Consider the following 110190-nt stretch of genomic DNA (forward strand, 5'->3'; position numbering starts at 1 on the left):
TGTGTGGCCCCTTAGATTAACAGATGTGCTGGTACAAACAGTTATGTTAAAAATAAAGTTTCTACAAGACTCTTACATCATTGTGGAGGAATTTTGGCCCACTCTTCTTTACTTAACTGGATTGAGATTTGCTGACATTTGTTTATGAACAACATTGCACGATGGACTCTGCAGGCCTAATTGAAAGACCTCGATTCTTTTCTTTTTTAGCTATTCTGCTGTAGATTTGCTGCTGTGCTTGGGATCATTGGCCTGTCACATGACTGGCTGACAGACAAATCACATTTCATATTTGACTCAAATATCTTTTGCATGCAGAGCAGTTCATGGTCAACCCAGTGACTGCAAGGTGCTCAGGTCCCAAGTCGTCACCCCTCCATCACCGTGCTTGACAGTTGGTATGAGGTGTTTTTGTTGATATGCTTCTGACAAATAATGTGCACAGACTGTCCGAGAAGTCTGTGTTACAGTTTTGTATTTTCTTAGTCAGTTTCTTGGTGCTAAGTAGTTGTCACAATCCTGGGTCATTTGACCCACCCAGCATTTTAAATTTTAATATATTTTGATGTTTATGGTTTATGTTGAAGTTCATTAGGTGATCTAAGTTCATTTTTATTATGCCTAGGTTGCCGTTATAGTTCATTGTTTGTTAGATTCCCTTCTGTCTTCAACCCCTGTGTTTAAGTCTCCCTCACCCTTCATGTGTTTCAAGTCTGCATGTCCTATGTTATCAAGCTTGTGGTGTTTCTGCGTCTCATTATGTGTCCTGTTTTATTTTGAAAAGGTCTGGTGTCCAATGTTCATTCCAGTCAGCTGTTTCCCCATGTGTTTCCACTTGCCCTGATCACCTCCTGTGTCCATTTAGTCTGTGTGTTTTCATTCGTTCCTCATCCGATCATCTGCTGTCCTGCCATGTCATGTTCACAGGTGTTCGTGCCACCTTGTCATGTTTAATGTTTTTCATGCCAGATCTTTATATTCGTGTTCAGAGTTTCTTATGTTTATCCTTAGTTCACCCAGTTTAGATTAGTTTTGCCTTTGCCCCTTGTTTGGCATGTTTAAAACCAGCCTTTAATAAACTGCTCGCTTTCAGTTAATATGAAGTTTGCTTCCACGCTTTGTTTGTCTGCACTTGGGTCCACCTCCTCACTCCACACAGTCTGCTTCAGCCAGACTGTGACAGTAGCAGGTTTCTGCGTCTGTGCATTTCAGCCAGAAAGGTTACAAATGCAGCTTGGTAAGCAGCTGGTAGTTTAGAAGGCTACCTTTAAGTTTAAATCTGGTCGCTTCTGGCTACTGAAAATCTAGATGGCAACAGCCAAAGAGGTAAAGTCACAAACCAATGGGTGATAGTGCTGTGGCAGCATACATGTTTTATGTACCGTCTGGTGAGTTTTAAAATTTTTCTAGTTAGATTAGAAGAACTTGCTCAGTATAGGTTAGATTTAAGTGATGCATAGCCTCTAAATCTGAAAATGCAGACATGCCAGTGGGGTTCTTAACTCCACTGATGACAAAAGGAAGTCAGATTGTGCAGAAGAAAATAACTCCACAGCTCATTTGATTTATGACTGAATAAATAGTTTCCTAAAGAGTTTATGGTCTACTCGTTTCATACATATCAAATACTGTGTTGTGTTCATTTGGTAAAATTTGCTTCCATTTAGAATAAAATCAAGAATAAAAGAAGGTTTTTTTTGGTTTTTTTTTAAACTGTGACTGGCAACATATAGCCACTACAGTATGAGTGTGCAGTGTCCATCTGTTTCTCAGTCAGTTCCAGCCTCACACTATACATCACATCTGGTTTCAATAAACTAAGACGGCAACAGACAAACTGTCGAAGCTTTAGAACAGGACTTCACAACCCACTGAGTGATGTTTCATGTACAGTCTGTGGATTTTGGCCTCAAGGGTATTTGTTCTGGAGCAAAATACCCCTTTTCAATAATTAGTGCTTCAAACAAAGTTAAGTGCTCTGCTCAGAGCTGTCTGTCGCTTGTGTATGTTCAAGTAATGTTGCAGCAAATCCCGAGGCTACTTGGAGTAATTGCAGCTCAAAATGTATAAATTTGCATGATTAATTTTAAAGAACATCTTTCTCTGAATTACTTTCTGCATACAATAAATAGAACGTTGCAAAGTTTTAAGGGACAAAACATAAAGACCCTTCTGATTCAAATATAATTTGGGTGCAATTTATTTAGAGGCCCTTATCAGTTAAATTATGCTGTTTTCTGTTTAGGGAATCCAGGTGCAATCACTGAAGGGGGTGGAAGTGAATCTGTTTCCTAATTTATTTATGTAAACTTGGCCTCCCTCCAGTTGCAGCAGATGATTTCATTTGTCTGAGCAGAGTGCCTGATATAATAGGATTACAATCTGGCTGTTGGAAAATTGTCTGTGGACCTCTATGTTTCTGAAGTTTTAAGCAAGTCTATTAGCCCACGTTGGCATCCTCCTGTTTTTTTAAATTTTTTTTAAATTTTTTTAATTTATTCATCAGCTTTATCTGGCATTAAAGAACACAATAAATCATGCAAGTTAAGCTATTAGTATGAGTCACGGGCGAGTGTAAGGTCAGGGATGATCCTGATCAGCGCCTGCTGTTTGGAGCCGGCCAGTTGGCATAGGTCAGAAAAAAGCAGCTGACTGCTGTGTCAGGAAATTAGACTAATGAAGCTAATAAAACTGAAAACAGTACATTTGCAGGACCATAAGCCCAAGTGGCGACCTTAAAAACTTTTCTTATTATACACAGCCTCATTCACATTCTGCACAGTCAACTGACACGTAATCAATATCAAATACTAAATACTGGATGTGTAAGAAAGTAAAGACTACATTCACAATTTTTTCCTTTTTAAATCAGTTGAACTCTAGTGTAACTGATGCCTGCAAGCACAAAACATGCTGGATCTTTAGCATAAATAAAAACAGAGTTATGAAGGAGATATTAATCCTTTCTCTGAAGCTAAGAAGGGTCAGGCTTGGTTAGTACTTGCACTGGAGACCATCTGGGAATACCAAGTGTTCCAAGTGTATGCCCCATCTTGATTTAAAGACCTCATAGTATCATATCACCCCAATAGACCACTTCAGTCTCAGACCACTGGCTTACCTGCGGTAGGTAGGTTACTTAAAAGTAGATGAGGGGACAGAGCCTTCAGCTTTCAGGCCCTCTCCTGTGGAACCAGCCTTCAGTTTGGATTCAGGAGTCAGGAGTCAGGCACCATCTCTAATATTAAGATTAGGCTTAAAACTTTCTGTTTTGATCAAGCTTATAGTCAGGTCTTCTTCAAATCAGGTTGTTCTGCTGTAAGTTTCTTCCTGTAATAAGGGAGTTTTTCCTTCCCCTTGTCACTGAGCGCCTGACTGTCATCTGATTGTTGGTGTTTTTGTTTGTATTACTCTAGGGTCTTTATCTTACAATATAAAGTGCCTTCAGGCGACTGTTGTGATTTGATGTCTTATAAATAAAACTGAATTGAACTGCTGCTTTTAAAATGAATGCAAGGAGTGGCAATTGTTTGTTTAATTTTTAAAGCCTTTCACTTGCTGATAATTTAGGGCAATGTTTCCTCCTTCACGTTCTCTACCTCGATGTACAATATTAGCACCATTTCTTCTTGTTACTGTTCACCATTACCAGCGAAGCCAACTTGAAATTAGGTTCAGCAGAGAAAGCCTAATCAGAGGCACGAACTCGGGTCTCTGAGGCCTATTCAGATGAAGGGTTCTCTGGGGATATTTGGCAGCTCCAGGAGGTGAGATTAAGTGATCACCAGAGACACACCTACACAAGACATCACACACTACAGAATTACTATAAGCCTCGGTCGCTAAATATATCATGTTCAAATGCATTCAACTGTTTCAGACACTGGATTTTAGTATACTGTGCATAGTGTATTGCTGCCAGGATAAAAAGCAGAGTGTGGCATATTCTAATTTTATACAGCCCTCACTCCCCCTAACTCTGTAAGATTTATGTGGAACATTTGATTTATTTATTTATTTTGTACTGTATTTATTTAGTATTGTACTGCTCTGACTGCATCACTGGGGTAAGACTGATGTTTAATGTGCTATGACTTATAATAACAATTGCATTTTATTCTTAAAGATTTACTTGCTTTTTGCTGTTTGTCAAGAAATTCTTGTCTGGATGCTTATTCATCTTGATTTCATTTTCAAGCATTAAAAAAAGAAAGAAAGAAAAGAAAGTAAGCAATTCTAAATAGAGCGTTTCAGCTATTCTGCCTCCAGTGCACACAGCAAAGCAGAATGCCAAAGAATCCTTGAACAAATACTCAAGTCAAAGAGTATCTGGAAGGATCTGGCATATACCTTTATGTTAAAATTAAGTACTCCTGTCGTCATGTGTCACACTGCACAAGCTGTACATGACTGAGTGCCCAGAGTTCCAGAGGAGACAGGGATCTGCATTTTATTCCCCAGGCTACCGTATCTGAAACACAAGCTCAAATGCTCGAGCAGGGTAAGACCCGAGGAACAACAAAGGTGAAAACATCCTGCGGGCACGAGATATGACACGATAGATAGAACGCAAACAGAAATGAGGTGCAAACAGAGAATACCAGCTTGTAAGCGCTCGTCTTTAAATAGACTAGAGGGCTTGTTTTCTATTTTCTGTTTTGATGCCATTTGAACAAACAACCCATCACGAAGGTTTGTGCTGCTTCATCGCAAGCACAGAGACAGATCCTGGATGACACGGCAAATCAATCCACCGGCGATTAGCGCCAGTGACGCAAAGAAGCTGCAATTTGTTCTTGGACTTTGGACCTGAACACCTACACACAGGCTAAGCATGGCTCCTCTCCCTCGCGTGGTGTTTCTAAGAGCCCACTGAGAGCTCCCAAGCACTACTTCATCTAGGAGGATGTCAAACATAATGTTGACAGTTAATGTGGTCATTTGGTGCATGGCTGGCAGTGATGGCTTTTCAATTAATACAGCCCAAATGGCAAAAATGCTCAATTAGCTTTAATGCATTCTGCTTTCTGATGAATGCCGTGCAAGCCGATGAGACGGAAATAATTCATCAGCCGCATTTTACCTTTAATGACTTAAAGTTGCGATGTTCAGCAGTGCTGGAAGAACTTTAAAAAAAAAAGAGAGGGAGAGAATTATGAGTCAACCTAAGCCTTGGACGCGATATTGACTGCTTTTTGAACCACTTATTGCCCCTCTCTGGGCAACACCAAGCTAGATTGAACAACATGTGGGCAAAGGCGGTTAAATGAAAAGTGGGACTCAAGCTGCTCACACACACACAAACTTCTAATACCCACACAGACAAGAGGAACAGATGTAAACATACTGGTAAATATCAAACACTGACAGCCTTCAGAAGCCATGTGAGACTGCAAGCCCCCAGAGTGTTAACTACAATTGGATGGCACATGTTGCTCGTGCTGTATGGAGATGCTGCTATTCTTCGGTCTTTCATCATATCGGCGTTTAATGTGTGTGGCAAGCGCCACAAAGATTTTCGTTTGAGAATATCACAAGCCACAGTTGTTTTGCTGTTGTGAACAGACTGACATGTTTTCCCTCTCTGAATATGAAATCCTCGGCCTTGGCCAAAACGCAGCAGCCAGGCAAGTGCGGTCCCTATAAGGCTCGAGCTGGGTAATCCTCAAACTGCTTTTGAGACCAGTCTGCACGTCTGCCAATCTTGAGTGGAGTTCGGCAGTGCTAACAGGATTGCTTTGGAAACACGATATTTATTTTAGCCCTCAAAAGCAGGACAGCTACACTTCATGTACTCCTGCTTCAGGGTGATGTATTGCAGATGCCGAGTTGACTCCCTTCTCTCCACCCCTCTCTAACATGTCTACCGAGTTCTTCTCGGAAGCAGAAATAATTCAATCAAATCAGAGAAACTCTCCTTCAGCGTTAGTTCCAGATGTTTGTCTGGATTCACACTGACAGTTTGTGTGTATGCGTGAATGCCTAGATGTGTGGATTTTGTGCGCCAGTCCATGAGACTTATCTGCCAGTGCAGTTGAGCAAAGGCAAACAGCAGGTGTGAGATTATGGTTTGCTCTTATTTTGAGGTGAGCAGATGTGGCGCTATTAAAGCCTTACCAGATACAAAAGCTGCTCTTTTGTATCTTTCATATCATCCATCATACATCGGACTCCTTCATGAAACCAGGCACCATGGGTGAGGGCTTTGGATAGTCTAACATGTAAGATGATATTTAAGGAATTTTTTTTATAAAGCATCTTAAAGCATATCTAAAGGAAAGAGCAATGTCTAATTTAAACAACAGTCCATTAGCAAATGTGCTTAAAAGCATTAAGTCACTGGTAGACAGCACATAGATGTGCAAGACTGAATAAACTTGAATCCTCCATTTTTTCTTTTTAAAGCTAATGCAGTGCTTTCAGTGCCTTCAAAGTAAGTACAAAAGTTGTTTAGGTGCAGTACTAACACTGACAGTTTTTATTAGATTTTCTGATGTCTAAAAGGGAGAGAACTATCCACTGGGAATTTTGTATTATGAATTTACTTACTTTGGGTTTTTTCCCCCTGTACAACAAGCTTTTATATAGCATCACAATAAAACTCAAGGTTTAAAATGTGAAGTGATATATAAAGCACTCTGCAAAGATCTCCAGTTGCACCCTGCTAGGAATTAATTGCAGAGATTTATTGAAACATGTGCAAATATACATGTAATTACAGTATTGGAGGTGAAAACAGAGTGTACACAGTTTTACAGAGCTTGCAAGTCAATATTTGGTATGACCACCTTCATTCTTCAGGACAGCCTGAACTCTCTTGGGCAGGAGTTCTTGTCATTTCTTTGAGTAGTCTTGAGGAGTAGTTCTCCAGGTTTTTTCGAGGACATTTCAAAGCTCTTCTTTGGATGTTGGCTGCCTTTTGTTCTGTTCTCTGTCAAGATGATCCCACACTGCCGATTCTTGATTGATAGTGTTTCACTGTGTGTTTTTCTGTATAGGTATGCTTTTACAGCAATGACGGTGTTTTGGGGATCACTGTCATGATGAAAATCTAGTTCATAATTCCACCAATGTTGACAAGATCCCCAACACCATTCACTGAAATGCACTCCCAAACCATGACAGAGCCTCTACCTACCAGAGCCTGTTTTACATATTTATTTCAATTCAAATTAGATGGCGCCAAATCAGATTTTCCTCAAGATGCTTTATATTGTTAGGTAAGGACCATGCTAAATTACAAACAAGACCCCTACAATCAGTCGCCTCATTATGAGTAAGCCACAGTGGGAAAGAAAAACTTTTACAAATCTGTTAACAACTTTTAGCAGGCAAAAAAACCTCTCTGCTTTCTTTGTGCAGTATCTCTAAAATTAGAAATATCCTGTCTCAGAGTGACGCTGAAAAACTAGTTCATGCATTTATTACTTCTAGGCTGTAATTCATTAATATCAGGATGTCCAAAAAACTCCCTGAACAACCTTCAGTTAATTCAAAATGCTGCAGCAAGAGTGCTGACAGGGACTAGAAAGAGAGAGCAGATTTTTCCTATATTGGCTTCCCTTCATTGGCTTCCTGTTAAATCCAGAATTGAATTCAAAATCCTGCTTTTCACCCAGAAGATCTTGAATAATCAGGCCCCATCTTATCTTAATGACCTTATATCACCCCATTAGAGCACTTCGCTCTGGTACTTACTTGTTGTTCCTAGAGTATTTAAAAGTAGAATGGGAGGGAGAGTGCTTCAGTTTTCAGGCCCCTCTTCTATGGAACCAGCTTCCAGTTTGGATTCGGGAGACAGACACTATCTCTGCTTTTAAGATTAGGCTTAAAACTTTCTTTTCTGCTAAAGCATATAGTTAGGGCTGAATCAGGTGACCCTGAATCCTCCCTTAGTTATGGGTGTAGGTGTAGGCTGCTGGGGAGTGCCCCCCCATGATACATTGAGTATCTCTTCTTCAGTCACCTTTCTCACTCACTATGTGTTAATAGACCTCTCCGTACTGAATCATATTGTTTTTAATCTTTTATTCTGTCTTCCTTCTCTCACACCAACTGGTCGCAGCAGATGGCTGCCCCTCCCTGAGCCTGCTTCTGCCAGAGGGTTTCTTCCTGTTAAGGAGTTTTTCCTTCCCACTGTTGCCCAAGTGCTTGCTCATAGGGGGGTCATATGATTTGGGGTTTTTCTCTGTATGTATTATTGTAGGGTCAACCTTAGAATATAAAATGCCATGAGGTGCCTATTGTTGGGATTTGGGGCTGTTTAAATAAAACTGAATTGAATTGAACTGTTTTATTTCCCTCGGGATGAATAAAGTATTCTGATTCTGATTCTGATTCTGATTTATCCATCCATCCATCCATCCATGCACCTGATAGATATATTGATAGATTATAGATTAGATTATTATAGATTAGCTAATGTGCTTTTAATTGTTTGTCCACTTGTCATCTAGTTGAAATCTGCATTTAAAAATTGTAAATTGTAATTAAATCTTAATTATGAGATATTGTGCCAGACTTATTAAAAAGCTTCTCATTAATATGATATAGTATCTCAAAATAGAGTCTAATTTGTAATTATGAGGCAGTAAGTCATTATTATAAGATGCACACATAATTGTTGGAAGACAGAAAACTATAATTTTGAAATTTAGTGTATGCTTAATGTTATTTATGTTGTTAACTATGCAATAGTAACACTGATGAGACGCCAGGTCAGAATTATAAGAATCCAGTTATTATGACATATACTTCATTTTTTAAAATGGCGCCTACAGGCTTCCACATACGGCAAATATAGGTCCAATATTCACTTTGTCACTTTAGTCCTTAAGTCAGTGTGCGGCTCTTAGGTAGAAAATTCTCAATATGTTTCACCACCTGTTTCCTAACTTTGCCCATTAGGTCACATGTTAAAGTGTTTTGCAGAGCTTAGTGGGACTGCAGAGTCTTTATTCTCCTATGATTAAAGGAAACATTTCACTTTATTTCTTTCTCTAAAAATTTCTAATCCATATACATGCCTAACCTTTTATAAAACAAATGATAAAAAAGAATGCGTCTTGATGATTAAAAATTTAACTGAGTCATTATTTTCCACTTTCTGTTGTTAGAGATGCTGTTAATGTCATCATACCTTTGCAGCCGTAAGCTGCAGAAAAGGCTCATTGGTGCTCCGAGACTGATATTCTCTGTGCCGCACAGGCAAGGAGCAGCTCGCAGAAGTCTGTGCTCAATGTTCTGGTCATTAGTTCAAGACCATTGACTTGATAATCTCACCTGGGAAGGACAGGTAATGATTCCTATCGGTGCAATTATAGCTACCCCCACAAACAGCTATTCGTTGCTGTCATGTACATAACGGTTCAGTATCTCTGACCTCAGGAAGTAAGTGGTGATGCCCGACATCAGGCACAGACCTTTGTTAGGACTAAAAACAAACTGGCCACATAACATTGAATCATGTCATTTAAACTGATTGATTCAAACATGTATTTAAACAGCACTTATAGACACATTGTGTCCTGCTCTGTTTATTGTTTCTCATAACTGGGCTTACTGATCTTTTTAAATGTTAAATGTTACAACTTCTGTATTTCTGATTTCTGAACATTATAATAGGTCGGTTTGTGGTCGGTTTGTGATGTTACAAAATCCATAAATGTAATTATGTTTTTATTCATTAGTGTAAATTCCCCTCTGTTCAGTGTCAAAGTATCTCATCATGACAACAAGAGTCTCATTTATATCCCATTGGCCACCTTATTAGGTACACCTGTTCAGCTGCTCATTAGTCCTAATATCTAATCAGCCAATCACATGGAAGCAACTCTGCCCATTTAGGCATTGAAGACAACCTGCTGAGGTTCAAACTGAGCATCAGAATGGGGAAGGAAGGTGATTTAAGTGACTCTGAATGTGGCATGGTTAATGGTGCCAGATGGGCTAGTCTGAGTATTTTAGAAACTGCTGGTGTACTTTCACAGAGGGACGTAAACAGACACGTACAGGCCTGCAGTACCAGAACTGAAAGTGCATTTTTGATGGTTTTTAAATGTTAGGAAATGTTTAACATGTAGATTTGGCAAGAAGCGCAACATATCAAAGGGAATTTATATTTTGTTCTTCTGATTTTTTTTCAAAGCCCATTTTTTCTATTGATTTATGTAAATGGACACAATTTTCATATTTTGTGTATCCCACATGGACAGAAATGGCTACAAACAGGTGTTAAAGTTGGCATGATCCAGCACTTTCAGTTATTGAGCAATTAAATCTGATAGTCTCTTGTCAAATGAGTACGATTTTTGTGTGTTGCAGCTTTCATGCCGTCACTGACATCTCACAGCCCACTTACACCTTCAGCACATCCTTTTCTCCCTTCTCTTTGTGATGTGTTCATAGTGCAGATCTAAATAAAGCTGCAGTCATAGTACTTAAGCATCTAGCTAGCACTACAGAAGAGTGAGAGGTTTTTTTTTTCCACACAGTAGTTTATATTTAAGGTAGTGATGCTGATTAGATTCACTTACCTTTTAGACTTTTAGACACCTGCTTAGCTCTTGTTGAATTCAGCTTGCTAAATCCAGAAATAGCAGTGTATATTGAAGTAGCATCACAGGTCAGCTGATCACAGCCTGTACACAAAGAAAAATCTACTGGAGCTCAAAAAGCGACTTATTATATTACTTATCATTGTTTCCCCCAAACTGCACGAGACCTACTCCTTAAATATATTTACAATTATTTAAGCCAGAAATTTCTAAATTGGATTAATCCCCCCATAACTCCTGTTTCCACTGATTCAGTGCAATTGTGTAATTATGTGTAATTTAGCATATCTCGGCATTTTCTCCCTATTTCCCCTCAGCCACACTTACACTGAGACCATTTCTGATGAGGCTTTGGCAAACAGTAAATGGGCTAACTTAGGGTTCAGAGTCTCCCAGGTCCTGTGTCAGGTCTTTGCTGGGTTTCTTCCCTCCTATTTCTTAAGAACATGATTTTCAGATAGTGTTCACCTGCTGTACATAATTTTTAGGCCTGTCACTTCTTCTTTTGTCATCCACTTCTCCACCTGTCAGACTGTTTTTCTATCCATGTTTTTGATGACCAGCTGCTAGAATCAACGTACCTAAAGATACAGTTTAAAATTGGTTTGTTGCTAAGTTGTCTGTTATGTGTAGGCACAATATCGGTTCATGCTTTGAGTCAGGTACTGTGCCTTTTTTATGCTTGAAGTAAGATTCAATTTTAAGTGGCTTAACAAAGAAAAAACATTCCTCGGAAAAAGCAGCCGATTTCCAGAATTATTTTTTAAAGACCATTTAGAAAAAAATACTGAAAAGTCTGGCTCGTTGAAGCAAAAAAACAAAACAAAGAAATTAGGGGTTGCTCAAGTCTTTTGAACAGTGTGGTACGTGTGAACACGCATAACAAAACTTACTGCTACCCTGCAAGTTACTTCACTTCTGAGCTTACCATACTTCTACTTTTTTTTGTTTGTTTTCCTCCCCAAAATACAATTACAAAGACATCCAGGATAGTACTGTGACATTTCACAGGTAAGTGCTGGTGTTTTTCTCAACCCACTGAAAGGTCACGTCTAGTGATAAAGGAAATCAGCACAGTGTAAGGCAATATTCTGGGATGAAATACATCAAAACAAACAGAAAAAAAGAAGAGGAGAAAAAGCAATCTGTTTTGCGACTTCTGGGAGAAAAAAAAAATTACATTTCTATGTGTGGCAGTTTAGCAACTGGTTGATTTACACTTAAACACATCTCCAAAACCCATCATAGTCCTAAAAATGCCTCGGTATCACATTAACACACAAACAAATATTTAATTTTGTTGAAGAATTCTCCTGGATACAACAAATGATATGGAACTTAACCTGTGACTTAAAATGTAACCTCCCTACCCTGCTAGACAAGGTGGCACACGCTTTTCCAACACGACTCAACCTTTAGAGTTTCAAAAATTGACTCTTGCTCACTTCAGTGCCCTACATTTCTCACCTTTCAAATGGAATGTTTCGGATTTGATTGATTTCCAACTTGATCTATCTTTGCACCTGCACTCAACCACCTCCATCAACTTGGCAGAAATGCAACTAGAGAGCTATTGATTTTTGTACCCCTGAAATCACTTAGAAGAGGATACTCACTTTGCTCTCACTGTACCAAAATAATTTTATCTCTCCAAAATGGTTTCCTATATTCGCAATTTCACCAACCCATTTAATTCAAGGGAACATTACTGCGAGAGGAAATTGAACATGGGCTTGCTGCGGCCAATTCAATGAAACCGTAAGATATAGAGGCTGCATTTACACTGTGTGAAGGTACTGTGCAACCCACTGAGATCAGTGACACATTTGAAGTATAGCTGGTATTACAGGTTTCACCAAGCATTCATAAAACAACTAAGTTTTAAGTGAGAACACTCCACAATTGTGTAAAAACACTAGCTCGAACCAAATACATCAGCTAAGACTTAGAAGTGTATTTTTGAAGGAAAGCAGTTGAATAATCAACATATTTGCTCTTTAATAGCCACTTTTGCAGCGACTTAAAAGAAAAAAAAAAGCCCTGCTCCTCCATGACACTCCATGAGTGTCATCCACAGCTCTGCTCTTTGTGTCAATGTCACCTTTCGTGTCACAGCTTCATGGAAAGCTGCCCGATGATGAGCTGCCAGGTATTAAGCATTTTTAATCTCACTTAATCTCCCCCGAGTTTCATCCAACCTTCCACTTTCAAGGAGTTAAAACTTTATGATTTGTGATTCACGTTTACGATTCCCCACTTTCCTTCCTTCTCTGTTCCCTCCTTGTCCCTAAGGTTACATCAAGTGTGCATTTTCCTTTATTTTATTTATGTCTGTTGTGGCATAGAAGTGCATGACCTTATCTAAAGCATTCTCATTTACTGAAATTTGCATCTCGTGCATCACGTCATCAACGTGGATCAGCAGTAATTTAGATTGAGAATAATCCCATCTTGAAGAAAAACGCAATAATCTGTTTTTTCATTACTGGCTGTTTTCTGTGATGCACTGTGGCCAAATTTGTCACCCTAAGGCTTGAACGCAGAACTGTAGTCACAGTAGCCAAACGCATAAACTGCACAGTCCAAACGGATTTAATTTTACAGAGCTACGTTTAGTCTACACTAGGCTGATCCTGTTATCCCCTGCAGTAAAACAGAGCTGTATATTCAAGGCCATGTGCAAAACACATGAAACATAAACACACTCAGCCCGACTGGGAAAACATAGGGCCCTTTAACCAGCTGAAGAGGGTGGCCTATGAAGTCTGTAAATCAAATCATTTGTTCATTTTCAGTCCAAATGGGCTGTAATTAAGTAAATGGATTCTAAAAGAAATGAAACTGTTCAGCAAACACAGACCGGAGCAGAGAGTGTGGCCTATTTTCTGCACAGCAATGCTGATTCTTCCTTTACTCTGCATCCGTCTTTCTCTTTATTCTGCTTTCCTTACTTCCAACCCCTATAACGTACACCCAGGGAGAGGCCACACAAGCCTGCGTGGCACCAGTTGGAGATTAATGTATATTGCCCATAGGTCAACTGAGTCTCGGATGCAATTGAGAAAGTGGATATGATGCTGGCAGGGAGGCACAGCTTGAAGCCGTTCTTTAGATGAGTGAAAAATGTCACAGAAAAGGTGACTTATTGCACACAGGTTATGACAGAAACATAGTGGAGATGGGTTTGCATGGTATCTGAATATAGGCTCCAAGTAATTCAAATTTCATTTTATTTTTACATTCGATGCTTGAGAAAATGGATAAAGGAACCACGGGAAGCACAAATACATTTTCTTTCATATTTTTCAAATTAACTAAAGCATTTCCAATAAACAAACATAACCAAAATAGATTTCCATGTCTTGTTTGTGCCGCATAAAGTAGAGGGAAATTGGTCCAGTGTTCCTCTGCTCTGAAGTAAGGCAAGCTATTTGAATTCCTGCTGTGCATAATTATGATGGATGTGCATAGGTCTGGTTGGCGGTGGAGGCGGAGGCAGTGAATCTGTGCGTGTTTGAGGAGTAGTAGTTGTCCGTGTATCCTGGTAGCTGATGAGCTGTTACTCAGGGTAGACTGACAAGCGCAGAGAATGTGTGGGTGATCTCTGGAGCTGACAGGTGTGAGAGGTTCTGTGGTGTGTAGGAACATTTTAATAGATGATACAATGTAACAGGACTTGAGAAGGACTGACAGCCTTGATTTTCTTCCTCTGATAGCAAAGAATGCAGGTTTCCATTGTTTAAAAAGAGTTCATTTCATATTTCAAATAAGAAAATATGTAGTGTTACCCAGTATACGTTTTTTTAAGTGTATGCTTGTGAGAGGAACACATTGGTTTAACAGCCACCTGAGCAAACATAGTATTTCACAGTTACTGGGTTTGTTATGGACACACATTGGTAATCCTTGAGATTTTCTGACATCTTTGATGCTGATTCGTGCAGTGCAGTTCGCACATCCACAGATCTCTTCTTCAGGCACTACAAAAGGCTCATGCTGACAATACATATACATGCACACATAATTTTGATTTAATTCTGTGTTATTTTTAATTGATCGCAAGTCTAACCCAAAACCCAGGAACAAGCTGTTTTCAAAACCAAATCAGAACCATGTGCTGAGTCTAAACAGGTTTTGAATAATTGAGAAGTCGCAACTTTAAATTTATAAACTGTCCAGCGTAGAAAACAAACAGAATTATTAGCCCACCTCATAAAAAAATGAAAAAAAATCAAGTGCTGCTAAAAAGAGCAAGGAATTGTTAACACAGCTTTCCCAAAAAATCCTAGCTTTGTTTTGGATGCTTACATTATTTTACTTACACAGAAAAATAAATTTTTGTATAAAAAATGTTAACACAGCAAATTATTAGCACCCTTAATGTTGTGTTTTCTTTTTGCTGGACACTCTCTGAAGGTCTTTGGGCATGGATCTAGTTCTTCAGTTCACCCCACATATTTTCAATGAAAGTCTTCAATGGAAGCTTTGTGGAGGCCAGTCAGCAATGTTATAATGTAATGACAACACGATGAACCAGACTCAGTGTTGCTGCTGGCTGGTTTTTCTTTCGGTCTTCACATATCTTTTTTTCTTCATGGTTCCTTCCTCCTTGACAAGATTCCCAGTTTCCGATACACTGAAGCATCATCACATCTCTGCGTAATACTCCCACCACCATGTTTCACAGTGGGGACTGTGTTCTTTGGGTTGTACGCCTCTCCCAGTCTTTCTCCAAACACAAGCAGCACCTGTGTGGCCAGCTTGTCCTTAGCATACTTCAGTCTGACTTGCAGGCGTCTCTTCTGCAGAAGTGGTGTTTTTCTTGGTCTGCACCCTTGCAGTCCATTCCTGTGCAGAATTCTAGTGATCGTCTTCTTTGAGACTACAATTCCCAGCTTTGCTAAGTGAATCACCAGAGTCTTGGCAAGTTGCTCTGGGTCTTTAGACACATCTCTAACTAATTTTCTTCACAGAAATGCTTGAAATGCTTCCTACCTCTGCCACACTTGTTCTGTTCTGTGTGGCTCTCTTTCTTGATGATACTTCTCCCTCCCAGCATGACACTTGGAAATGCTGGGATAACTTTGTTACTTTGTTTGTTATCACAGTCCATTTCTTGCTTTGTGAGCATCAACAATTCTTCTTCAGTCTAAACAATTCAATTAGTCTAAACTGATTTCTTTTGTTTTGGGCATGATGCTTTCTCAAGTGACAGTTCAAACCTTTGTTGAAGCGTTTATATGGTGTGTAAATTGGACGGTAACCCTCAGTTTAACTTGATTATACAAGCTTTGAGCATTATAAAGTTAAAGTGCATCCTTGCACAGCACTGGTTTGTGCTATGTCTCAATAAAAAGTCTGTTTTTAGGGGGCTGATAATACTGATCCTGGTAAAAAATAATAATAATAAAAATAATTATTATAATTCTGTTATTGTATGAATAGAAATAATATATCCAAACTAGTATATTTGGAAATGCTATGTTGAATGCTATGTCCCTTGCTCTGTTAACAAATCATTTCACACGGGGCTAAAAATGTTGCCCTAATCTGTAAATAAGTAAAAAGTGCCAGAATTTGGGACATTGTCCCAAAATTGAAATAAATGGAAGCAATAAAGGAGCTTCACAAAGTCGCTGGAAACAAGAAATCTTATTTGTAGTTATTCACTATAAAGTCCAGTGTTCAAATGCCCAACTTTAGAGCAGATATAAACATGTTTACTGCCTTATATCAGGGAGACCTGATCCGTTTGAACTGCATCACAGCTTAAAGTTATGACTTATTAAGGGTGTGGCCACTTTGAGTGTCAAGCCGGTGCTGATGAAGGTGGCTGTAGCTGCCAGCTGTCTGTTACCTGTCACCTCAGCTAATTTGAGTCACTAACTTGGAACTCAGACACACAAGATTACTTGCTATGTGGTAATTGTATCCATCCAGGCCGTCCAAGAAGTCTATACTTTTTTTATTTTAGTGAAATTCTATAAAATAGTTCTTATATGTAGACACTAATTAGCAGGTTCTGTAGTGAGAGTAGGGAGCAGGTGGAGTGAGCCTGGAGAGGTGGAGGTTTGCTCAGGAGAGAAGAGGAATGAGGTCAGTAGAAGCCAGACAGAATACAAGTGTGTGAATGAGAAGGGGGCAGGCATAACTGTGATGCTGCAAGTAGTAAGGGTTATGAAAGTGGATGAGTTTAAATACCTGGGGTCAACCATCCAAATCAACAGACAGTGCACAAGAGAGGTGAAAAAGAGAGTGCAAGTAAGGTGGAGACTAGTGTAGGGCAGCAGCAAGAGTGAAAGGGATTCTTTACATAGTAAAGATAGTGGAGGGATAGTGCATGTATTGGGCAAAGGATGCTGAAGATGGAAGACTACAGAGAAGACTGATTGAATGTAGTGAGGGAGAGTAGGAGTAGTTGGTTTGACAGAGAAAGCTGGAGATTAGTTAGATAGTGGCAGATGATCCACTGTGGCGACCCCTAAAGGGGGCAGTTGAAACAAGAAGAAGAGACACTAATTAGCAGGTATGTGTCATCTATGAATACATCTTGCTCACCAAGTTAGCCGATAACTTTGCAATCCACCCCCTCCTCCTAGATGATCCCTTCTGGCACCAAGTAAACACCATGGCGACGGCCAAAATGCCAGACTCGAAGTTACTTCACCCACTTTTGTTAAGGAAATAATTAGAAAGCACAGTGAATAAAAATCCTATAAATTTATGCTGTCTTTCTAAAGTTCCAGTTTGACATCAATCAATGCATGCAATGCACTATTTTCTGTTCATGTGAAATGAGCACGTTGATATTTTTTGTAAGCCAGCTACATAAACAGTCGACTAGCCGCGGTGTGGTAGCTGTGCTGTGTACACTGTACACAAAAACCATGCACTATAGAACTAGGACACACTGACAGCATCCATATTTTCTGCATTTTACACACAGCAGCACAGAAACCTGTCAAGTAAAACGAACATGTTCTCTCCCTCCTTCTCACTAGAGAAGACCAACATATGGCTCCACCATAATTCTTCTCACCACGTTGTTATAAAGCACTTTTTTTTCAATTAAATGATACAGTCGCTTTATTAAAAAATAGATCATTAAATTTGCTTTTGTTAACTAAATCAATATCTTGCAATTAAAAAGTCAAATTAAAAGTGTTAGCTGATGCATTGACATCCTCTGTAATTTAACAGCTGTTACAGAAATACAAACACTATTTCATGTCCTGCTTTAAAAAAATTGTTCCCAAGTAAAAGTGTGTATTGTTAGTAAAATGTACTAATTGTACAATAATCTGCATGTGTGGTGGATATACTACAATATGTATTATGTAGTTTTTCTCTACCAGTGCATACTGGTGCTTTAATAGTGCAAGGGAATAGTGGAGTGCACAAATGCAACATTTCCCTCTGTGTTGTAGTGAAATAGAAAAAAAGAACCTTACACTTTACTTACACATACACTGATTGCAACACCTAAAAAGAATTAGACAATATCAATAATAATGATCATCTCATTATGACATGTACCACCTGCCTAAAGATTGATGCACACTGACGTCCCCTCATGTCCCTCCCCTGTGGCAACAATACTCTCCCAAGGCAGTTGCCTCCGCCGGCAGGACAATATGGCCCACTATACTGCAAAAAAATAAAAATAAATAAAAACAACTGCTCAGTAGCAGACACCCCAGGACAGCTGCAGCTTTCTTCTGGTAGCATCAGGAGAACCTGTGTTATATGAAACGATTACTTACAGAAAACAGACGACATGTAAGATTTAATAGGCTGTCTTTGTGAAAATGTGAAATTTTCCCAGACATTTGTCAGATAATTTACATCTTCTGTTTGTGTGTGTGAGTGTCTGACAGGGAGAGAGAGAGAGAGAGAGAGAGACAAAGAATCTCCTATATAGTCTACAGTAGGCACATGTGACAGGAATAACGGTTAAAAAGAACCATTCTTATGACACTTCCTGTCCCTTTATCATTTTTTTTTATCTCTTTCAACTGACAAGAAACTCTTTAAGCCCTCTATGTACGGTCATGCAGAATCAAAAGTGTCTGGGCTCCTGTGTCGTGGAGAGGGGTGGGGCAGCTAGTGTGTATGTGTGAGGGATCTTTCTTGGCTGCTCTTGATGCAATTTATCATTTTGTGGCACCGATGCACCAGTCAACAGTCTCCAGCTCCCCTGTAATATGGGGGATATTTGTGGCTGCTCCGAGGCAAACAATTTAATAAATCAGTTCATTGCAGTACACACAATGCCCCTGGGCTTTACAAGCAAACAACATGCTCCGGCATCTAAAGACGGATGAGAAAACAACGTTTAAACAGTCTCTCTTTAAGGGGAGCTAATTTCTACTCAGCGATGCAACATTCGTGTTCTCGGGACGGCGCTGAAGACAAACCAATAGCTGGAACGGCCGGACTTAACAGCAATTAAAAGAATAATCTACAGCCGCGCTGGCTCGTTGGCAGTTCTTTTTTATATATCCAGGCGGTTTTAGATTAATTGTGCAGCTCTCTTCAACATAATAGTTGGAAAATGTGTTGTTAGCTTGTTGAATACACAAAGACATGGTTCTGGTTTCAAAGGGACAAAAGCTTAAATACAGAACAGCTTAAAACAATGCTGATCGCAGACACTTTCTGATGGATTTCCCTCCTGTCAGGTGGAAGAGATAAGTCATGAGTGAAATCCTGCCTGGTTACAAAGGCCTTCCAGTGCCAAATCTCATATGACCTAAAATTGTCAATACAGCTTTTACAGCAACAGATATTCCCTTTTACTTCTTCTTCTTCTTCCCTCCCTAATTGTGATTAAATGCACAAATTTTCGATTGAACGTGATCAGAAGAGAACCTTCCATAACTGTTCTTGAAGTTCCTGATTAGATCTGCCATGATAGATTCCCAGTCATGTGGAAAAATGGGAGGAAAACACCGGATTTTCCACAAGTCATGAATTGCCTTCTGCCAGTGAGATGTAAATCAGTGTAGCAAGCTAAAATTGATGGAGCTTCCTCTGGTTTTATTCCCGGCTCCTCGAGATCACCCTGAATGCCCCGGCCCCTATGTATAGTCACTTAAAGATGGATTACAGGCAAAAAGGAGAGGTGTGAAACAAAGAAATTGTACATCAAAGCTATCAATCACACAGGTCCTGTGCCGCTTTCTTTCTTTTTTTTGGCTCCCAGTTTGTTACATAAACTGTAATTATGGATGCGGCTGAATACGAGGCCTGTATCTGTTTTGATCCCCATTGACAGTGCTTATGTTGAGTTAATTGAGCTCATATCCCAGGATACATGATGAGAGGCTGTAACATTAGCCATTTCCTGCATGCAGCTCATTGGGATGCAAGGCTAGTGCTGGCAGAGTAAACTGCGCCTTGGCAGAGATGCTGAGCAGTGGTGGTGGTGGTGCTGCTGCTGCAGGGACATGACAGCTACAGTCTTCCCAGCCATAAATCCCACCGTCCCCCACAGGGCACCCAGCTACACCTGTGTATTAAGTTGAAAGACAGGCTGAATTCAATCTGGCCCTTTTTGTGCCATGTCAGTGGGGCGAACTTGGTCAGGTGTAAGACTTTTGCACTGTTTCATCAACAGGCCATTATTTATTCTGGGTGTTTTTCAGATGCTCAGGAGATGGGGTGGGGTGGGGGGTCTGGGAGTCAGCCAGTCTCCACAGAGTGTGAACCCAATTATGCCACTTCCTTCTCTTGTCTCACTCAAAAATCAAAGCTGTTTGCTCAAAGCCACATCCTAAGCCCTTTCTAACTATGTCCGTCATGGAAGTAATCAGACCATATCCTGAAAGCGGTAAAAACTCTATTTTTTTTCCTAAATAAAGAAGACGGTCACTGATATTCTTATGGAGTGTACTTAATTGCTCAGGTTACCTGATTATGTCAACCAGTTGCTGCTGTGCGCGAGGACAGGAGGTAAACAGCTTCATTCAGCGGCTTGCTCCTCTCATTCTGCTCCTGAGCTCAGTGTGATATGACTTTGATTGTCTACTTGCAATTTACCCAGCAACTGCCAGCTCTCTGTCTTCGCCACATCTCATACAGACCTTTTCTTAGATCTCAGTGGATTGCCTAGCAACCTTTTTCCTCTGTACAAATACCAATCTGTGCACCAAGCAGAGCATGGTGACCAGTGTAATTATTATGCAAGGGAGACTAATCAGAAATGCAACATACTAAGACACAATATGGTCACAAAGATGCACCATTAAAGCTCTAAATAATTAATACAAAATGCTTCATAATGGTTTCTTTCCATTTACTGTAGCTAAACGAATGCCTCCAGCTTCCATCCAGTACTCTTGGGAATTCCTTCCACTAAACTGACGTCTTCCTTCATGAACGTTTTGTTCCCTTACACGAACTGTTCAGTCAGGTTCACTCTGCTCCCTGCAAAGATTAGTTTGGTAGCCTGCTGGTCTCTCTGTGCCTGACTGCGTGACACGGCAGTTGGACTGGGAGCTGAGACGCGCCACCGACAAGGAGTGAATGGGAGTTGGTGAATGAGAGAGTGAAGGAGACAGTGAGCCTGGCCACTGCCTGGTTGTGGCAGATTGAGCAGTCCATACTCTGGTCACAAACCACCATTTCACTAACAGGAATATTATACGTTGACAGAATCATTTTATTTTCTGGTGACACAATCTGCCACACTTAAAGATATTGTAGCCATTTACAAAAATGTAGATTGAGAACAAAGAAGCTGCCTCACAGAAGTAGTTTAAGGTTAAGATTACAAGCAAAACTAACTTGGTTTATGTTTGATTTGTGTGGTCAAGTTGGATTTTCAAGTACTTCTACAAGCCACTTCATCAGTCCTTCCAGTAGGTAAAAGGCAGCAGCATGCAATGACATTAACCTGCTAAGGCAGGCTGTGTTCCCACATTATTCAGTACTTCTCTAGCAAAATGAGACAGGCTTGTAGCATGCTGCCAATTCTTTAAAAGCCCCGATCAGCAAAAAGGGTAAGTGCAAGTTTAGGAATAAGAGTATAACTTTGTCCCAGTAGTCACTTGCCTGCATTGAACCGGTAATTTTGAGCGAGTGTAGATTTCACTAGTATGCAGAATGTAGAGAAAAAGCTGGCCTAATTGTCTTTCATCTGAACTACAGCTAAATGTGAAACTAGATTACACACATTTATGAACTTGATGGAGATTTCTCACATTCACATACTGCCAGTATAATCCTAAGGAGAGCATGTGTCTGGTAAAGTGAGTGGCAGTCAGCCTTTAATACAAAGCACACAGCACAATACCAGCTTAACTATGGGTCTATTTACCATAATTGATTCGTATTTTCACTGCTGAATGTGGCATTGAGGGAGACCTGAAACTAGTCTGAAACTATTTAAATAGGAGCAATTGACTATGTATTATCCTGGCTTTCAGTGACTAGAACAGCTGTGGCTACAGCTTGAGATTTTTAAATTTAATTTCATTGTTTACTGACATTTTTTAAGGACGTCGTGCATTTCAATCACCAGTGTCACCAAATGCGCTTCCACTCAGGCGTCCTCCTGCATTAACCCCGTCTTTAGTGCATCAGTGTGTCTTTTTCCCACTTGGGCTTCGGCTGAAGCCCTGTTCTGTGCAGGAAATCTGTTGAATCAAGGAAAAGCCTATGTTGCATATTGGATTTAGATATTAAAGCCTCGACCAATAATGCCGACATCCTCATGTGAATTGCGTAGCATTATTTCGAGTGATGAAAATGCATTTTTTATTAGGATTTGGTCTCTTCTCTCTGCATAACAAGGCCAGAGTGGGTAAGGGACAATGCAGAAAAGATTTGAGTGGGTGGAGGATTTAGGCTGGGGAGAACAGGAGGAAGGAGTTGTAGTTTCATCAAAAGTAGCAGAGGGTTGAAAGACACTGAAAAATTACTGCTGCTCACACAATATCTGTTTTATTATCATAGCCAATAGTTGTGCACATTACAAGCATACTAGATGGACAAAAGTATTGGGTCACATCTCTTAATCTTTAAATTCAGGAATTTTCTGGACCATTCTACAGATGTATAAAATCAAGTATGTATCCCCACGGTCTGTCTTTACAAACATTTTTGGAAAAATAACTCATTCTAAAGAGTTCACTGAATTTGACTGTGCTGCTTTCATAGGATGCTGCCATTGCAACAAGTAATTGGACTGTGCAAAGTGGAAGCATTTAGGAACCCAGCAAATCAGCCACTGAAGTATCAAGCCCTGTTATATCTCCAACGCTCTACTGTTTGAAACCTCCTCTGACATTAACATTGTACACCGGGAGCTTCATGGCATGGGTTTAGATGCATGTACAGGTACCTACATTGTGTAGGTAGCCCAATACCTTTGTCCATACAGTGTAGGTTTATTAGAAGTTCTGTTAAGTGTGGTTTGTACCATGGCCACTCACCAAGAAAATATCATATGTTATGTGCATATAAATTAAAATATGTTAATTTGCACATCTAATTTTGGTATAGTTTTCCTATTTATACATAATAATAGTATTTGTACATTACATTTAGCTAACAGAAGTGCTGGATCAGGAGTATTACTATTTTGATACATACATACATCACTTTCATATTCCCACAAGCTGCCTCTGTCTTCATCTTTCTCTCACTTTTACATTTTGCATTATGGGCAGCTTTAGCTGCATTATATTGTGGTTTTCCTCTGCTGACTTGCATTGATCCTCCACACTCAGGCCACCAGCCTATCACTAAATTCTATTTTGTCTGTTTTTCCCTATTCATTCAAAGACAATTCATATTTAAAATGACATCTGCAGTGTTCTCACTGATAAGCTATTTATCCCATCTTCTGGCTCTTGTTGTTTATACGCATAACCTGATACCTCCAAGCTCTTTAGCTGAGGCTCAGCTGTTGCTGTTTTCAACTCCCGTTTAACACTGGTGCATTCACTGAGAACAACAAACAAATACTTAGGTCGCAGGTGTCCAATTGAACTGTCCAGATGCTAAAAGCTAATAAAAACTTTGCATCCAATTTGAATCCAGAGTCGTGATTTAGCAAGACTTAAACTAAAACAAATATGCTGTACTAGTTTAACACCTTATATTTGTGCAGTGGATAAAATGAGTTCAGGAGTAGCTAAGGTAAAAGGCAGCTACCTTTACAAGGCATAATTATGTCCAACTCAAAGATTTTTAATTAGTATTTAGGCAACTTAAACAAACAATGTGACAAACAATACTGCTAGTTCTTGGAAGCATTAGTGGCTATGCCTTTTGACCATAAAATGCATCAGGAACGTAGTCAATTGCCTTGTGATTTGGCATTTTGTTAAAAAAAAATACCAGTGTCATATTGAGCTTCTGAAATGGTAAAGGTAACCTCAAACTGTGAGCGTAGCAGCAATGTAACTCCCCGGGGAAATCAAGAGCTTTCACAGCTGCATTGCCCGCCAGCAGTTGCAACACAATTCTTAAATGACGGGGCAACGTGCAAGCGGCTGAAGACAGACAGAAACTTCAGTTTGACCCCAAATCCTTCAACACTTCAAACATATCCTAAACTGGTGGGTGAGACGAAGCCCTTTTGGAGGAGAAATACACCTGGAGAACAGCCACAAACAAAAGCATGTATACCTTTTGACTGTGCAACTTTGAGATGATCTGTGCATCTGTTACAGTTTGAAAAGGTAAATTTTTCTCTAATCTGTTGTGTTGCAGCAACCACTTGGAATCCACGAGAAGAATTTAGGTTAGAATATGCCAAAAGCAAAAACATCTGGCCCAATTTTATTTGATTTCAGAACATCTGAGTAAACAAGTCGACAGAGCTATTTGGGGCGATTTTAAAAACCAGTATAAAAAATAGATTGAATGAAGAAGCTATCGTAACTTTTTACACTCTCTCTACCCTTTACTTTAGTGTGCTTTTATGAGAATTGTAAATGTGGAAATCTCCCTCGACGCCATCCTGATCCCCCGGAAATATGATCGCTGGATGAAATCAATGGAATGGGATGAGGGATGAAGGGATTTTAAGCCCATATACTATAAAGTGTTGCATTGTCTACCTCACTCTGACAGCTCAGAAGGGGTGAGAAGATAGCTTGTGCCTGCTTTTCAAGAAAGTGCCAACAGATTGTCAGAAGGACGCACGTGTTGTCCAATCCGATAAAAGTAAGTAACAAAAACAAAAATGTTATGATCGCCTTGGCACTTTTCATTTCCGAGAAATTAAGCCAGTCAGCATCTGCAAGGAGCGCGTGGTTGTTGTTCCTGTACAGTGAAAGCATCGGCATTGTCCTTTTAAAAAAGAATGATTTTGTCTAGTGGCCTTCTGGCTTCGGTGTGCATGCACAAAATTGGGAACAGTTGAGTGTTTCTGTTTTCAGCCTATTTCAGTCAATACTTTATTAAAAGTTTAATCATTTCAAGGTTTCAGATGACAACATTTCTATATTAGAAAAAGATTTTTGTTTTGGTTCTTTTTCCACATGCCTTAATCTTCTTGTGACCTGTAAAAATCATCTATCAACCCTCCTAGTTCTAAACACTCCAAACTTTAAAATATTGTGTATTGCTCTTTTCCCTTTCTGTGAGTCACACAGTTGATTTAAGATGTGATGTGTGTGATAATTATCTTCCTAGTTTGCGGGTAAAGTCGTAGAGACAGAGCTGCTCCAGAGGTGTTTGTCAGTGGTGGTTGAAGTATGATGAGTCATCAGCCTGTTAGTGTAAATCCATGCAAACGCTTAGGTTTGATGCTATTGTGTTGCATCTACTGCTCCTCAATGTCCTGATTCTCTCAACGCTTTTCTGAACACTTGAAGTGAGTGCAGTATATGCAGTCTATCAGCGTCATTAAACTGTTCCGTGTGCACGGCTACAGAGCAATAAATCCTCAAGCAGCATGAATCTGTCGTGTGTCAGAGCCTGTTGTCATAAGCAGATATATCTTCTGCACTGCCTGCTTTATTTTTCTTTCTTGATCAAAATGTCTGTTATTGAGGAACTGTTGAAAATCGGACATACACATGTGCCGCTGTACACAATCAATGCGTCATTCATTTGTTCTTCATGATGCCAGATGACTTGTTTTATACAATCAGCGTTAAAATATTCAGAGTACAGCTAATGCATGACTGGAGATGGATACAGTATTGATAATGACAGAATATTGTACATCCCTGGACATTTCTATTCAAACACATCGAAAACAAAATGTATAATAAATATAAATTTTCTCAGTACAATTTAATCTGTGATGTCACATGTTCAAAAACAGTTTTTTTTTAAAAAATCAATATTGCAAAAAGCCTCTCAACAATTGACCGTTTGCTAAACCCTATCCCCATCCATTACTGTTGCATTAGAGTTTAGGGGCTAATCTACTGTTAAATCATCGCTGTTATTTTTCAATCACTGGGTTCTTAATTTCACATGAATGCACACAAGATGCCCCTGCAAGCAATGGCTTGGCCAGCTAAAATAAACAGATCTTCATAGCTGCTGCTAGCCAACTACTTTAGTAAAAATTTAATAGCTATATATTATTTTGATGAGTTTCTTAAAAGATAATTTAGATGCAGTTCAAACATAGTCAACATTATACTTTAAACTTAAGAATTTTTCTTTAACTCAAATAAAGGAAACCAAAATATACATATACACTATGTGGACAAATGCACAGAGCTACCTTGTACACATAAACATGAACAGCCATATCACGAAGCTCCTGGTACACAACTTTTATGCTGATGTTAATGTCAGAGGAGGGTTGTAACTCTGGAGTAAGCATAGTGTTGGAGACCTTTACACAGTATGCAGCTCAGCACTTGGCAACCCCACTTTGTAACTCTGCAATAATACCACTTGTGAAATCTGTAGGAGGGAAAGAATTTCATACAAGTGACTTTTTGGTGGCTCCAGCGAAACTTGAAGCACTATGGAACAACTTTATTAGCTGACCAACGTGTTTCAGCTTGTGGCCTTTTTCAGGGTCATTACAAAATACAGTTTGTGTTTAAATAAATAAAGAAATCCAAGTGAACCAATCACACATAAACAAGCTGACCAACCAGCATTTAAGGGGGTGGTACTGGCTGACTCTGGACTGAAAATCACCCCACATATCCAAAAGTAGTTCATTCTCAAAGGTCCTAACTAGATCTCTCTTTTTCCTGATGAAGTTAATTTTATCACCTCTTTGACTGGGCTTCATGGCGTCAATGCCAATAAAAAATAAAGCTCACCATGAAGCATTCTGGATATTTTGTTTAAAGAGTTTATTTCCTACAGGTATGAATGCAGGTCTATTAATGAGTTTCTGCGAGTTACACTATTTTGCTTTATGTTCTTAATTAGATTTTCAAAGACCTTTAAAAAAAAACATCCATCCATCCATCCATTCGCTTCCGCTTATCCTTTCCAGGGTCGCGGGGGGGGGGGGGGGGGGGGCTGGACCCTATCCCAGCTGTCATGAGGCGGTGGTACACCCTGGACAGGTCGCCAGTCTGTCGCAAGGCTAACACACAAGGACAGACAACCATTCGCACTCACATTCACTCCAGCATTTACACCTATGGGCAATTTAAATTTTTCAATTAACCTATCCCCACTGAAAAACCAAGAAACCAAAAACCTTTTATTGTAATGATAATTGCTGTTAACTAGTTCAAATTTTTTATTATGGAGTTAATAATTTTTTTTAAATCATTTTTTGAAAGTTGAACCAGAGCCAACCAGTCAGCCAGTACAACACGTTCTTGTTCCCAAAGTGTAACATATTACGCTATGTGACAAATCATCGGTATGTTACCCGTTTGGTCACCCAACATATTCCTATGTTATGCGTTAGGAAACAGGAGGAAACATGAGAATCGTTTGGACTCAATCTACACATGTACATTTATTTTACTTTCTCATCATGAATCGCGTTGGAAAACTCTATCTAACACGGGGCGATCGTGGCTCATGAGTTCTGAGTTCGCCTTGTATTCGGCCCCGGCTCGGACAGTCTCGGTCGTTGTGTCCTTGGGCAAGACACATATCGCGCCATTAGCCAGAAGGGCCGATGGCAGAAGACTGACTGCTTCTGTCAGTCTGCCCCAGGGAAGCTGCGGCTACTGTAGCTTGCCTCCACCAGCTTGTCTCCACCAGCTTGTCTCCAGTGTGTGTGAATGGGTGGATGTGTAAAGCGCTTTGGGGTCTCTAGGCGGGACTAATAAAAGCGCTATACAAATACAGGTCATTTACCATATTTACCATTTAACACAATTATTGTTATGGTTAGGATTAAGGTTAGGTTTAGGGCTGGAATACACGGCTGGAAGCTTCATTCTATGGGATTTCATCCGCAATCCGCCGCGTATCATAGGGACGTGACAAATCGTCAGTATGTTATGTGTCGGTAATAAGAATGCCTTGGCTAGTACCACCCTCTTAAATGCTGATTGGTCAGCTTGTTTCTGTGTGGTTGGTTCACTTGGATTTCTTTCTTTATTTAAACACAAACTGTTTAGTATTTTGTAATGACCCTGATGAAGGCCACAAGCCGAAACGCGTTGGTCAGCTAATAAAGTTGTTCCATAGTGCTTCAAGTGTCGCTGGAGTCTTCACGCCACCAGATCTTTGTCCTTCTCAATGCACCTTGGAAGCAGGTGAAGTTGTGCCAGAAATATTTGGACACTGACTTTTTGCAATGGCAGCATCCAATTACAGCTCCATGCTTGAGATCAGTGAGGATTTAAAAAAAAAATCTATTGTTTCACAAATGATTTGCACCTAGCTATGATTTGCATAGCTAGGCGCTTGATTTTATACACCTGTATAAAATTCTGGAAACACCCGAATTAATAAATTGAAGCATGTCTCCCCAAAACCTTTGTCCATATACTGTTATAATATTATATTAAGCACCCCCTCCTGTGTTTATTTAACTCTTTAGTCTTACTTCTTTTGCCTGTTGGTATAGCTAGCTATTTACATAGATTTAATTAAATCAATCAGACGTGTAGCAGGACTGAGCTCCTAATATTACTCTACAATATGCTGGGGACTTGTGTAGTGAGCTTGCCTAGTTGTGGGACGCTAAACCCCAAACAGTTTAGTTAACTAATTTTCATTGGCCTCAAAGGTAAAACTGTGTTACTATTACAACTGTATCATAACTGCTTATTGCCGTAAGCTGGGCATGCTATCATTCACATCATATACTTAATAATCTCCTTAAATGGTGAGTGTTGATTTCGCTGGTTAGCAGTTCAAAATGTGCAGAAAACCAAAGCTCAGCAGGTCTGCTGCACATAGTTATTGTAGATAAACTATTATTTGACAATTGTTGTTTACTGGACAGGTTTAGCTAACGGTCAATTCCCAGCAGAAAAACAAATGTATACTTTTATATCACAATAACCTTTTACCAATTTCATCGTAAACTGTGTCTATGTTAAGAACATAGAACTGCTGCGTTGAACAATATTCAGGATATTAATTGGGTGATCTGTACACGTTTTCCTTCCCTGAAAGTAAAATAGCCTAGAAGTGTATGAGTTCAGCGAGTCGAGCTTACTGTATCACATCAGATACCACACAGTCACAGAAGAAGAAAAGCAAGAGAAGTTACCATCAGGGTCTTGATCAATAAGGCAAAAACCAAACACACATCATTATCAGACAGTCCTGCCTGTGCTGTGCACTGTGCTCTGCAGTTTAAACCACCTACACAGCTGGCAAAGTACAGTGGACAGTTGTTTGGGTTGATACCGCTGAACTTGATGAATGACACTGTTTCCGGTCATTTAGCACAGTTTATTTGCCATATATTATATTGTAGCATTTTGTAAAAAGCACACGTGTAGATATGCAAGTGTACAATCAGATAATTGGCTGAATAACACATTATAAAAACCAAAAACCATTAGCCACATAAGTGATTTAAATGAAGGATGAAAAGTAAACATCTGAACGTCCCAGTGCACCAAGCTCTGTACTTGGTGTTTATTTTTCCTCTGTTTATTTCTCAAATGAATAAGAACGTGATCAACATCACAAATCATTAAGCAATTCAAAAGTCACCATGTAAACTATACTGACTGCCAGCAAGATGTGTGGGCTGTACATTTTATAAAACAATTACTGTCCGCTATTTTCGGACTTGTTTCTCTTGTCTTGGGTAATTTCATTGGAGAGGCTCATTTCTCGAAATGAAAAAAGCTACAGGGACTTGAGTTTGAGAGAGACCTCTGGCTGACAGCATGATCAGAAAAAAGAAAAAAACAAAACAAAACAGTAGAAACCCTTTCAGCTTGGTCGAGCTTTCGTTTGTTCAGCTACTCAGTTGCTTATCATGCTGTTTCCCCCTGCTCTGTTTACAACGTTTTGCATTTTGATTACTTTACCTGCACAGCAGAGGGGTGTCCACGTTATGAGAAGTCAAGGAAATATGTTTAATAAGATTAACAAATCATGAAATTATTATCTTTAATACTCCCCAAGAGGCAAAGCAGAATGCAGAAAGTCATGCTGAAGTTCAGCCTCCTTTGCTAATTGAGGACATTGAGGGTCAGGTAGGTCAGAAGCTCACTAATCAAAACTGCTGCTCCCCTTTATTTCCACTGAGAAATATTTTCATTTTCATTACCCTGGTTCCAGGATGCTCTGCAGTAAATTAATTGTCTCCTTTGCTTCTTTACCAGTCCCAGCTTCCTCCCACACAGCCTTTCATTTCGTATGAGCAGTTCTGTGATTATGTGCAGCTGACGTACAGTAGTTTGGAGACAGAGCCTCGTGGTGTGCACAGCTCAGTGGTGGTGGGAGTGGGTCTGGGGGCAAGGCAGCACAGGCTTTGAGGGGAGGGCAGCCATTAGGCTGGGTTGGTACAATGCTGGCCCTGGACCTCCCTGCGCCTGAGTGGAGGGCTCCATGCCCACATTGAGGTGCAGTGACAGGTGGGTATGGCAGTAATCCAGAACAGACTGCTCACACCTGTACAATGTCAGAGCACTCAGCTGCCGCGGTACCTAGACAGAAACAGAAAGTAGAGGGAAAGAAGAAGCACACGTAAGGGTAAGGCTTTTAAAACAGCTAGAAAAAAATCCTTAGAATATTTGGAATTGGCTTAATTTACTTCATGGTGCCATGGCACAGCTCTGTCATTAATGCAGCCTTGGCCGATAATACAGCATGCGCCCCAAGACCTGAAATCTGTGGCGCTCAAACACCCACTTTCAGGAGTGATTTATATGCAAGATGAAAGCCTTAAGCAAGAGTGCACACATATTTTCTGCCCTCTTTTAAATGGAGTCAAGGCTCCATTTAGAAGAGAGTGCTTATTACATTACAAGCACTTTGCTGATTCAAAGACCCCTCTTCGCTTTACGTGCTACCGCGGTCTGAATTCTGTCAATTAAACGAGATAAAGCTGCATCACAGCCTGTGCAATATTGATATTAATATCCTAATGTATATTCATATACATATATATATATATATATATATATATATATATATATATATATATATATATATATATATACACACACACACACACAGTGGGGAGGAATAATTATTTGATCCCCTGCTGAATTTGTAATTGTAAAAACGATCAAAAGAAATAATTTTTATGGTACTTTTATTTTAATTCAATTCAATTTTATTTATATAGCGCCAAATCACAACAAAAGTCTCCTCAAGGCGCTTCATAGATACAGAGAAAAACCCAACAATCATATGACCCCCTATGAGCAAGCACTTTGGTGACAGTGGGAAGGAAAAACTCCCTTTTAACAGGAAGAAACCTCCGGCAGAACCAGGCTCAGGGAGGGGCGGCCATCTGCTGCGACCGGTTGGGGTGAGAGAAGGAAGACAGGATAAAAGACATGCTGTGGAAGAGAGACAGAGGTTAATAACAGATATGATTCAATGCAGAGAGGTCTGTTAATACATAGTGAGTGAGAAAGGTGACTGGAAAGGAAAAACTCAATGCATCATGTGAATCCCCGGCAGCCTACGTCTATTGCAGCATAACTAAGGGAGGATTCAGGGTCACCTGGTCCAGCCCTAACTATATGCTTTAGCAAAAAGGAAAGTTTTAAGCCTAATCTTAAAAGTAGAGATAGTGTCTGTCTCCCAAATCCAAACTGGAAGCTGGTTCCACAGAAGAGGGGCCTGAAAACTGAAGGCTCTCCCTCCCATTCTACTTTTAAATACTCTAGGAACAACAAGTAGGCCTGCAGAGCGAGAGCGAAGTGCTCTAATAGGGTGATATGGTACTACAAAGTCATTAAGATAAGATGGGGCCTGATTATTTAAGACCTTGTATGTGAGGAGCAGAATTTTGAATTCAATTCTGGATTTAACAGGAAGCGTCAATGAGTGAAATAAGTATTTGATTCCCAACAATCCAACCAAAACTCTCTGACAGATTGGCTCATATGACACTTCAATTACAATCAATCAATAAATTACAGATACTCTTGATCTCAACTCATTATATTTACATCATTTATATACAGCATGGCTGTACACAGCGTCACCAACAGCTCCACCATTATGGGTAAAACCAAAGAGCTGTCAAGGATTATAGATTATAGACCTGCACAACACCATCAGCAAGAAGTTTCTTAAGAAGGTGACAACTGTTTGGTGCTATTATAATTCAGTATGTATTTATAATAATCAATAATTATTTCCCCCACTGTATGTGATTGTACAGTCTACAGAAACATTCACATAACAACAGAAAGAACACGTGCAGAACAACTTTTCAGCTTTAATACTTCCTCTAAACCTAGAGTCATGTAAACATACATAACACCATTTTTTTTTTCATTGACTTTCACAATATCCTCAGGAATAAAATCACATTATCAATCATTACAATGTAATCTTTCCTCATGTGTAGGATAAAGAATGGAGAATATATTCAAAGTCCTTGTGAGAAAAATCCCAATTCGCTGTAATCTTAGTTGTGGGCAGTACATCTATTGTAAAATATGCTGTCTTGGATTATTTTATTGGATCACAAAAGGATTTGCTGAAAGCTGATTTGATGCAGAAATGGCTTTCAGATAGGTTCCTCTTTATCTCGTTGGGTCAAGATTCATAGTGCCGTCACCATTCAGACCCTTAAATTTCAAATAACGGCTTTCTAAAGGTTATGTTTTCCTTTTCGGAAACGATATGACTCGGTTTGTTCTCCACTCTAATGGGAAGATTAGTTGAAAACACTCCATTGTCTAATTCAACAGCTGAACTTTGCACACTACATAGAGGACTCGATAAAAAATTCATGAACAACAATGCTCTGAATGCAAAATGAGGTAAATGCGGGGGAACCGGATCTGTGAGTTCTCGGTACAGACTGCCAAAGGAGAAAGGCTACACCGTGAACTTGTTTCTCCAATTATTACAATAGTAAAAGTCAAACACGTAAGCAGTGAAGTGGATATAAATTTTTCCTGGTTAGCTGGTCAAACCAATAGCCCTTTCCTTCTTTGCAGAAGTAATTGGCAGAGCACCCACAACCTTTGCCTCTACAACACTTTCTTGCCTCCTATGTTTAACTTCACCAGTTAATTCCACATGAAATCCAAAGGTACCATAAAACAAACTGAGCTGCAGTTGCAGAGACTATAAAAGGCTTTCTTGGCCTTTGCGCCTATCCACCAGGGACCTGTACAGATCTGTAATTACAAAATAAATACACCTTTAGAAAGGAATAGTGCTATAATCATATAGGTCTCATCATTGTTAACAGCATCAGTAGTTCAGATATCACAAAAAGACCTGAAAGAGAAATGGTAAATGGGCACCATTTACACAGTGCTTCTTCAGTCTTTCTCACTACGTGGTGCTTTACACTACAAGCCACACTCAGCCATTTCCACGCACATTCATGCACTGCTCTCTCACAGACACCTATGAGACTCTGAGGGCTGCTGAGTATCTTGCCCAATGACACTTCGACATACACACTGAGGACCTCGGGATCTTTCAATTAGCGGAGGGCCCGCTCTATCTCCTTCGAGATGCCACAGCCACCCCAAAATCTTCTTATGACCTCTAAAACAGTTTGAGGCTTGTGAAGGATTTGTGACATTCAATGGGAAATGCAAATAGTTAAAAGAAAAATGCAAACCTAAGCATTGAGAGAGACTCCTCTTTTGTCATACAGATAGAATTATTTATTCACTGTCTACAGTCTAATTTTTGGTATGTGTTTGCAAGTCAATCTTTATACAGAGTTTTAAAGTTGCATCTTTGTGGGCTGGATATAAAATGTACTGATTATTCAAATGGTGCCAAAGTCAGATTCATTTTTCTGTTTGACCAGAGGGTCCAGCGTGGTACAGCAAGTGTGGAGATGCCTCAGTGAAAACCATAGACATAGGTAATTATATGCCACCCAACACATAGGCATATTACAATAAACACATACATTACAACAAACCCACAACAATTTCAAAACAACCACGCTGCATTTGAACCTTTCCCCTGTTATTTATTGCCACCTCCTCAAACACTTTAATCATTTGCAGCCTTTTCCAGCACTTCACTCACACTGTCACCTACTATAGCTTATATAAAGAGCACTCACTAAGTTTCTATTCGTGGGATGAAATGCCAAGAAATCCGGCTATGATTTCCATTTCACGGGCTCCATTTTTTTCTATTAAAACCCTCCACAGTATTTTTTCAATGACCATCAGGAATAGCTACAGCTTTTGTCTTGTAAAAAGTAGAAATAAAGCCACACATTAACATGCTATACAGTTCATCTATGAATCCTTATAGTGGGCGTTCTACAGACACTGCACAGTTAAGCTCAGCAGAACCGTTTGTAACTGTTAAACACTCATCATTGAGAATAGTTTTCACTGAAACAGTGAGTGAAGTAGTGAGATGTGACACGTCAAGTAGTGGAGGCTTGGATTTTGCACTTACAGTATGAATCACCCTAATGATTTTTACTGAATATCTTTCACTCTACCCTATATTTTGGCACCCTCTCATATGAACTCTTCAACAAGACTAAGCGGCTGCACGAGCCCATAAAGCGCCATGTGTTAAAACAATGCAAAACATTAAGGCATATATTCTCTCAGGCAGCGGTGAAGCAAGAGAAATTCAATGCAGGATGTCCACTTTGAATAAAATCTGTGACACTGAAAGCTTATCACTAACCATTGTTAGTGATCAAAGTGAAAAATATCTAATCATTTGTGCTCATGGTTGTGAGCTAAAATGAAAAAATGCTACACTAATGCTACACACCTGCTCGGCATATATGTATTTGATTACCCTCTCTGGGCTTTTGCAGGATTAAAACTCACTGTTTATCTGTTTAGTTTATCATGTTAGTTAACATGTATTACTTGGCAGTAAACACAGAGGTTATTGGAGTACTATTACATGTATCTGGCCATAAAGCAACGAAATGGCAAACTGGTAATCTGACCTAATGGTGCAATTAAAGTTTAGAGCGGTCAACAAAGATTTTCCAATCTGTATTTTGGGAAAATTAATGTCTATACCACATATCATGACAAACTCTCCAGTATCGTACAGACTGTTCAAAACCAGAAAGAAATCAGGAAATGCTCCTGAGATATTTCAGTCTGAACAAAACAGGTGAAATGACTAACCATGCTGTGAGCCACGCAAACAGCTGTCCTCTAACTCAAAGGTCACTATCTGTGTACAATGTACTGGCGTCTAAATGGGCAGTTTGGCTTTAACTTGTCGTTATGAAATAAATGTTGACTGCAGAGTGAATGGCTACAGCCTAATGCAATCTGGGTTTTAACAGGCTACAGAAGGCTTCAGTCACACAAGCCTGGAGACCATTTGGCAACTGCTTCAGAAACCACCATTTGCTAGGAAAATGTTAGTTTTCCCTGACTGTGAGTGGTTGTTGGAGGCTACTGGCAGGCACTGTGAAATCAGCTGTTAAAGCCACAGTGGTGCAGTGAAACCTTCATCAGCTGATGAAATATGTATTCCCCAACTGATTGGCAAGCGGTTGCATTAAGTTGCTTACTGTAGTCCCAAAGAGTTATACCATGCAACACTAAAAGAAAAAAAGCCTGTCTGCAAATACTTACCTGCTTACAAAACTATAGTGAAACTGAAAAGCCTGTTGGTTTCAGCAGTAAGAGTTTTACTTTGGAAGAAAATATTTTCCTTTTTTGATTTTTGTTGCACTTTTAAGTTTTACTACTGCTCCATGGTTAATTAGCAAATGCTTGCAGTCAAGACAAAGTCATGCAAACTATGGGTGACTGTGGCAATCATGGTTCCAGGGGGACGTCAACCAGGCTCTAGGCTGGTGTAACTGAGGCCTAAACAGAATTTTCACTGAGGAATTGGTGCTTGGTAAAAAGTCTCCCAGAAACAAGAAGGTTTAATTGCCTAAGCAGAAGAGGTACTGCTTTGTTCCCCAGTAGCTAACAATAGCTTTCTCCATGTTGCTAAAATGTTAGGCATCAGACCAACTGCAGTAACATTTGAATTTAACATGCAACGAAAAAAGGAAGGCAAATAAGACAGAGAGGGAAAGTGGCAAAACCTGAAAATGTGAATCTCATACAGCCATTCATTCAATAGAGGAAGCTAGAAGACTTGATATTCAGTTGATATAGCTTCTACTACATCAAAGGAAAAAACAAAAAAACCTGCCTCTGTTTTCAGTCACTTTATGACAGTGGCGCGTGGGGGAGCAGTGCGGGGGAAGTTGTCTAACGCCACTTTAAATTAACCAGCTGATTTTTTTTCTCTTCCGCTGTTTTTGTTAAAGACAACAGCTTTTCTTTCACCCATTGTCAGCTTCTGTGGATAATAGCGTCCAATAATAACTAAAATACAAAATGTCAAAACAAAGTCACTTAACTTAATGTCATCTCCCTTCATAGGTCTGATGAAGCTGCTGCAGCTGGCGGTCATTAAGATTGGGATAAATGCTGTTTTGTGTTTAAACAGAACATTTCTGAGGTCAGCGGAACATCGAGCTCCATTTCCACAGAGCACAGAACCCTCTCCCTGCTCTTCACTGGCGATCTTTAATATCTGCATTGCCGAAGCGCTGATCTAAAACAGGATCAGTTTCATGTCTTTACACAGAGGAAAAGAGTAAAACCCTTTTTGGCGATCTAAGCTGACTTAGCATTCAGGTTTAATCAGGAATATTGGGGAAACGCTGGCTGTTACAGTTGGAGCTCTTAGAGAGGTGAGTCATTGGCTACCTCTGCTTGGATATTTGCCAACAGAGCTGCATATAGCTGGATTTCGCCTGAGGAATGATCGTCACCTTTCCTAACTTTAATGGGTCCTAAAGTCCCTTCCAATCTAGCTGTGCGCTACAAAAGCAGAAAAATATAAAATGAATTCAAATCTCTTGATTACAATAGCCATCTAAGAATAGCTCTGTTTCCTCCTGACAAGTGTACGCCGTTATTCAGTGAGTCACTGGCTACCGGCCAAGGTAATAGAGCGGACATCTGGCATCAGCCTGATCTTGTCTTCACTTTATGTTAACTGTTTAAACTGCAGCTTGACCTATTTACCCCGAAGTGAATTTCAGGAGAAGCGAACACGACAAGTGTCCTCCGCAGAGGCCGTTACCTCAACTACACCTTTAATTCAGGTACTTTTTGCTGTTTATATTGTACGGAGGTACATTTATACCTCGGGTTATTACATCCCATATTTATTTTCAATTTTTTCCCCCCACATCTTCCTCTCAGCTATGATTCATTGTTTATCACTGAAAACCTCTAGAGTTTAAAGTGTTAAGAAATTATCTTCTCAACTGTTGTGGGAATTGCTCTGGGCTTGAAGTGGTGACAGCTATTAGAATAAACAATAATGCCTTTTTTTCTTAGGTTCTTTTCTTTTCTTTCTGTTTAGTTGTGTGGCGTTGTGTACTGGGTATTGAGTGTTGATAACACAAAAAAGAGCAGTGGTTAACACTTCAGATAAGAGAGAAAATGAAATTGTTGGATGAGACGGAGACGACAAAAAACCTAAACGACAAAGTAACAAAACACGGAGAAATTACCTAAACGGAAAGTTGGGGAAAATAAATGACTGTGTGGTTTTTCCACAGTCTGTGTGTGCAAAACATGAGTACTAAAATCCTCACCTCAAGCAATATGAAAAATTATTCACTACCTGGGCCGTTTTCTCCCAAGACTGCTCTGTGTGTGGTATTAAGTTGTCTCTGTGACATCTAGTGCTTTTGTACAGTTAGCACTGTCTGGCTAATGAAATGTAGAGTGGATTACACAGATGCCACAATATTTGGAATAGCTACAGTTTTCAAAGAAACATCAGGAATATGGTTCTTGGAAATACAGTATTATGAATGTACACTCAACAAAAATATAAACGCAACACCTTTGTTACTGCTCCCATTCCCCATGGGATGGACGTAGAGACCTAAAATTCATTCCAGATACACAATATAACCATCCCTCCCAAACAGTGGTCACAAATCTGTCCAAATGTGTGGTAGTGGGCACATCTGCTATATTGAGATAATCCATCCCACCTCACAGGTGTGCCACATCAGGATGCTGATCTGACATCATGAGTAGTGCACAGGTGTACCTCAGACTGCCCACAACAAAAGGCCACCCTGGAATGTGCAGTTTTGTCTCACAGCAAAATGCCACAGATGCCACAAGCAATGAGGGAGCGTGCAATTGGCATGCTGACAGCAGGAATGTCAACCAGATCTGTCGCCCGTGCATTGAATGTTCATTTCTCAACCATAAGCCGTCTCCACAGGCGTTTCAGAGAATATGGCAGCACATCCAACCGGCCTCACAACCGCAGACCTCGTGTAACCACACCAGCCCAGGACCTCCACATCCAGCAGGTTCACCTCCAAGATCGTCTGAGACCAGCCACCCAGACAGCTGCTGGAACAATTGGTTTGCACAACCAAACAATTTCTGCACAAACTGTCAGAAACCGTCTCAGGGACGCTCAACTGCATGCCCGTCGTCCTCATCGGGGTCTTGACCTGACTCCAGCTCGTCGCCGTAACAGACTTGTGTGGGCAAATGCTCACATTCGATGGCGTCTGGCACGTTGGAGAGGTGTGCGCTTCACGGATGAATCATGGTTCACATTGTTCAGGGCAGATGGCAGCTGAGAATGTCCCAGTTCTTGCATGGCCAGCATACTCACCGGACATGTCACCCATTGAACATGTTCGGGATGTGCTTGACCGGCGTATACGACAGCGTGTACCAGTTCCCACGAATATCCAACAACCTCGCACAGCCATTGAAGTGGAGTGGACCAACATTCCACAGGCCACAATTGACAATCTGATAGACTCCATGCGACGATGTGTTGCACTGCATGAGGCAAATGGTGGTCACACCAGATACTGACCGGTTCTGGGTCCCCAGACCCCCAATACCGCAAAAAACTGCACATTCCAGGGTGGCCTTTTGTTGTGGGCAGTCTGAGGTACACCTGTGCACTACTCATGATGTCAGATCAGCATCCTGATGTGGCACACCTGTGAGGTGGGATGGATTATCTCAATATAGCAGATGTGCCCACTACCACACATTTGGACAGATTTGTGACCACTGTTTGGGAGGGATGGTTATATTGTGTATCTGGAATGAATTTTAGGTCTCTACGTCCATCCCATGGGGAATGGGAGCAGTAACAAAGGTGTTGCGTTTATATTTTTGTTGAGTGTAGTTGATTTAAAAAAGCCCTTTTTTCTTTCCTGCTTCAATTCAGATAGAAGACTGTCTGTTCCTTGCTATAATCCATAGTGTTTAAGGTCAAATCTACTATATGTTGGACAGCAAAATATACAATGATAATAATAATATTACTATGATAATCAGAGTGTGTGTATGTCTGTTCCACAACTCCTCCTACATGGTCAGTTTAATCTAGAGTACCAGAATTGTCAAAATCTAAAAAGCTTTTAGAATTTTTTTGGCACTCTAGTCCTTACAAATTAAATGTATTATGTATAGCAGCTGATCTCAAACATTATCAGTACATTTGCATGTGTCTGTGAATTGTCTTCTTACTAATTATATAAGTTTTGTGTAGTAATTGCTCTCAGAATGAACACTGAACTTGCGTTACACGTACATTGTTGCCATTACATGTCTATTGTTATGTACTTGTATGTGCTTAAACAGTGAGGCCAATAATGCCTGTAACTGCTTATTTTGTCTCGTGGAATGAATATGTGTCTTGCAGAGAAGAATAAATATATTTATCTAATATTAATTTCTTTGGTTATTTTTGCCCTCTGACTACTTTCGTGATATGATGAAAATAAATATAATAAATTGATAATGGTAATGAAAACTTTATCTATATAGCGCATTTCATTATAAGTCAACTCAATGTGCTCAAATGAGAAAATGAAAACACCTGTGTAGGTTTTACAATGCCTCGAGGAAGTGAAAACAGGAAAAATGAACAAAACAAAATTAACATACATGTCTGGGCTTTTAATACAGGCGTGAAGCAAACAAGTGCCACAAGATAGTAAAAATAATAATAATGATAATAAGAACAATAATAGCTAGTAAAAAAATTCAAACTAGTAAATGCAAAAAAAAAAACCTATTTAAGAAGATTCAGAGGATTTTGTCTACTAAATTTCTGATTAAAGTTAATCCCAAGACTGGAAACAGTGTGTAACATTTGATTTTTGTATGGACGAAACCAGCTATAACAGTGGGCTTTAAAGACTTCCCCCTTATACAAGTCTTCATGCTCATCTAAGCTAGCTGTAGCCAGGAGCTTCAATTTCTCAAAGCATTGTCCTGACTCTAAGCAGCCTCCTAGCATCATAACCTTTCAGTGTAACTTCAGACTTTCTCGTGATTTTGGTGCTGCATTACAAATGTCACAGTTCTCCAGTAGAGCGCTCCGCTGACCCACTCGAAAACACTTTGCAGCAGATGCTAAAGAGGCCAGTGATCTGAACAGTACACAGCAATTAATTCTAATTCCTGAGCGATTAGCTTTGTGATGCTAATGAAAACATTCGCATAGGTGGTCCCCCTTTTGCACTGCTCTGAATGTAGGTCAAGCTGCAGCTAAATAATTCCCATTTGCGTGATAGGCAGCTGCACCATGCCAGCATGCCTCAGACTGGCACGGGAGGCATGAGCTCTCATTGGCATATTAACAACATCCGCCGCCCGAGCTGTGCTGCTGCTCTCTGTCAGCTGGATAATTCACTCAGTGGTCAACGCTGCGGTGAGAGAGCACAGACAAGCCTCTATTATCATTGCTGTCTATTAGGCTGCACACCCAAGGCTGCTGAATGGCATCCTAATGGCCATAAGACCCCCCTTCCCTGATTGTTGATGAACTGAAAAATAATTTCAGGATGAGCATTGCCGACATGAAGCTGATAACAAGTAGTCAGTAAGCTTAATTAAGCGGGACATACGGTACAGCAGAGGAAATGCATTGTTATGAAGGTCAGAAATGTGCATACAAGAGACAGAAGCTAAATTGTCCTTGGAGAATGTTTCATTTCATAAATCATGCAACATATATTGAACAAGATAGCAGGCGGTTAGCATCCTCCATATAGGGGTTTAGTAGCAATAAGGAGACCAGACGTTGACCTCCATCTGAGAGGCAACTAATAGTTTTACAATTTGATACTGCGTGTGCTAGAATTCCAGAAAGATCATCTTCTGCTGACTTTAATATTGACCATGTAATTACATTTCTATTTGAAAAGCATTTTGCATTTGTCAAAATAACCATAATCCTTCAGATGTGGGGATTTATCTCCTCCTAATGCTGCTCATCCCATTTTCTGCTCATCAATGTTGGCAATGCCTGCTGAGATTTACTGTTATTTACTGGAGGGACAATTTATGAGTCACTTCGTAGTCTTTTCTGATATATGTAGATATAAGTAACCTGAATATGGAAGCCAAGAAAATGTAGATGCATAGATGAATCCATATTCATCGAGAGGCATGCACTAAGCAGGGATGTGTGCTACACTGTTTGGTTCATTCTCCCCCGTTGACTGTTTTTCTCTCTCTTTACACTCCCACACACTTTCCTAAGTACACACACACACACACACACACACACACACACACGCACACTCTTTCAAGCACACACATTCAGTATGTACTGATGCTGCTTGTCAAAACAGCCATTAAAAAAACCCAGTTCTAAAATGATAATAATAAAAAAAAAAATCATTTCACTTCTAAGGTCACACCTCTTTACTTGAAACTGTGATGCATCATATAGTGTAATAAGATATTGCTAAAGATTCGTATTTAATTTATGTAGCTGATATCACACATGCAGTAAGGATAAACTCTGCTTTTATCCTGTAACATGTATTAAAGGCTATACACTGCTGTGAGAGGGAAAGAAAAATCACAGCAGAGGGTTTTCTCGCCATTTGAACAAAGGCCTAAAGTAAACCTTCTTGTTAGCATGCCAGACCCTCTAATGGATATCATTTGCAACAAGAAACTCCAACTGCTGTTTTTTTTTTTTTTTTTTTTTGTATGTATAATTGCCACAAGTCAGAGCTGGTATTATTTAAATTGAAAAAATAGAGACCACGTTGGATTTGCTGGGGTATATATACAAATTTCTTTTAATTGCTTTGGACTTAATTCAGCGAGACAGGTCTCTAAATTTTTAATGCAGTCTAGTGATAATTAAAGCAAATGCAATAGGCTTTCTCATCAGTTAAAATGAACATAAAACATCTATGATTACTTTCAATAATTATTTTTTCTTTTTTTTCTGGAGAATGGATGCATGGGGAAGTTAGTCTTGATGGTGGAAATTTGATTGATTTGGTCTACTTTCATATGTTTTTGTCATAAATCTCTATAAGTTCTTCCCGACATCAAAGTGCAGACAGAGGAATTTAGCACCTACTGTAGCAGCATAGCTGGTTAACAAAGTAAAGCATCAGGACTCTGTGGTCATGTCCAGACTGGGTGAAAACAGAACCCCTGATTTATAGGAGCTGCTTTTCCATCAGTTAGTGCAATCAAGAGTGCATGGTGGACACTGCTAATGTTACTCTGTATCAAAAAATAACATTTGCAAATATCCGCTTAAAGCGTGATGGCAGTTTTCTAAAGAAAGTCCATTTTCATATATAAGATATATCTTGGAGAAATAACAAAACAAGCAAGGGAGGTAACTAAAATTAGAAAAAGCTCCATATCAACAAAAGAAAAAGAAGTTTGTCAGGAAATGCATACAGTCAGTAATTCTTAAAGAAAGATGATTCAGTGCTGCATGGCCGAGCTATTTCATTGTCTGATGGATCTATAGTTTATCAGCCTTGCCTTGGCCGGGTGAAAAGCAGAGCTAATGCTGCAAAGCACAGATAATTTAGTAAGTTAAAGAAACATATAAAAGACTAGTGTATTCAATGGCAATATTACAGTCACCTTGGTTCAGACTGAATGCTCACTGACTGTGCGGATGGCTGCTGCAGAGAAGCTGGGCCAAATTTTGTTTGATTGAAAGATTGCACAGATACAGTGTGTACAGTTAAGTCCTGCCTTCCACTTATTTAAAACATCTTAACTCCATGGGAATCTGCTGATATGCAAGAACTGCAGGACATAAGAGATATGGTAATTTGCTCACATCTTATACCGATAGTCCAATTAAGCAACTGCATTTAGTAACAAGCCACAGAGCTCAGCCGTAACTTCTGTAAAAAGGATAAGTGAAGGTTTGGGCTTGAGGTTAATTTGGGGATTAGAGTTAAACGCATACAGAGAAGACAGGGGTTGGGGTTAAGGATTAAAAGAGGGATCGGTATAGACCTAAACTCAGCCTTGGTTTGGGGCCTACATCAGACTAACTAAAAGCAAAAAAAATCATCCCTTCTATAATCCTCCTGGTGGCTTTTTTCCCTCTGCAATGGTACTCTGTTCTTTCCAGTTTATGTTGGAATCGTCAGGGAGACACAACAGCATGAAGCAGACGAGCTAACAAGCTATCCGCTAATTATGGAAAATACTGGCAAATACCATAAGGCAAGTAATTAGTCTCGAGCAAACTGTTCCTGTTACATTTTTCTCCTGGACTATATTTAGAAAATGAGCCGCACGCTGGAAGTTCTGCATTTGAAGATTCTGATTGTTTAAACAAATGACCATAGGCACATTTTATATTTGCCAGAAATCACTATATGATAGAGGGATCCTTTTTCAGGCTGGTTTTCAGATTGCCAGAATTTGGAAAATTATTGTGGGATATGTGAGGAATACAGCTAGCAACCACCATGGCTAAGCAGGAGGCATGAACACCTGTCAATCAAGGAAACATGCTGCCAAATTCAATTACATGACATTTCCTGGCCAGGAGTCAGTGGAAACAGCAAAAAAAGAAAGAAATGCTATGAAAACCCCATTAACTGCATGCAAAAACTGTCAGCCGAACTTATCACAACATGAAACCGAGGTCCTAAATTTTAACAAGATGCCTCTAGCTAGCTAAAATGTTATATAAAATTGTATATTTATGTTAGCTAGCATCAACAGGCTAGTCTTCTAAATAATCCACATTTTACTATATTACAGGTGGCACACTTTAAAAGGCCTCAATCACAATGGCTGCTACCTCCAGTCTCTAGAAAAAAATATGTATTCTCAAAACAGTCTGTGTAGGTTCTTAGGCATCCAGGTCATGGTCTAAGGAGCTCGGAAGAACGCCAGTCAGGCTCCCGGAGGTTACTGGCTGTGTGTGCAATCAGTAGCAAAAAGGGTACTGCACCAAACACCTGCTTGTGATTGCTTTGATCGCTAGCAAGTTCCCCTGGATGCTTGAATTTTGCATGGAAGACAAAGGCCTTTCTGCAAAAACTTGCTAACTAACCACACTGAAACTTGAAAAAGTGCATCGCAAACGAGAAGTGGAAATCGTTTTTCACCAGCGACTGGTATTAGCGGGGTGGATGGGTGGAGAGATGTCACTGACCAGTCTTTAGGCCTGCTTTAGCAATTGATTGCACAGCTAACTTCCATTAACTAGTCGCAACCAGGTGGGGAATGCTCATTTTTCCCTAGCAACAGATGCTTGCCTGGCTGTCTCCTACCTGTGTCTAGGCCTCTGTGACGGAGGCTCTTGTAAACATAGCGTTATTACTCATAGGTTTCTAAATTATGCACATTCCACTATATTACTGGTGGCACGCTGTCAAAATGCTTTAGCTTCACTTAGAGCCTAAACTGTTATTTGGATGTTTGACAAAATGTTTGCTGCACACATACACTACCAAAGGTGGCAAAGTCAAGTTGAGGGCTGTAACCAAAACAATGGGCCTCCACAGTCATTTCATCCATTGCCAATCTAAATCCCTGTAGTGGCTTTAGTATATATTTTTTTTCGAAAGTACAGAAAGGCAGAGGAAAAGAAGCTCCTAGATTTTGGGCAGCCAGTGCAGTAGCACAAAATAGACAGCTGGTTTGATAAGACATGGATTTTTTTGTTAGTCAGTGGTTACCAAGAAAATGTTGCTGCGGCGATTTAAGCATATACTTTGAAAGCTGACTTTCTTGAAGCATTCAACCATGAGAGCTCAAAGTCTGAACAAGGTAATAATCATTAGCTTTTGATATATAGAGCTTAACAGGATTTCTGAAGAATCTTTTATGAATTTTTATTACTCTTACCGCTCTCACCCTTTTTAAATACCTGACTGACCCCTTCTGAGAGCTCAGGTTAATCTGCATAGACTCTGTAGTGCTGAGGTTGAAGTAAAATAAAGGATGCTAAAGTGGAAAGATGGCCAGTGATTTGCATTTCTTAGAGGCTGGCAGATAAAGCTTTTCCATATTGTGTATGTCACAGAGTAGGGCCTAGGATGTTGTCATGCCATTGCTCCATCCACCGTAGTATAGGCTTTTCACTTCTGTCCAGTTTCCATGGTGATAACTCTACAGGATAGGCTGTATGTCTAACTCTTAATGCTGTGGAAGATTATGTGCCATTGCATGCGGGTCTCTGTATGCCACACATGATAGTTTATGTGCTGGGTCATTGTGTGAATATCCGCTTAAGTTTCACACTAATATCAAATCTTTAAGGAAGGATACACCGAAGGAGACACACAAAAACACACAGATTTCCACTGCTCTAAATACGCCTCATTCTTGGCTGGAGAACCAACTTGTGCAGAGGGAAACAACTGATTGCAAAAAGAAAACTGCAGGAAAAAGATATTACATTTAGGTTTATCTCTGTCAGTCTTTTGTTTCAGCAGAAAAGGCCTAGAGGACTGCCATCTGTTTAAGTGCTACAGTCTGAAATCTCCTCTGAACTTGAACAGACTTGTTCAATAATGATGTGGCTGAAAAAGTGAAGTGACAAAAAATGAACTACAGCCAGCTGTTGGCCTCCTGTGATATTTCCACAGAGGAACAATCTGCACTACGATGATCGGGTTGAAGGCCCAGCAGAGATTCATCTGCGTCGATGAGAAGTGAAAATTGCTAAAGGATACAAGTGAAGCAAAGAGGCACGAGGCCAGCTCTGTGATAGAATAGCTGTTGCATGGAATCGCATTACAGCGTCTTTCTTCTTCCTGTCAAACAAACGGACTGTTCTGCCCCACTTTCAGAAGTCTCAAACTGTCTTTTCCACGGCAATGATCCCAAAGATTGGTTTTTGTTTTAATGCCGTGTCTCTGGTGCTGCTCATGCCACTCCCCTAAAAGCCCGGGATATTACAAATGCTGTCCATGCATGCAGCTGCACACAGCAGCGATAACTGCACTCTCATTAAACTGTCTTCACCTGATAAACATGTGATTGTTGACTGCGGTAGAGATAAAATAACATAATATATAGCGCTCCCTGTGATGAGCATCAGTCTTTATGGCTCTAGTGACGCATGGTGTTTGTAGTTTGTTTTATTTAACTCTTCTATTTCTGTACGGCAGATGAAAGTACCGTAAGCTTGGAGGAGATAGCCGCTGATTTTACACATCAAAGTCTGGTTACAGGTCTTTGAAAGCACTACTGCATTATGTGGAAATAAAAACTTTCGAAAGCCCTTTGTGGCTCCAGAGGGAGCACTGCTGTCACTTAAGGGTGAAGACTGAAGAGTTTGAAAAATAAAAAATAAATACATAAAAATAAATCTGTAAGTGCAGAGCAAGACAGAAGTGTGACCTCTGAAACCTGCATCTCATCTTAGCCGGCCGATGGGCTGACTATTATCTGTTTCGGATTTCAAAATGATCAATCCTCTGTAACAGAGTTGCTTTTATTCCACATATAAACAAGACAGTTTGTTTCTAAACAGGTTTCTGTTTGTTTGCTGTCTCTTTTTATAAGAATAAAGGTTTCATAAAATGATCAGGCAAGCTTCTTCACATAACTTCATCCCCCTGAACCATCTTTTCTCTCCTTTTTCAATATTTCTTTTTGTTGGCATACTGCATGTATCATGCAAGATAGTAAACAACACGAACTGGCACATCTGGAATGTGGGTGTCATTTGAGTAAGGTTTCTCTACAGCTCTTCTGAAATCTGGATTTATTACGATTTTCTTTTTTGGTATCATGATTCATCCACTTCAGAGAACTTTGTGCCTGTTTTGTCCAAATTACAACAGAAACAGGAGCGACTATTGTTATACAGATAATTGTTAAACATTTGATATTTTTCCCCATGTGCCAGCTAAAGAATTTATGCATATGTTTACGCAAATGAATCATGACTCAGAAAAAATGGTAAAATTTAGGGTCTACCAAAAATATCCATCCATTCTTTCACTTCCCCAGCTACAAACTGTATTGAATGGTTATAAATGGTTTGTCCTATAAAGGGAGATCAATCAACAGCAGGAAACATGCAATCAGCCATCTGACTATGCAGCCTGAGGCTTAAGGTTCAAATAGCATCCTGTTCATTTACATTTGTTTTTTATATATCACCAAATCACAATGTAAGTCACGCTGTACAAGACACTTTGTATTGTAAAGATGTAAAGAGAAAACCCAAGACTGTGTAACCCAAGAGCTACATCTCAGACCCTATAGGCCTCAGTTAGCATGTTAAACATTACAGCTAATGACAGTTAGACAATTATAAAAAGACTAAAAAAGTACGGCTTACTTGGAACAAGCCTTTCCCTCTAAAAAGAACATGAGAGAGTACTTAGATTTGCAAAGTTGAAACTGAACAAAACCACAAGGCTTCTGGAACAATGTCCATGAAACAGAGATAGTATAAGTGAATTCCTGCAAACCTCAATGAACTGAACTAATACAGTAAAGAAGAATGCACCTGGATTTCTTCACACCAATGTGAGCTACTGATAAAGTCATACAGAAAATGATCAAGATATTGCTGCAAAACGTAGTTCTGCCAGATGATGCATAGGGTGTATTTGATAAATGATATTAAATAATGACACACTGTAATGTGTCATGCATTGTTGTTCATCTGAAGTTGTATTCATTTTAGGACCTTGTAGGATTTACGTACTTTTTTTAAAATTTTTATAAATGCCTGCATACTTAAGTCCTGTGTACTTTGTTTTTAACCATGACAGCAGAAGCACCAGATTTTATCATGAAGGCTGCATGAAATAAAAAAGATAATATCCTGCTGCCACCAAGTTTTTGTTTTTATTGTGTACAGTAAAGTGGTTCTGAAAATGTTAGTCACAGTCGGTGGGCTTCTCTTGTAAAGACAGTGTAACCTCATTAGTGACCTTTAAGTGTGTATTAGAAAATGCAATAAAACCTGTGTAAAAAATCCCAGCGTAAGACCAACTGTACTAACTCTACTTACCGTGACATGCATGCACAATGATTTTAACACAACCCTACATGCACAAAGTAATATGCACAATATGAATGTTGTAGCTCACCCATTTCCAAGCCAGACCCAAATGCTATTATTACAGTGTAAATAGAACACATTCAAAATGAAAGATGTCAAATTAAATTTTTTAATCTACTTCACACTCTTTTCTGCTGCACTGAACGCTGTGGTCCTTACTGCAGTAGTCTGGGCTCAAATGTAAATCACCCCCTCTCCCTACTTTCCTGTCTACTCTACATTGCCCCATCAAATAAAAGCCCCTAAAAAAGGACCATCAACCAAAATTAATTTGGCTTTAAATTGGTCATGTAGACACACAAGACAGCTTTTGGAATATTAGGCATATTCCTCTACGGGGCTAAACGACCAGATTTCTGTCAAAACACAAACAAGCCTACGAAAAAAGAGCCCGTCTACATGAAAATATAGAGATATTTGGAGCTTTTTTGTCAGCAGATCAGTCTTAAATATTGCAGGAGGGGGAAGCAGCTGGTTGCATGAAGAGGTAGGAGGTGATGCGGTACACTTTTCTCTGCATGCTATCACTCTTGTAAGGAAAACCACTCAAGCTGTCACTCTGCTTTTGTTTTTACAGGAGATTACTTGTCAATCAATAAGTGACGTCTTTGCCTTTCTATTTTATGATGAACTTGAGTGTAGCCGTAGCATCTGTAGGCGATGCAATTTTCCCAGTTTGTTCCCTGCTTGAGATAAATACCCGGTATTTATTACAGAGACACTGCTGGCAGCATAAAATGCATCATTCCCTGTATGCCAGAAGATATCTTATGGGAAAGACCCCACAGACGTGGGTGTTTAAAACAGGAATGTAACAGCCTTTGTGATTCGACTCTTCTTTGAATCGCTGCTGTGCTACTGTATGTCAGCCACTGATGTGGAGTAGCAAAACACGTTTATTTTTATGAAAGTGTGACAGATTTTCACTTAAAAGAATAATTGTGCTACCAAGCATTTGGGGTGTCAAATTAAAATGTGCTTTGCAGCACTTCAGCAAAAACGAGCTTTTCTGCCAGTATGCTGCCAACAGGTAGGTACTGTTCTATTCAGGGGAATGATGCCGGGGAAAGAACATTGTGTTTACAGCTGGAAAGCCTTACCCATAGCCCTGTCTGCTTCTCTTCCCTCCTCTCTCTGTCTCCCTGCCTTTCTTCCCTTGTCTAACTAGGAGCTCTGCAGCCACATCACTTTGATGGTCCTCTTTATTAAGATGAATGAATCTCATCCGCGTGATGCCCTCCTTCATTTTACTGCAGCGCATTCCCTTTCTGCTCAGTGTGCTTTAAGTGCTCAGCTGTCACCTTGAGTAGCCCAACAGGATGTCCCTGGAGGTCACCTTGGGGATGTAAGTTCACAGTCCCAGTGCAAATGTTTTGTTACCCTGACAAAACTGCTGCAGCATGACTCAGTTACACTGTCTATCTGCTGAGCAGGATGCAATGTACCCAGCAGGACGGCCAGTAATAAATCACATAAGAAGAGCGAGGGGAGAGAATGAAGGGAGCGAGGGAGTAGAGGTCAGCAACCTCAATGTTTTCCGAACAACATACATTTAAATTCAGCGATAAGATGAAGGAAAGGTGGGTGTAAAGGATGCCAGCGGGGTCTGTCTGTATCCTGGAGTGATATAAAATGATTTTATGTTTTTTCGTTTTGCCCCACCCCCCTCCTTTAAGCCCAGCTGGTTGAAGACAGAAAATGTAATTGATTACAAGACCTAGTGGTTCAGTTTGGTCTCAGTCATTTGATTATTTACCTCTGCTCAAAATGGGGAATAAAAACTAAGCAGATTAAAGGTTGACCATTAATCCGCTGTGTTTAGCAATCAAATTAATTTCAAAACTTCCGATGGTACTTTAGTATAAAAAACCTTATATTCGGGCAAGCCAGTGGCTCGGCAGTGTGGATGGCAGACCTGTCGGTTCGGCCGAGTATTAAAGCCGCTGTGAACAATGTCTTATATTGAAGGTGATTCAAGTAAGTCTGTAAACTGAAAAAAGAAATTCTGTGTGGTAAATGGAACCATGAATTCTGCTGTCTACTAAAACAAAAAGGCGGTTCATGCTTGAAAACCCTCCAATGTGGCTGAATTAAAACAATTCTGCAAAGATGAGTGGGCCAAAATTCCTGCACAGTAAAAGACTCATTGCCAGTTATCACAAACACTTGTTTGCAGTTTTTGCTGCTAAGGGTGGCCCGACCAGTTATTAGGTTTAGGGGGCAATCACTTTTTTTAGACAGGGCCATATAGATTTGGATTTCTTTTCCCTTAATCATAAATACCTTCATTTAGAAACTGCATTTTGTTTACTTGTGTTATCTTTGTCTAATGTTGACAAACGTACAAAGAAAAAAATAGGAATTCTGAAAGGGGGCAAACATTTTTTCACACCTCTGAAGATATTGTCCAGTCTGTCTGACTAAAGCCTATATTTAGACTAATCTATTAAATTATTACATTCACTTCATTGTATTATTGAATGAACTGTTTAGATGGCCACTTCAGTTAAATCCTTCAGCCAATATTTATAAACCAGATTTTAGCCGTTTCTGTTTGTCTAAATGCAAATGACATTTCAAGTAGAACAATCAAGTTCTACTGAAGTAGAACACTGACTAAACAAATTTAACCCAATGTTACCTGATGGAAGGCAATAGAAATGTTAAGTCTTTAGCATTTAACAGCTAATGCTACACACTAGAGCAGGGGTGCTCAATACGTCGATCGCGATCGACCAGTCGATCGCAAAGGTAGTATTGGTAGATCGCATGGCATTAAAAAAATAGATGCCAGCCTATCATCCATCCCGTCACTTGATTGATACAGGGAAGCCAGTCAGATGACATCAGATTTTTTTCTGACGCTTAGGTCGCTGCGCATGCGCAAACAGCGGCGCGAAGTGTAGTAAAACTGACAAGCTAGTCAGCGAGTTAACTCCAATTTTTAGCTCTCGGTTTTTTCTCTTAAACCTGGCCGTCAGCAGCTACTGTCCGGACTATGCATCCCTGGCTGATTCAATTCAGTGCAAGTCATCAGAGTAAACTCAGGTAATGACAAAAAATTTACATAGTTAATTGTGTTGTGAAATATTGGATATTGCGGTTATGCATGTATATACATTGTAGATATAAAGAATCCTCAATATATTTATAAATAAGTATATGTTTTGGATTTTTGTAGTGGGTAGATCATTTTGACTTGGTCATTTTATAAGTAGCTCACATGCGGAAAAAGTGTGAGCACCCCTGCACTAGAGAAACAGTGATTGGAGGCTGCAGTGCAAACAAAATTTATTGCAGCTGTGTGCACTGAACCGGCCGGCTTGTTGGGTTTGAAATGGTTGCTTCAAAAATGGGCACCAGGTCTGCGCAACTTTGGTGTGATAAAACACCAATTAAATCCCGATAAAACAGAGTCAGGTTGCCACCAGTTTCTGACTGAATTAGGTCACATTGGTTTGCATGTAATCTGTTTATGATACAGTTCAGTTAACTTGCAAATCTGCTGCCATCTGTTGAAAATCCATTGCAAAGCCATTGCCATCTACATCACATTAAATGGAAATTCACCTTCAGATACAACTTCATCACGTAGCTGTTGACACAAGCGCTTTGCAGGCAGCCTTGCTTTTACAAAGGAAAATAACCAGAATGTAACCAGTTGGCTACGAGTTGAGTCAGTTCCTGTACTGCAAACAGACAAGTTGCCCCCATTGCAGCAAAATGACTCAGACTCATTGCAGTGAGTTGGCAGTCTATCTGCATTTATAAATTGGATGGCAAGCCTTTGCTAATCTGAGAGCGATTCCAATCAACCCATGTTGACCTATGCAGTCGCCTTGTGATCAAAAGTGGTTGCCAAAGGTTGAGGGTTCAGCAGTTTCAAAGAAAGTAAATCATGATCTCACATTTGCTGTTTGGTCAGGTGCTTGCTGCTAAGTGTAGCATAGTTGAAGGTAATTTGCAATAACTCATATAAACACGTACTTGGCTTGTAGTTCATAGCTAGCAGTAGAATATCACAAAGGGGGGTGTTTCTTTTCCTTCTCTTGAACCAATAAGGCAAATGTGGGGTAGGTGTGGGTCACCTACATCTCCATATATATATATATATACTCTCTGTCATCCATTAATACACTATGAAGACAACGTCTTCTGTTTTGCATTGACATCTAATGAAGTAATGTGGGCTGCTTTCATGTCTGCTTCATACAACACGGCCATTAGGCCAATCTTTACATGTATCACCTAACAGTAGTAACACACGGAGAGTGGCACAATGTCTCCATTTAATATCCACAGATTTTGTTTCTCAGTGTGTACGTTCATTAAAGCTTCACAATGCTGCTAGTGTGGCTTTAGAGTTATTGAGATTTGCAGCGTGATGAAAACTGGCACTACAGAGAACTTGCATTAGGCCGGTGTCTAAATTCTCTATGCAGACTCTATTAATTACAGGATTACAATGCCTGTTCCAGTCTGTCGTAGCAAAGATCACGGGCATCTGAAAAGGATATAATCAGATAAAGATGTTAGACTAAATGAACACAGCCAAACAATACACCCTGCTGTTTACTGGACCTATAAATAACACGAAGGTCTTTTAAAAAGCAATTAAAACATCCATGAACCATCTTTCAAGCAGCCAACACGCCTAATATTGTGAATCAAGGTCAAGGAGAATCTATCCTGCTGAAAAACAGTTGTCTGTTTTTCTCCTTTGCCAAACTTTAAGGTTTTTTTCTTTCTCGCTGTCTATCTCTTTACCCACTGTCAGACACAGCTGACATTAGAATTCTGACACAGCCTCCTTCAAGCAGTGTTCAGTGCCAGCCACTTAATTTGTCATTTATTGCTCCATGACAACTGAAGTAATTGAACCTCTTGCCCATGGATGCGATCTGCCAGCCTTGTGGCGTTTTCTCTCCTCGTGGTGAGATTGTGCTGTGGGGCCTTGGTGCAAATAAGGGCACAGATCTCATTTTATAGGGCAGTGAGATTGTTAGTCCTTACCCTGGGAAAAAAGGCCTCTCTGAAATGTTTTCTTTTCCCTGTGTACCTTAGAAAGGCTAACCAGATACACCAAATAAAATCAGAGAATCGGAGAGTATACAGTAAATAGCTAAGAAAAGGAAGGAGTACAGCCTAATGGGATAAGGTTAAATGTTTTATTGAAATAAAAGATTTTAGGATGTCCGATACTGGACAAAAAAAATTACCTAAATATGTGCATGCAAACTAGTGATCATTTGCATGTTTATCTGATGCATTATCCGCGAGGGAAATGAAGGGAATTGTGAATCAGATAACGAAAGAATGAATTAAAGATGATTCTTTGATCCACTGATTTACTGCTTTCACTGTGTGAACAAATGATCACCTCTGACCTTGTTATGAATATTCACATGGCTGACAGAAAGAAATCTATTGATCTGCTGACCCCTTGACCTTTCCCACTGTGCTATCAGCAAACCGTACATACCTGTAATTATCCTGTCATCTCCTCTGCACAGTGTCGACTGTGAAGCTTATATTGACCATACAGTACACTTGTTTGGTCATCGAGCCAGCTCAATACATATGTATGTATGTTGGTGTAAACAAATGATATGTGCACAGTGATTAACACGGAGCAGAGCACATGTAAAGATGCTCAAGAAGCACTAAGAAGAGATTACTGGTTTGAGAAACAAGCTGCCCAGATGTTACACGAGTAGTAGTACAAGTGCTTATAGTAAGTCGCACACGAAAAGCTAGTATCTAAAGCAAGGGAGTATTTTACTACATGTAAGGAAATACTTTCCTTTTAAAATATTTCCAGCTGTAACTTTTGGAGTATTATATATGTACAGAGAAGCAAATCAGGTTCATGCAAGAGGCAGAGCATGGACCAAAAAAATTAAAGCTAGCTGCAAGCTTCAAATACCCCAAAAGAACAGAGCGTAAAGACGATAAAATGCTCTACAGCACTGAGGAAAACTGCAGAATGGAGAGCGGACTAAGCTGAATGTTGTGTTTAAGTAATCACACAGAGGTGGCAAACCCTATAACTGCCTCCATTCAGACTCAGTGCTGGAATAAATATAGCAACAGAACAATGACAACTGAAGGAGACAGCTTCTAGAGAATTCCCAGCACAGCACTCTAACTACCTTGGCCAAACTTTGCTTTGGAATTATTCACTTTAAGTGTCAAACTGCCTCACTGACAAAGAAATACAATATGTGTAAAAAAGTTCATAACCCAGCTTCTCCAGGTTACAACCTAAAACATTGTTAGGTGTAATTTCACGTTTTATTTATCTAGCAGCAAATCACAGCAGCAGTTGCTTTAAGGTGCTTTATATCTTAAGATAAAGACCCAACAATCAGATGACCCCCTGTGAGCTAGCACTTGGCAACAGTGACAAGGAAAAACTCCCTTTTAATAGGAAGAAACATCTGGCAGAACCAGGGAGGGGCAGCCATCTGCCACAAGCGGTTGAATATGAGGAGAGGGAGATGTTGCTTTAGACCACAAGTTGCACTGGAGAAATTCTCGGACCTCAGAGACAAAAACCTTACCAGATGTATCTTTGAATGATTTCTCCACAATATCATCTGTATGTGCATTTAAGATGTCACAAATGGCTCCCAAACTAGTCCAGACATTAAACATGTACTTCTGTATCAGACCAACCCAACTTTCTTGTTGCCACGGCCACTGCTAATGAAAGCTGGATCTCTGGATACAAACCACGGACTAAACAGCAGGCTTTAGTTAAGAGTTTACCATGCCTAAGCCTGAAGGAGAAGGACCAGGTCAGCAGCACCAGCAGGAGCATGACTGTCGATCACTTCACACCCCACTTGCCAAATTTGTCTCCTAGCAGTTTTTTTCTTTTTTGCTGAAACACAAATTATGGTGGAGACATGACACATTTGAGACTTCCAGTAATCAAGTGCAAATGTGCATGTCCAGGTGGTTACAACAGAAATTCCTAGTAGCAGGAGTGTTTGTAGCAGAGCAGCTACTGGTCGAAGATGACAGCGGCCAAATTTAACTCAAAAAGGTCTGAATCCCGGATGTTTTTGCTACTGTATGTCACTACATGCTATGTAAATTCCTATGTTAGACTTCATCTAAACCAAGATAATTTCACAATATCTGTTCATATGTCCACAGCAGTCACTTTACCACTGACCAGCTCATTAAACCAATAACACTCAATGGTCAATGAAGGCTTATTAAACTAAATTTCATCTTAAAATCATTTGTTATATTTAATACCAGACTGCACAGAAAACTGTTATATAATCCACAGTACTGTGCAAAAGTTCATCCCCCCCTTCATTTCTTTATATTTGGCTTCCGAGGAGTCAGACTGTCTTATAATTTTTTTTAAAGTGGTCCTGAGGAGTAGTTCTCCAGGTTTTCTGAATGTCTCTCAAAGTTTTTCTTTGAAAATTAATCAAAAGCTTGGAATATATCAGCATGGTGTGGAGTGTGCCCTTTAAAAAATGTTAAGGAAACTGGACACTTGGTAGATAAAAGTAAAAGTGACAGGGCTGAAAACTATCTAGAGCAGATGAAAAATATTTGACAGTCCTGTCCTTAGAAATTGGAAAAAATCCAGAAGAAACCTTATACGGGATCTGAGAGATGCATCTGGCTGATCTACAGTTCACTTGAGACCAGAAATGGTCAAGCTGAGGTACGCTGCATCACACAAGAACTGGACTAAAAATAAATATCAACAGGTCGGATGTAGTTGAAATTGTCATCAGTGTGTACAGAGGTGGTCAGGACAGGTATCATGGTTTGGGGCTGCATTGTCAAAACTGATGGAATTCTGAATGCGGTCATGGATTGGTCTCCCCGGAGCCCAGTGCTCAACATTATTGAGGCAGTGTGGGATAATGTTGGCAGAGAATGAAACAGAAGGCAGTCAAAAATCTAAAGAAAAGCTTTGAATGTCCTTCAAGTAGCCAGCAGAACTATTCCTGAAGACTGCTTAAAGAAATTACAAGTAACCTTATGTTTGCATATTTCAGTAAATCACTGCACCTATTTCCTTTTTTGTATGAAATTTTTCACACAGTACTGTAAAAAATGTCATTACAAAGTTTGAGATTTTAATTTTTCAAGGTCGATTTTGTATTTAGTGCCATCTTGCAGAGGGCACACAGGTCTGCAAAATGAATTTATTCATTTATATGTGGAAAAATAACAGAACGCAACTGGCTTTATTTCTGGGCTAACTTGCCTTAATATGATAAATGCATAGACATTTTTATTTAACAAACTCCCCCAGACTGTCTTAACGGAGAATCACTATATACACATATATATAAAATTCCACACTCTGTTTATCTCTGCATGAGCCATCATAATAAAGTAAGCCCTGCATGCCATCGAGGACTCTGTGAAGTCAAAAACAGTTTGTTTGAGTATCTCACATCTTTGTACTGTGCAACAATGCATAAAACTTAAAGGCAAAATCCAAGCTCATGAGTCATCCTAGGCTTTACTCATTTGGCATGTGTCCACAACCTTCATATCAATCATTTCAAAAAGACTAATTAGCCCAGCGCTCTTGGCTCTTCATGAGCTCCAGTATGTTTAGCAAAGGTGAAAAATACAAAAGAAGTGGACTGACTCATCTTTTCTCGAGTCCTGTTGTATAAAAGCCAAGCCTAAAGCTTTATCACCATCAGTTGAATCTCTGATGAATATTTTGGTGTCAGCAACAGATTCCTTTCTCCTCAGCTGTGCAGACAGACGTACCCCATTTACACCTGACATTGTCATCAACCTTTTATGTGGCTTATATATTATTCAAATGGAACTTAAGGCTATATCCTCAGATACACCATTCCGACGATCTCAAGTAAATTCTGCTAGCTCAGTTCAAAGAAAAGCCCCATTAACAAAGAGGTACAGTTTCTTTTTTTCTGCTGGCCGCGCTTCACTTTCATGACTGAGCTGTGTGAAGAAGCGTGGGCACGGCAGGAGATGATGGACACAGTACACAAATGTTTTCATCTTCGCTTTCTCAGACAGAGCAGACATTTGGCTACCATTTCGGTTTCTATTCATCTTCAGATCGATCACCACCAACCTTATAAAGCCAATTTCATGTACAAAGCACTGAGCAGCACACAGTGGTGCACACCAAAATCTCTTTTTACGTATTTCAACCATTTAGTGAATCTGCCCAGTTACCTTTTTAGCTGCATTCCACTGTGCATCAATCAAGGTTATACTCAGTGATTTATCAACATTAATTTATATCTGTGCCACACTGCTCTCCCCTGTCCATGTTTTACTCCTCAACATTGCATTGTACAGCTTGGACATCACTACCATTTCACAGCGACAGTAAACATCTGTTTTCATTGTGCTGCATTGTAAGTCTCATCCGTGTCCAGTGGCTGGAGCCTGTCCCAGTGTGCTTTGGGCGGAAGGCTGAAAAGAAGTGTGGACAAACAGCAGCCCACTGCAGACACACACTTAGTCATGCTCGCTCACACCTACAGTGTGAGAGTCATCAATGTGTCTAACCTGGGTTCTGTGTATGTGTGACAAAGATGTGTATGCAATGACATTCATGTGTGTAACGTAGGAAGCGTATAATTTCAGCCAAGCATTTACATGTATGTGTACGTGCACTAAGTTTATTGTTGCAAAGAAAAGACACTATTAGTGACCGTGGAAACAATTTACATAATGAGGCATGCCACATGTTGTGCTGTTAAACAGCACGATGTCAGAGGTTAAAGGCAAAAAGAATAGTGCTAGCAATGTGAATGTGTTAGATTTGTATTGTTGATTGTCATTTATGCTTAGAAATATTTACTTATATATGCTTAGAGTTTTGTAATTAGTTGTAGATTGGTAGAGGTTTTGATCCTTGATAGTCTGCAAACTTTGTGTGTATTAGACAGCACTTTGGGAGCATGAGAGGTCATACCGTGTCTTATTGTTTTATGGTAGGATTAACGTAGCTACGTCTGTTCTAGTCTAAGTGCTCTTTGTTTAGATGAACTGCAGGACTTCCTCACCGTGTTATCTAGGATGAACCATCTAGGGTGAGGGGGAGGCTACCCTCTTCCTGACCAAGGATGTTTGACCCTTTGATCAGCAGTCCCCACACACACACACACACACACACACACACACACACACACACACACACACAGGCAAGGTACTCTTTGTTTGTATGTAGACGTCGTATGTTAATGAACCTATGCATATTCATGTAACCTCAATAAAAGGACAGTGTATGGGAGAACGGACGAGACCAACTGGAGTCAAGCGGTTGTCCGGTTCTCTCCCGTGCACGAGTACCATGAAGAAGTTTGCCTACTTGTGTCTTGCTTGCAGTGTAATTATATTGTCTTAACGTTCCAGCAAATAGGTTCAAGCTACAAACCTATCATTAATTGGTCCTTCGATGCCAGAGCCCTGGAATCGCATTCACCGAGGGGAGGAGGGACACGCTGAAAGACTGACGTCAGCCAGGAAGTTCCTGTGGATTCGCTGTATGTCTTTTCTCCTCGATGAATGGCGATTGGCGGGATTCGAGGCTGATATTACACGCTAAGCAACACCGAGTAAGTTTAGAGTCCAACTCTATAACTGTACGTCTTCGCCGCTCAGTGGGGCGTTGTCCGTGGCCGCTTAGTGGGGCTAAAATTACGTCTTCGCCGCTCAGTGGGGCGTTGTCCGTGGCCGCTTAGTGGGGCTAAAATTCGCCGTCTAAGTGGGGCGATGTACAAGGCCGCTCAGTGGGGTTTTTTGTACAGAAGCATTAAGTCGCAGAGTTGCGCAGTTCGAACTTTTTTTGGTTCGCCGTCTTAGTGGGGCGAAATACAGACCGCTGTGTGGGGTACTGTAGTGAGTTCTCCACCGCTCAGTGGGGTGTTGAGAAGTTCCGCGGGGTCCAGATTGTGCTGGACAGTAGGCCTATTTTGTGTTGTTGTCATTGTCGTCGTCGTTGTTGTTGTGTGTGCGGAGCAGAACATGTGGTCTGTGACACCGACTGTTGTTGTTATCATGGGTTTCTAAGCAACCAAGAGTGAGTCGGAGGGAGACAGACGTTTGTGCTGGACTTTGCTCCTGGCAGCACAAAGTATTTATGTAAAAAAGAGAGAGAGCGACGGCTCCACAGCTGCGCGGGTTCACGCGAGCGCGGTCACGCGGACCTGAGCCGTGCGGTTAATCGCAGGCTTATAAATGGAAGAGATTCAAATGTTAGAAGTTTTCAGAAAACACACCAGCCTTGGAGAGCTGTGGAGAAGGCCAGCCCACATCAGCAGCACTTAAGATATGCTCTGGTGAATGGTTTTCCCCCCACCCCTTGCTGACACAATGTTTATTCTTTAGCTTGCCCTGATCGACAGCAGCCTGTGTGCCAGACCATAGATTTAATTGAGGTGGATAGTTGTTAAAAGTAATCTACATTAAGCTTGTGGTTGCTTAAATTCAGTACAATGACATGTGAGGTGAAGTGATATAGGTAAATATTTAAACTCATGAAGTGCATAGAGGCACTTGACCTGTGTGAAAGACTGTCGTCTTATTATGAGCCATTGTTGAGATATAGAGCACATCTGTGAAAACAACTAATATGCTCAACCCTGTATGAAACATCTAAAAATACATGATGGAGAAGCTGTGTTGAATATGAAAGTGTAAGACTTTGCCACTGTGGGCAGAGCATGCAACTACTGTGTGATGTCGCGTTGCAGTTTTGTTTTTGTTTTTTGAGCTGATGAGCAAGCTACACATTATCAGATCAAGAGCTGTCTGAGAACTACTCAAAGAGAGGGAAACAGAGAGTGTGCAGCGTTTCCATGAGCAGTTTTTCTGCACCTTGACTCGTGTGTGTGTGTGTGTAGCATCAGCATCATGTTTTTGTTTATTTGTTTTGTTGGATTAAAAATAATTAAATAAACTGGTGATCATGCTTATGGATCACCATGGCACATATCTCCAGCCATATGATTTATTTATGCAGATGAAAAAGTGAGTGTGAATATGTCTGACATCACAGTGTTTTTGTGCACTGTGCAAAAGTGATTGCCTCTGATTGTGAGTGAGAGCGGTGATTTTGCAGACCACCAGCTATTGTGAAGAAAAAAAAAAAAAGAGTGAAAAAGAGACAAATTACTACATTGTAGACGAAGAAAAATAATTATAGGAAAAAGGTTTTGTGTTGATCAGCCGAAAAACAACTACAATGTCATTTTCTGCTTTTAAGAAAGGATTGTTCACACAAACACAGACAGAGAGAGAGAGAGAGAAAGATGTGTGTTGATTAAGCAGTGATGATAATAATGAACATGTTTTAGTTTGTCACTTTCAGGTGAAAAGCAGACCTGTATCAATTTTCCACATGCAACAGTCGGAAGAAAGTTATAGTTTAACATCATTGGAAACAAGTTTCTGGCTGACTTATTTACAGTGCCATGTGTTTCTCAACCTCACAAGCGAGCTCACTCCTCCCTGAAGATAAGGAATGCAGCTCCAAAGCAATAACATGATAAAGAGACAGCAGCAAGTCCTGAGCACAAAAAGTCCCAGCAAAGCAGCAGCAATGTGGATAAACAGCAGCAGAAGAAGAAAGCAAACCCATCTTCCTGTCTGATTGGTTGAATTTCACGGAGGGGCGAGCAAGATGGCAGCGTGAAGAGGAGTTTTTGTTTGAGTTCTCAGCACGAGACACTTATTTGACGTCTTTCTGGCCTTCGGGACTTTTTTGGAGATCAGCGCGCTAAACTTGCTGGATCTGAGGCCAGGGTCTGCGGCGGCAGCATGTTGAAATGCTCAAAAAGGACTGAGTGACTCGGGCAAGCCACATGCGGCTAGCGACATGAAAGAAATGGACCCTTCATGATGCGTTCAACGTGCCAGCGCTGTGGTGGGAAAGGCTCCATCATAAACACGCCCTGCGCCGAGGTTCAGGCCAAGAAGAAGAAGACGATGACTTCCAAGCCCAAGAAGGTCGGCCTCAGCGTGGGCGAGCTGATTGTGAAAGCCGTGGCCGCTTCCAAGGAGCGCAACGGCCTGTCTGTGGCCGCTCTCAAGAAGGCTCTGGCTGCCGGAGGCTACGATGTGGACAAGAACAAGGCCCGTGTCAAGACCGCCATCAAGAGCCTGGTGGCGAAGGGCACTCTGGTGCAGACCAAGGGCACCAGGACCTCCGGATCCTTCAAGATGAACAAGGCTACTGAGAGCAAAGCCAAGAAGCCCGCCGCAGCCAAAGCCAAGAAACCGGCAGCAGCTGCTAAGAAGTCGCCCAAGAAGGCAGCAGCAGCACTTCAGCTACTAGACAGGACAAAGCTGAAGGAGAACTGCCGGGACTGTTGAAGAGGGAGAGGACAAAAGAGTGAGAGGACAACAGAGTGAGAAGACTAGGTGAGAACACATAGGAATTATTTAATGTGGGAAATCAAAATTTGGGTTAGCAAACCTGGGGAAAAGAAAACTGACTGCTTAAGTTGGAAAATTGAGACGGAGTCTGAAACATTGCGAAAATAGAAACATATACAAAATCACACACACACAAGCAGAACATGCATTAACCCTACTAACAATTCCAAACACAAAATGACTCATGAAGACTCATAGCACATTAGTTAAGAAATGATTAAATAATAGCAGAGAAATGTGTAGGAAAGGCAGCTTTAAGAACATGCTCTGCTGGAGATGCAGCTCCACAGACATGCATTAGACCTGCCTAATAACACAAACACATGTAATGAAAATTAGCTTGTTATCTTTCATCAGTGTTAAAATAGTGTCAATTTAGCAGACACTTGTTATCAAATGCTGAATTTATCCTAAAGAAAAAAAATTGACTCTACAAGTTGCAGGACAACAATTTAACTTTTGTGGGAAAAAAGATCCTGGTTTGACCAACCAGTGATCAGACAATAAATTTAGTTGTTAAAATGGTAAATTGGGAGAAGCTTCCTGCTTGATTGAGGCAGCACATGTAATTTACTGTATGAGGGAAATTGTCTTTTGTGATAATATTTTGAACATGCTTTTCTGTCGTCCTGTCAACTTAGTGGGTTAATAGCTGATATGCAAATTAGTGATCGGTTTTAGATTAATGAAAGGTGACTGAATTCTAGTATGAGTGAATGAGATGTGTTGGAGTTGTTGTGTGTTGAGTGGAGACTCTAAAACACTGAGTTTCCTGTTTTGATGTGCGAGTGAATCCTGTATTTAGATACACAACTCTGAATACGTCAGAACAAACGTCTTTTGTGAAGTGCATGACAGCATGTCACATGTTTTATGATGAAGGGAAAAAGGAAAATTGAATAAAATAGATCTGTGGCTTAAATGAGTGAAGAGCACAGACCGGGTGATTAAACTCATAGCTAATATGACATTAGGGTTATGTTGTGTGTTGTGCAGCTGATGGTTGATTTGGAGTGAATCTAGCTGATGATTTTTCTTTTGTTGTGAAGTTGAGCCTGCCGATTAGTATGATGGTATGATAAACCATGCTAATGGTATGATTTACCCTCCTGAGATGAGGAGTTTGTGTCATGACTTAACAAGGCCTTTTTATTTTGATACTTTCACAGTGCACTGAGAGTTTGGTTTGATAATCTCTGTTATTTTTTATTTTTCATTTTTGAACAAGCACTGATTTTTGCTTGTGAATTTCTTTTCTTTGAGCAGATCTGCAAGTCGGGAATTAAAAGCGTTACACGTCGTCAAGAAAATTGTTGCAAGTGAGTTTCTCCACATTTAAAATGGGTTCAGGAGAAAGCCACTTATTTGGGACAATTAGGAAATGAGAGTCCCCCCCAAAAAGGATTCAACGAGGAAATCCAGTCTAAATTATTTTTCTTTTTGAAATAACGTCGTTTTGCTGAGCGTGGAAACGAATGCGATGATAATTTCCACAATTAGCAAAAGAAGGAACCACTGAGTGAATGAGTAAGAATTTTAAAATATCTGACTGACTGACTGAACATGATTGTGTGAAGCTAACCCCCACCTGACAAAGGTGCAGATGAACCCATGTGTTTCCTTTTACAGGAGCAGAAAGATGACAGCAACACTCGAGGTTGCATGATGATTTAACCTTTTAAATGCCATTTTCTGTGTCTGTGCATTTATCAGGTGTGTTATTCATAGGCTTGAGTTGCTCACAGAGATAACTGTGACAAAGTATGCATACGCCTGCGCAAACGCTAATATTTGCATTTTCTTTTCTTACAGCATGCCAGTTCTTCATGTGAATTGATGATGCGATTTATACCAGGACAACTGGTTGATGTTTTTTCCTACTACAGGATTTCTGGGTTTATGTGTGAGGGAAAACTGTGTTTACAGGTTATGAGTGGTGATGCTGTTGCATTGTGTTGATGGGAAAATGTGAAGGTTACTTTGATAATGTGAATAACCTGTGTGAAATTTCCTGTGTTGAGAACTGGTGTTACTTCTTTCCACAGCTAGGGTTGACTTTATGGTGTTTTTATGGCACCTCTGGAACCTGTTGACCTGTGTCTGACCTCTGTCTGACTACAGTCAATGTGTATTGCTAATGTTAGTTTCTTTGAGAATGCTGTGGAAGATTCAGCTGAAACGGACAAGTGACATGAGTAAAACAAATAAGAGATACAGTGTTTCTGGGATAGTTTGATATGGGCTCATTAGCTGGCCACTTTTGAGCCCATAGTAATATATAAGTGGAGTGACTTTGCTTAAGAGCAGTCACCGATTACATTAATGTTGCCTGAGTACATGGGATGATCCATGTCTGAGGCGACTTATGAAAATAATTGTAGTTTACTGATTTGAGAAAACCTGCACATGACACTTGTCTTGCTGATGTTGAATGCTTCTTGTCCTTATGATACAATTGTTTACAGGTATGGAGTTTGGTTTTACTTCCAGATTTTGTTTTCCAGGCCATGATGGTGTGTATGCAGGCTCCTGGGAGAGCCAGGTGTTAAGCAAACTTAATATGCAAAGCACACTAACATTTTCATTGCAGGATTATAGGTCCAGGGTGGTGCTGCTCCAGGGGAGGAGATGCCCTGATGTTGCCTGGGATGTGATCTAGCTAATCTTTTTCTTTGAGACTGGAATCCAGGTTTGGTGAGTTGACGCATGGGTGTGTCCATGCGTCAAGAGGAGGGGTCCAAGGATTAACATTAAACAATGTTTTTTATTATTGTTGCAGTGATTTGTGTGATTAGCCGTTTTATTTACAAATATTAAACCTATGCAAGTGGTGCACCCATGTTCAGATGAGGCTTTGATGGCCTATAAGTGAAGTTCACTGAACTAAAGAATGTGGTTTGATGATTGTTGACATACTCTCCAAATAGTTTGTCTTCCTAGCAAGGAAATACAGGTGCAGCAGTAATCTCCTGAGAAATCTTCAGAGGCCCAGTGAGAAGCGCATAGCTGACAGGACCAGGCAGTGGTTGAGGTCAAAGATCAAGCTGATTGGGGCCCATCATGAAATCAGACCTTGGAGCCACAGCAAGGACCATGAAACTGCCTGCAAAATAGAGGAGAGGATCGTCCACAAGATGGGAGAGAGGCTTCAGGAGGATCAGAGATCATCTTCAGCACAGCAGACATCACACAGAGAGCTGTGCTACTAAGCTTCCAGGGAATCAAGAGGAGACTTCCCACAGCAAGATTTTAAATAAAATGAAAGATTCAATATTGACGCTGAGGAAGACGACTAAGGTGTACGACGTGCTCTGCCTTAAACCTTCAGCAGCGTTGGAACATAAACACTCAGGGGATGAGGAGCGTGCCAAGCTCCATCGACAGCGTAGAAGGAGTTCGAGGATGACATCATGATTCTGTGAAAGCACAGGAACCAGAAGCTATGGTGGTGATAACAGCAGTTTCCTATGAACATCACCTAACGCTGTGCCACTGTACTGTGCATACGATGACACTCTGAAGGCTGCTGGGATCATAATAGCAGTAAGACAACCCTGCACCCTTTCCACAGAGGTGTTTTCTGCAGAGTATGGACAATGAAGGACAATGAAGGAGTCATAAATATCCCCCTCACAAGACGAAGGTCTGAAGTCAGGTGATGGGGGCTGGTAAGAGGCCATAAAACTAGAGTGCTGAGAGGTCTGCAGCTTTGGAGATAGCTGAGACCCATGTTGACAAACAACAAAACCAACTGGTATGTTTGAATGTTTATTCTACATACATTTGGACTCTGGTCCTATGGACAACGATGGAAACAACTGGAAGAGACATTTATGTCGCCCTGCAGAACTTAAACCACTCTGCAGAGAGACATGTGATGTGCACACCTGGAGGAAGCATTACCAAGCTGAGATGTTTTTGAAAATGTTACTTTTTTATTTTCACTATTAAATTAACAATTTCTTTGGTTGCTCGTAAGATGCAGTTTGCCATGAGATGAGCTCAATGAATGGGATAACTGCTAATACATTTGTTGAACTGTGTACCTTTTCAGTAATTTAGGGTGATTTGACATATGCTGAGTATAAAAATGTTTGCATTGAAACTGTCAGACATGAGGTATTCATACCTGGGAACTTTTCAGGCATAAAGGTCAAAAAGGGGGGAAATGTTAGATTTGTATTGTTGATTGTCATTTATGCTTAGAAATATTTACTTATATATGCTTAGAGTTTTGTAATTAGTTGTAGATTGGTAGAGGTTTTGATCCTTGATAGTCTGCAAACTTTGTGTGTATTAGACAGCACTTTGGGAGCATGAGAGGTCATACCGTGTCTTATTGTTTTATGGTAGGATTAACGTAGCTACGTCTGTTCTAGTCTAAGTGCTCTTTGTTTAGATGAACTGCAGGACTTCCTCACCGTGTTATCTAGGATGAACCATCTAGGGTGAGGGGGAGGCTACCCTCTTCCTGACCAAGGATGTTTGACCCTTTGATCAGCAGTCCCCCCACACACACACACACACACACACACACACACACACACACACACACACACACACAGGCAAGGTACTCTTTGTTTGTATGTAGACGTCGTATGTTAATGAACCTATGCATATTCATGTAACCTCAATAAAAGGACAGTGTATGGGAGAACGGACGAGACCAACTGGAGTCAAGCGGTTGTCCGGTTCTCTCCCGTGCACGAGTACCATGAAGAAGTTTGCCTACTTGTGTCTTGCTTGCAGTGTAATTATATTGTCTTAACGTTCCAGCAAATAGGTTCAAGCTACAAACCTATCAGAATGTACTGTAGATGTGTTGTTTATTCCATACAATGCTCTTAAAGATCAGACACTGAGGCAAATGTAGGTGCGGATGATTAATACTGTACCCACACAAACCCTGTTAATGTCAATTATGATGCGTACAGTGGTTAGCAAGACATTAAATTCCCAATGTTCCTTCATTGTGCTATAATTATGTTATTAATAATCGAATATAAGAATATATATTTCAACAAAATACATATTGGTATGAATATATTTAAAATGTTGGCAGCACTTCCTATTACAGGCTAGGAATAATGTAGTAATAATATGGAAACAAGGAGATAACAATAATTTCATTTAAATCTTATTTATATGGCACCAAATCACAACAGCAGTCACCTCAATGGACTATATTGTACGCTAAAGACCCTACAGTAACACAGAGAAAAATCCCAACAATCAGACAACCCCTTTTTAGCAAGCACTGTCACAAACAAGGATGCAGTGGACTCAAGAGCAGACTCAATTGCTCGAACTATATACAATTTATTGAAAGGAAAAGGAACTTAAACAAGACTGGGTCTAACAGAAATTATTCGCAGGAACTGAGGGAGGCCCGAGGGCGGCGAAACGGACTTTGAACACAAAGAGAACACGGGCGGGAACTTCTGCAAACACAGGGTTTTACTGAATGGGAAACAATTAAAGGACAGAGGTGAGTGGTACTAGTGGAGAGTCTTGTGCTTACTTGAAAACACCGGCTATTAGGCGGGGAAGGGGTTGCTGTGGGAGTGTCCCAGGGATGGTTGAGAGTGTGGGAAAGCTGGTCCAGGTTCCAAGGTGTCAGGGGAGTTGAAGTACGGGCTGGGGGGCAGGCTGAGGAGAAGGTGAGTGTGTAGTCCTAGGGTTCTAGGCAGACTGGAGAACGGGATGGAAACAGAACCAGCACTGCTGATGAGCACGACGGGTGATGAATCTGGAGAACACAGGAGACGGAGAACACATTAACCCACGATCCAGGCACACAGAGTCCGAGCACAGAGGAGGCCAAGTTTATCACGGGTGGTAGGAGGACAAACTGGCGAGGAGTGGCAGGCAGCCCTGGCTTAAAAACCCTCTAGATGGAGGCCTGGAAATTGGAAGCAGGTGATGAGCTGGCCAACTCCACCCCAGGGAATGGACAACAGGAACCTGGACCACACCCGACCAGACACTCCCACGGCATATGACAAGCACTTGGTGACAGTGGGAATGAAAAACTCCCTTTTACCAGGAAGAAACCTCAAGCAGAACAAGGCTCAGTGAGGGGCGGCCATCTGCCATGACCAGTTCAAGGTTAGGGGAGGAAGACGGGACAAAAGACAGCGCTCCATGTTACTCTGTGAATATTCCAACTATTTCTGTATGGAAATAGCAAGTTATCATCTCTTAATTACACGCCTTATAATTGAGTTTGCTTTAATATGTCAATGATATGGAATTAGACAGAAACAGGGATTTTTGTATGTTGCAGCCCTGATTCCTGGTATGAAACTACCACATGTTCAGGTGGTTCCAGGAAATAAGTCACACATTACATATAATGTTTACCCAGTTACCTTCAAACAAAGACGAATGCTAAGGACATAATGCAGGAATCACTCCAGTATTATAATATGATAACAGTATCCTAATATGTCAAAGCATCAATCAATGAAGCTTCTTTTGGCTGCTCCCTTATTCACATGGGGTCACCACAGCAGATGGCTCATTATATGTGATTTGTCAGAGTTTTACACCAGATGCCTTTCCTGACGCAGCCCCCAATGGGATCTAAGTCTCCTTCCAGCATCAAACTGGGGAGCTTTCATGTGTAAGGCAACAGTGTAAACCACTCTACTATGGAGCCACGGTTAAAGCAAACAACATTAACTTATAATTATGAGGTTACTACCACAAGTTTGTATATACAAATGCACAGATATTACAATTTAATGGTCAGGAGGTTAATATTATTACTATAATATTTTGATACTATTAGTAATTGTTTTGCCTCACAGACATATATTTGTTTCTGCATTATTATCCCCTGTTATCACGTAATTACATATATTTCAATGTAATATTACTCAGAAGATCATTATTTGGACATTCGTCTGTGAAAGTTCTCAGTCATCATCTATTTTTAGAAATTACTTTGCTAATCAGGTGATAATAAATTGCTATTTGCATATTATTACCTTCTTGTTTCATCTTATTACACCTATTACAGCATCATTACAAGCTATTAAAATCTTCATTCAGTTATTGGAAATGACAGTTATCACCTAACAGTTGTGACGATGTGTCAGCCACCTGGTCAAGTTGTAGTGTGCTTCCATGTCTCTCCAGACTAATTATATAGTTAGAGTTGCCTGGTGAAGTAAATGAATAAAAGGAATAAGAGTCTGTGTAAAGCTCTAGTGTGTTCTGATTTTATCACTATATAGACAAAATGTACTAGAATCTATCCATCCATCTATACAGGCACAGTGGTTAAGTAATTAGCACCATCACCTCAGTAGGAACCCGCTGGGGCTTTTCCGTGTGAAGGCTGCATGTTCTCCCTGTGCCTGCGTGCAGTATCGCAGGGTACTCGAGCTTCTTTATTCACTCCAAAGACATGAATGTTAAGGTAGCAGGTGAATCTAAAAAAAAATCTAACTGGTTCACTGGTGTGAACCAGTGCTAACACAGGTCTATCTCTCTGTGTTAGCCCTGCGATTGACTGGTGATCTCTCCAGGGTTTGGCCTGTGAGAGCTGACAGCTGGATAAACATACATTAACTTTACAAAATGTGAACATTTGCAGTAGGTTATTCTCTGCTCTGATAGGGTATGTCCACTGAGGTCATTGATGGACACATATGATAACATTCCAAACATTCCAAAGTAGAAGATGGGTGTCACGGTACTTGGTCTGCGACCCACTATTTGTGTTTCAGCTTCTGGAATTAGATTCTTTGAATATTTTTTCATGTGTTTGGGTTTCTTTAGTTCTCGGTAATCTTAGTCCTCTCTCCCTTAGTGTTTAGCCTATGTTTAGTCTGTTCCCATGTTTTCGTTTGCTTTTGTATTTCCTCTGTCCCAGAGTCTGTCGTGTTTCCGTGTCAAGTCTGCATCTACATGATGTCATGCCTCCTGTTTTATTTTGATAGTCGTTGACTTATGTCAGTGTATTCTGCTTTGCTTCCTTTGTCTTGTTATGTCAGATTTGTCCCAGCGGTGTTCCCACCTGTTCCCCATCCTCTCGTTGTCTTGCCTGTGCATTTAAGCCCTGTGTTTTCCTTTGCCCTTTGTTGTGTCGTACCACTCCATGTGCTGTGTGTTTCCAAATTACTTGGCACCTAGTTTTCTAGTTTCCCTAGTGTTTAAGTTCTTAGTTTCTAGTTCATGAGTTTATGTTTCAAGTGTCAACAGCGCAATAATTCTGCCTTTTTGAATCCGTCTTCTCCATGTTTAAGAGTCCTGCTTTTGATTCCTCATCTAGCTCCTCATCCAGCACCAAATTGTGACACTGGGTTAGTTTTACCAAAACCACAAAGATACACAGTGTTTTCTACCCCCTTCATAGAGCCCTATTAAAAATCTATCCAACAATGTGCGTAGAAGGTTCAGTAATTCTGTCATTACACACTCAAGCAAAAGCACAACTGGACGAGGGGAAAAGGTGCCTTAATTGGATTCTCATGCAGCCTCATTTCTGCTAAATGTGTGAGTAGGCATGTGTTTAGGCACAACAACTGTGCTGTAATATGAAACAGCAAATTAAATGCAAACAAGTTGCTACACTAAGCAAATTAAAGATGTGTAATTGCATAAACCAGCATGGTGAGCCCAGCTGACCTCGAAGAGTGCCTTGTTTTTTTTTTTTGTTTTACGAAAGCAATAACACACTTCACCTCACCAGCAGAAATGTTTCTGGAGGAGGATCGAGGCATGAGAGTGAAAAATGCGTCTTGTATTTTTTTGTATCTTATGTTCTATTTATTGCTAATAACTTATTGATCCACAAAGAACTGGAGCTCATTCACCAAGAGTATAAAAAGCCAAAAAAATAAATAAAATAAATCCACATTTTAGTTCCTCTTTGAAACGAGTCCTCTAAATGTCTGGTAATATTATCATCATTAAGAGCAGCTGGTTAGGTTAATGACTGTGGTCAAAAACTGTTGAGTCACCGCTGACTTAAAGAAATTGCAGAGCTACAAATAAAGCTCAAGCCTCACTCTCAGCTATCAGGGACTTAAACCTCGCCATTACCAATGGCATTCCTTTGCAGAACGGCTCAGCCTGCTTTGCATAATAGGGTGAGAAGTTCAATGATGTGAGCAGAGCTCAGTGTTCTGCTCCTGCTCCACCATGTTGCATGGACCAGCTGAGGTTTTTTAAAGACCTTATAAACTGCACCATTGATTCTTGCAAATAGAGCCCATGGTTGTTGGCTTATGATTAATGGAAGTAATTTTGAAATATCAGGAAGTTCAACTTCAGAATATTCTTTTCTGCAGTTTCTCACTCAAACCACTACAGTCAGAGTGTTCTTGTCTGTACAATTGCTCAAAAATTCAGGACGCTATTAAGTAGTCCACTTTAAATAATGTAATATTAGAACCATCACCACAAAATGTACACTAACCCAAGTCCTGAGACAGCAGAACGGCTGAAAGATAATTTGTATGTATGGGTTTTAAAGTGGCCCTTGCTGCAGCTGTACAGTACTATACAAAAGTCTTGAGCCAGCCCTCACTTCTTTACGTTTTCCCAGAAAAATGGGAAGCAGACATAGCAATTTAATGAAATATTGCACACACTGCAATATATAAAATCCGAGTTTATACAATTTTAAAGAGCTTGGAAGTCAATATTTGGTATGACCGCGTGTATTCTTTAACACAGCCTGAATTCTCTTTGGCAGCTTGTGCCTAAAAAATGACACATCTTCAGGACATTGCAAAGCTCTTCTTTGGATGTCGACTTCTTTTTGTTCCGTTCTCCATCAAGATGATCCCACACTGCTTCAATAATGCTGAGATCCAGGATCTGAAGAGGCTGATCAATCACTGACAGTATTCCACTGTATGTTTTTCTATCCAGATTTGATTTTACTGCATTGGCAGTGTTTGAAATAATTGTCATGCTGACAAATGAAGCTGTTGCCAATTAGATGCTTTCCAAATGGTATTGCATGGTGGATCAAAATCTGATGGTACTTTTCTGGGTAATATTCCATTAGCTTTGACAAGATCTCCCACACCACCAGTTGAAATGCAGACCCAAACCATGACAGAGCCTCCACCGTGTTTTACAGATGGCTTTAGACACTCACTGGAAAGTAACAAAATGCTTAAAGATTTGATTTAAACTTGGCTCTTAAAGTTATCTGCTTGCATTTGGTGTCTTTAGTATGCCTAAATGACTAATAGGAGAGTGGCTTAACAAACAGTAGAAAACAAAGTAAACATTCATGTGAAAATGTTCAGGTGCAAGAAATTGACTGAAAATGATTGAAAAAGGAGAAAATATCCAAAATAAAACTTTGAAAGACCTTCAAAAAGCCTGGAAAACTGTTGCTCAAGGCTATTTTAAAGAATAAGAAGAAAATCTGGGTGCTTGGAAGCAAAATATGAAGAAATGAGGAGTAGCTCAAGACTTTTGCTCAGCATTTTAACGTTACCAGGTAATAACTGGTTGATGAAGCCTTTCCTTGAGTGCAGCCAGTTATAAAAATGAAATACATTCTTAAACAAGAGAGAAATTCAAGGGCCAAGAAAAATCTTTCCATTTAGCAAACAAACCTAACTTGATGGGTTGTCATTTTGCCCTTCTGCCAACAAACAAGCTTTAGGGGCTGCTCCACGGACCTTGGGTTTGCACTAAATGTTTTTGTTCTTTAAAAAAAACACACCAGTCGCCTGACTCGGAAACTGCTGACAGACAGCACATAATATAGCGTTTGTTCAGAATTTCCACAATGAAATGAAAAAATAAAAACGTTTCTTGACTTTGCAGTCAGATGTGACTGCTGCCATCTCCGCAGCTCTTGATGAGTTATACATTGTCAGTGGGTGTGTGTGTGTGTGTGTGTGTGTGTGTGTGTGTGTGTGTGTGTGTGTGTGTGTGTGTGTGTGTGTGACTGTGCTCTGGAGAGAGATGAAGGCAGCATGAATGCGAATTGTGCATCTCTCTGACATGTGGGTCGACGTGAAGCAGATTGGACTAAATGCTGCCGCTCATAACGATTCATATCAGCAGCCTTGTTTTCGGCTCACTCGAGACATCTAAATTCATGGAGTCTATTTCTCAACTTTTTCAAGCATGTTGTGGCACTGAAATGTCAAGTTAGAACATAAAGAGCTATTTTACAAAACGTAGTGCTGTATGGGCAAACTGGAGAAAAGAAAAAAAAAACATTACCACTAAATTGTACTAAGAAAAATGCTATGCAGGAAAATAGTTTCCATCATCCTTAGCAAAACATTTGAGATTGAATTAAGCCGCTTTAATATGGAGGGCTACACTTGTCATTTAAATGTGGTCATTTTTGTTTCATTACATTTTGGCCGTACACCGTCAAATTTGGGCAAAAAGGGAAAAATGAAAAATGCTGGAAATCCACTGCAACTGAGGGCAGTGTCTGTGCAATACAGTCAGACTATTACAGAGGAGAAAAGCTGTTTGACAGGTGGGTGGAAAGAAAGGGGGGGACGAAAAGCCTCAGGAGCAAGAGAAGCGCATGACCTCTCCATTCTGCTACAGCTGTGAGCTCGCACCTATGGAAATAGGGATTGACGAAGATACGAGAGTCACCAAAAACAGGGAGTCTTCAGTAATGTCAAGCATGTACGGGCATGCAGGATCAATAAGTCCTGATCTCAAATTGATAAAAACGCCCGTCCTCCGGGGTTAAACTCTACAGATCTATCTGTACTAAGGATGCTCTGCAGAACACATAGCCCTGCGCTTTGTTCTTTACTCTGGAGTTTGAATCTATTTGCTACATGAGGAGGAGTAAATCTGTCGGAAGCAACGACTGCCCAAAATCTACTTTTAACTACAGTGGGCCTCATTTTAGCCTTGATGGAGAAGCTTCTGTTTTCTTATGGTGAACCCAAACAACGATCTTTCTCTAACTGGAGGACATATACAATGCTGGACATGAGACAGCAGCTGCTACTGAATGGAGAATCCAAACAAAGTGTAGCCACAAACATGTTTGGGGTTCACTCTGGTACAATAGCCTAGAAATCGGAGTGCTTTCCAGCGCTGGTATTTTCCAGAGAACAAAGAACGCTGGCTCCAGCAGGGGAGAGAGGCCAGCAAAATATTTCCAAGGCGTTCAGAAACATTTCAAAATCACATTATAACCATCATAACATTATAACAGCTGCTGTAATGCTGACCGGTAATAAAATGGTTTGAAAGCGGATCATGCAGCACTGGAAGGCTCTAATTTGTGTTCCATGGTGATACTAGGAGCTCATGAGTAACTCATTGTGAGCAACAATTGAACTGATAAAACTAAATAATTAGAAGAAAATGAGGTGAGCACATAGAGGATTTCCATGCACAGAGGATCTCCATGCGGCTGCTTTGCTGACTGGAGCTGATGAAGTTATCAAAGTGAACAGAGCAGGATGCACGCTCACGACCGTTTTAACAACCTTTGACTGTCTTGATTGATCTGAGTGAATCCACGTGCTCACATGCTGACAGCCATATGTGTTACCATGGTCACTGAATGATTTGTATTAATATATGTATCATTTATAAAAGAGGTTAAGGACACTTCCTGAGCAGTTTATAATCAGCAGCTATTGAATTTATGGTAATGCCACATAAAATCATGTCGATGGCCTGCGTGATAATGGATCAGAAACAAACCTCAGTAGGACAGGACTTTCACACATTTAGATCACAATTTTAGACATAGCTCTGTCTTATGTTGCTGTTTACTTCTGTTATTATTCATTCTTTTGCTAGAATGTATAGCCAATTACATGCAATGACTTTATTCACAATCAAGCATTGAAAACACATCAAATGGGAACATGTACTGTTTCAAGGAAAATAGTAGCTTAGTTTGAATTTGATGGAAGCAACAGATCTCTAAAAAGAAATGGGCCAGTGCAAAAAGAGTAAGTAGTACTAAAAAGAATCAGCTGGAGGGACGTTTTGAACTAATTAGGATAATTGGCAACAGGTCAGTAATGTGATTAGAGAATTTAGAGAGTTAGAGTCAAAAATAAAGATGAGCAGATGTTCATCAATTCCCCCAAAATTGTGTCTACAAAATTGTGAAGATTTTGAATATCTCATCATTTACAGTGCATAATATCATGAAAAATCCAGGGAATCTGGAGAAAACTCTGTGCAAGAGACAAGGCTAAAATTCAATATTGGATGCCTGTGATCTTCGAGCCCTCGGGGGCACTGCATTAAAAACAGCATGATCCTGGCATGGAAATCACTGCATGGGCTCAGGAACACTTCCAGAGATCACAGTCTGTGAACATAGTTCACCGTGTCATCTACAAGGCGGCAGGTTAAAGCTCTTTCGTGCAAAGAAGTCGTGTGTGAACATGATCCAGAAATGTCTTCTCTGGGCCAAAGCTCATTTAAAGTGGACTGAGGTAAAGTGGAAACGTGTCCTGTGGTCAGACAAATAGAAATTTGACTCTTTTTTCTTTCTTTTTTTTTTTTGCATAAGATGAACACCACTTCTCCTGCATTAAAGAGGAGAGGGAGCATCCGACTTTTTATCAGCCCTCACTACAAATGCCTGCATTGCTAAAGGTATGAAAGTGCACTAGTGCCTATGGAGCTTTAGAGCAACAGATTTACAAACCAGATGGCGTCTTTTTCAGGGAAGACCTTGCATATTTCACCAAGACAATGCTAAAGCTCATACTGCAGCTATTACAGCAGCATGGCTTTGTAGGAGAAGAGTCCAGGAACTCACCTACCTGCAGTCCAGACATTTCACCAACTGTAAACATTTAGCACATGATGAAATAAGGAAAACAGCAAGCAGCATCCAGGACTGTTGAGTACCTAAAGTCCTACATCAGAAAACATGTAGGGGATGCTACATGATGGCCTCAACTATTTTCCATTCTTGTCACTTTAAACTTGTATTTAGGAAAGGATTGTGGTTTGGGCGTAAAACACACTCCGTCAAAGGCACAAACAATGGACATCTGGTGATCTTTCAACCTTTTTTGTCATAATACAACATTTTTAGCCGTCTACCAAAGTAGATGAGTTTAAATGAACTAGCAAATAGGTTTTCTGTGCATGGACACAAACTGGCTGTACAAAATCAGCTCAACATTTTCAGAAAGTGGACAAGGAGATAACATTGTTCAGCTTTCCTTCTTTAAATTGGCTCATTTGACAAAACTGAATTAGTTCCATTAATTGCATTCAGTTCGTTGGCTGATTGGCATAAATGATGGCTTCACTTTAGAAACCAAGTTCCACTGGCTCTAAATATTCTTCTCATAATCTCTCCCATCTACCTACGTTACAACAGAATTGAATTTTTATGTCAATGTGTCGTTCACAAGTTAATTTGATTGCTGAATTTATTGGCATGGAAAAACTGGCTCATCTCCAAGGAAACTGGCTAATTACGCTTTTTCCCAGTTTATTGCCTTTATTTTGTTTTCCAGCACATGGCCTTGCAGTTTCAGCCTATATAATTTTATAAAAGTATAAGTTCTTTCTGTCAGTTTGTCTTCCTACTTTAAGTTTGGCTTGTTTACTTTTCGCTGTATGGAGAAACATAGCTGGGAAAGGATGTTGGTAAAAAAAAAACACGGTACAAAAACATGGAGTAAGGTACCTGGGGAATGTCGAACTGAAAGAAAAGAAATCCAGAAATCAGCTGAGGTATGTTTAAATTCTGTTCACTCGGAGCACACGTAATCCCAACAGGAATATCTGCCCCACATCCTGCATTGTGTAGACAGCGTTGTTTTTTCGTTTCTGTGAATGACCAAAATTAACTACAATTTTGCCCAGCATGGAGTAAATTTTTTTTTTTGGTTAATGTTTGACTGCTGTCTGCCTACACAAATCCAGAAAGCATTTTAAATTTAGAGTGCTGAAACAGCCCGCTGATCAGAGTGTATTATATCCCTTTTAGATAAGGCAAGTAAAAATATTCTGCCGGAACAAAGGGCTGACCCATTTGTTTGATTTGAAAAGAAGCATTGGCAGCCAGAGTGAAAACGGAGAGATGAATCCCTCCGCTCCCTCCACCTGTTCACAATACATGTCAAAGCAGATTATACGGCAGCAAATATTTAAACATCTCCATAGCATTTAACATCAATATTACACACGAAATGAAATCTGACACATTTCATTCCTTGAGTCAATTTGTTCCATGTGCTCCAACAGCTGTGCGCTTCGGCAAAATTTCATATGAGTTTGATCAAAAGTTTGATTTGTTTAATAAGGCTGGTTCTTGCTCCCCTGCTCTATACAGACATGCTACGCCCACTCTAGCAGTGTGCTGATACACCTTATGTAAGAGATGTATCTGTGTGTGTTTATATACGTGTGGGTCTGAAAAGTGAAGCAAAGCAGAGGTGCTTTAAACTAGCATTCTTTCCCATGGCCAGCAGGAGGTAGCAGTCTATGAGAAAATCGTTCCATTTCATTCATGACCTCAGTATCATCATCATCATCATTTATTTATTTATATAGCACTTTAAAAACACACCTGGTAGACCAAAGTGCTGTACAGTACTAATATGCACATAGTAATAAAACCAGACATAGCAATAAAGTTAAAAAACAATAAAAATATCAGTTACCCACAGAGTTAAAAGCCAGGGAATAAAAGTAGGTTTTTAATAAAGACTTAAAAACTGGCACTGATGCAGCCTGTCTAATATGGAGAGGAAGGTTATTCCAAAGCATCGGCGCGGCAACAGAGAACGCTCGGTCTCCTCTAAGTTTCAGCCGTGACTTTGGGACCGAAAGCAGCAACTGCTCAGCTGACCGAAGGGAACGAGTGGGGACGTGGGGCTTCAACAAGTCAGACAAATAAACAGGTGCCAGACCACTTAGAGATTTAAAAGCCAATAAAAGGACTTTAAAACAGATCCTGAATTCAATTGGAAGCCAGTGTAAAGAGGCCAAAATCGGAGTGATGTGATCAAATTTTCTTCTGCCAGTTAAAAATCGTGCCGCAGCATTTTGCACTAATTGCAAGTGTGACAAAGTGCCCTGCCCAACCCCTGTTAAAAGAGAATTACAATAATCTAAACGTGAGGTAATAAAGGCATGAATAACGCTTTCCAAGTCACGCTTGGAAAGAAAGGGCTTAACCTTTGATAAACGCCTGAGGTGATAAAATGCTAATTTTACCACCCCGTTTACATGGTCATCAAAGGTGAGTGCAGAATCAATTTTAACTCCGAGATTTGTGATCGAACTCTTTAGTTGGGAAGTCAAAGCTGCAAGATCAACATCCAGAGTATGAGAAGAACGATTTGGGCCAAATAAAATTGCTTCAGTCTTCCGATCATTAAAATTTAAAACGTTTTTTGCCATCCATGCTTTGACATCAGTAAGGCAGTCAAGCAGAGGTCCAGTTGGGAGACTATCAGAATGACTAAAAGGTAAGTAGAGCTGGCAGTCATCTGCGTATAGATGGAATGGCACTTTATGCTTTCGGAAAATCGCGCCAAGAGGCAAGAGGTACAATGAAAACAATAACGCCCCAAGAATAGATCCCTGTGGCACACCCCAAAGCAGAGGGGCCACAGAGGATGAAGCCGACCCCAACTTAACACAAAATGTCCTATTTAAAAGATAGGACTTTAACCACAAAAGTGCCGAACCAGTAATTCCCACACAGTGCTGTAAGCGGGAGATCAGCAAATCGTGATCCACAGTGTCAAATGCAGCTGTCATGTCCAACAAGACCAGCACTGCATATTTACCACGGTCTGTCGCTATCAGGATGTCATTCATAACTTTTACGAGGGCTGTCTCCGTGCTGTGGAATGGCTTAAAGCCGGACTGAAAGATTTCTGACAATTTAGAGTCATTCAAGTAGTCTATCAACTGAGTATAAACAATTCTTTCCAGAATCTTACTAAGAAAGGGAAGCTTAGAGATGGGTCTAAAATTTGATATGACTGAACTGTCTAAGCCTGGTTTCTTAAGTAAAGGATGTATGACTGCATGCTTAAATTCCCTAGGTACTTGACCAGACAAAAGACTAGTATTAATAATGTTCAGAATATGTGGTCCGATGATAGGATATACCTTTTTAAGAAAACGGGGAGGAACAACGTCATTTGGAGAGCCACACGGTTTAGCATTCAACACAAGTTTCTCTAAATCAGATAAAACAATTGGTAGAAAAGCAGAGAACAGACTTGAGCAAGAACCATGCATGGCTGGGTCAGCAATAGGTAGAGTCTCAAACTAGCAACCTTATCCACAAAATAATTAAGAAACTTATTGCACATAACCGCAGAAGAGTGCAAAAGAATATAGCCTTCCGGATTAAGTACAGAATTTATAGTGTTATATAGAACATGAGGGTTATGCGAGCTGGCAGCAATAAGTTGAGAAAAATAGGAGTGCTTGGCAGCCTTTACTGCTCTCTGATAGACTTTCCAGCTAGTCTTAAGAGCTTCCATAGAGACGCACAGCCTATCTTTTTTCCACTGTCTTTCACATCTTCTACATTCTTTTCTAGCGGCTCTGGTAAAATCAGTTAGCCAAGGACTAGCCTTTGGCTTGCATTGTCTGAATATAAAAGGAGCGACAGCGTCGAGGACAGATTTACAAGCAGAATCCAAACAAGAAACTAATCCATCTGAGGTGGACAACTCAGGAGGATAAGAAATAAATTGGTCAAACAATATGGAAAACCGCTCGGCAGTATCTGAGCCAAAAGCACGATAACATCGAGCAGGTACAGCAAGCTTAAGAACAGGATTAAAAAGAACAATATCACATAAAATAGGCATATGGTCAGAGAACACCGCATCCTCGACAAGTAAACACTTTTTCAATGGGTTTTAAAGTCTTACTGAATCTAGTGTGATGTTACTTTTGTTTCTTCCATTTGGACAGAAATAGATAATAAATGAGACTGTTCTTTAGTCTGTGGCTAACCTGTGATTAACAAGTTAGCTTGCTCTGTCTTTTTATCCTTGGGTAGGTCCACCCCTTGCTTGGGAAGTCACGTTTCAAAGAACCAAAACAACCAATGGTTAAAAGTGCTTAATTTCCATCTTTAGAAGGGCCCCTAATAGGTCAAATGACATTCCTGTTTTTTTAGTGAAACTTTTATGTTGGGTTGCAATTAAAATGTAAATAAAATGCAGATATCCCTCCTCATGATGGCTTGCATTAAGTCCAGATACCATAACTTTTCTTATGTTTGAACTCTGCATTTAATCAATACTTATTATTAATCTCTGGTTCACCTCCACAGTGTGTCTTTTACCCTGCTGTCCTTCCCTCATCCACAGCCGGTGGCAGCAGATAGCTACTCCACCCTGAGCCTGGTTCTGCCAGAGGTTTCTTCCTGTTAAAAGGACATTTTCCCTTCCCACTGTTACCAAGTGCTTGCTCAAACTGGGTTCTTTAATTTACAATATAAAGCACCTTGAGGCAACTGCTGTTGTGATTTGGCGCTTCAGCATAAATTTATTTGAATTATTTTGTTTATCTTTTGGACCTACAGGTTGTATGATCTTATTGTAGTCCTAATTATTTAACAATTTCTATCTAATAGAATCTATCTTACTTATTTGTACTTAGATATTACTTAGTATGTAGTGTGTGGCAGCTCATGCTTTGCACAGCACACTGAAATGTGTTGTATGAATAAAGTTTGACTTGCTTGCTAGGGAGCGTGTCTTCATACCTTAACCCTGCTAATTAATTTTAATGACTCTTGGATCTTGTTCTTTTTTTTTGTTTTCACTAACTAGCTTTGGCTAAAAACTGCGTACATATATGCATTAAACGCAACAGTAACTCAGGCGGTAAACACGACAAACCTACCTGCTGAACATCAGCACAGCCACTGTGAGTGTTCTGATATTTATATTTCACTATAAGTGAGGAAGATGGCAGAAGTGTGGCATCATTTTCAGTTTGTGCTGACTGACACACCGTGTCCCATCAGACAGAGTGAGAACATACTGGTATGCTGTAGCTACACGATGTAGAGGTTTTAGTTTCTGGGAAAACACTATTTTTGAGGTAGACGTGAACGTTACATCAAAATTCTTCTGAGGAGAAATGATGAAAGAAACTGTAGTGTCACTCTACAGAGAAGCGTGGAGATACAAATTGCAGTCCAACAACTTACAAGGGCAAGCACTAATGTGCCTAGTCAACATTTCATCATTTCATTCTCTTTTAAATATCACTTTCAAATTCTTTTCAAGGGAATCAAAGTGACACAGAAGGCAGAACTACAGCGTCTCCGTCAAACTGTCTTAATAGCTCTAATTAAATGAATCATAATAAAATGAAGGGCTAAACACGCAGTAACTGCTTCAAGCTGCGATGAAAAATTAACGTGGCTGCTGTGACCATAAAACGGCATAAAATGTTATGTCTAATATTTTCATGTTATATTATTCATTCTCTCTGCGGTGCCCGACTTTTCATAAAGTGCTAGATAAGCTGTCAAATCCTATTAAAGCAGAAGTGTCGCTGACTGAGTGAGGAGAAGCTTAAACTGAGGGAATCCAGGGCGTGTGATTGCTGATTGATAGATACGCCATGATAATAGGACACTCGATATGGGATTCAGATTTTTTGAGAAGTTATTAGAAGTTTACTGATATGTGCAAATACTTTTTTTTTCTTTGAAAAGAGACATTGATCTGGACTCCTTGGGAATTCAAGTAGTTCTTTTGTTCCTCAACTCTGACTCAGACTGAAGACTTGATGGAAAAATCCACCCTTGGATAGACTTACACTGATATGTATCATCAATCTGTAATGTTTTGTGGATGCCAGAAGCGCAGATCTGATGTAAATTGTCTTTCGGGTACCGAACTTCCCTCAAATTGCCACATCTGCTTTGACATCAGCTAGTGATTTCCTGCATTTCCCTGTATGCCTTTTGACGAGCGCCAGGGAGTTGAGGGTCAGGTTGCTTGATTCAGCTGCAGTAGGTAGGTGGAGAGTAAAAATAAAAATAATAAAAAACAAGACATGACTTGTCATGACGCTGCATTGCATTGTGGTCTATTGAGGCGGCTGTCAACTGGAGAAATTGGTTTCTCTGCTTCTTCTAAAATGAATTTCTCTTTTATGATGGATTGTTGAATGCCTGTGTAAAATTGTGGGCCAATCTTTCACAGTGTCTGACACCAAAACTAGATGTACCCCCCTGGAGTTATAGCAATGTGGAAACGTTGAAGCACATGAAAGAGTTCAAACAAAATGAGTCCTGAAAAGAAAAGTACATTCCTCAATACCAGAGTATTACACCTACTTTAGGAAGTAAATCCTTCAAGGCGTTTGTATTAATTGCTCAGATAAGGCTGAAAAGAGACACAGCCTTCGGTTTATTAGGCTGGCCTTGCAAGAAAAATGATTGTCCTCTGATGAAACACCGGAGCATGACTACAGCCGAGGCACCAAAACAACATTGTGCTACTGATCGGTGCTGTTAATAGACACAGGATTACAACTGGTTTACACTGAGAACAAATGTGTAAATGGTGTGCGAAGAGGTTTGCTGGATCATGAAGCATGTAAGCAGCTAGTGGATGGGACTGATAACACTGGAAGAAACGAATACTAGGTAAATTACAGAAATGCTTTAGCTTCGTTTTGCTAGCAAAAGCTGACAGCTAACAAGCTAAGCTAAGATGACGAGCATAGTAAACACTTTCACGCACAGTTAGACTCAAATTGACTAAGAAATCAATTTTAACTAAAGCAGCTAATGCTACACCTCATAATAAACCCAGATAGCTGAACTATGTTGATCACATCCAGATGAAATTGACCGTGTCAGAACAAAAACACTCGGACAGAGCGCCTGATTAAGTAATTTTTCAGACACAGAGATGTTTTTGAGGAGGATTTATCTGCCACACCTGTACTGAATATGAATCAACAGACAGCAGCCAGTTAGCACTCTTACAATGACAGAACTGCACAGTGTGAATCCTTCTTGGTAAATGGACTGGTTGTTATAAAGCGCTTTTTTACTCCAACTGAGCACTCAAAGTGCTTTTCTACAACTTGCCTCATTCACCCATTCATACTAGCACTTTTTTTTCTATGTAAGTGCTTTCTATGTAACATTCACACCATTGGAGAGAGCAACTTGAGGTTAGCGTCTTGCCCAATTAGTAGGTGACCGGCTCTACCTCCTGAGCCACAGCCTCCCCAGGATGAAAGTCTGGAATGGGTGTTGGCTGTACAGTGAGGCAAGTCGTCTAATCCAGAGCTGTGCCATTTTATTCAACATCATAATATCACGGCAAAGGTGACCTTTGATCTTGTGGACAGGAAATGCCTTTTTTTTTAAAATTCTGTTAGATATTTGATGAAAAATGAGTTCACAATTAGCATATTTTGTAGACAAAAACATTGTTTTGTTGGGTCACAGTTACCTTTCACCACCCAATTCTAAACAGATCACCCTCGAGTCCAACAGGACGTTTGTTCCAAATTTAAAGAAACCCTCAAGGTGTTCAAGAGAATGACACAGACGGATGAGCCACAAATGCAATGCCTCAGCTGTAGCCAGCAAGGAAGCGTAAAGAATAACCCAGCACACAACACTCAAAGACAGAAGGACACAGCTCGGGCTTATGCGTGGGGTACAAGTGAAGTACAAAGAAAGCAACAACAACAAAAAAAAAGAAATGACAAATTATGTTATTCTGTCAGTAAGACTTTAGCTGAGAAAGAGCTTTGCTCACAAGAAATTGACTCTGCTGTTATTTTATTACAGGAATTTGTTATTTTGGGTGGGTGAGGTAGCAACACAGTGGCGTACAAGATACTGTATCTTAGAGAAACACACACAAAAACACACAGTAGGCTGTATATTAGAACATGTATAGCAGCATCCACTATGTAACAGCATGAATTTAACACAAAAATCGTGAATAATTTAAAAAAAAGAATGTGAAATTGTTTATTTGAAACATTCATTTGGTCAACAACAGCGTGAGCATTAAAAAAAAGACAAAGTACATTAAATTGATATAAGAGGCGCGGCCTTAGGGAGCATCAACAGGAGCCTGTTTTTCCTCCTCCGCCACCCACCAACTCTTCACACAGACTGATCTTTCACCTTTTTCCTGCCCTGCAGGTTTTGCTGTTGAAGAATTTTAATCAGAGTTGCAATAATGGATTTTTTCTTTCCAGAGAAGAGAGGGGAAATATGTTAGAAATGATGTTAAGATTTAGTAATATTCTTTTTCCAACCAATTACTCGTTTATATTTTGGGCTCCCCCATGAATCTCAAAAGCAGAGGAGGAGGCGCAAGATCCTCTGCCTCCATGGAAAGAGACTCCTCTGATCAAAACATACTTCTAATTAATCACTACTTAATGGAAAAAATGGTCTTGAACAAAAAAAAAAAAAGAAGAAGTTTAATATCGCATTAAATATTCATCATGGTTTGTGTGTGGCTCCAGGAGGGGAGGACCACTGGAGATTGTGTGATGGGGAGGGATGAATTAGTCTGATTTATCTCTGTGGTCTTTTCATTTACTCCCAAATTAGTTTGTGCAAAAAAAGGGGGGCTTCTAATTCCATTTCAAAACTTCCCATTCTTTGTTTCATTACAACATACGTCTCAGTCATGCCAAAGTAGTACCAAATCAACCAATTTGCTCACACAAGACATTTCATCTTAGGGTTAAATGAAGGACTAGGTTATCATGTAATATCAAGTGCATATCACAATTAATGATGTTGTCAATCAGCGCTGGCCTCAATTAAAAATGAAGGTGTGAAGGTCAACAAAATGATGGCTTTCATTTAGTTTTCCTCGGCAGAACGATGTGGGCTCAGAGGAGACTCCCACTTCTCTGGCTTTAAAGCTTTTGCAGGGATCTTTAATGATTAGCCAGAGACACAAACAGCAGTTCGTCGCATGTGTTCTGTAAATAAGTACATCTAACCCAGAGTGAAATTCAATATTGTCTGTGTTGGAGCGTGGAGGAGGAACATCATATTTTCCGCTTGTGCCAGCTTAAGCTATTAGCTGGCTGAGACATGTGCTATTAGCACATCATAATGAGAGTAATAAAATCACGAAAACATCAATCGGATGAAAGAAGAGATGCTAAGATTAATTATGAAACAACACAACTGCCGTATTCATTTTAACAGTCCATGTTAGACTGCAAGCTATTATTACACAGATCTCACGTTGCCTCGACTTGCTGCTAAGTATTCTTCTTTTTTTTTTTGTAATGTATTCCACCTCCTCACCCGAGCAGACATCACACCTCCAAGAGGAACATCTGTCAAAAGTCTGAATCATACATATCGCAGAGTATGTTTATTTGGAGATCTCACCCCACACACACAGCAGCCTGAGAGGTGCTTTACTAAAGATAAGTCTGAGGTCTGATTATGTGCATTTTTGCTAATGAATCCCACTGCAACATTGTAACTCGGTTTGAAATCACAACCTTGACTGGAACGAGGTGGGATATGCTGCATATTTGAGGCTGGTATGAAGTCTCTAAGTAAATGCAGAATGAGGTACGTTTGCAGCTAACAGTGAAGTAAGAACGGGTTCGTTTGAGAAATGCTTTTAACGTTTTAGGCAGACATTTGTTTTGATGATGGCTTGGTTTAGCATAAACACTGAGTATTATTTGTTGGGACTCTACGTTTGTCAAGCATCCAGAGTTTGGAAATATATGTATATGTAAATATGTAGTCTGGTATAGTCTTTTTAGCAAAAGAAAAATTAAAAATGATCTGTATTTACTTTGTTTCATTTATAGATATCTGACACCTTACCTTCTTTGCTATAATGATTGTAGTGTATCTATATAAGTCTGTATGTACTCTCACCTTAACAGGTGGGCCAATCTGAACAAAAGTTTGCACAAACATTGCCATACATAGATTATTTACCATTATTAACATCTATATTTTCATCTATATTATAAATTCTTGGGGTTTTTTTTATATCTACATTGTAGAAACAAACAGAAAACATCAAATATATGAAGCAAGATATATGGAATTATGTTACAAAGAAAAAATTGATAAATAACTCTAAAGATTTTTATATTGTAGATTCACAGCTGTGCCTTGTCAGGGTTCATTTGTGGATTTTCTTACCTTCTTAATGGTTGGGACCATTAGTTGTGTTGTGCAGAAGTCAGGCTGGTACACAGCTGACAGCCCTATTTGACAACTGTTAGATTTCCTATTATGGCAAGAACCAATCAGCTAAGTAAAGAGAAACGAGAGTCCATCATTACTTTAAGGACTGAAGGTCAGTCAGTCTAAAACTTTGAATGTGTTCCCAAGTGCAGTTGCAAAAACCATCAAGCACTACGACAAAACTGTCTCACATGAGAACCGCCCCAGGAAAGGAAGACTAAGAGTCACCTCTGCTGCCGAGGATAAATTCATCCGAGTCACCAGCCTCAGAAAGTTAACAGCACCTCAGATTAGAGGCCAGATAAATGCCACACAGAATTCCAGTAGCAGACACATCTCGCAGCAGGACCCGACGGCATCCCAGGTCGTATCCTCAGAGACTGCACATACCAGCTAGCTCCTGTGTTCACTGAGATATTCAACATCTCTTTATCTCAGTCGGTCATCCCCACATGCTTTAAAGAGTCCATCATTGTTCCTGTCCCGAAGAAACCCCACCCTGCTTCTCTCAATGACTATCGCCCTGTAGCCCTCACCTCAGTAGTGATGAAGTGCTTTGAACGCCTGGTCAGAGACTTCATCATTTCTTCACTACCAGACACACTGGACCCACTACAGTTCGCTTACCGTCCAAATCGTTCCACAGACGATGCCATCTCTCATCTCCTCCACACATCACTCACTCACTTGGACACTAGAAGGGGGAATTATGTTAAAATGCTCTTCATAGACTACAGCTCTGCATTTAATACCATAATTCCCTCCACCTCACCACCAAGCTGGAGCATCTGGGACTCAGCTCATCTATGTGTCAGTGGATCTCCAACTTCCTAACTGGCAGACCACAGGCAGTAAGGATGGGCGGGCGGACATGTCTCAGCCTCCACCACTCTCAGCACTGGAGCCCCCCAGGGGTGTGTTCTGAGCCCCCTGCTGTACTCTTTGTACACATATGACCATGTGGCCACTACCAGCTCCACCACCATCATCAAGTTTGCTGACGACACCGTTGTGGTGGGCCTGATCTCTGATAACAACGAGACGGCCTACCTGAAGGAGATTAGGAATCTGGAGAACTGGTGCCAGAGGAACAACCTCCTTCTAAACGTCAGTAAGACAAAGGAGCTGATAGTGGACTTCAGCACTAAGCAGGAGAGGAACTACCAGACCCCCCGTCATCAACGAGTGCCCAGTGGAGAGAGCGGACAGCTTCAAATACCTCGGAGTTCACATCACGCAGGACCTGTCATGGTCCTGTCACATCAACACCGTGGTGAAAAAGGCCCGTCAGCGTCTCTACCACCTCAGACGCTTGAGAGACTTCCAACTGCCCTCCAAGGTGCTCAGGAACTTTTACTCGTGCACCATAGAGAGCATCCTGGCGGGAAACATCTTAACCTGGTTCGGGAACAGCACCATGCAGGACAGATGAGCTCTACAGAGGGTTGTGCGGTCAGCTGAGCGCACCATCCGCTCCGAGCTCCCTGACCTGCACTCAATCTACAGCAGGCGGTGCTGGACCAAGGCCAGGAAGATCGTGAAGGACCTCAGCCATCCCAACAACGGACTGTTCTCTCTGTTGAGGTCAGGAAAGCGATTCCGCTCCCTGAAGACCAACACAGAGAGACTGAGGAGGAGCTTCTTCCCGCAGGCGATACGGTCTCTCAATCACACCACCACACAGTACATTAAATGAGAAGGTTTGGTTGATCTGGAATAGCTCTGACTAGTACTTTATATTACTGTAACTTTTATTGTTTACTGATTACTGTTACTGTAATCACATTATATTTTTCGTAACACAGTAATGTCATGCATTGCATAGCAGCCAGAGCCTGACCTTCAGCAGGTAACAAAGGCAGTGAGGGGCAGTCAAGCTTGTAGGATTGAAGCCTGTGCGTGTTCCTATAGTAGAATGTCAGTGGAGCTTTCTTTAAAGTCTCTCTTTGAGCTGGTTTTCAACTTTTCTTTGTGTTGTCGGCTTTGTGTTCAAATGCTGAAACATTGAAAGAAAGGTCGTATGTATGTCCTCATTAGGAAAGAGATTTGTGTCAGTGTGTGGGACTGTAGCCTAAGGGTTATATTGTTAACTAGTGATTATGTGACAGTGTATTTCAGACCATCTTATGGAGTAACATGAAAGTAAAGTAATGAGAAGTGTAACACATTTTTTTTTCGCCGGGGAGTAATTAAGTAAGGTAAAGCATTACTTTTTAAGAAAAAACACTGGTGTTTAGTTCCAGCTTGATTTTAGGAGACTATTAAATGTAACAAAGATTAAAAGCCACTGTACCCTTTTTCATCCTGAGCTCACACTGCACAGTCCTAACAGCCTTCAATAATAAAGTAGGGCTGCCTGTACGCAGCCTGAAAGGGTAGAAGCATGATAGAGAAAGTCTACATCTGCTTGCTAACCTTATTGCTTTAAGCACAGCGAAACTACAAGTGACTCAGACTATGACAGAAACAATGTTCGGAGATCATTCTGAAATATGAAAATGAAAGCGTATGCAGCGGTACCATCCATATTATGAAGCTCCCTGATGTCAAGTATCCTTTAAACATGAAAATATTTGTATTCTGTTGTGTTTCAATGCAATTAATTTGTCTTATCTTAGCAATAAAAATATTTTTAAAAAATTTAAAAACCCTATGTATTTTTATAGAATTATATGTAATTATATTCCTTATATGCACACGAGATAAACATGCAATGTGTATATGTATACAGTATTAAAATGTAACACCTCAAATCTGCTTAATATTCTTGATCATACACAGAAGTCTTTCTTTCTTTTTTTAACATCACCACAGGCCACTGAAAAATTATGTTGTATAATAGCCATTACAGCCAATTCACTTAATAGTCTGTTTCTTCCTGCATTTTGCTGCAGTTGAGTTTTAATGGAGCTGACTGGAGTCCATTTTTCACAAAATCATCAGGTATGATAAAAGCGAAGCAGTGTACTTCTGTGTGTCCGTGGATCATTGCCACCCAGTCTTGCAGGTACAGTAATTTTCAATTCTACCAAACAAGAAGACAACTGAGCAAAATAAAAATTAATGGCATAAAGAGACTTTTTTTTAAGGAAAAGACCCCCCCCAAAACACATTTCATTTGCTATACTGCACGTGCCTTATTTTTCAGTGTTGTATTGTGTTGTCTATTGTGTGAGAGGTTTAGATCAGTGTGCACAGTCGGGTGTGCACTCACTGATGTAAACCCTCAAAGTTCTTTATCCCTTAGGATTATAATAATGTATGCATTGATTACTCACTAAATATGGCCTGATCTTCATCTAAATCACAATTATAAACAAACACAATTTGACTAAACTAATAACGCACAAAATCAAAGTCTTTAAGGAACACATTCGGGAATAATTCACTAGAAACAATAAGTAACCTCGTTATTAATGACTCCTCCACTTCCATTAAGGAGATTGGATTTGAAGTGTGGGTTGTGGAGGTTCCTATCTCTAAAAATATGGCCATTCTAAGACTGCTTACTGACAAAGTCTGCACTGAAGACAGACTGGTTGGTGTGAGCTGTTCCTCGATCACAACAACTTTCAGTGGATCTTAGAAGAAGCATTATAAAGATGCACGAAGCCGTTAAAAGGTTACAAAACCAATTCTAAAGACCTGGGTGGTCATCAATCCACAGACAGACAAATTGTCTAGATAATGGAGGAAAGTCAGGACTTTTTTGGCTCTCGCTAAGGGTCCTGCAAAGATCACAGCAAGAGCACAACATGCAATCCTGAAAGATGTGAAAAGAGATCTAAGGTTAAAAGCAAAGCACCTGCAGAATTGTTTACAAGTGGCAAGGTCTTTATTCATGTGTCCACTATAGGAAAAACACTGAATAAGAATGAAACACACCACAGAATGAAACCACTGATCTACAAAGCTGTAGTTTGTTACACACTTTTTGTTGTCTGGACAAATAACACAAAAGTTGAAACTTTTTTTGGCTGCATGTGTGATTGTATGGATCAACAAAATTAAGGATTTTTAAAGAAGACGCTGTAAAATTAAGACACTGTGTCCCCAAGTACGCATGACTTGAATAGGGCCGTGTAATCAGATGAACTGAAACAGTTTTTAAAACAGGTGGAATCACCCAACGTCATCCTCACTGTGGAGCAACTCTCATCAGCATTAATCACAAAGGTCTAATGGAACTTGTTATTGCTAAATGAACCTCTGCACACTCACTTTTTCACCCAACACTGTAGAGGATTTTTCTGTGTGTTCAATAAAGACAGGAAAAGCGTTCCAGTCATATTAGTTAAGTAGTCAAATTTCATTTGTCTGTAACTGTGACTTAGATGAAGTGAACACCTTATTTCATGACTAATCAATGCAGGAATCCAAAGGATTTCTTGCACCTGTAGTTTGCTAAGTGATGTGTTAAAAAAAATGACACACACTTTTTTTTTACTGGTCCATTTTACTGATGTCTGTAGCCTTTATTTGGAAACAAATACCAAAGACTGTCAAAACTCTCTTCACTTGACGGCAGCCAGCCTTCTGTGCATTTACGCAGAGATGAAGTGCAAGCTGCCATCTTGGCAAGTAGAGACAGTGTATGTTTATCATCCATCATGCTTGATACTTATTTCTGACATTTCGAAGGCCAGGCTCGTATTATGGTGTCCACAAATTAAACAAATGTTTGCTGAACAAAATGCACCCCCAGATACAGAGTTCGTCCCAGGAAAACACTGATTAGGTCCACAGGAGCCATTAGTTTTTAATATAACCAGGAGGGGGACACTCTAACTGCAAATGCGAGGAAAGGAAAAAGGAACAACTTCATGCATGAATGAAGCTTGTGCTGGCCTCGAACGCATCAGAATGTTGACAAACCCTGCCAGCTGGAAAATTAGTTGATTTTTAAAAGTAATTATTTAGGCTTGTCTTTTGGACAACAGTGGTGTCAGTCCGTCGCACCGGCAAGTTCTTTTTCCTCACTTCACTTGCCTTTTTCACAGGCCACATTAATTATCTCTGAGCAGGATCTCCTCACCTTATTAAGGCTTCCACCCTAGTACAAGAATTGCCTTTGGCTGAGACGGTGGGATTCTCACCATAATATTTTCTGAAATAACTTTGCAGGGGATTATCTGTGGGTGGACAGCTACCACTGCAGCTGCTCTATGAGCTCAGAAGTGGATAGCATACAAGGAAGAGAGAGGGTTTTTATTTATTTTTTTAAATTTTTAAATAGTGTGCCACAGGAAGACCACAGAATCGCACGGTTCAAAGTGTTCATCAAAATTCACAGCCTGCGAGTTCAGTTCGCAGTGTCGAAGCCAACCTGCTGAGCTGTGCTGGAGTAAATCTATAGAAACAAATTAACTCCACGTCTGTTGGTCTGGGCATGTGCAGAAGATAACAGGCTTCAATTACAAAGCTCTTTCTCCTAATTGAAAATGCAGCTAATAGCTTAAGTGCTTGCTATCTGGAATAGCTAAAATAATGTGCGGGGAGTGCAGCGGATTCTGGCGTTTACAATACACTCCTGAGAAGAAGGTTTGAGCCCTCGGGCAGCCTTTTACAGCATCTCTCCCACGTTCATCTCACTTGCCACTTTGCACTCTGTGGCTCTTAATAAAAACTGAAAAATGAATTCTCGTGTGTCAGAAGAGACTTTGCCTGCACTGTGATGCAAATAGCCCAAGACACTATTGATGAGCACGATGGCAGCAACGTTCATAGCTAATGCACACGACGATCTAGTGGGCACATTTTTACAGCAACTTAAACAAGCACGACAAACCTGCAGGTGGTTTCACAGGTGTCCGGCTCTAGCATGTGTTCTTACATTGCATTGCTGTGTTTGGCATGAAATGTAACACGCACAGAGGTAACAAAAAAATGGAAAAGAAAAAAAATCCCATTACATTTTTAACAACTCATGCTGCTCCCTTGAGCTGTAGAGGGCAAGGAATAACAAAGCTGAGGGAAGTCTCGGCTCCTTACCTCTGATGGGCTATTAGTTATTCCAGCTAGCAGAAGCCCCATTAGGTCTGCCATTTAATGCTCCCACGCCACATTCGCACATGAAAGCTACAAGATTGATAAGCCGACCATCTCACCTCCAGCTTCCCTTGCGCTTGAGAAATGCTCTGCCACAGATAATCTGACAAAGAGCTGATTTAGCTACCCGCGCACCTTGTACCAAGTGACATTTCTGAAAACAATGAAACATATGTGTGCGGGCCTTTTTACAGTGACTTGAGTAAAGGGCACAGCAAGAACCTAACTGGTGCTACAGCACAATCCACTGACATGAAACATCTTATAAAATGCTTTACATGGTGTATGTAGAGTATAGAAAATGAGCTGTGCTGCAGCGAGATAAAACTTTGTCTCTGAGCTGCGCTGACACAGACAACGGAGAAGAAAGATGTCTCCCGTACTAAACAGCATGTCTGGTTATTCTGACAAAAAGGTGCTCGCAAAGATTCCAGCGACTCCACATCTTTCCCAGCACAACATGTTCTGTTAATCACACTTAACCACACTGCCAAATGAAAAAGAAGAAAAAAGAAAAGCTGCTGGACAAAAGAAGACAGATACAGAGCATTTGGAGAGAAAATAAAGAATACATGGGCAAAAAAAGTGCCTAATTAAACACGAGCAAATTGATTAGCCTTTCTGTCTCGATCCCTTAGTGCCACGCAGGGGGCTCACAATCTGTCACGTGGAGGAAGTCTGGTTTTAGTGCAAGAATTTTAAAGCCAATTCCATGAGTAAAAGTTTCACAGGAGTAAACAGTTTCTTTATAATGCTGAGATTAAACAAAAGTAGCATAATGCAGTCCCCTCCTGCAGCGTTACACAAAAACCGGGAAAAATGCAAGCCCAAATGCATAATTTATCTTTTATTTGGCTGCAGGCCTTCATAGTGTTCCCCAGCCTGTGGTGACTGTTTGAACTTTGTAAGTTAAACTAATGAGGAAAAAAACCTAAGCACACAATTGCTAAAGGCTAGGGGGGAAAAAAGCAAAGAAAATGAGATTTACAATCAGCTGGTGTGATTGTAAATATTGGCACACTTCAGACATTCGCAAACAAACATCAAGACTCACACGATTTGCACGTTTGCCGCTACAGCTGTGGCAGCAAGCACACAGGATAGGAGAGGACCATCTGCACAGTGACTTGATCCAATCGGTTTACACCGGTTCGTTCAGGACGGCAAGCAGTTTTGGGAAAATAAAAAGTCTGAGAATACACAGATTCATCAATGAGATGTTTTGTGTCAGGAGTGAAAGATGGAGCCACTTTGCGTGTAATGCATCTTACTGTAAGTTACCAATGAGGAGGAGCTGCCGCTGCACTCGCAGCTAATGGGTATCATATTTTAGCAATAATATTGCATGACTCAAAACAACAGCTGGGTAATCGAATGGAACTGAACAAACCCAGCATAATGCAAAACAAGTCACCATGCACTGCCCTTTGCGTCCTTATCCTATTACAGACAGAAGCAGAGGAGAAAACAATTTTTTTTCACCCTGCAGATCATTAGAAAATTTACCTCTTATGCCTCGCAGTGGAAATGGATTTTTGGAGGGCAACGGTCATACCTCACATTCCCTGGAGCCTGAGATGGTGTATGTGTAAGGTCCTGTCCCATTAACCAGCACATCCATAGTCTCTGAGTGTGAAGGCTTGTAGTCCACATAGTACTCTTGCAGTGGTGAATTAAAGGAGCGCTCGGTCTCCCGTGCCTTTTTCTGGCGCTTCTTAACCGCAGAGCGCTGCTGAAGCTGTTTGATGCTGCTGGGATAGCGCTTCCACGACACATAGATAACCAGCAGAATTATAGCCACAGATAAGAAGAGGGCCACGCTACCGGCTATGATCTTGTGGAAGGACACATACTCGGTGTCTGGTAATGGGATAGTGGGGGAGGCCTCGGAAGGAGTTGGAGAGGCTGTCCTGTTCCAGGTTAGCTTTTTATCCACCGCAGACTGCGTGGGGAGAGGTTTCAGCTCAGGCTGAAACGCCGTTGTGAGGGGCAATGTCGTTGAGGGGATAGGGGTCGGAGTTGCAGTACAGATGTTGTAGGTCTCCACCACATCTGTAACTTTCTCTCCTTGTGCCTCCTTAGGGCTGGTACATATCATTGTAAACTCCTTGTTACCCTTGAAGGCTTTGAGCCAGGACACCAGAGGGCAAACGTTGGGGTTACAGTACCACAAATTACCGGCCAAACTGATGGTTGTGAGGGAGATCCAAGCATCCACTGTCTGCTGAGAGACATTAGTGAGCTTGTTGGAGTCCAGGTTGAGAGTCTGAAGGTTAGGCAGGCATTGAAATGTGCTTGGATCCAACACTTGGAGCTCATTTCCTGAGAGGTCCAACTTCTGCAAGGAAGTCCACATCCATGGCAGGCCCTGCGTTAGCAGTTTGATGCGGTTCCACTGCAGATAGAGAGCCCGCAGGTTAGTCAGGCGAGGGAAATGAGCGAAATTTATCTTAGAAAACTGGTTGTGCTCCAAATGGAGCTCGATGAGCTTCAGGAGTCCCGCAAAGGCATTACGTGTGAGGCTTCTCAACCTGTTGTAGCCAATATCGAGGAACTCCAGGTTACGGCAGTCGAGGAAAACGCGCATCGGGACTGTTTTTAGGGAGTTTGACCTCAAGTGTAAACTGAGTAGCTTCCGTAAACCCCAGAACTGATTAGGCTGGAGGACCTGCAGTTTGTTGTAGGAAAGGTCTAGGTTACGCAAATTCGGGACGTCGTGGAAAGTGTTGTTTTTCAGCTGCGTGATCTTATTGGAGCTGAGAATCAGTTCTTTGAGCCTCCTTATCCCGTGGAAAGCCTGGCCATCCACGGCATTGATGTAGTTGTGGTCAAGATAGAGCCAAACTAGTTGACTGAGGCCCGCAAACTGGTGGGCTCTAAGGCTCACCAGGCTGTTATAACGCAAAGACAGGCCCTGTGTGCCGACAGACACGTTGTTTGGCACGTCACGGAAGGCATTGGACTCGCAGTATATTATTTTCCCATCACATCGACAGCTCTGGGGGCAGGGACGCTCACGGATGCCGCTTGGAACAGCAAGCAGCCAGGAGGGCACCACCACAGTGAACACAAGCCATCTGAAAAGCACAAAAAGTCCTGCAGACACACAGGAAAGTGAGAGGTTTATGAGTACAGAACATGTATCACACAGAACCATGTAGACTACACGGACTAGAAGGGAATAAAAGAGATGAAAATAGAATGTGCACAATTTTTGAGTCGAGCAACTGAATATGTTCTGAGACATTTGCAGGGGGGGATTTTCCTGCCTACTTAATTTGCACTGGAGCATTCATGGCGCGCGCGCACACACACACACACACACACACACACACACACACACACACACTTATGTTCAGCCAAAGTCATGCTCTTGGAAAGGTGATTGATAAACCACACGCATGATGCACAATGTGACAAACAGTTGCTGAGAGAAAAGCCTCCTTTCGGATTCCCCTGCCTGCAGTCATCAGTCATAAACCGCAGGGGGGGCACAGACGCCAGCGACACCAGCTCTAAGTGAATTGTAGTTAGGCAAAAGACAAAAAAGACTGCGCAGGAATGAACCCTTTAAGCACCCTGCGGAACAGATTTTGGCTATACATACCCATATTTGCTCGGTGTCGGCTCTTCCTCTTGCTCAGGGATCTCTGTTGCATGCGTCTCCGGTGCACATGTTTAGACGCACTCGGCGTTTTGCCCAAATAGTTGGACACTTAACCAGGACGCCCGTCTGCGCGGATAAAACGGACACTTTGCGCCGAAGCCGGATCCGCTCTACTTGCAATCGCACACCTGTCGGAGATAAGAGCAGCTCCAAAAGGTGTGCATCAGCCTCCCTGTCTGTAGTTTCCTACATTACCGCACAACATCAGCTCGATAACGCGTATTTTTTTTCTCCCGAAAGCCCTCGGATGGATGCGCTCAAGCTCGTATCCTCATGAGAGTGACAGTTTAGCGCCTGTCGTGGGAGGCTATTAAAAAAACAGTCTAAACACCGAGTCGCCAATTGTTGAATCTAGGTTAAGTGGCAGAGCGAGAGAGACGGGGAGAAAAAACACTGGAAAACGACCAAGTGAAGAAATCTGAGAGGGATAAACTGTGGTCCAAAGCCGATAAGTTGGTTATATCCCGCTTCAGGCGTGGACAGTGGAGAGAGAGAGGGGGGGGGGAGAAGCAGGCTGCTGTGGATTAGAGCCGTTAACCGTCGCATTAAAAATAAATCAATTGTACAGCAACAGGAATGATGTTGGTGTTAGATTATTACGGAGCTCGCCGGTGCTCGGTTTCAGGACTTGAGATGCCCTCTTCTGGTCGCAGAGTGGCACTCCGCAACCGGAAAAACCTAAAGTAGACTTCATTGTTATCACAAACGCAGCCTGCATATCAATTATAGAGGGAATGGGAAGCCTGTTAGCTTTTTGTGTGGATATTTGTGAAGATGTGCCGCAAGATGTGCGTTCATTAGAATTAAACCCCACCAAATTTAAGATTATAATGAGCGAAGAAATATTATGTAACTTTAATGCCCTGATTTTCTTTCTCTTTTTTGGGGGGCACATATGAATCTTAAGAGGCATAGGCAGAGGCAGTCATTATACAGCACAGTCCTGTTTAATATTCCATTATCTTTTGCTTGAATATTATTGCTATTTAAGAACCATTTGGCCGCTGGAGGTAGTTAATTTAAACCTTTATACTACTTAGTTTTCTTTGTAAGTCTGCACATATTTTGAGGTTCGCCACGTGTGTTTCTTTCAAGTAGATGATTAAGAAACAGAGGACGGAGGAGCAGGAGGGGTTCTGGGATAAATATCCAAGGAAAATGCGAGGACCTCAAACGCAAACTTCATTATTTTGGCGAAGTCCACGCACAGATTGTTTTCCTCACCGGTAATTAAGTGGAATTATGCAGTGAGTTTTACTCTATCTGAGCCTGCATCGAAGGGTCTATTGGCAAAATCTGTTAATGTGGGTTTTTAATTAGGACTTCGGCAGGTGGGCCTGTAACAAAAAGGTCAGCTTGTTAAGAAGTTGTTAAGGAGTTGGTGGTAAAATAAATCACACATGCAGCCTGCAGTCTGCCTTGTACAGGTAGGATGCAGGTTTTAGATCATATCTGTTAAACATTTCTCAATCTCCATATCACTTTTGTTATTTATTTTCTGAATTAATGTATTTTGCAATGAAGGTTTTGTTGACATTTGCTACATTAGCATTCCAAATGCTCTCTTTTAGTCTTATGATACATTTATGAGCAAGAAAAAGTGTAAAAAATTAAGTAGGAGCTCACTAGGAACTCTTTATTGGTAGTGATACTGAAATACATCATGCGTAAACAAAGGATGCTCTCAAGGCTTCATAATGGGACTTTGAGTCCGGGTCAAAGTCATCATTTCTAATGGGTCCCTCTGCCCCTGCACTTAATGAGCAGCGTAATTACCAGTAATGGACATTAATGAATATTTGAGCTCAAATCACAAATAGTTTGTGACAAAGAAATTGCTTAAACTAAAATAAAACGGATGCATGTAGCACTTCGCCATCAGTCACTGATTTAATTTCCAGTGTTAGATCGATAAGCTAACTGGAGGTGAAGGGCAGGGCATTAATCTAAAGACACACACACACACACATACACAATCACTTTCTCTGGCATGGGCACATATGTAACTGAAGGAGTGGCAGTGACGGTAGCAGAGCTTTTACCCTTCAGTGTGCTGTGCAGTCACCTCACAATCATCTGTGTGTTTAGAACCATCTGATGGTGCTTCCAAACTTTCATTTCTGAAATGTTTATGTATTCTTAAGCAGACGTGTAACACCGTGTGGTGCAAAACAGTAATATAAGCAGACAGCTCTCGAACGTGTACACGTGTAAAGCAGGGTTATACGTAGGGTTTGTTATCTGGGGAATGATTTGTGACAGCAGTGGTTCTATTTATTTGATTAGTGCAGCAGCACTGACCCAGTTTTGCAGTAATTTGAATTTAAAAGGATGGAAATAAACTTAAATCAAAAACTTTTGTGTGTATGCATTTTTTACACACCAGTAATGTTCAGACTTGGTGCTTTTTTTATTATGGATTACCAACTTTTTCTGTTATATAGTTTTTATGCTCTTGGATTTACTTAAATGTATTTATCTTGAATATATATTGTGCATATTAAGAGCAAATATATCCTTTCAGCTTATATGAAGTCTGCTTCTTGGAGGTTTTAGACGTACTCTAACTGGTCACTGTATTAGTTATATCTTTTTTACAGTTGCAATCTTTTAAATAAGGTGGTGCATGAGATTTTAGTCCATATTGACATGACAGCATCACACAGTTGCTGCAGATTTGTCAGCTGCACATACATGATGTGAATCTCCTGTTGTGAATGATGTGAATCTCAAATGTTCTCTATTGGATTGAGATCTGGTGACTATGGAGGCCATTTGAGTACAGTGTTCAAAATACCAGTTTGAGATGATCTGAGCTTTGTGACATGTTGTTCTGCTGGAGATGACTGTGGTTATAAAGGGATGGACACGGGCAACAATACTCAGACAGGCTGTATGTTTTAACAATGCATATTTGGCACCAAAGTATGCCAGAAAAATATCCCAAACAGTATTACACCACCACTAGCAGCCAGAACAGTTGATATAAGGCAGGACGGATACATGTTTTTATGTTGTTTATGCCTAATTCTGACCCTACCATCCAAATGTCACAGCAGAAATTGAGACATTTTGTGTGTTCAGAGATTCTCTTCTGCATCTGTTGGTTGTAACAAGTGGTTATTTGAGTTACTGTTGCCTTCCTATCAGCTCGAAGCAGTCATTCTCCTCTGACCTCAGTCATCAACGAGACATTTTTCCCAGAGAACTGCCACTCACTGGATATCTTCTCTTCTCAGACCATCCTCTGTAAACTCTAGGGATGGTTGTGAGGGAAAATCCCAACATATCAGCACTTTCTGGAAAACTCCAACCAGCCAACAGCCAGGCACCAACAACCTTCATCATCCCATTCAGTTTGCAGTTAGCAGGTCATCTTCCCCATGTCTGCATGCCTAAATGCATCAAGTTGTTGCCATGCAATTGGTTTATTAGATATTTGTATTAACAAGCAGTTGTTAGCTAACAAAGTGGCCAATGAGTGTACAGTAACTTTAAGATTAGGAACATTGTTTTCTTAGCAGACTGCAGTGCATGAATAAGAATGTGGAACTACGTCTATCCCTTGAGATTGGCCATGAAAGTCTGCTAAGAGAAGCAGTAAGGACATGAAAAGAGTGATTCCCTGTCATCCATTTATTCACTTCTATACATTATAAAGACAAAATTAAAAGACACATTGATTTTTAATATCTATTTTATGGTGGATGGAAATAAAGTGGAGAAGAGTAATATTAGCAATATAATATCACAAGATCTCTCCCCATTGTTGGTGGCCCACTTTTGTGTCAAGTAATTTAAATCCAGAGTAAAACTGCACGTGTCTGAGGTGAAATGTACCGCACCGTTCTAGTTGGTCTGTGAGGTCGATCCCCTTGGGGTCTCTTTTGTCCTCATACACAAACATCTCAAAAGTTTTTTCCACATATGGATGTATGGAATAGGAAGAAATTTTGATGTTTATGGTGGAAAAAGCTGTTATATCCTGTATTCCTATCCCTATTTTTTATTTTTTTTAAATCACAGCACGTCCCTGCTGTATAACCATCCCAAGCCGGGTTCCTTTAAATCCCCTGTGGTCTGTGCATCACTTCTTATTTATGTTGTTGAACAAATCTAACATGACCCACTTTCACATTTCATTCAGCTTTTTCTGGAATCTGCGAGAACTGGCATATGCAAGGAATAATTGAGTTTCACAGTACATTTATAGGCAACTTTTACACTGAAAGGAACGAGTCTACCTCAACTCCTTTAAGCCTTTCTCACTTGCATGTTTGCTTTGTGCTTATTCTTGCTTTCAAGCTGAAATCCATCTGCTTGCCAAACTGAGACAATCACGTGGGTTTCTCTGCTGCTGGATAATGGCACCTCAGGAGTCATCGGGAACAAGTTAACACCATAAGAGACCAGAAGAATGGCTTTCTTTTGACTTTAAACAGCACAGAGAGCAGGGGCATAAACAACAAAAAGGTATATGCACTCACCTCACTTTGCAAATGCCTCAGCCACCAAACTGCTTACTATGAAACTTTAATGACTGTCTGTGACTGACTGAACCCTGAATAATAGAGCATGGGCGGAACTGCTTTTTTGCAGCATAATGAATCCCACTGAAACGGGATTTAGAAATGTATAGTAAAATAATTAGCACAAAGCAGATTCAAACAGATTTAATTTGCGCTGACCCTGACTTCTAAATTTGAAGTTTTAATTACCTCCTGAACATTAAAAAAACATCCTAGCAGCAAGTAAATATTTCTGAGAAAGAAGCCTGGTCCCAAAACATCTGCCACTCTACCCCCTGCTGCTCCTGTGACTCAAACAGCATGCTTGTTTCTGCCATTTAATACACCAGAGAGAGCGTGTGCCGACTGATTGCTGTATACGAAAGCTGATTCCTCCAAAACCGATCCTCATCCTAACACAGCTCACTGGTCGCACCATCGTGCAGCCACTTTTCATTAACAGTTTTGAAGTTACGTGCTGATTTGAAGTTGCAAAGTCATTCATCTCACCTGGGCTTATACTCACTTTTACATCTTTCTCAAGCTGAAACGTCAGCAGCTGTAACACTGATGCATTTAACGAGGGGGCGGGGAAGCTGGTTAAACAGTCGTTAAAATGCTTAAAACAAAACTCTTCGGCTTCGTTTCTCCAGCAAAAGATCATTAAAGCATCTCTCTATATTCTAAGTCTACCTTTTCAAACTCTGCTCTCATGCATAAGATAAACTTCTCCTTCTGCGAGGAGGCCTGTGAGGATCGGTTGGTAATGCATTATAGAGATGATGGTAATGGGCTTGTGCATTCGAATCCTGAGTCAAACAACCATAATGTTCCAAATGAGCCTTTCCTTGCACCGCAAATATCAAGGTGCTGCTTTTAAAAATGGTTTATGTTGCTTTCATTTGTGTATTTCCTCATACATAATGCAGCGTACATAGAAAAGCTCTGCACACACGAGACAGCTGGGCAACAAGGATTCCCTATCATCAACAACCACAACAAAAAAAGCCGACAATGTAACGGTCCTACTTCCAACTGGGGACTGAAAAGACAACTTGAGTAGGCAACAGGCTTCGCTGTTTTATAAAGTATTAATATAAATATAAAAGAAAACAAAGGGCTGTGCTCTAGCTCACAAATGATTTGTGTTATTGTAGGTGATGCGACAAAGCAAATCCAGTCAGTGAGGAGAAACAGTGACTCTGTTCCTGTTTATCATCTTATCAGGGACCTGTAGAGGCCAGCCGAACAGCTGATCTCCCTACAACAGCAATTCTTCCTCATATACTTAATCATAGAGTAAAACCAGGGTGACCATTTTAAAACAAGATATTTCAGTAAAAGAAGCTTGGTATTTCAATATGTGGTCTATATTTGGCAATATGACTGGTATGAATGGTGGAGACAGGTTGCAAAGAAGTTTGCATACGTGTACAGGCTAAAGCAGTTAAAATTTTCTGGCTGGATGTGCTGAAGGGCATCAGCTGAGCCATCACCAGATGTGGCCAAGCATCGAGGTTAGCTGATTTGGCGGGATTGCGGCTGAGCTTTACAGCTTTTCAGGCATGTCTCAAATGACAATATGCTCAATATCTGTATTTGTCAGGGTTGGCAGGACCAGATTCTATTTCGAGTATGTATTCTCTAAACAAATAAAAAAGATAAAATGAGAAAATGTCTGTAAATAATGAGCAGTTGAGGATCTCAGTCACTTAGATGTTTGTTTTTCCACTGTGTACTGTTTACCTTTTTCATTTTGTTCCCAATTGCGATAAAAGTGCTATATAGTTGTTTAAACCTTACGTGCAAATAAAATTTTAATGAACCTGCTGCTTTAGAGTGACTGAGAGTCATTTGTTTGCATGAGCAATGAGACGTTGTGGCCTACCTCTTCGCGCAACCGCTGAATACCTGGGCATCAAATTCATTTCAATGCAGTTTGAGATATAGCAGTAAAAGCTGTCAAATACTAAAAGAAGGCCTGAAAAGTGCAACAGAAACTCAGTTTCTTTCTGCAGAGTCTCCCTCCTGTGGATTTCAATATGTGCAGCAGCAGTCACGTAAAGGCAAATTAGCCATCAAGTTATCTCTGTGATGCATGTGATGCTGTAACAGAAGGCAACTACATTCAAACATCTACCCATCTACTTCTGCTTATCCAGTTCCAGGTCTTGGGGGGGAATTCCTCCCATCTGTCATAGGACGAGTTATGAGGGGTGCACCCTGGACAGGTTGCCAATCTGCTGAAGGGCACAAAATTATCATGAGAGGCAATTTTGAGAATATAAACATGGTTGATAATTTGTGGCCTAGTGAGAAGAGTGAAATGTCAGAGAAAGTTGACTGAGTGGGTGATTAAATCCATCCACCTGTGAGCACCAGATGTGCGTTATATTGACAACAATATGTGACTGCATGCAACTCGCTGTGCAGTCCACATGTGGCACAGTGCAGGCTCTTAACAAGTCAGTTCAGACACAAACTTATGCCTGTAAAGCCCAACTTTTCTTCATCTTCCACGCTGTAACATCCTGTTTATTAGCATCATTTTGAAAAGGCGGGCTCGCATTTTTGATCTCTGAGAATGGGCCCAGAGGAGGATTCGTCTGCTGTCACTGGCAGTTAAGAGATAGCGGTTGTCACATCTGATGACATCCACAATTATACTGTCAATACAGAAGATGGAGTCGGCGTGCATACGGAGTCATTTGCCATATACAAAGTGAGTTCCGGTTGATAACCTGTTTGTGGAAGCTGACACCATCACTGACAAACAGCACAGCTCACACCCTTAGCTGAGAGCAGGTTTCGTTTTCTCTATAGTATTTATGTAGAAACTGGCACTTCTTCCACCTTAATGTTACAAATTGTCAAGCAAGCAGTTTGCCCCCTAAATGAAAAGTAATCTATGAGTTGAATAAATGCATTTAAATGACATTTAATTACAAAGTGTGCCACTATAGACATAATCAACCCTCTCTTTAAAGAGCAGAAATACATTTCTCTTTAATGCGCTCCACAGGGATGGCAGGAAATATTGCTTTCCCAGTAATATTACAAATATGAATATGAATTCATCAGCTTGCTCTGGTTACCCACAAGTGATCTGGTTGGTTACCTATCTCTCTCCAGTCTTCGCTGAACTGGTGAATTTCCAGGTCTCTGCAAGCCATACGCTTCCCTCCGCGTGCACAAGGGGTTGCTGTTACCACACCTTACAACTCAAGACTCTCTGACTGCTGTGCATTTTCCACGCTGTTGTGTCCAATGAGGTGAGTGCGTGCTCTAAGCAGATTTAGCAGAGTATGAAAGATGAGCGTGAAACAACCACAAAATTAGAGGTACCCTCATCCCCTCCCACTTCCAGTATGTTTTGTTTCCCCTTTTGTTCCTCTGCCGTCTGTTGAGTGCACACTTCATAAAGGCCATTTATAATCCCGCTGTCTGGAACATTTCTAGCCAGCAAGAGGTGCTGACTGTTTATCTGCGTTAAAGTGTCAACATCACACTTAAGCTGTTAGAATAATTAGCATTTTTGACAAGCTACTCATCACACGTTTTCTGTCACTACTTGGGGTTTTTTTCTGTTTTCCTGAATGAATGATTGCAAGTGCTGAATGAATGGTGGATGTGGATCACAGCCCCCCACCTCCACCACCAGCCCAGAGTTTGTTGTTTTGATTACCCGCACCCCCGCCCCCGTTTGTTATCTCTGTCATCATCATGTTCGGCACTCATCAGGACACCGGTGCAAGTAAACGAGGTGAAATCTTACTATAAATAAATACAAATAAAATACCTAAAATTTAAAAAAAATGCGAAGCTTGGTTTCAAAGCTAATTTTTAGAATTAATTTTAGGTAGCTTTTAATTCAACCCAGGTTAAAAAAAAATACGAGCAATTAATAGATAAAAAATGCTAATACTTTGCTTTAATTAATTCATTAATTAATAGCTGGTTTAGGCATGCGTGGCTGGAGGTGAGTTTATATACTGTATGTGTGTTTGGAGACGCCTACGCCTCTGAGGGGAGAGAGAGAGGGGGGAGAGAGAGAGCACAGAGTGGAGGATTGTGCATCAGTCTGTTGGCGCTCAAATGGGTAATTGCGCACACAGCCGACTGGACTATAGTGGCGACTCCAAGTACGACCCAGGTGTGAAGGCGTCCTATTTCTGAGCGGCATGCAGGGATCAGGGGGTTTGGACCGCTACGGAAAACTTGCTTCTGCTGCTCAAGTCATGCTCAATGTGCAACTCTGAAGCCGCATAAACTGCGACTGAGAGCAGTTTAACGCGTCTCTTATCGTTCTTTTTTTTAACCCCCCCTAGAGGATTACTCCTTCCCTCGGTAACCATGGGTAAGTCATTATGTTCCTCACAATTTAGTGACACAGTTTCTCCCTCCTGAGGCTCCTCGTAGCCAAGACGACGGCAGTGATCAGTTTTTAATGGCAGATCATTATTATTAATTATTATTATTTCTGTTTAGTTCCTAAACTGAATTTTGCTTTTATTTATTTATTTATTTATTTATTTATTTATTTATTTATTTAATTATTACCTAATGATGGAGGAGGATTTTACGTGTCTGGTCTTTGAAAAGCTAATAATAATTACTGTTATTTGCTTTTCTCTTTATGTGAATATGATCACATATGCATACCTTAAAAATAGCTGACGTCAGACTGTTATCAATTCTTCATGAAGCAGGTCTGGAGTCTGAGACATCAGACCTCAAGCTGCTCCTCTCTCCATGATCTCCTGTTTGAAGGATGAATTCTTTGCCTTTACTTATTTGAGCGTCCTTGAGCAGGCATTTTCTTAAACCATGTCATCTCTTTGATTGCTTGTGCTCCACTCTACCCCCAACAGGTTCTGTGATGTTGGACTGGCGGTTATCATGTCTTCTTCTGCAGGCAGCCGTTTTGCTGCTGCTCAGCAAGGGGGAGAGGATGTGCCCCGTGAGTTGTCGCTGCGAGGGAAAGATCGTTTATTGTGAGTCGGGCATCTTCCACGACGTTCCAGAAAACATCACCACGGGATGCCAAGGTCTGTCTCTGCGTTACAACAACCTGCAGGTTCTGCTGCCGTACCACTTCGCTCATCTTGGTCAGCTTGTGTGGCTTTACTTGGACCACAACTCAATCAATGCCATAGATGCTTTAGCTTTCCACGGGGTGCGCAGGCTGAAAGAACTGATCCTGAGCTCAAACAAAATATCCCATCTGCACAACAACACATTCAGTGCCATACCAAACCTGAGGAATCTGGACTTATCCTATAATCAGCTGCAGTCTCTCCATCCCGGACATTTCTACGGGCTGCGCAAGCTACAGAATCTCCACTTCAGGTCCAATGGACTGAAACAGATCCTCGTTCGTACTTTTTTGGATTGCCGCAGCCTGGAGTTCCTCGACCTGGGTTATAACCGCTTGCGGAGCCTCACCCGCACCGCGTTTTTGGGGCTGTTCAAGTTGAGGGAACTTCATTTAGAGCACAATCAATTTACCAGGATTAATTTCTTTATTTTCCCACGCCTCAGCAACCTCCAGGCTCTTTATTTGCAATGGAACCGCATACGATTCATCAATCAAGGTGTGCCGTGGACTTGGCAGAAACTTCAGAAACTGGACCTCTCGGGGAATGAAATCCAAATCTTGGATCCCGCTGTTTTCCAGTGCATGCCAAACTTACAGATACTGAACCTCGAATCAAACAAGCTGAGTAGCGTGCCTGTGGAGGCTGTGGCAGCATGGACTTCGCTGACCACCATCAGCCTGGCAGGTAACGCCTGGGACTGCAGCCCCAGCATCTGCCCTCTCATGACATGGCTGAGAACCTTCAAAGACTCCAAAGAAATCAGCATGATATGCAGCAGTCCCAAGTCTGTGCAGGGCGAAAGAGTGGTGGACGTAGTGAGAAACCACTCAGTATGCATAGACATGTTAAATGTGTTCTCGACCACTTTCATCATTAGGGGTTCAGCTGAAATTGTGAACATCACAGCTCCCCCGTCTCCCTCTGATGTTACAGACCTGGCTGCACAGACATCCACTGCTTCACCTGACCAGCCTGGCAGGACAGACAGAGAGACAACAGAGTCCATAACTATGAGCTCTACAGCTCACAATTCCCCCGAAACACCTACATCATTTATCCCTGAGCTACAGTTTGAACATATGGCTTTCCATAAAATCATTGCGGGCAGCGTAGCCCTGTTCTTGTCAGTGTCATTGATTCTGCTGGTTATTTATGTCTCGTGGAGGCGCTACCCCAACACCATGAGGCAGCTGCAGCAGCACTCAGTCAACCATAAGCGCAGAAAAAAGGCCCGCAAGCAGGAACAGGACCTTAACTCTCAGTTGCAAGAGTACTATCTGAGCTACCACTCAAACTCGGAGACAATGGACTCCTTGGTGAACGAGCCAAGGCCGTGCACGTGCACTATATCAGGATCAATAGAATGCGAGGTCTGAGCTGCCCACTAAAACACGAGATATAAAGTGCAATTGCTAAGCAGAGGTAGATAGGCTTTGTTTCCCCTCCAAAAAAAAAGATTAAGTGGTTTTTATCTCTAATATGAGATGATAGATTCTGCAGCAGTGAATAAAATACTGGGGGGCATAGTACAATATAATTATATGCAGAGAAAAGAAGATTGGAATGGAGAAATATATTTGGAGAGTTAATTATCGCCCTGACTGACACAAGAACAGTGGCAGGGTCAGTCGGGTTAGCTGTGTCTGACCTTACAAAAAGACTGGATCTTTGCTAACGCGAAAGTCAGCTCCACAGAGAGACTGACCTTATTCTTAGTCAGAGTATATTGCCATAGAACATACGAGCCAACAAAGCCACTTTTTACTTGCAACTGTTTTGTTTTTTTTATTTTATTTATTACTATTATATAGCTTGTAAAGCATTTTGGATAAATGTCAGTACCTTTGAGTGTATGTGTGTATATGAGTGTACTATGGGGATGAACTAATAGGACTGCACCTTATTCTCACAGATAGTTTTTGTCCAGTTAAATTATTTTTGCATTGGGCCCCACAGTATAGCAGTAGCACTACCATAAAAATGGACGAGGGTGGGGGGCAATCACAGAGAACAATCTTGTCCTGAGATCATATGCATGAGGCCGTTCTCTTTACTTTAGATGCTTCTTTCTCCTGTAAAAGGATCCGTCCTGACTACAGAAAAAAAGAGAAAAAATATGTGTGCAATTTGATTTGCTGTGAGAAAAGCCACACAGATGAACAGTATTTAAATACCCATGAGTCTGAATCTCAGGACTGACGTTTTCCAAGCTGTACAAATCTGTCAGGTCCAACAGAAGGCCTTGTGTGTGTGTGTGTGTTAAGAAGTAACAATGTTGACTTTCAACATATTTTGTATTGATTACCGCTGTCATTGTATGGACTGTTTGTGTAAAGACGTAATAATGTGGATACTAGGAATTCTATGTGACTGTATAATTAAAAGAAACACTGACAACTGATGAAAAAAAAGAGAGAAGAAAATGTGTGTGTGATGAGAATGCTGACATCTGACGCGGCGCATGGCGAAAAAAAAATCTCTTGAAATCCATGCATTGTGATGTGGATGTTTCACATCTCATTGGATTTGCAGCTGCACGCGAGGGGGAGCTGACATATTTCCACGTGTCTCGTTTTCCTGCTGTCTTCTCTTACACCCTCTCCCGGCACTACAGCATTGATTGTATCTGGGTTAACACCTCAAACAGAGGGTAGGGGGACCGTGTCAGTCCCTGGGATATAGCTGATCTTGTTTTAAAAAAAAAAAGAGGAGAGGAGTATTATACTCTGTTTTACTGCGGAAAGGTTTGGTTTAAGTGGAGCCCAAGTAGGCGATGCCATTCTTTGAGACAAAGAGACATTTTTGGTCCCTGAAACCAGAAAGAGATTAAGAATCTCTGCTTTATATAACCATGTATTCACTGTCAGTTTGAAAATACAGCTCTGGTGCAGTGAAAGGAAGGACAGAATAGAGGCAGGCCACTGAGGGACAGTGGGTGTTACAGGTCAAGGCAGTTATGCTATTATGAAGCTATCAGCTGCACTGGTCTGCTTTTTTCCCCATCTCCTCCCTTACGTATTCTCTTTGTGTGTGTGTGTGTGTGTGTGTGTGGTTTGTTTACTGTGTTGACAGAAAAATGAACCTGTGCCAGGAGACATGCAAATGTTCACACGTTGAGCAAGACACACAGGCAGCACTAGTGTTAGCATATATGAACAATAAAAAGGGGTATTCGTCCCAACGCGAGAGATTCCGCTGAAAAACGGCATCCTACAGTCTCTCCCTCGCAGCTGTCACATTTTTTTTGCTGTCTGCTTTTTTTCTTTCCACCTGTTGTGTTTTGAAGTAAATGCACGCTTGAATCCCTCCTATTATCTGCTATTAGCCCGTTCGCATGTGTCGTGTGCTAAACGTGGAAACTTTCTGACAGGTCAAAGGTTGTTTAGATGTGGATTTATGATCGCTCAAAATCCACTTTCCTTATCCTCCAGGCAGGCGTCGAGGCACGCTGCCAACAGAATTTATATCCATAAATCTGGTTTCTAGCTTGCATATATGATGAATTTCTTCTTGTGGGCCTGTGGGAAAAATGTGAGGCCGCACAAAGAAAAAATACATAATATGAACAGGACAAACGATTTGTTGATCTAATTTCCGCAGCTATTGTAATTAGTGTTTGATTTGTCGTGTAGTGATTGATGAAAAGCAATTCCTTGTGTTTTGAAATGTTTTGGTGTTGTGTGGCTAAGAAAGGAATACTGATTAGAGAGCTGCGGCCTGCATCCTTCAGATCGCTATTGGAGGATATCTGTGCGGATGAAAGATGCTAGGAATGCGCTGCTTCAGCTTCAAGCAACATTGCACAAGTAGAATCACATTTCGCTGGTGAACTCTGTAAAAAGCTAAACCTTTACATACTAAATATCTAATACCTCTGTGAAGTTCAGCTCAACAAGGCCAGAAATGCTCACTTGCTCGCCCCTCCCTGGTGGTCATGAAGTTTTGATTTACAGCAGTCACTGGGGATTTTTCCAAGGTAATGCATGTAACTCTTTGCACAAGGTGTATGCTGGTTATTTGAAAGGTAAGCACACTAATCCTAACGCAGCAGTGATGGTATTTTATCCCCTCAAACACATAATTTTCTTTTTATCTGGCTGCCTGATTTCTATTTTCGAGGGAGGTAATTTAAAGTAATCACTCAAAATTTGGGCAATAGCATATTAGCATTCATGCCAAGAGTTTGATGAGAAAATTGATAACACTCCTGTGTTTTTCTGGTAAATATAAGGCAACAGCCAGCAGCCAGTTAGCTCAACTTTGCATGAAGAATGAAAATGAGGAAACTAGCCTTGGTTTGTCCAAAGGTAACAATCGCCACCCAACGTCATCGCTAAAGCTCGGTAGTTAACATCCCATTTGTTTAATCCTTAAACAAGCCAAAGGATTAAGACTGTCATATGTAGTGGGTTACATCGCTGATGTAACTTCCTGAAGGATCAGGTGGTTAGCTGACACCTCGTATAGTTAAGGCTTTATCTCATTGTTTTTAATTGTTGTTGTTTTGTACATATCTAAGATACATGGTGTGTGTTTTTACTGATCGTGGCTACATTATCAACCTGTGTACCGTTAGCTACATGGTGTAGAGGTTGCCGAACATATAAAAACTCCCTGGTTAGAGACCAGAAGGAAATACCAACCCGGTCTCAGAGAAGTCACAAGCTAGTGTACTCCCAGTGCTGGTCCAAAGCCTAGATAAATGGTGTTGTTGTGTCAGGAAGGGAATCCAGTGTAAAATTACAGTGCAGCCCTCCTGAGCCAGGTTCTGCCAGAGGTTTGTTCTTGTTAAAGGGATTTTTTTCCTTCCCACTGTTGCCAAGGGCTTGCTCATAGGGGGTCGTCTCTGTATTAC

The 110190-nt window shown here is 40.6% G+C and overlaps 2 protein-coding genes and 1 pseudogene across 7 annotated transcripts; 2 read left to right on the forward strand and 1 right to left on the reverse strand.

Annotated features, from left to right (window-relative positions):
* Positions 1-29352: 29352 nt before the first annotated feature.
* LOC146696599 (leucine-rich repeat transmembrane neuronal protein 4) lies at positions 29353-96314 on the reverse strand. Of its 6 annotated transcripts, none has more exons than XR_014923313.1 (4): positions 95669-96314; positions 93617-95157; positions 67366-67593; positions 30523-30577 (listed from the first exon to the last, which is right to left on the reverse strand). XR_014923313.1 is itself a non-coding variant. In XM_085474756.1 (3 exons), exons 1-3 carry the CDS (start codon positions 95718-95720, stop codon positions 30359-30361), a joined length of 1812 nt encoding a protein of 603 aa, XP_085330882.1. In that variant the 5' UTR covers positions 95721-96314; the 3' UTR covers positions 29353-30358. The 6 variants fall into 6 exon arrangements, 4 of the variants coding, with proteins under 4 accessions (XP_085330882.1, XP_085330884.1, XP_085330883.1 ...); XR_014923314.1 differs by lacking the exon at positions 30523-30577 and adding an exon at positions 31103-31438; XM_085474756.1 differs by lacking the exon at positions 67366-67593 and having other exon boundaries at positions 29353-30577.
* Positions 60458-63747, forward strand: LOC146696600 (histone H1 pseudogene; annotated as a pseudogene).
* Positions 96315-104284: 7970 nt separating the features above from the next.
* On the forward strand, positions 104285-107585 carry lrrtm4l2 (leucine rich repeat transmembrane neuronal 4 like 2). Its single transcript, XM_085474761.1, has 2 exons — positions 104285-104593; positions 105108-107585. The coding sequence occupies exons 1-2, from the start codon at positions 104590-104592 to the stop codon at positions 106709-106711; spliced, it is 1608 nt and encodes a 535-aa protein (XP_085330887.1). The 5' UTR covers positions 104285-104589; the 3' UTR covers positions 106712-107585.
* Positions 107586-110190: the final 2605 nt, after the last annotated feature.

Source organism: Copadichromis virginalis, linkage group LG12 (assembly GCF_057382275.1).
Source record: "Copadichromis virginalis isolate Kocher_CV1m ecotype Utaka linkage group LG12, C_Virginalis_male_GT1.1, whole genome shotgun sequence".
In the NCBI taxonomy this organism is placed as follows: domain Eukaryota; kingdom Metazoa; phylum Chordata; class Actinopteri; order Cichliformes; family Cichlidae; genus Copadichromis; species Copadichromis virginalis.

Bases quoted from the DNA above. Each gene is read 5' to 3' on its own strand.
- LOC146696599 (XM_085474756.1), bottom strand. From the start codon at position 95,720: ATGCAACAGAGATCCCTGAGCAAGAGGAAGAGCCGACACCGAGCAAAT. The intron at 95,158-95,668 runs GTATGTATAGCC...GTGTGTCTGCAG, and splicing joins CCGACACCGAGCAAATATGG to GACTTTTTGTGCTTTTCAGA. The intron at 30,578-93,616 runs GTATGACCGTTG...GTTTCTGTCTAG, and splicing joins CAGGCTCCAGGGAATGTGAG to GTACCGCGGCAGCTGAGTGC.